General features: G+C 35.9%; 3 protein-coding genes across 5 annotated transcripts; 2 read left to right on the top strand and 1 right to left on the bottom strand.

Annotated features, from left to right (window-relative positions):
• The first annotated feature begins 3031 nt into the window (after positions 1-3031).
• Positions 3032-31311, top strand: RAB31 (RAB31, member RAS oncogene family). Of its 2 annotated transcripts, none has more exons than XM_026699397.2 (7): positions 3032-3372; positions 11230-11309; positions 14378-14459; positions 19164-19235; positions 21951-22057; positions 26074-26183; positions 27011-31311. In XM_026699397.2, exons 1-7 carry the CDS (start codon positions 3334-3336, stop codon positions 27106-27108), a joined length of 588 nt encoding a protein of 195 aa, XP_026555182.1. In that variant the 5' UTR covers positions 3032-3333; the 3' UTR covers positions 27109-31311. The 2 variants fall into 2 exon arrangements, with proteins under 2 accessions (XP_026555182.1, XP_087787181.1); XM_087931055.1 differs by having other exon boundaries at positions 19143-19235; positions 27011-27465.
• Positions 31312-41109: 9798 nt separating this feature from the next.
• VAPA (VAMP associated protein A) lies at positions 41110-74827 on the top strand. Of its 2 annotated transcripts, XM_026699399.2 has the most exons (7): positions 41110-41224; positions 56592-56744; positions 66137-66240; positions 67236-67316; positions 71301-71426; positions 73151-73327; positions 74041-74827. In XM_026699399.2, the coding sequence occupies exons 1-7, from the start codon at positions 41149-41151 to the stop codon at positions 74194-74196; spliced, it is 873 nt and encodes a 290-aa protein (XP_026555184.1). In that variant the 5' UTR covers positions 41110-41148; the 3' UTR covers positions 74197-74827. The 2 variants fall into 2 exon arrangements, with proteins under 2 accessions (XP_026555184.1, XP_026555185.1); XM_026699400.2 differs by lacking the exon at positions 71301-71426.
• A 7384-nt stretch (positions 74828-82211) lies between these two features.
• On the bottom strand, positions 82212-107701 carry APCDD1 (APC down-regulated 1). Its single transcript, XM_026699398.2, has 5 exons — positions 106963-107701; positions 96244-96421; positions 94452-94983; positions 87551-87872; positions 82212-83545 (listed from the first exon to the last, which is right to left on the bottom strand). Exons 1-5 carry the CDS (start codon positions 107018-107020, stop codon positions 83094-83096), a joined length of 1542 nt encoding a protein of 513 aa, XP_026555183.1. The 5' UTR covers positions 107021-107701; the 3' UTR covers positions 82212-83093.
• Between the last annotated feature and the right edge of the window lie 14195 nt (positions 107702-121896).

Raw genomic sequence — 121896 nt, 5'->3', positions numbered from 1 at the left:
AGAGAGATCAAGAACTGAGCATAGATATTTTGTAGTCAATAGTTTGCTCTATCACTCTATTACACTCTGACTTGTTTTAATAAAGTTTTTTGAGTTTAAAAGTAAATGTTTTAATTTTTTGTAGAGAATTACAACACAGATGTTTTCCAAATTAAAATCAGCAGGGCCTATAATTAGGATAACAGGACTTGAGGTTTTTTTTCCGTAAGTTTTAAACATACTAAAAAGTGAGAGATTCCTTAGGAATGTTTCCTTGACCTCAGGTCTTTAAATACAGACTGACTGTTATAAAAGTTCCTGGAATAGAAAGGGTCGGAGACTGTTACTGCTAATTACTAATTCCATGTTTATCCTGTTTGTACACAATGATTATCTTAATTTGTTCTTTATCCTGTGTGATCTAGTGATAGGAAACATCATAATTCCTTTAACATAGTATAGTTAGTAGATTTACCAAAACGTTTTTCTCTTGCTCAAAATAATAGGGTTTTTTCCCCAATTTTCTTTGGTCAATATACTGTATTATCCAAATTATATCAAATAGATTCCTTAATTGTTAAAGGAGTGAGTCTGCAATGCACAAATGCAATTATTTCAGTATTTGTTAAAAAAAAAATCAGATGAGAACTCCAGAATAAATTGTGAATTAATTTCTCAATTGTCAAGAACACATTTTTACAGAAAGTTTTCTTTCTCTTCTCTTGGAATTTAAAATATTTAGATGGCACTTATCCGATAGCTTTAAAAATAAATAAATTCTGCAATCCATGTTATGTTATTGTGACCTACCTTGAAAGCCAACATTTGGAGGAAACCTAGCTTTAGAAATGTGTCTTGTGAAGGGCAGATGTATACAATCATTTGGGTCTTTATCCCTGTTAGGCACAGCAGTGTTTTTGTTGGATCAAGTCAAGTCAAATAGGCTTTCCTTATAAATTTGAGCTCCAATTATGATTCCTGGCATTATTAAGGTTGGAAGAAAACCCAATTGAAGAGGTTTTTTAAAAATGTGGTATTTATCTATTTCCAATAAAAATACATTCATTCTTATTTCAGTCTTTTGAAGGATTAGGTATAATAAAAATTAGGCTACACATCCCTCCATTTTTTCTATTTTTAACTTATGAGCAAGCTACTGAAGGAAAATGTTGATAAAATACTGCACTGAACTTTTTTATCTTATAAAAAAATAAAAGCAGCTAATCAATGGGAAATCTATGCCTTCATTGAAACGCATTGCTTTATTTTAAAGAATGATATTCTTTACTTCTCCAAGGGGTCCAAAAACATTCTCTCAAGCCATTTTTAACATGTCCTAAAATCAAAAACTTTATTCAAGCATGTCATATCAATGCTACACAGAGGTGGTATTCAGCAAGTTCTGACCAGTTCTGGAGAACCGGGAGTGAAAATTTTGAGTAGTTCAGAGAACTAGCAAATACCTGACTGGAGATTTTACAGTATCCTTCCCCTGCCACACCCACCAAGCCACGCCCACAGAACCGGTAGTAAAAAAAATTGAATCCGACCACTGATGCTACAGTACTTGTAACTTGACTCATTTTATATATCAGTAGAAGTCATAGGAAGTTCTGATTTAGTAGCAAAAATATGTACAAATTCAGAAAACCTAAGATGGCCAATATTTTTCATACAAGTTTCCTATGTTTGTTTTGTCAATTTCTTTTATATCTAGAGATTCAGTTTTGCTAATTTAAAAACAATTTGCATTTTTTCATAGATACCCTGCTGTTTCAAGAAGTTCACAAAATTTTCAAAAGTCTGGATTTCAGGTTACGGGCAAGAAGTTCTGCAGCAAATTCTGTTTTTCTAGGGATTGAGAGAACCAGACTTATGGAATTGCTAAGAATTCTCCTGCTAGACAGTATGTCAGTTCACTCTGGATGGTAGTAGCCTATTATAACCATAAACCTCATTTACTGGAAAATTCTTGGAAGAAAGCCTGCTGGAGAGATGTCTACGGAGATTCTCAATAATCCAGGTCATTGTTGCCTCAAATGTTTCTCCAAAAGGCAATTGGACTTTCTTGATTTTTTTCCTTTAAAAATATTCGCTCCTCATCCAAATGAGAAGTGAATCATTAAAAAAAAAAACAAGAAAGTCCAGTTACCTTTTGGAAAAGCACTTTTGGGACTTTGCTGGAGAGGTTTAAATTAAATTAATTTACCCAGTTTAAGATTGTCACTTTGGGCTATTAACTGTCTCTCAAATCAATGCACCAGAAGATTGTTGGGGTGATAGGAAATGTTGAGAGGGGAGTGCTATGAATGACATCTTGAATTCTTGGAGAAGATGGATTTTAAAATTAATAAAAAGAGTCATTGGAAGCTTGGTCAGATGTAGTTATTCTGCCTGTTCTGAGTGAAGATATTGATACTATGAAAATACTGTTGTCCATTTGAAGATACAAGGGGAGACTTTGAGTACTCCATAATTTGGTAATCCTAGAGAATTAATTCTATTGCCCTTGATGTCTCACTGAACTGGCTGGATTAGGCTTGCAAAACATTCAGATTGCATTAGAGCAAAATAAATGGACTTGATTTATACAGGTCACAAAATTCAGCTTTTGATAAGCTTAGAAATCTAAATTTGCTTTCCTTAGCGCATGTTTGCATTATTGACTATAACCTTAATGAATGATAATTCTATTACATGCATTGCTACTTATATGGTTTAATCTCTGATGTAATGTGTTTTTATTTTTATTTACAGGGGTGTACTATAGCTTTGAAATCTGCTTCCAGGTAAATGGCTAGTAGCAATAGCAATCCAAAGACGCCGTGTTAAAAAAAGTACTGTATCTTGTTTTGCTTTAAATTTTATCCAGCAGCTTTTAAATCAGTCCACTTATCATATCTGTTACATTTTCTTCCTCCCCATCTCCTTCAAAGCTTTGCCTGCTGCTGTTCTACTTGGAAATATGAGCTCTCAGCCCGGCGGGACGCGCGCTGAGAGAAAAATGGGCGGGAACGCCGCGTTGCTTCTGTTCGCTTCGCAACCTCGAAACGCTCAAGGGCCAGCCGCGGGTCCAGCGCGCCGATCCAAGAACGGCAACTGCGTCTTCCGAAATACGCTGAAGCGCAGCTATTTCGTAAGCGTTGGATTTGGATGAGGAAAGCGGCAAAAGAAAGCGAGGAGGAGCCGAAGCCGCGGGGTTAAGCTCATGTGACCGCTGGCGGCACAGGGCTGGGGCTTCTGAGAAGTAGCCGTAACTGCTGCCGCTTTTGCCCGTTTTTGGAACTGGGTAACAAGCGAGAGGCCGAAGGATTCGCTCCTCTGAAGGATGCGAAGCTGCCTCGCTCCAAACAGATGATGGCGATACGAGAGCTGAAAGTCTGTCTGCTTGGAGTGAGTAGCGACCGAAAGAAAGAAAAATACGAGGGGAGGGGGGAATCTGGGAAGGAGACTCTGAATTCTGGGTAGCAAGTGAAGATTTTAAGCAAACAGACGTCCCGCACAAACGACCGACAGAGAGCGCGAGCCGAGCGGAGGAAGGACGGGTGCTGGAAAGCAGCTTGGCAAGCCCGCGTTTTACAGAACAGTTTTCTTTGTCTTTCTTTTGGCCCATTCTAGTTCGGATGCTGACTGGCTTTCCGCTCACTTTACTTTTTCGATTTGCTTGCTGGGAATTTTGGCAGCTCAGGCAGTTAGACTAAATAAGGATTAAGCAGGCAAACTTTCCTCCTCCTTGTCCGAGATTTGTTCTGGTTACGTTCTACTTTGCCTGTGTTTCTTTTACCTGATGGCAAACGTTTACAGCTATTCTGGGGTTTTCATTCCCGTAGAGAGATGATGGAGCCCCATTGAATCTTTAAAGATGCAGTGCGCACGCAATGTTGGATGCTGCTTTATAGCAAATTAAATTAAAAAAAATAAGGAAACTGTTGTTCATGTGGCAAGCTGATCATGTGGAGTAATTTTTCTTTTAACTGTTTTAACCAATTATTAAGAGTAAGGTAACTGCACTCCACACTTGCATTATGATCAGTTTCACAGATAGGTGTAATTTTTGTAGAGATGTTTTCTTGTTTGGAAATATCCATTGAGGAGTATTCTTTTCAACCGTTAAAATATAGAAATCTCGTTCTCCTTTCCTCTGCTGTCTTCCACAAGTTGTGTTGTGTTTTATCCTAAATATGGCGTTTTTGTGGTTTGTATTTAGTATAGAACATTTTGAGGTCATGAAAGAGATTGCTACACACTTGCCTTTCCTCACTGATTTTGGCTGTAAGTGAACAGAAATTGCTTCAGTGCAAAAAGCAGTTCACCATGAGATGCAACTCAGCAAAAACTTTAATTCTGTGGCTAACCATATCCTCTTTTTAGAATAATTCTCTGCAGTGTTATGGTGAATCCCTTCCAGCTGATCATTTACAGGCCCACATAGACCAGTGTCAGGGAATTCTTACTTTGTTTTCCACCTCTATTTTGTACAGTCATGGTGATTTAATAGTTTACACTATATTTCGCTCCCATTACTAAGAAAAAACAGTACAGCATTAAAACAGCATTCCATTTTCAGAAGTTACAGAAACCGCCACAAAAATACTTCTCTAGAGTACTCTTATATTTACACAGCCAGATATTTTGTTCAGACTGAAGTTAACTTAGTTTCTGCTTTGTGGATTTTCCTATTTCTTCTTTCTTCCCACCTAAGGCAGGAAAATAAATACCAATTGTTTTATCTTTGATGGGCTTGTTTTTGAAATACAAAGAAATTCATGGCAGACTCCCCAGCAGATCAATATAAAATTACTGTTGAAGACATAGTAGGGACGAACGAAATCGGTTGCCTGCTAGAACACACACTAGCCTATTAATGTGTAGGCATTTTTATTTATGTATAAACTAGATTGAGGCACCAGTTACATGTATGTATCAGGATTACCACTCATTTTTTTGTATAGGCATAGATTCATAGACTTGGAATTGAAATTTTGACTATGGAGATCTATTCCCCTCTCTGGGTAGGAGTCAAAATGAAACATCACAGCAGTTGACTTCCTTGCATCTTTGTCTACATTTAGGGAAGAAGATCCTTGCTATTTGGAGTCACTGTTGCTCTGCATTTAATAGCAATAGCACTTAGACTTATAAACAGCTTCACTGGGCTTAACAGACCCCCCTAAGCCGTTTACAGAGTCAGCATATTGCCCCCAACAATCTGTGTCCTCATTTTACCAACCTCGGAAGGATGGAAGGCTGAGTCAACCTTGAGCTGGTGAGATTCTAACTGCCAGACTCGTGGCAGCTGGCAGTCAGGAGAAGTAGTCTGCAGTACTGCATTCTAACTACTGCACCACCACTGCATATATATAACTGTCTACGCAAAATTCTTTTATATGAATAAGTATTACTATATGCCAGGCTGTGAGAATCGGGTAGAGGAATTCTTTTGGTATGAGACAGGCAGACAAAATATGGGTGCTTTAAAAGGAAGTATTTTAATTGACTTGGTACTTGGGACTTTTATTATTTCCAAGTTTGTATTTTTTTATATTTGTGTGTGTCTTGCTCCTTGGGTTTGTTACCTATATGTAGCTTAATAGGTCCATGACTTTTGATCTTTCTTCATGGAACTAGTTTTCAGTCCTTGATGCTAGTTTTTTATCCTTCATGCTTAATTTATAATCAACTTCTAATATATTTTTCAAAGTAATTTTCCCCCTGATCTATACCCAGTATTTTGATTCCTGTAACATTTGTTTCTGTTAAATTTCATTGTGTTTTTCTGCCAATTTTATCTAATCTGTCAACATTGGTTTCATTTTATTTGTTTATTATTTGCTATCTTATGCACTTTGCGTCAACTACAGATTTAATAAACACATTCCCCACATCTTCATTCAAGTAATTCATTTAAAAGTTAAAGAAATTAGTGTTTAGGATTTGACTTCATAGCACTCCACTCAATGCCTTCTTCCAATCAGATAAGGAACTATTGATGAGTGTTTTTTCAGTTCAGTTTTTAAGTCAAATATGTAGCATTAAATTTTTAACTATTCACCCTGAATTTGTCACATCTTTTTCTGGAATCAAGGTATATTACAAGTAAAGAATTTCCACAATCTGTTAAGGAAGTTTCTTGATCAAAGAAAATGAGACAAGGTTTGCCTGTCAAAAATAGTTTTACAATAGATAAATCAGTGTTGAGTTCTGTAATCACTTTATTGTCCTCAAGATGCTTATAGATAATATGCTTTATAATCTGGAAGCTTTCTAGATATTGATGTTAATCTGACTGTTTATAGTTTTTATTTTACTAGATTTTGAGTATAATGGCATTGTACACAACTGATACAACAACATGTGACAATAGTTGTAGAGAGACAACAACACTTTCCCCTCTGTAATCAACACAAGTGTTTTTTCTAATATATTGAAATATGCATTTGCTTGGCATGGTGATCTGCCTCATTTCTCCAGACTAATGGAAAATCTGTACCCAGCTTCATTAATTTGTGATGAATTTTCATTCCACATCACTTTATTTTTTTATATTGATTATTTAAACCACACGCCTAACAGTGTGTAGAGGAAAACAGTTCCCCATAATTCCCCATACATTCTATTTAAATACTAAGACGTGTATGTATCTGTAAAATATTATCTTCTATAAAAATACTAATGGAATGCTGAACATTCCAACATTTTCACTGTAAAAGTTGTATTTCATAAAAAAAAACAAGGATAGTTTGTTCAGTAGTTTTATTTAGAAACATAGCCTATTTAGATCTTCCTTAAGCAAAATGAAATTTATTAAATCAATATATACTTCAGTTTTACTGAACGTATTACATATTAATCTACATAGAATTGTGACTTTAGTATTTTAACTACTAATAGTAAAGTTAGATGTGCAGGTATTTTTTTAACACTGAGAAACGACAGGATGATAAGCTTATACAACTTTTGCTTGGAGTAGCAACTACTGGGTACACATTTTTAAAAATTTAAATAAAATTTAGGAAAACACACTTTAATCATAGTATATTGATATTACATTTCATGAAGGCAGTCACTTATTATAGAAGTACTAACATCTTTATAAACTAGACCAGCGGTCACCAACCGGTGGGCCGCGGCCCACTGGTGGGCCATGAGAAAATATTGGTGGGCTGCAGAGAAATCTCACCCCCAGAGAACCCCCACAAAGCAATTAATCCAGGCTGCGGAGAAACACAAGGCTGCGCCGCCCACATAGCCTGTGGGAACCCTCCCCGCCCACTCCTTACCCGGCAAACTTGCTTGCTAAATTGCTATTTTTCCTTTTTCTGACCATCAGCTGTTCTGCTGTGCCGGGAGATTTAGATTAGCTAGGAAGCAGGAAATGGTTGGATTTCTTGCTTTCTAGCTAGTCTTTAGATCTTCGGCTCAGCACAGCCAAACCTCCCTTAGGACTGAAGGTTTGCTTGCAAGCAAATTTAGTGCAGACTCACGGCAAGCAAATTTGAGGGACTGAGCTAGCCGATGGCAGATAGATAGATCACTGAATGATTCTGTGAGCAACTCAATCTGCCTGCTTTGCCTGATTTTGGGTAAAAGTTGCTCTTTTTTAAAATAAAAAATAAAATATTTACATGTATGGTGTGTTGTGAGTTAATTTTGTGAGTTTGCTTGCAAGCAAATTGTATGTGACAGACTGAGCTAGCCAATGGCAGATAGATAGATCTCTGAATGAATCTGTGATTCTGTGAGCAACTCAATCTGCCTGCTTTGCCTGATTTTGGGTAAAAGTTGCTCTTTTTTAATAAAAAATTCAATATTTATATAAATATTTATAATATTTACATACAAGCCATGCCCAGCCAGTCACATGATGACCAAGCCACACCCACAAATTAGGCCATGCCCACAGAACAGGTTAGTGGTCCCTGGGATCTAAAATTATGAGTTTGGTGGTCCCTGAGGTCCAAAAGGTTGGTGACCCCTGAACTAGACCATGTTTTTAGGAACAACTGTTAGAACTGAGTTGTTGAGGGCTCCTAATAATAAAGCAATAAAGTACAGTATATATTTTTGCAGCTAATGCAATATAAATGTTTTTACTGGCCAATTATTTTTACTGCAGCTGTGATTATGAGAATTTATATGGCCACTCGTTCACTTTCAGTGACTTCTGGGTGGCTTACAAAAAATAAAAAACCAATACACAAATAGGAAAAACAATAACCCTTCTCCCCCACCTCTTTTGGTCATAAGTTGACCATTTTTACCAGAATCATAAAGCACAACACAATCATTAAACCGATCCCATGGTTCTTAAGTGAATCCAGCATATCCAATGGACACCGCAACTGATCATAAATGCAAGCCAATTGCCTGGTGCCCAAAATGCAATCAGATGATCCACGGGGGTATGTAGCACTCATGACTTCAAAAACAGGTCATGAGTAGCTTTTTTAAAAATCTGACCAAACTTTGAAAGATAAAGTGAGGATTTCCTATACATCCAAGAAATCAGAAGGGTGTCAGTGGGAAGCCATCCATTAATTGCTTATTGCTTGAACAATAATACAAGTACCTTAGTTTAAAAAAAAAGTTGACTGGCTTGATGTACATGGTTCCAAAAAAAAACATGGAAAACTTTTGAACGTCAAACCATTTAATAAGTTTATCAGACATTAGAAGTTCAAATGGAAATAGACTGGTTCGCAGAATATTTATTGGAGAATCTTTGCTCAAATAATGGCAGAGATGACTAGAACATTTTGCGCAGAAAATTTTCAGAGTTTGGCAGTTGTATGATACTTTACTGCTTTATTGCCTATTGCTCAATATTGTTTCAAATATTATAATAAAAATATTTTTCTCTACATAAAGCTTTTGTTTTTCTGAATGTACTGTTCAAACTGCATAAAATAGTTTAAATATACTTTTCTTTGCATCAAATAATATAATCCAAATACTTTTGCGGACTGTAGATTCTGAGATGAATATACTAATTGAAATCATTAGGAAATTAATGCATAGTAGGCAATAAGAAAATATTTCAATTTAAAATATGCTGACAATCTATCATATAAAGCATAGTCAGGGAGCTATGACCCCTTTTTATGACTTGTAGATTTCAACCAGGAGTGGGATGCTACTGATTCTGCCTGGCTCTATAGAACCGGTAGCTCTGAAGAGCAGCAGACACTGAACCGGTTCTGTGTTTGCTGCTGTTTAGCCCACTCACCCACCTGGATTCTTACTTGTCTTTTATTTCCTGCTTTTTCAATCTCAGCTGCTTTGCGCGGCATAGCTGAGGTTGAAAAAGCAGGAAAAAAGAGGCTTTTCAAATGCTGCGAACCCGTGTGCAGCGCTTTTCAGCTGTCCAGGTGGCACAGCTTAAGGTTTTTTACGTGTGCGTGCAGCAAAACATAGTCATCGAACTGGTGGTAACACTGGTTGAATCTCACCCCTGACTTCAACTCCCAAAATTGGAATTCTGGGAATTGAAGTTCCCAAGTCGTAAAGAGGTTCCCCACATCTGCAAAACTAATTTTAAGTCATTTGTCCTCTTCCCTTTATCCCCAAGGATAACTTTCAGTAAGAATTTTCTACATTGTTTAAGAAAGATCATGAATAGCACTCATTTAACTTTTATTTCCAATAACTGTTCTAGAATGATCCTTGAATGCAACAAAAATATAGTTAGTTGCAGTTATTGACAGCTGTGTTCAGACATTTTCTCAAAGGAGCACTTGGAAATGTGGTTAAAAGCATGGAAAAAATTGTAGAATTGTTGATATCCAATCAGCTGATAATGATTAAATGCTATTTTGGAATGGCAATAAGAGGAAATGTAATTCCTCATTTATTTATTTATTGGCTCTTCTTTACCATTTTACATAGATAACCTGTTTCCTTAAAACTTTACATATGTAGCTCCATGAATGCCACATATTTGAGTAGCTGAAGGAACCAAGATAGTATACAATATGCCATAGAGTGAGTATTTCACTTTAGAAATGAGCATAAAGCCATGGTTCAAGATAACATGGCTTTAATTTTAAGGAATTGAATAGATTATTAGCAATGGAATAAAATAAATTTTTGCCTATTCCACACAGACCTTTTTAAATTTTATCCAGCCTATCTTCCAACCATTTTAACCATTTTCCTAGAGTCAGACAAGTACATCTACAGTAGTTCCAATTAATACATGAATAGAGCATGCAGGATGCATTGGAATGGACCCACAAAATCTTAAAATAAATTATGTACAGATCATTTCAACAGCTTATAAGATATCAATAGAATACATTGAATTTGGTAATATTTTGCCAGAATTATTGTTTAGAATCTGTTCAGTTAATTGTCTGTATGCACATGTATGTACCTTTGAATCAATCTTGATTCCTGCGAACAACCTGAACTAGCCCCTGCAGTTTTCTTGGAAATATTGTTTGAAAGTGGTTTGCCATTCCTTACTTTACTTTATTCTCATTGCACCTCGTACAATGAAATCAAACACCATCTTCAGTGCACATCATGACCATGACCATGACAATAAACATGAACACACATCCTTCACACATTGAACCGGAAATCCCTGACATCACACCAGCACTGCACTATACAGCAGAATTCAAAAGAGCTACTGCCCTGGATAGAAGCTGTTTTTCAGCCTATTTGTCCTTGTTTTTATTATTCTGTACCGTCTGCCAGATGGTAATAGTTCAAAAAAAAGGCTTCCCAGGATGAGATGGATCTTTGAGAATGTTTTGAACTTTCTTAAGGCAGCGGGAGCTATAAAGTTCTTTCATGGAGAGGAGAGGGCAACCAATGATCTTCTGGGCAATGACATTAACCCTCTGGAGTGCTTTCCTATCTGCCACTGTGCAATTGGCAAACCATACAGAGGTGCAGTATGTTAAAATGCTCTCTATGAAAATTTTATGAAAATTTCAGCTATTGCTTTGGGAGTTCCTCTATTATTGAAGAAGCTAATGATGCAGCGTTTCCATATTCTAATATCCTTCAGCCATTTACTTACAAAGGACAGTACAGCCTCTTAAGTAAATATACCTAAGCCAGTGGCCCCCAACCTTTTGGACACCAGGAACTGCTTCCATAGGAGAGGGGTTTTGCTTGTTTATGCAGCCTGGTTTCTGGCATGCTGCAGCCCAGTGGACTGGATCCATGGAGGTTTCTTCATTTAAAACAGATGAGCATTCAGGACAATCTTGGACTGATTCTTCCTTTCTTAAATTTTAGGATACTGGAGTTGGCAAATCAAGTATAGTTTGTCGATTTGTTCAAGATCATTTTGACCACAATATTAGCGTTACTGTTGGGTAAGTACCATGCACAGTTAAGCTAAATAAACACTGATGAATTCCTTCTTAATTTAAAGTAGGGAAAGTTCATTATTCAAGATAGCTGTATATGTATTACAGATTCCATCCCTATTTTAACATGGAATATTATTGAGTGAACATTTTACCACCTTCTGCTATTAATGCCAACTGCAAAGTATTTATATTTCTCTGCAATTTTTTGTTGAGCACCTATAACTTCCACAACACTATCCAGATCAAACAATGTAGGCCTATTATGGGTTAGGGATTATATATTTTTAAGGGTAAAGATGAGAGAAATATTCTTCTATTCCCATTCCCACTCTTAAAATTCTGAAAAGTGGACAGAAGGGTTGGTCTTGCCTATTACAATTACACTTATTTGTTAGATGTTTTTATCCTGAGATTTTTTTTTATAAATATAAAAATATTATTTTAAAAAAGTGGTTATACCTAATATTCCTTCCTTGTCCTATTTTCCCACAACAACAACCTTGTAAGGTGAGTTGGGCTGAAAGTCACCCAGATGCCTTTCATGCCTAAGGTAGGATTAGAACTCACAGTTTCTAATCTGGTGTTTTAACCACTACATCAAATTGGCTGTTTGTGCCATAAGATGATTTCTTATGGCTCTCCAGAAGGTTTGGATGTACAGTAGTTATGATTTTTTTTCTATAAATCATTGACTACTCTGATTTAAACCCATGTTTTTGAAAAATGCTTTTCATTTAAAATTTATTTATTTATACTTTACATTTTTAATGCTGACCGGTTCAACAGTGAATCTAGGTAACTCAGTTTCACTGTCCCTGAAACAAACAGTGGGAAGGGAACAAATATACCCTGTATCAAATGGATGTACCAGAGCTTAGAGTAAATATTGAGTTCACAGAAATTTGTTTTTATTATTGCAGAAGCAAAAACAATGAAAGAGAGGCAGTCTCTCAAATAATCAGGCCCTATGCCATGAAGAACTGTACAGATGATAATCAGCACCTTGGATTGCATCCAGAAATTCATTGATAATCAGTGCTGCTCACATTGCACAGGTGTTACATCAGTGTTTTGAGGCAGGCCCATGACAGTTTGTGTCATTGAATTCTGGACCAGTTGTAGCTTCTAAGTGGGCTTCTATGCCCAAGTGACTAGGCATTAATGAATGTGAGAAAGAAATTACCAGTGAAGAGAAATGGGCACTTGGCACATTAGGTCAATATTTGCAAAGGATTTCCTGGCCACAGTCTCATCTATTCTTTGAGTAGGATCTGTAAGTTCAGAAGGACTCCCAAATCACAAACCACTTTTGTATGGAAAGTACAACTTTACTCAAAACTAAAGATAGAAACATCTGGTACTGGAAAAATCATGAAGCTATAGTTAACTTATACTTCTCAGGATTGAATTAAGCCAGTTCCTTCCCATCCAGACATTAGCAGCCTCCAGATTCTGTGACAAGACTCAACAGCGGCACCTGGTCAACCAGGAGTTGAAATATACAGCTGAGTACCAGTATCATCAACCTACTAATGATGTATGCATAGTTAGTTACCTCTTCAGTGTTAAACAGTAAGGATAAGAATGTTGAATCTTAGATATCCACAGCTAGATGCTTTGGGCTTGATCTCTGCTCCAATTACTGATAATTGGAAGCACCCAAGGGAAAGTAATTGTTCCAGAAATATATCATGATCAATGGTACTTGAAAATTAAAGAGAACCAGAATGGTCATTCACCCCCATCCTAGCTCTATCATATCATACTGCTTGTGCCCTGACTAAAATAGATAATCATTATTAGTATTATTTTTTGAAGCTTCAGCCTGACTACTTTCTCAGCAATTTTTCCCCCAAAGGGGAGGTTAGATGAAAATTATCCAGAATTACTTGTTTGGCAATAGTTCCTATGGTGAGGGATGTGGAAGAATTTAGTCCCAGTACTGAAAAGAAGGAATAATAAAGAAATGGGTTGCTCAGCTCTGGAAATGTAGAAGGCGTGAGAAACAGATTCAGAACAGTCTCATCTTGACTTTGTTTAAAAAAGGCATAGTGAAGGTTTTGGACATGCTTTCAGGATTCTGTTAATACATCCTATTCCTACAACAAAATAGCATTCCTGGAATCTCTTCGTGTCTGTTCCTTGACTTTGCATTTCCTGGTACATCACTCTTCTTTGTCATACAACCATACCAGATGGATACTAAGGCCTTGAAACAGATCCTTCTGAAAATCCCCAAGCTTCTGAAATACCATCAGGGTCTCACATTCCAGCTATGTCTGGGGGAATGAAAGAAGTTCAGGCTTCTTAGATTACTAATTTTTATTTTCTTTCAGACATAAAACATTCATAAACTCTTACATTTTTCTAATTCCTTCCAGTCTTAAAATCAACATTCAGCTACTGAATAGTGAATTATTGATTTGGGTTTTAGTAACTCATTTATTATTTTGTATAATTAATTGAGAAAGTGGGAAATAATTATTCAGATAATGATAATAATTTATGCAGGAAATCTTAAGAAACATTACCATGCAGGGAAAAAAGATTTTTTTTTTTTGTAATGAAATATAGCTCAGAATAAAGTTTCTTGTTTTACTTAATCTCTCATTATCTATTTGAATGCTATTGAAAATCAGATTATAATATTTAGGGCTGATTAGATGAAATTTCCTAGGTATGTTTCTGCTTCACTTAAAAGAACAATTTCATTTTGCAATTCATCACATTTTAACTGATTAGGATAGTGTAGTTTAAGTGGCTACTATGTCATTCATTGTCATTAATTCTTCTCGAATTTTACAAATGTGAATTCTTTCTAGAAAAGAAATAACATTTTCCTATTTGATTCCATATACATTGCATATGGTATGCATCATTATATTTAGCTTTTATATTGCCTGAAATATCTGCAAAATGTTTGCTATTTCTCAAAACATTAAGAAGAAATGCTTTGTTTTTTCCCTTGTGAAGATTACATTTCTAAAAATGTTGTTTTCTTAATTGGCAAATGCAGGCACCGTAATTTAATGTAAACTCTGCTTATGTGCAACTCTTCTTGTAAATTTTAGAGCTGCTTTTATGACTAAAACAGTCCCCTGTGGGAATGAACTTCATAAATTTCTGATCTGGGACACAGCAGGTCAGGAGAGGGTGAGTATGAGTCTTTTATCTAAAGACAGTATTTTTGATAAAGCGGGGGAACCAGCATCTGTAACATAGATACTGAAGGTAAGAAGGCATCGTATGTTTATATTGTTTTAAACCTCACAGTAATCTAAATTCTGTTTCAACAGAAACACTTGCATAATTAAACAAACAGAACACTAAATCATCAACAGATTGACATTTTCAGAATCACAATAATATGCAGCCAAGTTCTAGTTCCAGGCTTCTGGAAAGGGAAACATTTTGAACCATTACAATCTTCTAATTTCTGCTTTCTCAAGATCTTCTAGGCTTCATCTAATGGCCCAATCTCTGAACCATGTCTTTGTCTCTCCCTGTTTCTGACATAATATTCTTATGTTCCTACAATTGGCCTCATAGGAAAGGAGGTGAAGTAGTTACATCTGTAATACAAACTTGAATTTCCTTCCGTGCCGGTATCTTTAAAATCCGATGTACTTTCATCTATTTCAAACTGGTTCAGACTCTTCTGCTGTCTGTTGATGGGCTGAAGTGGGATCTGATGATTGGCCTCTTGCAATCAGCCAGCAATCTCATTGTGATGTGAAGGGGCAGCTTGCATTGCATCTCTTGCTACATTATGCTATTAATTCAACTTTTAATTCCTTTCCATTTGCCCTGTTGACAAAACTGCTCAGCTTATCAGTTGGCTTGACCATGCTGTCTGAAAGGTTTACAAGTTAGTTTAAGAGAGAGATTATGTAACTAATTTAACAATGCTAATTTGTTTTTATGTGTTTGTTTAAATTGTTACAATATGATCAAGTTGGTACATTGCTCTGTACTTAATTAGTATCATGATTGAGATATGAACCATGAACTAATATTGCTAATATAGTTTTATTTGACAATGGCAAGTAAAGTTCTTAGTTCACTTAATGACATCTTGTTTGCTAAGACTTCTATTACAGTTTCTTGAGCACAATATGCTTTTTTTTTTTTTTTGTAAATTTTATTTGAGTTTTCACAGAGAGATAAAAAATACAAATAAAACATCTTTTTTGAAAGTAGTGTAATCCCGGGTTACATTTCTTCGTACAGATACAAATTCAGGTTCATGCTCATTTTTATATTCTATTCCATATCTTATTACTATTTTACATTTTCTGCATAGCTTCTCCCCTCTTTTAATTTTCTCAATTTTATTTTAATTATCTCATCTCAATTCAAATCATTGTATTTATATTTTTTGTCTGTCCTGTTTCAATTATCTATTATCTTTTCTCATTAAACAAAATTTCTCCTGTAGTTACTGATTGGAGTATGACGCCTTTATATCTTTCCCCTAAAGTTGTAACATTCAATATAATACATAACTTCCATTCAGATTCTGCTTGGTACATTCTTAAAATACATACTGTATTCTTAAAAAAAGAAAAAATTATAAATGTATATAATTAAAACAACATTCCATTCCAATTCAATTCTATCATTAATATTAATATTCATTAAAGTCTTCATATCTTTAACGTTACTTTTCAATTAAATATCATACTTCTATGGGAACAATTATAAGCTTTCCGTAGTTAATTCCCCACCCCTCTTCACTTATATTTTATAAAACATTAACTAATTAAAATGTTCCCATTCCTTCCTAATTCAATTTTCTCATTTATTTTATTTCACTTATTTTATTCACAAACATTTCACTAAATTACACTATTTTATCCCTCATTTTAATCATACGTTGTTTCCAATTTTCTAAAGTTATTTCTATTACTAATATAATAATACAATCTTATGTACCTTTACAGAATCCCCTTTTCAGTTAGATTTTCATCCATTATCTCTAAATAGGTCCTGTTTCTCTATATCTTGCTCCGGTCCTTTGTAACTTCTTTTCCTTTCCTTCTTCCCTCTCCTCTTCTCTCTCCCCTTTTTACCCCCTTGTCTCTCTACCTCTATCTCTTCTGTATTCCCCTTTTCTGTTGCTTTCCAGTATTATACTTATTTTTCGAATTATTTTTGTTTTCTTTGGTTGTTTTTTTAAGTCTTAAATTCTCCATTCTCTTTCCCCCCTTTCCTTTTTCTTCCCCACATAAAATTGCTTGTTCATTAAAGATGGCTTCTCCTTTGTCCCAGTCTTCTTGTTTTGCAGTCTTTTCTTGTTGTTTCTCATAGTTCCAAATCTCTATTTCTAAGAATTGAAAAACGAAGCCAAAAGAACCCTTCCCTTCTTGTGCAACTTCTCTGTACTTTTTAAGTTCCATTTTCAATTCATCCAGAAGTGGTGCCATTGTATAAATGTTTAAACAACCACCCGATTGATTTTAGTCATTCAAATATAATAACCAAAAATCCAAATACACGCAAGCTGTTTCTTTTTTGCTCTTTTTTTTCACTTTCTCTTCCTGGGGTTACTATTTAGTTGCAAAGTTTCAGTTAAAATGTATCTTTTAGAGGTCTTGTTGAAGTTTTACTGTAGATTCTTTTTAATTCCAGGCAGTCTCCTCCCTCTTCCGGATCCTGCCCTTATTCTTTTTCTCTCCCTTCCTGCTTATGAAAAAGAAAATTTTTAATGTCCAGAAATCTTTATTATCCCTTTGGCATTTTGTTTTATTTTCAGCTTAATTGCCTATTGATGTCAAAGTGGATTTTTCCGATTTCTTATTTAAGTCTCTTAGTATAGGGAAGGAGAGAGAAGGAAAAAAAAAAGGCAAACCTTTCCCTTTTCCCTTTCCTTCGCTGCTTCCGACTCTGTTATTTTTTGTAAGTTTACAATGTTATTTTTTGTAAGTTTAAATTCCAGGGTACCTTAGTGGTTGCTTTTACAATTTAACCCGGTCAGCCAAAACTTTCACTTCTTATCTTCCTCCTGCACATTCTTTTCCGGTTGAGTTCTTCTTTGTGGTGGCCATTTCTGACCACCACTGCAACCGCCTTCGGGAAAGGGAGTAATGGCCAGCCGAGGAGGAGAGATGCGTCTCTCCTCAACCCTGCTGGCGGTCTCCCCCCTCTTCACCACCTCTACGGGGTGGCTTAGCCCTGAAACCAGCCGGCTCGGGGTGCTCCAGCGATGAGCCCAGACCGAAACCGTGCACAATCGCGGATTTCTGTCTGTCGCCGAAGCCCTTCAAACCCAGCACAATATGCTATTATTGATTTCTACCAGTAGCTTATTGTTGCTCCATCTAATTATTATACTTTGCAAAAAATATGAGATTTCCTGATCTTGGGGGGGAAAGAAAATATTTATCTTTTCTTCCATATAGCAAACTATATGAAAGAGAAAGCAAACAAGAAAATTTATAGAGGCCTGAGATTTTTTTTAAAAAAAAGTTATATTAAAGAATGTCAACTTAGTAGAATAATCATTGTTTAAAAGTATTTTCTGAAAGTCATACAAAGAGTGTTTTTTTTGTTTCAGTTGATTAAATTCAAAATGCCTTGCTTGTATTGTGAAAAATAAACACTCTTTTATAAGTTGCTATGTGTGTGTAGGAATGGCAGAATCTGGAGGCGGTGTTAAAAGAGGGATCAGCCTAGAATTTCTACCTAACCACAGCTGAACTAAGTCGAAACTCTCTTGAATTCCATTGACCTTTATCTAACTCCAAGCAGGTGCTAACTATTAGTTGAGAAGATTTATGTGCATAAACATGAGTTCCAATAAATCAATTTAATTGGACCTTCACCTGTAGACCTGATCTTTCATTCCAGTATGTATCTCAGTAGTGTGTGTGTGTAAGAAGGGGGGGGGGGAGAGGAAGAGAGAGAGAGAGAGAAAGGGGGGGGGAATGAGAATATGAATGGCCAGATGTTTCTCTCTGATGTTTTCTTGGATCCTTGATTATTTAGCAAGCTCTATGGCTTGAAAAATAATCTGTGCTTCCTTGAAATGTGGTTTTACTCTGGCAAGTCTAACATGAATTACACTCTCCCTAGAACAGCTACTCTAAAAATGATGGTGGGTCTTAAATTAGGGCCAGGAGATATTGATTGTAACCAGGAACAAGTAATCTTAAAACTACTAGGTTGAGGGATACACATTCAGGTGCATCTATTCTTTATCTCTTTCATTCCTTTTCTGTCTTTTTATTTGAATACACATCATCCATCTTGAAAAGATTTGTTTGAAGGAAGGGAAAGTAAGAAGAGTTCTCTTTTTTTCTCAGGGTTAATCACAGGCCAAGATAGCTGTGTGCATATGTAGAACTAAAAATGTGATGCTACTACTTTAGGAGGTATATTGACTACCAATGTTATCATTTTTAAAAAGCTGAATGGGCATAGTTTAAATAGTTTCAGCTCTGGGTTGGATCTGTCTATCCTGCAAAAACTGGAAGAAAAACTTGTTAAGATCCCATCACTTGAGTGCCACCTATAGGAATCTACAGGCTGAGTCTTCTTCTCAATGGTAGATCCCTTCTTTGGAACACTTTGTTCCTGATGTTCTGTTAACCTCCTTATGCAGCTTCAGAAGAGTCTTGGAAATCACAGTTCAGGAGGATGACTTATCCCATTGCATAGGAGAAAGCATTCTAGGGTGCTATGATTTTATTTTAATGCTTTTTATTACTTGATATAAGCCACAGCTATTAGTTAAGTAAATATAGGAAAGAAGAGAGAGAGAGAGCAGATATATTAATTTAATGCTATCGTATTTTTTTGACTTACATAATACAATATATAACTTTTTGATTCTAGTTTTTGTTCCATGTTTCACAGTTTCATTCGCTGGCACCTATGTACTATCGTGGATCAGCGGCAGCTATTATAGTTTACGACATAACTAGCCAGGTGAGCTTACCGTTATCTCATTATTGACATTTATTAAAAAATCCAACTCAATTGTGTTTTTCTGTCAGCATCCTATTATGCTGGCTTAGAGAACAATCCAGCATAAAAGTTAGTAATTCATATTTTCATAAGATTTTTAGATATTATTAAATCAAGATAATTAAAACATAACATTATTTTCTTTTAATCTTTTAAACCAGGTTGGCAATCTTTTGAGATTGAGGGGTTTTAAAGATGACACTAAGTGTACTTTGGGACACTATTTTTTTTACATTATTTGTGCTGAATTTCAGCAGACAAGGGCTGTAGACAGATGTTTTTTGCCCATCACTCATATAAATACAGTGTGAACTTTGCTGTGTCGCTTCATAAAATAATCAAATTCATTTCAGGCAGGTTTAGGGGCCAGCTTCTCAATTTGGAATTTCACTTTGCGAATTTTGATCTTTGTGAGTTTCTCTGTTACTGAAAATGAACCCATAATTACAAAAAAAAATTGCTTGGTGGAATTATATGAAAGGTGCAACACAATTCTTTCTTTGTTTTTCATGCCTTGAGTAGTAAACAGTAAGGGTTTCTGTCTAGCTGCAGTCTATTTCATATTTGCCCAAAATGTCAATGTGTAATTGATCCTTTTTTTTTTTTTGAGCTTCCCATGTCCAAGCTTCTTACATGTTCCCATTGCAATTTTGTCTTTTACACCTTTGAATCTCATTTTTCTGTATTGAAACATCAGCAATTTGATGTCTGGCAGTGTTTAATTTAACTGTGTCGTATACATACTCAAGTTTTCTTCAGAAGCATGTTGAGTGCCACCTGACCTGAGGGGCCTATTATCCATCACAACATTGACAGTCTCTTTATTCCTGTGGTTTTCTTGGTAAAGTATGAGTGGTTGTCTTCTCCCAGACGGTATGAACTGATGCTTTTGCCATTGTCATTGACATGATCATATGCCTGCATCACCTTCCTATATCAGCACTGCCCACTGCTTACCTTAATAGAAAGTAAGTAGTACTTGCTTACCTTAGTAGAACAACTTGGGTGATGTTTGTGCTTTGGATGCCTCTGCTAGAAGTATGCTTTGGATACATACTCCTGGCCTGCTTTGTTAACTGTCCAAAGAACACATACCAAACACACAACATGACCATGCTAAGGTAGCATAGCATAAGTGCAGTACATACATTTTGCACTGGGTGGATGTAGAAATGAGAAAATAATTCCAACACTTAATTTTGTTAGAAAACTTCTGCGTCTCCCTCAAGGCACTTTTGCTACTCATTTAAGAATAAGACAAGAAGGATTTAGTTAGAATAAATTAACAAAATCTTATCCTTCATATTACTGGAAAAGAAACAAATTCAAAAAACACTGAGGCGGTATGATAACTGACATAGCTAGTTTGGTGCAATATATGAAATGTTTAAATTGTATTATTTTAGGAAAAACAGATGAATTTTGCAGTACTTATCCATTCTCTGTGTATGAATTTATAACATATTTAACTTCATTGCAGTCATTAAACAGCACAGTAATTTAACTGTGTAAGCCATGCTTTTTGCATATTTCAAGCTTCATAAAAGAGTTGCTCTCTGTCTGCAGTGAAAGATAGCAAATATTACAATCCACATTGTCAGTTTTATGACATAAATGCTGGGCTTTGATATTTATTGATATATTTTCAGGCTCTGAAACGGAATGCATTAAAGATTTGCTATTGGATGTGATTGGTTATATTGGTTATATTGGTTATTGGTTATTGGCCATTTTTGCTTTGTATTGCAAACTTAAAAGGACCAGACAATCCACATTTTTGAATGTATACTGTTAGAATAGGTCTTACTGTAGTTATAAAATTTAATGTCACAATGTTTATTATAAATACTAATCTATATTTGTAATAATGTTTTTTGTATTTTTCTGTTATTCATTCCGCACTGTATCTTAAACTTGATTATTATTCTTTAATAAAGTTTGTTATAATCAGGTATAGCAACTAAAATCAATTCTGATTTTGATATACAGCAATACAAATTGAACTGCCTACTTTAAAATATGATAAGTTAGCCTTATTGTATTTGAGGTCTCTTTCTCATTCTGCTGAGTATACGAAGAATGTGTGTATGTGTGTGTGTGTATATATATAAATTGTGTGTGTGTGTGTGTGTGTATGTATTGTGTGTATGTATGTGTATTCCTATTAATCATTAGCATTGCTTTTTATTTATTTCCCATACTTTGCTTCCTTTTGCAAAATACTGAAAAATTGAATATGTATTTTTGATTTCCAGAACATTTTTGTGAAAGTTTTATCTAATTAAAAACTGGATTATATAGCTACAGTATATTGCCCTGATGTTCCTTTTGCAGATGTTAATTATTACTATGAACAAGCCTTTTATTAATAAGCATGTCTTGAAAACACAAGTGCTCTCTTTATTTGTTTCTCACATAGGTTTTCTCTCATATGTTTTCTGAATATATAGAGGGAGGAAGCATGTGATGTAGAAATTTTTCTATGAATATATATTGTTATATATGAGTCCCAGGGTATCTATGTACAACTTTGGTTGGTTGGCTATGGCATTATAGAAACATATCTCATTTTGCTTAGTATTCTAGATTGTTTGTACCATTATGGATTTTATACATTGTCTTCAAATATTATGCTTCAATTTAATAAGTTCATTTTGACTTATGTATTTAATTTAGGATTCATTCCCTATAATGAAGAAGTGGGTAAAAGAATTAAAAGAACGTGGTCCTGAAAACATTGTAATGGCTATCGTTGGAAACAAGTGTGACCTTTCTGATATTAGGTATATATTTTGATATATTTACTTTTTGCAGTTTTCCATTGCTTTTTCTACAGTATGACAAATTCAGAAATACATTTTATATTATTTTTAAAAATTAAAAATTAAACCAATGCAAATAATAACAGAACTGTTATTTATTGAAATTTATTTAATTTAAGAAATAAAGATGTCTACTGTTTCAAAATAATACTAGTAATATACTATTCCATCTTAAATATTTTTACTGTTCTAGCCTTGTCTACTTTTTTGTCCAAATTGTTTTATTTATTCACAACTCAATCCTCAAAACTGGGGTGCCTTTAACATAATATTTGTATTAACTCACTATTGTACCCTGCCTCTCTTTAAACCAATGTTTTTCAAACTTGGTAACTTTAAGACATGTGTTTAACTGCTAGAAGTCTTAAAGCTGCCAAATTTGAAAAACGTAGCTCTATACTATTAGAATTCTGTCTTGCTGGATGTTGTCACTTAGTCCAATGGCTATATGTTGCCCATGTACTATCCTTTCCCACCATTCCTTTCCCACAGCTAGAAAGGGCAACAGTTATGTTTCTTTTATTTGTCTCCAATCCATGTCAATGGCTTTCATAGTTTTCCTTGGCATTGCTGAGTAGAAACAAACTTGAGCTTTCCATCAAGCTCTTTCAACTACTACTCCAATAAAAACACAGAATTGCACTTCTACTACATGTAGCTTGAGTTTTCTCCTGGCAGGGGACCCAACATTAAGAGCCGCGGTGGCACAATGGTTAGGATGCAATATTGCAGGCTACTTCTGCTGACAGCCAGCTGCCTGCAATTTGGCAGATCGAATTTCACCCGGCTCAAGGTTGACTCAGCCTTCCATCTTTCTAAAATGGGTAAAATGAGGACCCAGATTGTTGGGGGGGGAACATGCTGACTCTAAACTGCTTAAAAAGGGCTGTAAAAGCTTTGTGAATCGGTATAGAAGTCTAAGTGCTATTGCTATTGCATATACCTTCATTATTACTGCAGAGAGTCCAATTCTGTCTGTGGGACTTGGAAGTTTGCATATTCTGTCTGTCAGACTCCCATGCAAAATTGTAGTGTCCCGTTTGTTTGCCTTGGTCACAATACACAAAAACTCTAGTCTAGATGTGGTCTCTATAAATGACTATAAATGTTTTTTTCTTTTTTGTATTTGTTAACTTTCTTCTGGGGGAACAACTTACTGTAAGTATCTAATCAATGATTAGTATCTAATCATTGAGACAGATTTGTTATTATGGAATATAAACTTTCTATTGGAACAAACTTTATTTTTGTTTTTAACAACAAATCATCTCCTTCACTAGAACCTTTTAAATCTATTGCTCATAATAGATTATACAAAAATCCAGAGAACTTAACTGATTTTTAAATGAATTTATTTTCTGCAAAAGACAAAGTTAAATAGTTGATTAACATATATACTATAAAACAACCAGTCCTGATACTTATTAATTATTTAATTCATTTGTATATAGGACTCTAGCTGGTCACAACAATTCACATACACACACACACACACACACCTCAAACACTCATGCTAAAATCACTATTAAAAATGCAAATGCAAAAAATAGTAAAAAGGTAAATATAATCAATAATTCAATTCATTATAACCACTGGAAATGGTTCCCACCTTTCAATCAGTTACAGTACATATAGTTTTCCATACATTTTGAAAAGTGAGTAAATTTTAGGATAATTGGTAGACAATCTCTTAAATAAACCCCCCCAAAAATTAAAGGAGAAAATATTTTGTGTTAAAACATAAATTATATTATCGGGATTTATTGTGTGGATCCAGGTTTTAGGAATAAACATTTCCATATTTAATAATACATTTTACCTCATTTATGAATTATAGCTCAAAATGGTAATATGAATTTCCCCTAATTTTATACTCACACCAACAAACCTCTGTTGGACTAAGAGCAAGGGGCTAGCCCAGCGTTACTGGTTGAGCTGTGTAGTAGAAAAGATTGGTTTTTCTTCTCCTAGCCCCCTATCTTAACCATAATTACTGTATGAAGTCCTTTACTTCATAGTTGATCAGGATTTGACTTATATCTTACCTTAGTCAATATATTTAGAGAAACATTTAGAAATAATAACGAAAAGGAATTTAAAAAGTTATAACATGTTCTTAGATATTTGCTTTATAAAATTAAGAGTTGCAAGCCATGCTATTTGGTTACAAACTGTAATCAGGTGTTGGGAACAAAATCACATAGTTATAATTCTGGGTTGTTGTTTTCTTTGACAGAACCACATGATTTCTTGCCATTAGAAGTTCAGGCACAGTGAAGCCCTTTGTGTATTCATAAGTCATTAACATTTTTATTGCTTTAATTTTTTTAAAATTATGTCTATTAATCTAAGCCCAAAACAAGAATACTGAATTCTAAGGCTTTAAATAATCTTACTTTTGATGTTTGGGCAAAGGTTCCATTTCTCAAGTTTTGATTAGCTTGACTATATTTAGATTTGTAAAAAAAAAGAGGAAGAGCAGGAAAGACTTCTAACCAAACGTGAGAATGCAGAACCAGAAGCACCCTTCTGCAACTCTTATAAAGATACAAAATACTTCAGTGTTAATTTAACTTATAATAAACATTAACTTAGATAATTTCAATTTAGTGTTAGTTCCACATAGGGTAGATGGTTTCTTTCATTACCTTGGTTCTCATAATAATGGAACAGGTTAAAGCACTTAAAAGATAAAAGTTCAGAAAATAATTTTAATGAGAGACTGTAAAAGAGAAAGTTTATTGTAGTTTATTTTGATGGAGGAGATACTTAAAGTAGTATCAAAATGAATGTACAAAGCTAAAACTTAAAAAAAATTCCATAATTATGCACCAGGAAATATAATATTATATAGATGGAATGATATTAGACTTGAGACATCAGTAGTGTGGCAAATGATGTTTTGCTCCAGATTAAAATAAGAAAAATTATTATTTTTGCTAAGGTACCTATTTAAATTTATAAAAATCCAAACATTTTTATTGATTGATTGATTGATATACACATACGTACATACATATATACATACATATGACTGAACCAAGTACCAGTTGTATTCTTGTAGAAAATATAAAGGAAGTTGAAAAAATGTGATCTATAGATTATCTACGTGGTAGGTTGAACTTAAAAGAGCTTGATAAAAAGAAAAAGGAAAGTGTGAAACATAATCAAATATTAAAATTTCCAATAGTTTTTTGATTTATGTAAAACATAGAATTCTTAATTTCTCAAAATGAAATATTAAATTTTATTTAAGTGGATATTAAGATGGGTTTCATACATGGATCATTCTAGAACAGCATTTGCAGGCTTTGAAAACTTCCAATAAGGAATCTTACATATTCCTGTTTTGCAAAAATGCATTAGCATACAACAGAAATACATTATCTGATTTCTTTAACATGAATATCTATGGAACACTGCATATGGAAAATATTTGTAAAAAATTAAAACCTGAATTAAGTTATTTCAAACTGATTAAAGAAAAATAATTGAAAATAAAAGACTTTATTCAGTGATCAATTAATTGTATAAGTAGATTTGAATTTTTCTTTAAAATGTTCATTAAATTATTAACTGAACTCTCATTGAATTTTTTAATACATCTTAAAGAATGTTATTCTGATATAAGCCACTTATGGAACAAATGCATAATAAATAAATAAATAAATAGGCCCAACTGCTGGGGTGCCTAGGTGTTACAGTCACAATTTTATTTAAAAAGGTAGACAGATCCTAATGTGGTCAGAAAACACTCATGGATTTTGTGTTGTATTGCACTGTACAACCAAAGAATTTTGTTCATACAGCTTCTTTCCATCATCTGTAGATTTGGGGAGAACAAGAAGAAATTATATTTCTGATATGAGAAACAATAAATAAATATTTACTGTGCTCAAATTATGAAAAATAATATAGTTGAACTAAACGTTCTGTTGCACAACAACTTAATTTAAACTTATAAAACTTTATTTTAGGGAGGTACCTATGAAAGATGCCAAAGAATATGCAGAATCTATAGGTGCAATTTTTGTTGAGACTAGTGCCAAAAACGCAATTAACATTGAAGAACTCTTTCAAGCAATCAGTAAGTAAACTTAGAATTTGTTCTTGCATATTTAAGCTTGTACAACTCAAAAAGTTGTGTTATTTAGGTCACAGCTTTGCTAAAGCTCTAGTTTATTTCTCACAAAAGGACAATGAAAGAGATAATTGTTTCACAGAGAATCATATAGATATACTTCTAGAGAGGTATTATTCAAAATATTTCACCTCATACTAATTCAGAATAAATTATTTTTCTTCTGTTATAAATTCAGGAATTAATATTTTTAAGAATATTATAGCATATATCCTTAATTCCTGAAACTTTGGAGATGGGATGGGTATTCTACCTATCTCTATTTGTTTGAACCTAATTATCTCTGTAGAGCAATCATTTTAAACAATGAAGCTGGATTTGAAAATTACAAAGTCAAAACAAAAGTTCTGCTGACCATTTAAGCAGTAAAACAAGCAATAGAGTACTCAAAAGATGAGGGAGTAGGTCCCCAAACAAGCAAAGTACCTGAGCTTAAATTCAACCCATTTTTGGCAGTGGTTTCGAAGCCGAAAGCACCAGCCTGAAGATGGCGAGTGGGACCTCGTCGAAACATTGCCAGGATACTCTTAATCTTACGTGGGAAAAGACCCAATCATGCCAAGACCTGCGTATGTATGTATGTATGTATGCATGCATGCATGTATCCTGCAATTGATTAGGTTCATAATGATTCACCTTCCATATCATATAGGAAATCCTATATTGTAGCTAGGAAACCCTATTTTCAAGCATTTAGAGAAGCTGTAAGATTTTAACAATTGTATATGGTATTGTTGTTTTTTTTTTGGTTTTTTGCTTTTAAACCGTTCTAGGCCAGCAGATTCCACCTTTCGAAACTCATGAAAATGACAACAGTAGAACAATCAAACTCAGGAAGGAGACAGCTCAGACAACACGAAGATGCTGTTAAACCAGAACTGGTTTGATGCACTTGAAAATAAAACAAGATCATTTATTTATTGAACGACGGACTTCAGAAAGCCAACAACATGGTGCACTCTCTAAAAACAGTAGTATCAGTATTTTTTATTGATGGGATTAGTAGGAGAAAAATATCTTTCTAATGAATTCTGCAGAATTCTCCAGACAATTAGTTTAAGCTGTAAACTGGTTGAAACAATGACTCAAATTATTTGGAATAATCTGTTTAAACTGTTGACTATTCTAAAGAAGCAATAACAATTTTTTTGCAAATCTTTTTTATATTTTCAGTATGTTTTCTCATTGTGTATAATTTTACAGAATTATAATGCACAGTATTATAATCAAATGAAGAAGGTTTTATTTTACTGGATTTGGCTTCTACTATTTTTAGAATTATTTTTAAAGGTATAAATGACATACTTAAACTTCTGCATCCCATGCAGATAAAATCTAGTGACAATAACAATTCTAATAAATGTTAAACTGTTACTTCTGTATTGGAAAAGCAAAATCATTGAAATGTAAACACTTTAAGTTAAACAGCAGCAGTGGTTTTGGGTATACTAAATATTGCAGAATGTTAAAGGCAAACAGACATTTCATCAAAAGCCAAAAAAGACCAGGATACATTTTCTATTGAATTCATTTAAATTTGAAATAATTTACAACAATCTGCAGTCTGAATACAAAAGTTCTATACTTGTATTTTTTCTTATTCTTTAGTTTAATATAGTTATCTGCATCTATATCTTTGATCTGTCTGTTTCTTACTTAGTAACAATACAGATGCAAGGTGGAGTCCAAGGAAGTTGAAAACAATACAACCTTTTTTTATCTGAGTCCTTTTTGTAAGAGATTGAGTATTAAGCTGATATCATACCAAGCTGATACAAACAACAACAACCACCCACTGAAAGATCTCAGTACTGTCAGCCCTCTCAGATACACCAGACAGGAAACATGACTAGTTTCCAGACTGAGAAATTTCATCAATATATTGTCACACAATTTGGGGAGGACACTCTTGAGATTGGTGCGAGAGAAATCAGTGCATTCCGGTGACTTATTCAGACTGAGAAAGCTGCTTGGGTTATCAGCAAAACATCTCAAACCCACAAGGAAATAAGTCCAGTTGCCATGACTCGATTTCCAGATGATTAGATAAACTAATTCCACTTTATTGTAATGCTACATTAATAAAATCTTGTAAGACTGAAAGTACAGTGATACCTTGGTATTGTTAAATGGTATGGGGAGACAGGACAAGTACTAAGAATGACGAGTGCCAAACAAACCACCTGACTTATGATACGACCCTTTGTTTTGGCCAGGAAGGACTTCCTGTCTCTCCCTTTTCCAATACCAGTGACCTTCCCAGCATGGCCAACTTCCTGTCTGCCTTCTGCAGCTGACCTCCTCTTCCTTTTGCAGTGACCTTCCCAGTTTGGCTAACTTCCTGTCCCTTCACCACAAACTGCCCCCCTTTAACGAAAGCAGTGTATCAGGTACCAACAAAGAATGAATACCGGGACAACATTTTTGTGTCAAAATGTGTTGTGTAGCAAATTTAACAAGTTTTGATGCCATAGCGCACCAAAGTATCACTGTACAAACTTCTCACCACCACGGTTAGTTCCCTGAGCCATTCAAGTGGGTTTTTCCTAAGTTTCCTTGTTAAGCACTGGGGGCTCCTGCCTTTCTTGTTGAATTGTTTCCTAAATAGCATATTTTCCCCAAGGTTATTCACACATTCCATTACAGTACTGATATATTTTATTTCATGCTTCCTTTGTTGTAAATTGCATATATGTTGAAGTTGCTACATGTGCAGTATAACTAATAAAGATTCCATCCTAAAAGTGTATAATAGTAAAAAGTGACAAATACAGAATTAGGAAATTCTATAGATTTTTTCATGCCTTAAACTTATACAGTGAAAGACTTTTAAGAGTCAATCCTGACTTGATGGTACATTAGTTCTGTATAGATAGTACATAATTAGTTCTGCATATCTACAGGGTAGAATCATAGAAGGAATATCAATAACTATTTAGTCTGACTACCTGCTTGAAATAGCATCTTTATATTGCTTGTTATTACAGAATTGCATGTTTAGATGTTATTTTGTAGAAGTTGTGGAGGCACAAAATATTTCTAAGTAGAAATAAGAGAGGACACTAATTTTTGCCATCTGTAGGATGCTCATGTTGAATCACATTTTTCAACATAATATGTTTCAGGGTGGCTACAGAAAAAAAGTCCTTGAAAACTCCTTTTGAACGAATAGAACAGAATAGATGTTCTGTGAAGAAGCTTTGATGCTCATTCTTCTATTATACAATACAGACCTTTAGCTAAACCCCTATTATTTTGACAGTAAAAACAGTCAAATTAGAATAATTACCTAATATAGCCTAAAAAAAGTTGTGATTATCTTTTTTTGAGAATAATTAGTGAATAACTTTTGGGGTTGAAATTTTCTGCCAAAATTTATATCCAATTTTGCTAAGAAGATTGGCATAAGAATGAACAGTATAATTTTTAGTGGAAGAGTATTAGAAAAATAGTATATTAAATCTTTTAGGGGTTCTTTGCAAAGGTTCGGCCAAATATTTACTTCTGTACACAGCACAGCGACTTATAAGAAAAGAAAGTAAATATTTGAGAATCAAGTTCATACATAAAAGTTAAAATGGAAAGAAAACAAAGCCTAGCATCATTATTTTACAGTGGCAACTTAAGGAGCTGTGCAATTCAGTGAATAAATAACAAAAATTGAGGCAATATTATGTCTATTTATGTAGTAGTAGACCCAATCAATGCCATGTGATATTTTCCCAAGTATATATTCATTCAATTGCAGAGCTTCTGAAATTGCCATTGTAAAATATTGGTGGAAATCTTTGTTTTCTTTCCATTTTAACTTTTATGTATGAAGTTGGCAGGTTATATTAATTTGATTTCTAGTTTTGTGTTCAGTATTGTAGTTAAGGTGAAGCAAAACAAATCCTGCTGTAAAAATAAATCCAAATCTTCTTAGTTGAGTGGGAAATGAACATGTTTCGTATCGCTCTTAACTGGGAGAAAAATTCTCATCACAAAACAATCCTTAACTTTAGATTACACCTGGATTTGCCTAACATGCTAGCCCAAAATATGTTGTGGAAATGTGATTTATTTATAATTGAAAATATGATATGAACTAAGGAAATGGGTTAATTTAGTAAATTATGTTTCAGCTAATCACGAGGATTGTGTGAGCAAAGCAAAATAAAGAGGCATGGGACCACAAACAAACATTTTTCTACCAACAATTTCTGAGCCCACCCCCCCATTACATTGAAAAGAAAGTTCTTGACAATGAAAACCCTCTGAACATATCAGAATTGGAGTAATATATATAGGGTGAATTCCTACTATTCAGGTTCAATGCTTGAGATTGACTTTATGGTGTTCCACTGAAAAGTTTTCTGTAAAAGAATTTTCTTGAATCAATTCTTACCTCCAAAACAATAATGAAGGTAGAGAAAATAAGACCCTTATGTGTGTCTCCTGTAACCTACCTCTTCAGATTCCAAAAAGATTCATAAAGGGTCTTTTTGGAGTGAGAAGAATTGGTAAAATAAAATAAAAGTTGCACTTCCAGTAGGTTTGATTCCTACTTTCTCTATAAATAAAGTAGCATACCTGCTTGTGTGCTAGGTAGTATAAGATGGCATGAAAATTTATCTTTAAAGAAATGGCAGAATTATGTTACTCAAGCAAGAGAATCAAATTATTTTTTTCTGTTAAGTATTCACAGATTATTTTTATTCTTATCCAAGTCAACACTATTTAATTAGAGTCTTTCATTGTATAGTATAGCCCATTGTAGTAATATTTCAGTGCACAGGGCACTTTGCTTATCTATATATTCTACACAATACACATTTTTCTTTTAAAAAATCAGATTTGTTTAAACCTAAACAAAAATAATGCATTGTACTCTTTGAATTATTTATATCAAATGTTGACTGAATGGGCTGGACCCATTAATGTATGGAATGTTGTAATCTATTAATATTGTTTGCTCTATCTATTAATATTATTTGCTCCATATAATAATTGTACAATAGCCAACAAGATTTGAGCTTGTAACAATGTTTTAATTTACCTCTAGTAAGCAATACTAATAAATGTTTGTAATTTCTGTGATGCGGTCTTTCATAGTTGACAGAAATTAAGTGTAACTGAAGAGCAGTTCTTGCAAGATTCTTCATGAATAAAATAACCAATTCATTATAATACATTAGACACTACTTGAATAAGCTAAGATAATTGACTTCACTACCTGTGAAGTCATCTTAGATCCGTGATGGTGAACCTATGGCACGTTGCTCTGGATCAGGTTCACTGCACATGCACGCACGCCTCCTGCCAGCCGGCTGATTGTCGGGTATCTGCCGAGCATGCGTGGGGGGGTAGGGCCCATGTTTCTCCCACGTGTGCATGCACAGCGGTGCGCAGGTCATGGGCGCATTTCATTATGGGTGGAGGCACGTGTTCACACGCATGCATGCACACACTTTTGGCACGCAACAACGGTAAAGTTAGCCATCACTGTCTTAGGTGATCTTGAAAAATCTGAAAGTGTAGTTGGGTTCTAGGTCATATGCTACCTGGATTGTGTTGTCAGCTTTGAAATAATTTACCTGTTCCCCAAGACAGCATCTCTAAATCTGGCTGCATTAGACAACATTTTTTCAACTTTCCTTATTTTGCTGAAGATTCTGGAGAAGATAGTGAGATTTCAATTAGAGAGTCATAATGAAACAGATAATCTGGATTTCTTTCAATCAATTATTATCAAATGGCATTGGTTACCATCAGATTGATTATTTTTTTTAGGATTGGATGGTACAGACAGGATATCCCTCTTATCCTGTTAGACATCTTTGATGTGATCAAGCACAGAATCTTTGTAGACTACAGAATTTGAAGACCGGGAGGCAGTGGGTTTTAATAGTTCTATCCTTACTCACAATCAGTCGCAGAGAAGGAATAATTGAACCCATGATTGCACTAATAAGTATTACAGGGCTTGACCCTCTGTTCTGTACTATTTAACATCTGCGTATTTCCATCCCAAACCAGGCCAGAGGTGCCATGTAAATCTTGATCTGGAGTCTATTGGTCCTCAATAACACAAAAGAAGCTCAGATTGAATCCCAGCAAATTGAGCTGTTCTTTTTTTTAAAAAAGTCATAATGAAACAGATAATTAATCTTGATCTAATCGTTATGCTAGATAGAGGTAATACTTTCTCTGAAGGAGCTAGTCCACAATTGGATGGTTCTGTTGCACTTTACAACTGCTAAAACAACAGATGGAGATTATGGCCAGGGCAGAATTTAGAGACTCTAACGGTAGTGACTCATCACTTCAGAAATATTAATATAATATGCTCTTAGTCTTTGATGACAATCCAGAAACAGCAGTTGGTACAAAATATGATTGGACTGGATAAGAGCCACTTCTGTAATGTAATTGTTTTGTAATGCCGCTATTAACAATAAATTTTCAAATACAATGCTAGTTTTTGCACTATAAAATTATGGCTTGGTTCCTAGTATTTGAGGAACTATTTTCAAAGTATTTCTGCTCTTTCCATGTACATTTCCCGAAGGGAATGCTTCGAATTCAATTGAAATAATATGGATATTTTGGGCCCAAAAAGTCCTACTTTGTGATGCCATCAAAGCTGTGAAAAACTTTGCCACTGAAAGTTTGCCTGAATTTCTACCCATCTTTCATGGGACAGCCAGGACATTTTTATTCAAGCAGACATGGGGAAGTTTTTTGGATTGAGTGATCTGATTGGGGAATTCTTATTTCTTATAGTGTTAATTTTACATTAAAATTGGGCCATATGTTTTTATATCTTTCGTGGGTTGATTTGGTTGTTTTACAATATTGATATTGTAATTTGCCAAGTTGTTGTATTGGCATAGTAGAGGTTTATTATGGGATTTCATAATTAGTTTTTAATTCACTCAGAGTCTAGGATTCTGGGTAGCATAAAAATGCATGTAATAAATAATTTCCCGAAGACCATAAAAAGTTCATACTTCTACCATTTTGCCCAATACAATAATATATATGAAGTGGAGTATAAAATCCTTAAAAGATAAGTAAGTATTCTGGGTCAATGAAAGGCCTCATCCAGCATTCTTATTCCATAATGTCCAACCAGTTGGCTACAGAAAGTCAATAAACAACATGTAATGGCATCTTCTGTCTGAAAGCTTCTATTTGGAGAAGAAAGTGGATGGAAGTTGATGAGTCTTAAGAAGGCTCTCCACTTAGTTCTCCACATCCTACACACAAATAGCATCCACCCCAAGAAAATGACTCATGGATTTTATAGGGTTACCTCTGTAATAAAGGATAAGGCTAATTTCCTATAACCGATTAAAATGGCAATGCTGTATAGACATACAAAATAGAAATTCTATTTTTGTTTTGCTGAAATATTCAAAATAAAATAGATAAAATGTCATACTAATGGTTAATGACAATATATTTTCCTTGGAAGGCCTGAATAATGGAGCTGAAATGGAGCTGGAAGGGATCTTAGAGATCCCAACTTCTTGATCACTGCAGAAATTGCAGTGCATAATGCAGCTGAAGACTTTCTGCCAGATGATTACCCAATCTGCTAAAGGATCTCCAAGCAATTGAAGGCTTGATTTTATCTTATGTCAGTCAGTAGTAGAGACCCAGGCATTGAAAGTCACTAAAGTAACAGGTGATACCTCTCTTGTGTTTGGGGGCCACAGAAGTAGAATATTGCTTATTAAAAATTGGACACTATAGTAACAATGAAATAACTCATATTTTCTATATGAAATGGGGCAAAGAAATCACTTGAAAATAAATTAGAGCTTACTAGGACTCATTAGGGCTCATGGCAATATATCTAGAGAAACCATTTTTGTGCTGATTCTATTCTGTAAAGGGCTTACATCATCAGGCTTCTGAAATAAATCCTCTTAAGTATTACATAGACCCACCAGTTCACCCAGACGTGTTTATGTAATTGTGGCTAAGCTTCAAGTATTGAGATAGATAGCTGTATTGGGGCCAAATAATCCTTGGCATAATGTTTCTTCTTATATTCTTAAAGGCTATTTTAGTAGGGTTAACAAATAATAAAAAGAAGAGTACAAGAACTGAAAAAAGGAAGGACATAAAAACACATTAATGTATGTAGAGTGTATCAGTTACAAGCTGCAATGTAGAAATTTCTCATTAGTATCACTGTCATGGTGGCCTATAAATAATTCAACAGAAGACTCAGCAATTCCAACTACAGCATTATACAAGCCAGCTGAAAGGAAATAAATATTTCATAACTTCTGATTTTTTTTTAATATAAAACTGGCAGGAAACTGAAAGGATTGTGTCAGAAAGACCAAAGTTTAAAATAAGGTAAATCTTGGGAGAAATACCTAAAACAAGAAAACTATAATTTGGGAACAGAAATAAAAGAGAGGCAAAGAAGCTGTGGGTCTGTTGCAAGGAGAAAGGACCAGATTAATTAAAGCCTGGGGTACTAAAAGAATAAGGATGATTATGAAACTGCTTGTAATAATGACTCCTGAAAGATTATTGAGGTCTCAAAAAAAGGAATGGTTATAAAATTTGCAGATGACACGAAACTAAGGGAATGGTAACACTCCAGAAAAAAAAGGAGAATCAGAAAGATCTAGATACATTTGAGGACTAGGTCAAAAATAACACAATGAGATTTAATAGGGAGAAATATGAAATCCTCCATGTGAAAAAGAAAAAAAGGCAAATGTATAGAATAGAGGAAATCTGGCTTGGTAGTTGTTAGGAATGATAGTCACCTAACAGGTGGGTTGGCAATATATAAACCAGGAATAGTTATTTAATGCTGTTGTATCTTTAAGAGAGTGCTGTAATTGTGATTATCTGAGGTTCCTCCAATGACCATAAGAAACTTGGTTTCTCTCTCCTTGCATTTCCTGTTGCCTTTTGCCTGATCGTCATTCTGCTTGAAGTGCTGTGAGTCTTGCAACTGTTCGCAACTGTTTACTGAACTTTGTTTATGATACTGGACTTCGTTGTTAGATTATCCCTGGACTGATTGTATTGAATACTACCTGCTATAACCCTGTATGATTTGGACTGTTTGTTGGACTTTGTTTACCTGTTTCCTGGAAGTAAAACCTACATTTTACTATTAGTGTATCTGTATGCTGGTCGTGTGTTATTCTCACCACTCGCACTACTTTTCCCTGAGTGCACTCATTCTCCTAATGGGGAATACCTCAACAGTAGTCATGTATGTGAAAAGATCTGGTTGTTTCAAAAGCTCAGTGGGAGCCAAGTATAGTTCACCTAAAAAGACCAATGTTATCACATAGGCTCTTATAAGTCCATCTACAGATAAGCTGACCTTCAAAATTTTAACCAACACAATAAAAATCACCACCCGTCAATAAGCTGACGCATACTTTTCATAGTATTTTGGCTAAAGCCTCATAGGTCTTTATATGGATGATTTAAGTACTGTATGTATAGGAAATATGATATTTTAAAAAACATATTATTGTACAATATATGCTCTAGGTCTAGGATAAGCCTATCCACAGATAAGCCAAACCCAACTTTGGCTTATCTTGCCAAATTAAAGCTATATCCTTTTAACCTGCTAGATATTTCCTATGGGATTCGGGGGGGTGGGGTACCCTGAACCTCTTACCTCTTCTACCATCTAGTTCAGGATTGGATAGCCTCTTAACTTGGGGCAATTTTGAGAAAATTCTGTATTTCCAAATCTTTTCCCCACTGCTCCTCCAGTTGCAGAGTTAGGTCCAGGGGTGGGATTCTACCAGTTTGCACCTATTCGCTAGAACCGGTTGTTAATATTCTAAGCAGTTCGGAGAACCGGTTGTTAGAAGAAATTACTGGCCTAATCCTGTAAGGAAGGCAGGAAGGAAACATTCTGGTGTTGCTTACAGAAACTGCCTCTTCATTAACCTTTATTACATTCTTGGCAGGACTAGACTTCCTGTCTCAGGAACTTCTCTGGAGTTTTTTCCCCCTCCTTTGCTGGTACTTTGCTTGTGTGGAGTGACCATTCAAAGTTACAATGGTACTGAAAAAAGTGACTTATGACCATTTTTCACACTTACGACTGTTGCAGCATCCCCACAATCATGAGAAGCCAGACGAGGAGATGCATGCCTCAATGTGAGTGATACTGAGTTGGCCACACCCAGCCAATAACATGACCACCAAGCCATGTCCACCCAGTCACATGACCACCAAGCCACACCCACCAACTAAGCCATGCCCACAGAATCAGTTGTTAAAAATTTTGAATCCCACCCCTGGTTAGGTCCCGCTTAGAATATTGTATCCAGTTCCGGCATTGCAGTCTAAAAAGGACAATAATAAAAAAATGACAGATACAAGAAAAAGGTGAGGACAGATTTCTATTGCCTCAAAGATCAGAGCAGAACCAGTAGATTGAAACCACAGGGAAGTAGATTCAGATTAGATATTAGCCAGAATTTCTAAAAGATAAGAGCTATCAAACAATTGAATTCATTGCCTCATGAAGTGATGTGTTCCCCTTTAATGGAGGTCTTTGGAGGCTTGATAAGCATCTGTGTAAAATGCTTTAGCAGTTCCTGCATTGAGCTGGAGCAGAAGCTGAGGTGGTATTCAGCAGATTCTGACCAGTTCTGGAGAACCGGTAATGGAAATTTTGAGTAGTTTGGAGAACCAGCAAATCCCATCTCTGACTGGAGATTTTACAGTATCCTTCTCCTGCCACGCCCACAAGCCACACCCACAGAACTGGTAGTAAAAAAATCTGAATCCCATTGCAGAAGGCCTCTGAGGACACATCCAGCACTATGATTCTATGATATGTCACAGAGGAGCTTGCATGCAATTATGCAACTTATTCATAATAAATTCAATATAGAATAAATCCATGCTAATTAATTAAAAATGTATTTATTTGTTGGGTTTTTCTATCACTTTTTTTTCATGAGCTCAGGATAGCATGTATAGCATTACTTCTTGAATGTAATCCTGAACGGGTTTTTGACTTCTTAGTTTCACTGAGAGAAAAATGAATTTAGATAATTGCCATTCACAACTCATCTTTCACATTGTATTTACTTAAATTATGACAAGATATGGTTTTGAAGCCTCCAAATATAATTTTTCCAAATTTTCCAAATAAATAAATAAATGATGCTAAAGCTGTTCTCTAAATCAGAATTCCTTATTTGTGCAAAAGTTTGGAGGAAGTTAAGTTTACACATCACTCTGTGCTAAAATAATGTCTAGCTTACCCAAATCATGTTTCTTCCACCACTGAGGAGCTGTCCTTTTAAGAACTATAATTCAAAGTGGCAAGACTGTTTTTATGCTTACATTCATTAATGCTTGATTACTCTGATGGCAGAAGCAAATAAGGAACAGAAGTGGCATTTTCCACAATAAATGTTGGTTCATTCTGTATTATGTATTCACAAATGCATTTCTTCTATGTGACTGCTTTCAGTGATATCTAATTTAAGTTTCCTTGAACCCAAGATACCATCAAATTTCTAACCAAGGAATATAAAAAACCTGGGATGTTCCTAACCATATGTCTATACATTCAGAAGAGTCCTCTACAAGATGACCTATAAACAGGTAGCATTCATTTGACAGTACAGGTAGCCCTTGACTTATAATCGTTCATTTAGTGACCATTCAAAGTTACCATGGGACTGAAAAATGTGACTTATGAACATTTTTCACACTTATAATCCTTGCAGCATCCCCATAATCATGTGATCAAATTCAGATGCTTGGCAACTGGTTCATATTTATGACTGTTGCTGTGTGCCCAAGGTCATGTGATAACCTTTTGTGACCTCTCAAGCAAAGATTCACTGACATATCAACTGTGGTGATTCATTTAACAACTATAGCAAGAAAGATCATAAAATGGGGCAAAACTCACTTAAATGTCTCACTTAACAACAAAATTTGGGGTTCAGTTGTGGCTGTAAGTTGAGAACTATCTGTATATTGCTTCTGAAATAAACATTAGATTAACCATGACTGAATGCAAGTCCTAAAGACTACCTCAAACAAGGTATGACTGGGATGGGATCTGGGATGACCCTTATGTTGAAAAGGATTCAAGAGACAGTTTAGTTAATAGATACTTGCAGCCTTATCAGTAACAAGATTTCCATCCTTGACAGTTCACAGAAAGTCCATTAGAAATTATGAAAGGCATTAATTGTCTTACAGAAATCACTCCTAAATGAGACAATTCCAGTGCTGAAAGCCTTTCTTTTCAGTAAGTCTTCATAGGAAGATCCTGTCTGATTTGTGGCTGTGAAAAGGATTGCTTTTTGGTCTGAGTCAACTTTCAAGAGCTTGACATTACTGTGAGGTACATTTATTAAAGAGTGCAATTCAGTTTGGTAATTTTTGCAAATACTGCCTATTATTGAAATGAAAATCTCTGCTTGACGTTAGACTGCATATGATTTGATAACATTTTGTAAAATATATTTTCCTTCCCAGAAGTCATTATTTTGTTTAATTCATTTCCTCGTTTTTAATTCATACTTTGGAAAGAGTGATCTGCAGACAGTAAATTATTGGGTATCTTCAGTTTCCTATCTGATCAATGTTAGGGCAGTTTACATGTCAACTGTATGAATCTATACACTTGTCCAGAGACAGATGCCGGCTCATGTCGTGTTTTTAAAATTGGCTGCTAAACTGAAAGGGTTCAATCATTGGTGGTCAGTTATACATGCGGCCCAATATTTTACTGTGCATTTTCTTCATTATAAATATTGGACTTTCCCTTTTGACAGTTGGAACCTTAATTTAAAATTAAATCACACTATCACCTCAGTGTGGCCTATTCCCAGACAAATGTAAGCGCTTGATCATAAGATAAATAGTATGTGATATTCCTTTGGCCATTAAGCATCACTTTTGTGATATGGCGCAGCACTACTTTAAAAAATGCCATCACTCTGCTAAATCACTAATTCCCACAACTGTCAAACGACTTAGTAAGACTGTATTACTATTATTCTTCTTATCCTTCCTATTACCTATCTCCTCCCACTTATGACTATAACCTTGTTGCTTGTATCTTAATGTAATCTTACGATTTACATTGTTTTATTTAGTTTCCTAGTATGATTTGATTATTCAGTATCCTATGACTATTACTAAGTGTTGTATCTTACGATTCCCGATGAATGTGTTTTTTTCCTTTTTATGTACACTGAGAGCATATGCACCAAAGACAAAATTCCTTGTGTGTTACAATGACACTTAGCCAATAAAGAATTCTAGTCTAGTCTAGTCTAGGCAGCACTGAAGTTAGAATATTGTAATGCTATAATTTAATTTGTTTACAATTGCTTTAATATAATATGTAAAGCCAACCAATTCTGGTTTGTTTAATATATTATAATCAAACTGTGGCTTAGCACTCTTTGCAGTGAGCCTTATTCTGGAAAGGATGGAGTAAGGCAGGTCTTTTTTTTCTTTTTGCACCTTTTGCTCTTAATATTCATTTATATTAGTGTTTTATAAAGTAAGCAGTCAAAAGCTTATCAGAACAAAGAGCACCAATTCTGCAGAGCAAACAAGTTGGTCAGTTGTGAACTGATGTTAAGGATGTTAAGTATTAAACAGAGGCAACGCTACAGGGGCTGCAAGCATCGGGACGACTAGCCTTTACAGTGTGTTAGCCCAGGTATATGCAGCCTTCATTATCCGAATTTTTCTCTAAGATAAACGCACATTACACTGTATTCGATTCTTTTAGCGTGGGAAAAATGCCCCCTTTTAAAATCTTGATTAAAGTTAACAAAGATTCTTCTGCGTTATGTTAGTGTGACATAAAGGGAGATTTGGTTTGCGTTTCATTGAGAAGCTAATCACCAACGAGAGCGCTATCAGCACTGCAAAATCTCAGGCTACCACTATTTCTACGTGGTCGCTCAGAGTCGAAAACAACTCGATGGCACAAAATAAGCAGTACAAATTTCTTTGACGACACTTAAAGGTCGTCTGGATTTGTGCAGCCCCAGTTCAGGGTCTTCCCCTTTGAGCCGTGCCGGAGAACTGGAGCCGACTAGCACTCCCAAAAGTCGAGAGCCGAATTCGTCAAAGGTAACGAAGGGCGCGCAACGTAACTCCCCTTTCCCGTTTACTTGAAGACTACAATTCCCAGCATGCATCTGAAGGAAATTCGGGTACGCGCTGTTCGCGTGGAGTTTCAGCAATCCAAGCCGCTTTCTTTCGGCGACGTTGAAGCTTCCGACGCTTAACGTCCTTGAGTCAAATTTTCTCCTTTCGGGTTAGCCGAGTCGTCAGGCGCTGCTCCCTCTGCAGAGGAAACCCTCCCGACTGACTCTTTGCCTTTGGGCTTTACGTTCCCTCGCGCGTGACAGTTCCCGGAGCGGCGCCGATCCCCCAACAAGCGAAGCTGTCAACCAACGAGAGCCGGGAGAGAGAGAAGGGGGTGGTGGAAGGGGGGAGCGCGCGGAGTCGGTGTTTTGTCTGGGCTCGCGCCTGGCGCGGTTCCCCGCACGGCTTTGGCGCGCGGGTGCTCGAACTCCTCGGCCGCTGTCCTCGTGCCCGCGCCAGAGTTGGCGTTGATCGCAGTGCGCTGGGGAGCCAGTGAGTCAGTTGCTCCGGGGGCAGCGAAGGGAGGCGGGGGTGGGGGTGGGGGGAAAAGGGTGAGGACAGCAACGCAAAAGCAGCGGCTGACCCCGCGCGCTTCTGCGCCCGCCTGCTTTTCGGGGCTACGAGGAGGGGGCGGCTGCGAGCCTTGCCGCCGCAAGTCCTCCTCGGAAGGCTCCCCCTCCTCCTCCTCCTCCTCCTGCCCCAGCGGAACGTCCTCCCTCCCTCCCTCCTCCCGCCCGCCCTCTCCTTCCTCCTGGAGTCAGCGAACGTGTGAGCAGCGATGGCGGCCGCCGGAGTGCTGGCGAAGCACGAGCAGATTCTGGTGCTCGATCCGCCCACCGACCTCAAATTCAAAGGTACGGTAATCGAAAGGCCGGTGGAGGGCTGGAGAGCCGAGAGCGAGAAGGCCGGGAGGGAAACCGTGTGCCTTCTCTGCCAGATCCTTCCCGCGCGCGAGAGCCTGCGGATGGGGGAAGAGAGCAGCCCGAAGAGGCCCCAGCTATTCCTTTTCCCCCTCCCGCACACCCCCTTCTGAGGGCCGAGAAGGAGGCTCGATTCGGGGGGAATAGGACGAAGCGCCGCAGTCGCCATTTTGCTCTTCTCTTGTCTTTACGACACCCCCTCCCCGCCTCTCCCGCCCCAATTCCCGGTGGCTTTGCTGTAGTGAGCGGTAAAAGGCTGCGGTTCGCTGGCTTTCCTTCCGAAGTCGCCTCTGGTTGCTGCTCCCCCCTCAGCGGCTGCTCGAGGTCCGCCAGTGGAAGGGGAGGAGAGGGAGAGCCCAAGCGCTTTTGGCAGGAGCTGCCTTAAGGCGTTCCTTGCCTTTTTGCTGCACCGCAGCACCCTCCGTCCCTGAGCCCCGGGACGCTCGGCTGCCAGCGACCCGCGGCGTCCCTCCTGCTCTGAGGCGGGAATGGCCCGTGTCACAGGCATGACACCGAGTCTTTCCCGGTTGTCTTTTCCCCGACCCTCCTCTGTTGGCTAGGAGAGGCCCAAGTTGCAGAAAATGCCCTGCTTGTGGGACTGGTGGTAGCTCTCCACGCCGCGTCTTGCATTTTCAGAGCTTGTGGTGGCCGGCTGTTTTTGTATCGGGGATGGCGAAGGGGGTTGCTTCCTTCCATTCAGTACACAGCGTACAATACAGTACTGTATGCAGCGCATGATCGCGGCGGTTTGTCCGTGCGGGTATATATACGGCCGTAAAAGAGTGGCGATACCTTGCACCAACACCCTTTGATGTGTCATGTATGTACTTCGTTCAGGGCGTTTTCCACTGCAACGCTTATGCTCTTTTGCATTTTGAACTTTATAAGTTGCACTCGTGTTCAGATAGATGGCTCGATTTAAAGGGAGTTCCAGCTGCAGTTCGATAAAACGGCGTGGAAGACTCATAACTTTGTAAACCTTCGGTGCCTGTTGTATGCTTAGTACAGTAAATTCGGGTGTGAAATCCTATATAATAAAAACGTTACTTTATGATTGGCTCCATTAGAAGAAGAGCTATCAAATTATATCAATATCAAATTAGAGCAAGATAAAGGTAACTTAAAACAAGCATTTTTCCTTCTTCGTTTCTTCTTTCTTCTTCATCATTAGTTCCAGATGTTATAGATCATTTTAATTATGCTTTTTAACAGAATAAATTAGGTGTGGGAAATGGACTTGGGTATATAAGTCTTATAGCCCCTTTTGCTTTAAAAATAATAATTCTACAAAAACCTCCATAATATTTTTTTTATTTTGAAATTCAAAAATTGAATGAGTAGGGGCTTTAGGGACCAAAGTTTTAACTATGCAAACCTAAGCAGGAAAAGCATTCTGCTCAAAAGTGAATTGAATGTTGAGGAGGGATATGCAGGACAAGATAGTAGTACATTAGTTTTCTGAATTATTACAGGATTTGCCTTTTAATTGTTTACAGTTTAGGGAAAATAATGTGTTTTAAATGGATAGGACTTTAGAAAAAGTTCTGAAAGCTCTCATATGAACATTTTACTCATGTGAAATTGGCATAGGATCAAAAACATTTTTCCTATACAGTTCATGAAGTTTATATTTTTATGAACATGAGCGAATATATTCATATTTTTGAACTATCTATTTATTAATGTTTTTAGAAGAATCAGCATAAAGCTAGATGATCATTCTTGTTTCTGAGCATAGCTCAAATGGTAGAACATATAAATATTTTAAATATCTGTGGTTCATTCATTGATACTTTCAATGAAAGGAAACTAATGGGATTGTTAAGAGGAGTCTTTGTAGAAGCTTGGCAAGATAGACCATGAAGACATTTCAGTAGTGTCAACATGCAATATCCTGGGTTGTCTTTAAACCAGCAAGATCTACCAGGTGATAATCCTGTAACACCTAGTAGAGAAATATAGCTTTGAATCTTTTGTTCAGCTTTTGTAGATGGAAGAAGAACCATCTAACAACATAGATAAATGACTGCTTCTCCTAATTTATAAACTTTACAGCAATATCAACTTGAGGGTAAATTTTGGTCCCCAAGAGCAGCAAGCCAACTCAATTTCAACAGCACAAGGATTAGACTATTGTTGGCCTGTTATTTTGTAATTCACACAGCACCAATAATGGCAACTTTCACCCACTAAAATTAACTGATAGACATCCTTCATTTCTCCTGCATGACAACCAGTGGTGGGCTGCTGCTGGTTTGAACCGGTTCTAGTGTCTGGTACTTCCGACCATCAACTGGCCCCGCCCTCAGCCTATCCTGTCCTATATTTTCTTTCTGGCTCAGCTGATTCATGTGGCATGGTGATTTCTGTGCATCAGCTGTTCTACTTACAGGGCTAGCCTAGAAGGTAAGCAGCTGAGTGTCAAATTGCTGTATTTTGAACACTGCACGCAAGCGTGTTAGGTGCGCACTCACAGAACTGGTTGTTAAACCAGTTACAGCCCACCACTGATAACATGGTTATTCTGTCATTATCTGTGGTAGGGATACAAAGATCCTTTGGTCAATGTTGTGAAAAAGGAAAATTGATTCTTTAACAAAAGTCCTCAAAAGCATAATTGGTATATCAGTGACTGAACAAGTCAAATGCTTTAATTGTTGAGAAATTACTTTTCACTGATTGGAATGCAGGGACTCACATATTGCAGGTTGTCTAGAGGAATGCCACAATGTATTGTCCTTTCATTTCTGCAAAGTTGGCCATTATATTCCAACTCCACTAAAACTTTTTGAGGCAAAGTAGTTATGGGATAACTATTATTTGGGATTCCAGTGAGGTCTTACACTAACTGCAGCCCAGAGGATACAATCCAAGATTAGTCATGCAAGTCCCTAGATCTGTGTCTAACTCAGTTTTAAGACTGGAATTAGGAACAGGATATAGAAGCTAGGATTTGGATCATTATTTTTAATTACAGACTTAAAAGTACTCTAACCCGACAGATCTAACATCCCTCATTAACAAAGATAACTTCCAATCTATCTAGAAGCCTATGGCTTTTGTAATGAGCCAGTACAAAAGATGGGATATAATCAAGTAAAAAGATCATTGTAGGAGAACTTCCTTGATATAGGATGATAATATGTCATTAGTTTTAGCATCAAGGGTATATAAGTTCTGGAAACTCTTCTGCCACCAAACCAATCATTGTTTAATCACAAATAACAAACACTGCAGACAGAACATTTGCTCTGGCCAGATTCAATTCCTTCAGCAGTTATCGATGGTAAATATATAAAAAAAACCAGTTCCACAAATATCTTTGCCCTTGTAACTCCAATACCACAGAGAATGTTTAGCATGGTAGTAATACTTCCCTTCTTTTCATTCTCTTTAATTCTTAGTTTATTTTAACCACCATGTTTAACATATATTAATGTATACATATACATATATGTTCATCAAAGACTAATTTTACCTATGTGCCATACACATATGTAATACATTTCACTGAGCTCATGTTAAATGCTTTGGAGAAAGCATATTGAATGCTATGCGAAAGCAGCATGTTAACTTTGAGTGGCTCACAAAATATGTGAATATAAAAAAATTAAAAATATAAAACAGGTTTAAATTATAAAAAATTAAAGCAAACTATAATGATTTCTGCCTTTTTTGATGCAATTATGAATGAAAAAATCTTTTATTATAAGTTTAGCATTTGTCTACATTATTTCTTTAATCCTGTGTAATTCTAATCGTCAAATCCCCAAATCAACAATTTTTTCAGTCACCCCCAAAAAATCCAAAAGTGATTTCCAACTAGAAATAAAATTAATATATTCTTTACTTAAAGCTGTCAACTTTGCCATCTGTGTAAATTCCATCAGTTTCACTATCCATTCTTCATACTTTCTGTATACTCCATAGGTATTTGTAAACGTTCCATCTTCGTGCATAGAAAAGTTTCGCTGCTGTTTATCATATATAAAGTAAGTTTCCATAAAATGTTTCCATTTGTTTATCCACTGAACCCCAAATAAAAATTGAAACTAAATTATACCTTCATTTTTAAAATCTTCTTAATACATGCTCAGTCTTGGTATTTTCCATCTTTCTTGCTTGTCCACCAAGCTGAAAAAAAGTACCCTCAGTTTCATTTCATTCATTTCATTTCCAATAAATATTTGAAATTCCCTTGTATATATTCCACAAATTTTCCAGTGTCATATATCAGGAATACATCATTTTAAAAAAATCAGGATTATAATTTAATGTAAATTTAAACCCTTCCTTCCTCATACTCTCTCATTGACCCAACTGTATATTATATCCATTTTTGCCCATTTTATTATACAGAATTTCATTTGTTTATCCTGTTTCAAGTTTCAATAAAAGTTAGTACATTTTAGTAATAATACCATCATTTGTATACAATTCAACATTAAAATCAGTCTTAGTATTTTCAAGTTCATAAGTCTTGCCAATTTCCAAAGGCATTTAAAGTCTTTCAACTCCAGGTTTTCACTTAAATACTCATTGGAAAAAAATTAGCAGATCAGTTAAGTTAACCATTTCTTTTAAGTGTAATTTCCTTTCTAATAAAAGGTTTTTAGGGTACAACTATGAAGGAATTTTAGGAGAGATACTTCTGATTTATGCCAATTCAAAATTTTCAGTGTATGCCTAATAAAATGATAAATCTACAGTATAAATTCTATATTAACTTTTAACTTGATCATATCCTAGTAGTTGTGCCAAAAGGTCTTAAGTCATGTTCTTTCAGTTCCAATAGGTGTCTAATTTTTAAAATAACCCACTCTTTCACCCATATTAAACAGCAAGCTGCAAAATACAATTTCAAAATCTGGTCTTCTAACTCCTCTCTTTCTTTAGCATCCTGCAGCAGTTTGTATTTGCCGTAGTTCTCAGTTTCTTGCCTTGCCAAACAATTTTGGAAATATTTTTTTGCTGTTGCTTAAATATTACATCAGTCATCAGTGTAGGTATTGTCTGGAATAAAAATAACATTCTAGTTAAAAAACATTCATCTTAATCACAGAATTTCTTCCCAACAATGACAGTTAAGTCTTTCCCATTTCAACCTATCTTTTTAAACTTCATTCTATATTTTAATATTATTTTGAAATGACATGTAATTAATATTTTTAAAAACTGATTTTTTTTATCAAATTGCCTTGATTTTGTTTAGTCATATATTTACCAACAGCTTTTTTTTGTTTATTAATCACAAAATCTGCTAGTGCACCAAAATCTTTCAATCAAAAACTCATTATCAGCAAAAACTCTGAAGTCAAAGATCTCATTTTTAAAAAATATTTAGGCCCATTATCTTCTCATCTTGTCTAATATCTCTGTTTAAGAAGCAAAATAAACAACAAAGGGGACAGTGGACAACCTTATTCCCTTCTGGATATCACATGATTTAGTCAAACCACCATTAATTTTATTTAATCTATTTGTATCCTAAAAGGGATGTCGTGGCTCAGTGGCTAAGACACTGAGCTTGTCGATCAGAAAGGTCGACAGTTTGGCGGTTCTAATGCCTAGCACTGCATAACGGAGTGAGTTCCATTACTTGTCCCAGCTTCTGCCAACCTAGCAGTTTGAAAGCATGTAAAAAATGCAAGTAGAAAAATAGGAACCACTTTGGTGGGAAGGTAACAGCATTCCGTGCACCTTCGGCGTTTAGTCATGCCGGCCAAATGACCATGGAGACATCTTCAGACAGTGCAGGCTCTTTGGTTTTGTAATGGAGATGAGCACTGCCCCCTAGAGCCGGAAGTGACTAGTACGTATGTGCGAGGGGAACCTTTACTTTATTTGTAGCCTACCTTTATTATTTTTACAAATAATTCAAGGTGGTGGAAATATCCAACACACTTTCCTCTTCCTCCTCTTCCCACAACAACAGTCCTGTCAGGTGATTATCTAAAACTTTCTCTATGTTAAGAAAATTAATGCAGCTTGATTTCATTACATTGTTTGGCCATTCTGTTACATCCAGTACAGTTGTCATATTGTTTTTTAATTATCTTTTAGGTAGAAATCCACATTGAATAAGCACTTGTTTAGTTTGTCCACAAAAATTGATGAAAACACTAAAACAATCATTGTTCATGAAAAATTGGTTTATAATTCTTAATGGAAGATAAAATCATGCCCTTCCTTTGGTAACAATGTAAATATTGACTTTCCAAAATTCTCCTTGTAGAATGGAAAATATTAAATAATATTAAAAGTTTTTTAAAAAAGTTAATCTTGTTTTCATAATTTTGAAAAACCAGTAGCAACACATGGGTTAATGGGTTTGACCTAATATAAGAATTTTAGATATTTCAAGTAAAGTAAATTACTAATTTTATGTTACATGTATTAACTTCTTTTATTAAAGGGAATTGGGTGCAATACACACTCTGTATTACCTTTTTGTTTAATAAATCCATATAAGATATTCTTACAGATTATTAATATGTACGCTAGTTTATAACTACTAAATATTCATTGTTAGCTTGATATTGAGATTTTCTGTGAACATTGAATATGTGTTCAAGAGTATAGCTCACAATTGCTTATGGTATTACTAAGGAAAAACAACTGCAAATACAGTTGGTTACACAAGCGTAAAAAATAGTTAACCACTAAAAATAGTGATGTAAGATTAACTAGCATAGTTGGAGCCATAGGTAATGGAAAGTTGTTGCAACCAATCCCCTTCTAGCATACCCAGGAACTGTCCATACCCTTATTAGATTTAGAGAGCTATGACTATGGTGTAGCTTTCACAGGAGCTACAAAAGTACTTCTCTTTTTCCATAGGGGCTTCTAGATTTATCTATCTTACAGTTCCTGGTATGCTTTTCCAAGAACGATATTATTGGTATACTTTCCTTTGCCAAAAAGTTAAGATTCGAGAGGACAATAGTAAAATACTAAATTTAGTTGCTAAAATGCAAAAATTGTTCATTACATAGCAAATGTGTGTTTAGAAAATTTTAATTTGATTAGAAAATAGGTGTTAATAATTAGACCCTAAACGCCCATTATAAATACTTGCTTCTGAATCTCTAATAATATAAATGAAAATAGTTCTACATGTAATATGAGAAGTAGGTTTAAAGTATTAGGCAGTGCTGGTGGAGAAGTTAATTAAGTTGTACCATACATAGCAGATGGATGTGTTGCGTCTTAAGGATTCCTGGTTATTCACAGTAACAAACGAGGAAAATATCTATAAAACAAAAACATAGAACCAGTAAAAATGTTTAGGACAATCTACCCCAATGTTTGCAATGTTTTAACAGTTATTAATACGTTCTTCAAATCTCAAGCAATATACAATTCTACTCTTAAATGCCTTAGATTGAATGAATATCAGAATAGACCTTAGCAGTTACATAATAGTAATAGCAATAACATACTATAGACTTATATACCACTTCACAATGCTTTACAGCCCTCTCTAAATAGTTTACAGAGTCAGCATATTGCCCCCAGCAGTCTGGGTCCTCTTTTTACTAACTTCGGAAGGATAGAAGGCTGAGTCACTCTTGGGCCAGTCAGAATTGAACTCCTGGCAGTGAGCAGTGACTTAGTTTGCAATATTGCATACTAACCACTGTATCACCACAGTTATCACATTTCTTATGAGTGTTGCTTTTAGTAATTGGCAGACCAAGAGATTTGTCAATTCATGGGTATAATACACTGAATGAAATGAGTGGATTAAGGTCATTTAGTAGTAGTAGTGAGTGGCTAGCTGGGTTGTGTATATGCAGCTGGAAAGTTTTGATCTGCTTTGGTCCCATCATCCTTCTGCTGGGGTACTTGGCATAGCTTTTGGTTATGATTTAGTATACTTTAACATTATTACCACTTGCTGGAGGAAATAAATGTTTTAACCATTCAACTTGTATGAAAGATGAGGTTCTTATAGCCCAGCCAAATTAACTCAGCTGCAAGACTGAGCACGATAATAATTATGATGCAATTCTTTATAGCAAGGGTCTTCAAACTTGGCAAGTTTAAGACTTGTGGAATTCTTGAGGTAACATGACTGGGGGAGGAATTCTGGGAGTTGAAGTCCACAAGTCATAAATCTGTCAAGTTTGAAGACCCCTGCTTTATAGCATCACTTTCTGGTTCTAGCAAGGTTGAGGTTTATGGCCAGATAACAGCAGCTTAATTGCCTTGTGAAGAAGTGAAAACATGATCATTAGTCTTAGTATTTAAAAATATTGTTAAAAATAAGGAAAAGTTAACATTTTTTAGCTTGGGTACCTAAAATAAGGCATTTAAAATGCTATGGGAAAGCAGGCACAGATCGAAATAAATGAATCTGAGGCACAAAGAAGTTAAGATGGAGCAAATAATTCTTTAGTTATAACAAAAACTAATAAACTTCTGATAGAAAAATTAGAGGCAACTTCCTTGAAATAGGTAACAATTACTTTCCAGATATAGTATTTAGCATATCTTAAAACAATGTTTGGGAAGATAATGGCCTAGAACTCATATGTTGGAAAGGATAGGATTTTTCTCTAATCTGATTCTCCAGTCCTTACTCCCTCAGATTTCAACCTTCAACCAAAGCTTTAGAAGCATTTTCTTGTAACTCCTGTTAACTATATTAACATGTTAACCATGGCAAATAGGTGGCAATATAAATTTAATAAATAAATAAATAACCCACCAGAGTTTTATGGGTCATGGTTCAGCATTGCTCTCTCTTCAGTCCAGAGACGCCTAACATTGCTGTTACCATGGTTTCCACACAAATCACTCCTGTTACGTAGAGTCTGCCTGCCTCTCCCTGAGCAGGCCTTGCTCTCTTCTCCTTGAAGATATTCATGATTCCATGTCCCACTCTCATCTTTAATTCCAGAGAAACTTTGTTATCTCTCTCCTGGAAACTAGTCAAGGTCATGTGACTATTTCCAAGCTTGTTTTGCTTATGTTTCTACATACTCTTGCTTTTTCCTTCTTCTAGATTATTAGTATTAGATTTTTATCCTGCATTATTAATATATAACTCAAAGCTGCAAACATACCTAATACTCATGCCTTTTAGTTTCCCCACAACAACAACCCTGTGAGTTGGATTGGAATGAGAGAACAAGTCACCCAACTGGCTTTCATGCCTAAAACGGGACTAGATCTTACAGTCTTAACTACTACAGAAAGTCTTCAATTGATGATCAGAATTGGAATTGGAATTTTGGTTGTAAAGCAATGCAATCATTAAGCAAATCATCACATGCCTAGACATGCTTTTATAACCAGTTTTGCTGTAGTTGTTAAACCTCTCTGGTCCTTAAGCAAATTGCATGGTTATTAAGCACATCTGGCTTTCTTTATTGATTTTACTTGTTGGAAGTTGGCTGGAAAGATTGCAAATTATGACCATGTGACCATAGGATGATGCAACAATCATAAATATGATCTATTGCCAACTTCCCAAATTGTGATCATGCACCCATGGAGGTGGTGCGACAATGATAACTTTTGAGAATGGATCAATTCACCTTTTTTTCCAGCGCCTTTGTAACTTCAAACAACCATTAAATAAGTAGTTCTTAGTCAAAGACTACATGTACACCAAATTGACGCCATCAGATGCCCTCTGATACTTTTTAAAGTTGGAGATAGAAATAAATTCTGAAATTACTAATACTGACCTTTCATAGAAAGTAATTAATATTGCACACTTTCTTGCCTTGCTGAAGGTAAATAATAATTCACTGTCATAGTTCAGACCACAGAAGATATTGTTGAATTTCTTAATGAATTTAGATTTGAACTGAATTTGACTTTTAAATTGTTGTTCAAATGCTTTATGTCTGCTGCAGAATAATCTGGAAAATTGAAGCCTCTACAGTCATCCCCATAGGAATATACTTGCATCTCAAGATAACAGTTTATGTATCAGCCAAGGGGATGTTGTTTATGTATCAGCCAAGGGGGTGTTGTTTACCAAAGTGTATGGTATAATGTGTTACTCTTTTAAGATTTAATAGAACTTCATTAGAATCTATAAATTAAGCAGCTCTTATTGACAATCAAATATGTTGTAAGTGTTTAAATTAATTTAATAAATGTACTTTATATTGCAACATGAATGCACTTCTTTGGCACATATTTTTATCAGGCATTGGTATATATTTTGAATGTAAAGAAATTTGCATGACACACATGACTCAGTATTCTATTCTCGCAAGGTACTGCCAAAGTAACACAGCACAAAATCACAGCTATTCCAGTTGTGTTAGGAACAATCATACCATCTTTCTTTGAAAAGCTGAGTTAAATTTGATTTTATTATTTTGGGATGTAAGGGCTGTTAGAAACGGGTCAGGAAAGATCTGTATCCTCTCCTGGTTTTTTGCTTGTTTGTTTATTTTTTATTTAGCCTCTTTCTGCAGTGAATGTAAATAGAGAAAAACAAGGCATATAAAGGATGAATAGCATGGTTTTTAGAGTTCTTTCTAGTCTTTTATTAGTAGCGGTGATAGGAGGCATTTTACTTTTTGTGTAGAATGCATTGTGTGCATTTATTTGCATGCATATACTTTTCTGGGATTAACAGTGCACATAAATTGTACTTGTGTACATTTCTATGTATTATTGGAATGAGGACTGTCCTGTTGTTACAATTTTTATGATGAATTCCCCTGAGTCATTTTCTCATTATTTATTCCTTCTTTCTAGTCAGCATAATAACCATAAATAGTTCACAACAACCATTTATTTAGTGATTGTTTGGAGTTATGATGGTATTGAAAAAAGTGACTCCCTTTTATAACTAGTCCTCCCTTTTATAACCATCACAGCCTCCCCATGGTTACATGACTGTGATTCAAGTCCTTGGCAATTGGCATGTATTTATAACAATTTCAGCTTCTTGTAGACACATGATTGCTATTTGTGATCTTCCCAGGGTGTTTCCAATAAGCAAAGTCAATGGGGGAAGCTGGATTTGCTTAACAACCATATCAAAAGAATGTTGTAAAATCAGGCATGATCATGTGGTGACTCACTTAATGACCTCATTGCTTAGTGACAAGTTATAGTTCTAACTGGTCATAGCTTAAGGACTACCTGTATAGATGTTATTTGTCTGTATACACGTGCACTGGGAAGCCGAGGGTAGACTATGAATGCTTCATTCAGGGTCAAGTGATCAAGGAGCAAGACTTAGAATGGGGCTGTCACTCACATTCCAAGTCACTATCTGCCATAAGGATTAATTGGGAAATATTTTTCTGGATTTTCTTCTCTATAAATCTTACCTGTTTGAAATCAAACTTTAATTTGCTGACTACTTCTGCCCTACCAAATATGGTCCCACTGTGTTATCTGTTAAGGGACAGATGAACAGTCTTGAGTGTTCAATATTTTGCTGAGTTATAAGAATAATACAAAAGAGAAATATCCAAAGATGTTTTATTGTGCTGTAAGCTTTCATCTAAGTCACGGGTGTCAAACTCACGCATCACGTGACATATTGTGACGTATCATGACTTTTTTGCCTTTGCAGAGCCAATGTGGGTGTGGCCTGCGTATGATACATCCTGCCCGTGGGCCGTCAGATTTGTCAGGCGTGATCTTAGTGATCAGAAGAGAAGATTAATCCTGTCTCCTGACATGTGTAACACGACTGAAGAAATCTGGAGCTGTTTTGATTTAAATTCCTTCCTCAGTGCTGTCTGAGTTGTGCACTTATATGACAAACTAATCACATATATGAATATACCACGTGATCCTTATGGCAGGTCCTTTGGAAAAGTTTTGCTATCTTGATATTTGCAATATGATAAGCATTGATATATGTGAAATTATACTGTGAAGTATTGTTAACATTTAAAAAAATGGATTACAGTTCATTCCTCCATAGATTGTATCCAGTATTTGGAAATACTAGTGTGCTCAGATTATTTTCAAATCTGAAATATACAAAGATCTGGAATTCAAGATTTGAAGAAATTGAGAAGAAATGTGAATGTTTAATTTGAAATTTTTAAAAAATATTTTAAAATTTATATAATGGTATAATTTGAAGACAAATTTAATGTTTTTATTTATTTGTTAGATTTAGATCCTGTCTTTAAATTAAAAGCTAAAAGTACCATGAATAATGCTTCTTTCTTTCACTTTTTCTAATATTAACATCCCCATAAGGTAGTTTGAGCTGACAATAATTTGAGGTCTCTGATGTGACTCCTGATTGAAGTGAACATTCTTAAGCAATAAGTGTGTTGGATGATTGCATCCCAATTCTCCATTCCTGGTGAAGTGAGTGATGCTGTGGGTATTCTTTCGTGGTGCTTGGAAGCTGTGAGGGTATGGATAGAGAACAGTAGATTTTAGTTGAATCCTGGTAAGACAGTATGGCCTTTGGTGGGCAGCTCTGGATCCAGGAGTCTGTCATCTTTTGGTCTTGAATGAAGTTGCACTACCCCAGACAGAAAAGATGTGTAATCTAAGGGTCCTCCTGGACTTGCTGCTCCTGCTCAAAGAGCAAATTGAGCTATGGCTAAGGGGGCTTTGCTCAGCTGTGTGTCAGTCATGCCCTAATCATCTCCCATTTGGACTATTGCAATGCGTTATACACAGGGCTACTCTTGAAATGCATCTATAAGCTTCAGCTAGTGCGGAATATGACAGTGTGAGCAATTTTGCATGCACAAAGAAGGTGCATATAACACCTTTGCTGTGAGACCTGCATTGGGAGTTAGTTAATTCAAGGTGTTGGTTGTGACCATTAAAGCCCTACATGACATGGGCCAGCTTACCTACAGAATTTCATTGTATATATGTATAATGACAATAAATTGTTGTTGTTGTTATATCAGCCCATCCTACCCAGTCAATATATATTGTGGTCCTGGTCTGTTAAAAAGTTCCACTTAGTACGGCACAGGAACAGAGCCTTCTCTGCTGTCTGTCCCCCCGCCCCCCAATTCTCCTTCCCAGAGGTGAGGCAGGCCCCCATTCTACTGGTCTTTCAGAAATATTTGAAAACATAACTCTGCTGTCTTGCTTGGAGCTTACAGAGAAGAACACAGCTATGGATCTGGTTAGCATTTGAAAGTCCTCCCTCTGCCTTTACTTAACTTTTAGTGATGAAGGGTTAAGAAGGACCAAGCCTGGAATGGCTTGGATTGGAGGAGGTGGGAGGTCCTTGGCTATCGACTGGTGGAATTTGATTAATTCTGGCAATAGGAAATGCCAGGATTGCCATCAGTAAGTGATGCAGTCACATTACATCACACTTTTATGACTGCACTGCTTAGTGACCACAGTTCTAGTCCCAATTGTGGTAATGAGTCAAGGATACTCGTATATTCTTAATTTTAAGGACTATAAATGTACAGATGTGTAAATAATTTTCTTAAGTTTCCTAGTTTCCAACTTTCCGTTGTTCGATGTTTGACTGCAGTTAAATGAAAAGAAACAGAAGGTTTTGATGTCCTTCATTGCATTTGCATTGGTAAGAGATAAAACACACTAGTCTAATCAATCTGATTGATCATGTGCCATCAATTTATTTTTAACACCTACCTAGTACTACAACATAGATTTTTCTCTATAACAACGTGTCCCTAGCCTGTTCTTTCAAGTGTCCCAATGGTACACCCATTGCCATCATAACTATCCACTTTGCTGTTGATCGTCCTCCCCTCCCCCTTTCCCTGGCCATGTTTGGTCTAAAGTCACCCAGCTGGCTTTCATGCCTAAGAAGGACTAAAACTTGGGTTTCCACAATTGCGATTATGTGATTGGGGATACTGTGATGGCTGTAACTATGAGGACCCATAGGTTCCTCTCATTGACTGCCATCATAACTTGGATGACTTTCAAATGAGTGGACTTTAAGCAAGGAGTACCTATATTAAATATATTGATAGGTATAAGATTAGTTATTATTTTATTATTATCTAAGGGGATTCTCGGTCATCCAGCTCATGGTTGTCCCCAAAGGTGCTTTTTCAAGAGGCACTGGACTTTCTTATTTTTCTTTGATGACATTTTGCTTCTCACCCAAGAAGCTTCTTTAGCCTGACTGGATGGTAGGGAATGGAAGGATTTATATTGCAGACAGCTGGTCATTTGCATTCCTGTAGAAAGTTGATGAGCCCACTTGGAGATTTATCTGTATTCTCAAGGTCACCTAAATAGTGTAAATTGGTGTAGAGCCTTGGAACTGCTGAAATTATTTTATCATTTTATTTTGGTTGTTTTCTGATCAGAGTTGCACTGTTTGACTTGGGTGGCTATAATGACTCTGAGGCAGTTCTTTATCTAAAATAAGAAAAATATCTTACCTTCTTGATACGTTAATTTGGAAAGATAACTTTCCAAAAGTAAAGTTAGATGCCAAATTCTTTCCTCACTTTTGGATAATGATTCTTTTTCTATGAAAATCCAACAGAAGATACATAGACTAAAAGGGTTAGAAAACAGAATTGGTGAAGATTCTTAATAATCTTTTCCTTAGCTTCTTGACATTATCTTAGTTAGGCAAATAGAAGGACATTTGCATAACTTCTTTTTATTGCTCTTGATGGGAAGAAATAGTCTTCTAAAATCATACTTCTGCTTATACTCAGAAATAGCCTAGTTTGTAAATGTTAGCCTTTTCACATTAGTCAAGAGCTTTTCTAAGTGAAAATGGTGGAGCTTACAGTCTCCAATTGAATTTACTGAGGCAAAGAAGCAATATGAACAAGTGTTTTTAGGAGTCTTGGTGTGTAACTTCTCAGAACATTGGGTTTAGCAACTGCTAAAATAATTTTTTTTCTAGATGGCTCTCTCTTTCTCTCATTATTTGTTTTTCTTTTCCATATTGAACTAGGAGAAGATTGTTACCACAGTGGCAAAAACTACTTGAGTCTCAATTAACTCTCATTCTTTATTGCACAATTATAGCAGTATTACCAACAATATGATTGTAATTTTTAATGTACTTTAAATTATTATATGGTAAATGTAATAAGAAAATATCTTCATACATATAAAAAATTCTATTTGGGTGGGATTCTTTGTTCTTCAATAGAGCGATTGATAGAACTTACATGAAAGAACTGCTAAGAAAGAAGTTCTGTTTTGGTGAACAGAGGTAGAAATGATAGAACAAGAGCTGAAAAATGAATTGAAACATTTAAAAAAGCATGCTAACTTGTTACATTCTGCAATCTTCTAAGAATAGTCTGTTGATTTTTTCATTTTATTAATTGTTTGAGAATTAATTCCTAAAAATAATCCTTGAAATTTTTTACAGGTCCTTTTACAGATGTAGTCATCACAAATCTTAAACTACGAAATCCATCGGACAGAAAAGTATGCTTTAAAGTAAAAACTACAGCACCTCGTCGATACTGTGTGCGGCCAAATAGTGGAATTATTGACCCAGGAACTTCAGTAACTGTATCCGGTAAAAATATTAAATTCACTTTTGTTTCTTTTTTGGACTTTTTCATTTATAGAAGGTATTGAATATTTTTGAAGTGCATATTTAAAAACTAATAAACAATATATTTATAAATTGAATCATTAAAAATATAAACTGAAACTAACCACATTTTTTGTTGACATTTATACTACATATACTCTGCCTAATAGTTCGATGAAGAAAATAATCCTGAATTTATGTTGGGAGGGTTAGCTGGGATATTGGATATGGAGGTCTTCTCTACATTTCTATGGACCAGTAGCACCAGCTTTTACTCCAGAATAAGTGGATTAGTAAGAGGCCACAACTACAAAAAAGAAATCAAGCCACTTTATTTATTTACCTGGACCTTATCAAAGGTCTAAAAAAGATATCGAGTTTGATATAATGAATTCCAAATAGGAGCAGAGAAGGAAGGTTTAAAGAAAGATACAGATAACCACCTTATGCTTCCTCAGTGAATCCTTATATCCCCAGCTACCAGTTAAGATTTCTTTTTGGAAATAACATTTCATTCACCTTCAGGAAGAAAAAAAATCATATAAGAAACTTTATATGTATTTACATGATATAATGAGTTTCTCATACCAAATAATCTATTGTGAATTGGATGCACTATTTTAGATTCGCCAAGAAAAATAGAAGTCACTGGGTTGAGTGTTGAGAAGGACTGCTTGTCTGGTGCATATAACCTAAACAAGCATCTCTGTTTTCCTTTCTTTGATGCCTCTTTCCCCTTATCTATATTCAATTTTTCTCCTGCTTCTTGTTTCTCCCTTTTAGTGCAGTTGCCTCTTCCTCTTCCTTTCTATCATTTTTTTCCCCTTTCCTCTGAAAATCTGTGCTGAGAAATTTGGCATCTACAGTGTTTGTGGCAAGTTTATATGCAGATGCAATATGCCCACTCATAAACAAGTTGTCATTTGTATACAATTATTTAGAATTGCAATTTTCATACTTTGCTATTGATGGTTGACCCTAAAAGGCAAAAGCTGTCCAACAGTTTGAGCTGGAATTGGCAGCCTTTAGGATGATAAGAAGTTGTGCATTGCCAAAACTTGGATATGAATTTATAATTTCTTTATCTTATGTTCCTTTGGGAACAGTTTAAATTAAGAATTGTCATCCTTTCAGGCAAATAAATACATCATTATAATCTTGCTAGTTCTTTATCAACCTCTTTCCTACAGATCCACAAGGTGGGGCCACTCGCATTTTCTTAATCCTTTTTTAGGTGAATTATTATTCTGGCTAGTGTAGTATGAATTCATGCTTTTCTACTATGGCTGCATTAATATTTTAGTTGTTAAAAATTGTTTTGCTTTTAGAGAAAAATGAAGAGATTTTATAATATAAATATATTAGTTTGTAAAGGTGTCACCTTTTGTTTTTGTAGTTTTTGTTTCCTCCCATCGGCAATATTTTTTTTAGTTAAGGTGGAAAAGATTTTTTTCCAGTATTCTAATATAACTAATAAAAGAAAACAAATATCAATTATATTTTGGTAAATTATGGCAGATGACCTTGAACTTGTCATTGAGAAAAATAGAACATAGATGATAATTATGAGTGAATATATATTAAGTAGTTCTCCTCCATGCTGCATCTAGAGCCCAGGATGGGTTGACTCCTTCCTATGATGTCATTTAGCTGGGTCTCTACTAAGATATAAAAGCCAGCCCCCAGGAGAGACCCCAGCTTTTGACTCAGCTCCTTTCAGTCAGTAGCTGTGTCTCTGAAAACATTATATTAGATAGCACTCACCAGCGATCTTCAGTACTTTTTTCCTCGCTTCGAGCAGCTCCCAGGGATCTGGGCAGCTGCTCTTCCAGGAGAGCAGGGCTCTTTCTCCTGCAACGTTGGGAGCAGCGTTACCAGAGCGCTGTGTGGGCAAGCTGGGCAGTGTCAGTAGACCTCCCCCACGCCTGAAGTTTTGAGCTATCGTAAAAATGATTAGCAAACCGATAAGAGCGCAAGCCAGCTGATCGTGTGGCCGGCAGCTGTGTTTTCCTTTCCTGACTTCACTCGGTGCTGTTTATAGCCTAAGGAGTGGTTCTTCAATCTCGGGGCCTGTTTCCCCAAGTCAGTGGCCATCTTGGATTGAAGCCTTCCATCACAAGGTGAGCGGCCATTTTATACCCTAAAGGACTTAATAAAAATTTCTAAACAGTTTCTTTCCAACGCAAGAGCCTTTATTCTACAAATGGAGCAAGATAAGGCTCAAGCAGAGCTTTTCCCCCGCAGTGGAACAGTCTCTTAAGCCCAACAAGAGAAAAAGACGTAGGCAGTGCACCCAATCAGTCCAGAGGGAGGTGGATGCTAAAATCAGAGCTAAGGCTCTAGCCCCTAAGAAGGCAACTCATGCTGAGTTGAAGGCAGAGAAGCGCAGACATGCGGCCCTAGAGAGGCAGTTCAACAAAACTATTCAACAGAAGGGAGTGCAACTACAGCATGTTTCAGGTGATACCTGTGGGCCCCAGCCAAGCCCTCCCAGGGGAGGAGAAGTTATCTATGAGTCTTTCCATCCTCCATCCTGGTCTTCTGAGGCTCTTGCAATACAATCAGATCCTCAGGAACTCAGCAGATCTGGGCCTTATTTTCAACAGGCTTCTGGGCCCTATGCTCCTCCCCCTCCCTCCAGGCCTCGAACCTTTTCTCAATCTAGGCCTGAAGCCACCTTCACTCCCACAGCAGCGGGCCTTCGGCCTCTACCTTTGAGCATAGACCAGGGGATATCCAAGATGTCTCATTGGCCATTAGGCAGGGATTGGCTGGAGGCTTCAAGCAAATTCTTCGACCTCTGGAAAGGGTTCAGGCCCTTCTCCCTTCTCAATCTATAAGTTCCTTGCCTCATCACCCTGATTTACACAGGCCCCAGGACCTCAGGGTCCATTCTCTACCAGAATGGGAAGAGGTTGATGAGGAAGGAAGGGCTTCACCATCTGAACACAGTTACTCCTCTTGTTCAGAGTGTGAAGAGGGCAAGATTTTTGACCAAAATCTTTCAGAGGAGGAGGATTATCGCCCAGAGCAGACATCCTCTGCATTGGTCTTCAAACCTACTCTCTTCAGGCCATTACTCAGCAAGGCTTTGGTCACTGCCAAGCTGTTGCCAGAGGAAGTGACTCCTGAGCCACAAGGAAATCTCTCTAGCCAAGAAGACTTGTTCTTCTCCAAGCCGGTAGTGCATGCAGAGGTTTTGCCTTCTCCCACTTTGTTCCTGGACATGGTCAAGGAACAGTGCGCTTCCCCTTTGGCAGGTCCTCGCCCATCTTTCTCTGGATAAGCGTTTCTACAATGTCAGCACAGTTCTGGACAATGCCCTGGCAGTGCTTTCTGTTGACGTTCTGGTTCTGGCCTCGTTCTCATCTTCTGGCACTCCCACGGAACCAGAAGATATCCTGAAACTAGATGATAAAAGTTCTGAACAGACCCTCAAGTGCAATCACCAGGGCGCTGCATGGGCTGTTTGGGCTTCAACGGCAGCATCTTTTTTCATGAGGGCATCCATACGGTGGCTGTGCCAACTCCTGAATAGATTGCCTGCTTCTGACCTTCGGTCTCACCAAGACCTTAATAAGATTATCACAGCGGCGGAATTCACTGCGGATGCCACTCTCAATTCTGCCAAATTTGCATCCAGGGCCATGGCATCTTCAGTAGCAGCAAGAAGACTTTTATGGCTCCGAAATTGGCAGGCGGAGTCACTCCGGAAATGGAAGCTGGCTTCAGTTTCTTTTGCAGGCGATAAGCTTTTTGGCGATGCTCTGGAACCTTATCTCATCGAAACCAGAGATAAACGTAAAATTCTCTCTAGGCAATAGTCAGAAGAAAGTCAACTATCACTCAGCTCCTTCTCGCCTTCCTGCCTTTCGAGCAGAGACCTCATCCGGCTTCCCCTGCTCTCAGAGGCCGTACTCCCAATGCTAAGACTAACGTGCGAAAGCATCTGGCAGGCAACAACCTTCTACTGGTAAACGGCCCTTTCGGGGGGGAGGGGGTTGTTCCTTCCATCGCTCTGAGTAATTCCTTGTTCTCCCCACTCATCGGAGGTCGGCTAGCCTTCTTTGCCTCCAAATGGGAAGAGTCAATGATAGACTCCTGGTGCTCAGCACTATTAGGTCAGGGTTACAATTGGACTACCTAACGCCACCCCCAGAAAATTTTTTGATCTGTCCTGTCTCTCAGGACATTTCAAGGCAAGCCCTCATGAATCAGTCTATTCATCACCTCCTTGAAATCAGGGCTATTCAACCTGTTCCCCCCTCTCAACGGAGACGTGGGTTTATTCTCACCTTGTCATAGTTCCCAAAGCCTCGGGGGGTGGGGGTGGCGAGCCATCCTTGATCTAAAATTTCTCAACCAATTTGTAAAATATAGGCGATTTAAAATGCAGACTCTGCATTCTATTTTAGAGAGCATTCGGGAGGGCGATCTCTCTTCCAATAATCTCACGGAGGCTTTCTTCCACATCCCAGTTTCCTCATCATCGCCAGTTTCTTTGTTTCTGTTATCAGAATACCCATTACCAGTATTGAGCACTTCCCTCTCATCGGCTCCAAGAATCTTCACAAAGGTTCTGGCGGCATTGATGGCATTTCTGCGTCCTATTCCAGTGAGGATCTAGTGCTACTTGGATGACATTTTGATTCTGTCCTCCTCCATCCATGAGCCCATCGGGATCTGCAGATTACCCTGTCATGTCTCCAGAGCTACGGATTTTCAATCAACACCAAAAAGAGCCAGCTCCCACAATTAAATTGCAACACTTGGCTGCAGTCATCGATACTACGTTGTGCCAGGTTTTCCTGTCCCCAGCTCATGGAAAGAACCTTGCAGAGATCATCAGCCAGATCCAGCAACATCAAACTATCCCCCGTTGCTGCTGTCCAAACTTCTGGGGAAGATGGTCTCCTGTATTGGCATCGTCCCGTGGGCTCGGTCCACTCCCGACCCCTCCAATGGTTCCTGCTTCCCTACCAACAAGCAGGAACCAGCCACTCATCCATCAAGGTCCCGCTCCCACTACAAATCCGGAGATCTCTCAATTGGTGGCGTTCCCTGTCAATCTGGAAGGCACTCCTGTTCAGGGACCCAGACAGACTAGTGATAACCACCAATGCTGGGTTGGGGTTCCCATATGCAGGGCCAGATAGCTCAGGGCGTTTGGTCCAGGTCAGAGCAGACTCTTCCCATAAATTGGCTAGAGCTCAGAGCCATTTTACTGGCTCTCAAGTATTTCAGGCAATCAGTGACCAGCTCTCATGTTCTAGTCCTTATGGACAACATGGCCGCAAAGGCTCATGTCAACTGGCAAGGGGGGAACGAGGTCCAAAGCACTCATGAGAGAGGCTCTACGGTTGGGGTTATGGGCAGAGAAACACCTGTTGCCGATCTCGGTGGACGACATCTCTGGAGTCGACAACTCCGAGGCCGACTGGCTCAGCCTAGTCAACCAGGCAGAATGGTCCATTCCTCCGTCTCTATTCAGGGACCTTTCCCTCAGATTCAGAACACAGGAGGTGGATCTCTTCTCCACTCTTCAAAATGCCCAAGTCACCAGATTCTTCACCAGGTTTCCTTGCCAGGGAGCGGAGGGGACCAATGCTTGTCAGTGCAGATGGCCCAAGGGTCTCCTCTATGCCTTTCCCCCGCTTCCCATCATTCCGGCAATAATTTGGAAGATGTTGGAGGAATGAGCGGAGCTTCTCCTCTTGACACCCTATTGGCCAAGGAGGCCCTGGTTTGTGGACCTAGTCAACCTATCTGTGGCTTCTCCTTGGAGGATCCCAGCCCATCTAATCTCCCTTCACCAGGGGGCCCTGCTCCACCCAGAGCCCTAGTGGTTCAAGCTGACCATATGGCACTTGAGCAGTAGTGGCTAGAGGAGGCTGTTCTTCCAGAAAGGGTCATCCTCACTATCCTGGCATCTCGCAAACCTTCTACAAGGCACATCTATGATGCCACCTGGAAGGCTTTTTCCCATGTGCCTTAGGGAGGGTCCCTCTCCTGCTTCAGCCCAGTTAGCAGAAGTTCTTAGTTTCCTTCAGCATGGTTTGGAGAAAGGTTTGGCCCCCAACACCTTACGCAGGCAGGTTGTGGCCCTCTCCTCGGTCCTTTCATGGGGTTCGCTTCCTTATCCCATCACCCTTCAGTCAGGAGGTTTTTGAAAGGGGCTTCCAACCTGCATCCACCGGTGGTTCACAGGTAAACTTCCTGGGACTTTCATATGGTCCTTAATGCCCTTATGAAGCCCCCCTTTGAACCCCTTAGAACAGTGTCTCTCCATTTCCTGACTCTGAAGGTAGCGTTCCTCATTTCCATCACTTTGCCAGGAGGGTTTCTGAGATTGCTGCACTTTCCATCAGACAGGACCTTTGTTCCTTTCACAATGATAGGGCTGTTCTCCGTCTGGACCCCTCATTTATTCCGAAAGTTAACACCAGGTTTCACAGGTCCCAGGACATTGTGTTCTCTGACTTCTGTCCCCTCCCTCACCATGACTTAGAGCGGCAATGGCACACGCTAGATGTAAGAAGGGCTCTTAGAATATACATTAAGTGCACTTCCTCCTTCAGGAAGTTGGAAGCCATGTTTGTTTTTCCCTTTTCACTTGGGACACAAGGCCTCTTCTACTATTAGCAGGTGGGTCAGGTCTTGCATTGAGCAGGCCTACAAAGCTGCGGCCCTTCTGGCTCCCTGAGGTCTGATGGCGCACTTTACCAGAAGCGCGGCCACTTCTGCTGCCTGGACAACCCAAGCATCCTTGGAGGAGATTTGTCGTGCGGCCACGTGGACATCCCCGTCTTCTTTCATCAGACACAACCGTCTGGATGCCTTTGCCTCAGCGACTGCAGTCTTCAGCAGACGGGTGCTTCAACAAGTGGTTCCGCAGTCGGTGTGATGAGCCGGACAAGGACCCACCCGTGGACATGCAAGCTTTGGTATGTCCCATCCTGGACTCTCGATGTAGCATGGAGGAGAATGGGCGTTGGTAAAAGTTACTGTGAATGCCCTTTCTATCTATGCTGCAAGAGAGCCCAGCCCCTCCCTTGATTCGTCTGGAGAGGGTAAGACATATTTCTGTATTCATTTGTGCTTTCAGAGACACCTTTCAGTCTGTCAAGTATCTTCGCCAAAGCTGGGGTCTCTCCTGTGGGCTGGCTTTTATATCTTAGTAAAGACTCAGCTATATGACATCATAGGAAGGAGTCAACCCATCCTGGGTTCTCTTGCAACATAGATAGAAAGGGCATTCACAGTAACTTCTACCAACACCCATTTTCCCCTCTACCCTGTCTACCATTTTTTGTAGCTACCAAAGGCTTATAGGGAAAGTCTCTGTCAATCTGGTAAACTCAGTTCTAGGCAGAGAAAATCTAATTCTGTTAATCTCTACTTAGGCAAAGTACATAGCACTTAATCAAAATAAATATATCATGTCCAATATATTAAACCTCTTCTACCTAAATGGTAGTTGTAACAGGATAATGCTGTATGTTCAAATGAATTTTGATGACTGGAGCTGTCCCATATTTAATAGGATGGAGAGATGGAATTTTTTTGTAGCAAATTTTTTTGTGGTAAAATTATATCTTCAGTAAAGAGTGTGTGGTGAATGAATAAGGGAGTAATTGTTCTAGTAAAGGAGTATACTGAGACTTATTCTCATAGTTTTGCATTTGCAGTACATATTTTAAATTTGATTGTGGTGAGAGAAGAGGAGAAGATATAAAATATTATATGGATTGATTTTTCAATAATCTGTTCGTTTTCTTGGCTATTCATGGTATTTTCAGGAGTCTTCTACAACACCAATGTTCAAAGGCATCACTACCTATCCTTCTTAAAAGTCCAACTTTTGTTTCCATTCAGGTTCATAGAGAATACTATAGCTTGTATGATTCTGATTTTTGTAGGCATAGACACATTAAAACATTTTCCAAGACCTTCATGGCTGCTCTACTAAGTGCTAACCTGAGGTTTATTTGTTCCTTGTTTTTGTTGCTTGTTCCTTTACTGTTGATGGTTGATCCTAAAAGCTATCCACCACCTCAGTCTCTTCACTGTCAATTCTAAGAGTGCTTGTTGTACATGTTGTTAATTTGGTTGTCTTACTATTTAATTTAACTTCCATTTTTTTACCATGCTGAGTGTGTGCTCTTTGTCTTTTAGTACTAGGGCTTGCAGATCCTTTGCATTTTTGGCAATCAGGGTAGCACAGGTTATTGACGTTTCTTTCTCCAATTTTAAAACAATGCTACTCTTATTACTTTCCAGGTTCCTTAATATATATACAGCATATACCGTGCCTTAATTAATGTTATACGAGGACCTCATATAGCATTACCTACTGCCTTAACTATTCTCCCCTTCTCAGGATTAGGAATTAAAACTTTAGCATTTAAACTAGTTTTAAATTTTTAAAAAGAAAATGTTAGAAATATTGAGGGCATAAATGGCTAGTACTTTGCTAGGTGAATTCATCTAATAATTATATCATTATAGATTTTTTTTCTGCATTGGAAGGATCAATTGATCCTTATTTAATTGTAAGATAACTGTAAGATAAACATTACGTGAATTGTTCAGTTTTGGCTCAGTGTGATATATGAACTAATCTCAAGTAATAAACTTTGGTTTACAATATGTACTTTCAGATAAGCCAAAATAAATACTTTGGATTGTTTTTTAATTGTTGTATGTGAACCAGGTGTAATATTCCCAGCAGGGAAAAATGTATTCTGTTTAGGCAATTGTATATATATGAGCTCTGTTTTTATCTGTTGAAGCTATCTGGCCTTTTGGGAAGAAGGGTATTTTACAGTTGTTGTATAAAGTAAATAAATTGGCTGACAAGTAGTACAACTCAGGCTCTTCATAAAACGTGTACTTGTATTCAATGCAATATGTGTTGAGTTCTATTTATGTAATAAGATTCTTTTCTTCATCACCTGTACTTGCAGAATGAATAGTACATTGTATTCTCAACAGAAAAAATACAGCATTTTGGGACTCTAATTTGAGAGCTACTGATCATCTTTAATGTATTTCAGAACATTGAATACAATGTATATTTTTCCCCCTTATTTCTTAATGGAACTCCAGTTTATTTATTGTCTTCTCTGAATTTATATTCATTTGAGACTAGAAATTATTAAATTAAAGAGGACAAATATTTGAAAATAACTTATTTTTCAAATTCTAAAGTGTTGCTAATTACAAGAAATTAAGTATCAGCTGAACGTAATAAAACAATTTATTGAAAAAACATCAAAGTATATGCTGTATTTTCTGAATTTACAATAAAATTAAAAGTTCACAAGAAAAAGTTTGCAAATTTTTATATAATACAAACTTTGTCTATTATGCAGTTATGTTACAGCCTTTTGATTATGATCCAAATGAGAAGAGCAAACATAAGTTTATGGTACAGACAATCTTTGCCCCTGCAAACATTACAGATATGGAAGCAGTGGTACGTAAATATTTAAAATTTCAGTTTTTAACAGATATGAATTCCTTCTCAGGTTTTTTTTTATCAGCCAGCCCCCTTGGACTTCCTATTGTCTCATATATCTCAAAGCTTTTCCAACTTCTCTGAATCTGTTTTTAAAAAGCAGCATAAGTATCTGAGAAAGATTTCACATGTTCACTAAATTTAGAGACAAAGTAGTGGAACTGGGATGTCTTCTGCTTGGGGTGGGGGGTGGAGAAAGGCATTCTTTTTCAGAGCAGCTTTCATGTTTTCAGTATTTTGTCTGTTTGAGAAGCTTCAGGAATTTTGAACCTACTGACATGTTAGGATATTTGAGACAGTATCATGAGGAACACTACAAAATGGCTGATTAGTTTTACTCTATGTAAAAATAAGAATTGCAACAATTTAGACTTGTATTTTCTTCCTAATTTTACAAGTTGTAATCTACAATATTACAACTTTGCAGGCTCCCCTCTTGCTGAGAATGTGCCAGTCAAATTTCTTTCCTAATAAAGAATTCACAAGTATATATTGTCCATTGTCTTGAATAACTTTGTGTGGGCAGTAAACTTAAAGTTGTGTGGTAGAATATATAATCAAATATATATTTCTGCACATGGCACTTTTCCTCTTCTCAGCATAGCATAAATACAGACAACTTTATTGCTTTTATTTGGTGTAGGTTCATTTTACATCTGAATTAGGAGATCGTTACATGTCTGACTAGATTTCAAACCATGGCTTCAGAAATTGACTTACCCCTATTGTAAAGGGAAACTATGACTATTCAAAACTAGAAAAAATATAGATGCTTGATGAGGAGTGATTTATATATCACAAGGATTTAAGTCTAGTTTTCCTGCTTAAAGACAAATTGTCTGCTAAGCCATGCTAGTTCTTGAAAATCAGTGTGTAAAGCAGAGTTTATACATTATGAAAATTTATTTGACAACATCTAGTAATATAATTAATGTTTTTCATTGTTGTCATAGTGGAAGGATGCAAAATCTGAGGAATTAATGGACTCCAAATTGAGATGTGTATTTGAAATGCCTAATGAAAATGATAAGCTGGTAAGTAAAACATATATTGAAAAGATCTTTTGCATATTGTTAAATATAGAGATTATAATTAGTGCTTTAATAAAACCTCCAAAGCTTTCCCGTCTTCTTTCTAATATAGAAACACTGTGCTTTTGTAAACTTTTAATCACACTACTTTTATGTTAATACATGTTGTGAATTTAGTCAAAGTAAAAATTGGCTTGGAATCAATAAAGTCATTTAGTCTGTATAATATAAGTGCAAGTTTATAATTTGTAAAAAATGGGTATATCTAAAAATAAATTAAGAAAATGGATATACAGAAGAAATAAGTACTGGAAGTGGATAAAAGAAATTGGTTTTCATTCAGCTTTCTTGAAAGAAAAAAGGTTTTTGAGATTTACACCCAGAGTGGTGAAAGACAGTTTGTGAATTATCAGCAATTCTGGACTACCTTTATAACTATCAGTAATTCTGAATTATTGTGTCCTATAGCACGATCAGAGCTTCATCTAAGTCTTGTAATAGATAAAAAGATTCTGGTGAAATTAATAACATCCAATGTTACATCCTGCTTATTAGCATGTTGATCTGGCATTCAGTGCATTCGATGGGGAAAGTATATGGTGTCCTATTTCAATTGAGTAAATTAGGTCAGGGAGATAACAGTGAGATGTGATCCTCTCTTATTTAAAAAAAACATACACCTGTCATTTGCCCATACTGTTTATCTTCATAGCCCCGGTTTGTGGAAATGAACTGTGTATCAATCCAAAGCAAAACTTGATTTCAGAGAAAGGATTTGCTGATGCTCATGAGGCTAGAAAAGGCTACAGAATCATTGTCAAAACTCCCATCAGTTCACAGGCAGATGATTATATTTTATTGGTTTTACTGTGATTTGTTGTGAGCTTCCCAGAGTCTGGTTGCATCCAAGTTCAAACATTATTATTAGGATCCCTAGCAGTAAGTATTCATAATAAGGGGTGGGAAACTGTGTCGATGCTCCATCATTGGAGTTTTCAAGAAGAGTTTGGACAACCTTTTGTTCAGAATGGTAAAGGGGATCCTGCTTGAACAGGAGGTTGGAGTAGAAAATGTCAAAGGCCCCTTCTAACCCTATTATTCTATGTTCTAGCATACTACTACTCTACTACTAATAATAATATTTGTTATTGTTAACAATTTTTGGAGTAGTAGGATTAAACTCAAGGTATTTGGGGATTCCATGCTACAGTAGTGGTCTCAGACTGTATATTTCTGTTTTAAAATATCCTGGAAATGTTAGGTACTTTGTTTACCCTAAATGGAAGTTTACATTTTAAATTATTTTAAATTAGTTTTATTAGTTTGTTCTATTTATAAGCAGTTTCTTTATTATTAAACTTCATTCTATAAAGAAAGCTACAAACTAGGCACATGTGAGGCAGTTCTCTCAGTTTTGTGTCAAAATATTGCTTTATAGAAAGTGGGTGAGAAGACATAGTTAAGGAGATTTAAACTTGAAATAAGGAGGAGCTTCCTTATTTTGAAAAATATTGAACAGTAGAAGAGTCAGTCTCCTACAGTGCTCCATCACTGGAGGTTTTCAAGCAATTTTGAAAAATATTGAACAGTAGAAGAGTCAGTCTCCTACAGTGCTCCATCACTGGAGGTTTTCAAGCAAAGATTGGATGGCCATTGGTCTGGGAAAATCTAAGATGATATGGGTAGGGAAGGATTAGAAGATCTCTAAGGTTTCTTTACATTTAGCTTATGCTAAAGAATAAGTGACTTGAATAGCTAATTTACTCTATTTACAAGTACAGGTAGTCCTGAACTTATGACTGGCCACTTAGCAATGGGTTCACTTAACAACTGCAAAAGGCTAAGCAAATGCTGCAAAAAAGGTAAATATGGGTTGGTCATGTGACTAACCCGATTTACAACCATCATAACATACAATCATAATGGACAATCTCCATTATGGTCATAGGTTGAGGACTACCTGTAAGAAGAAAATGGGAGTAATATAAACTACAGTTTTTTCCTGATGGGACATACGTACGTACGTACACACACACACACACACACACACACACACACACACACACACACACACACACACACACTAAGGCATCTTGCTGTTCAGGTAGCCCTCAACTTATGGCCATTCATTTAACAAATGTTCAAAGTCATGATGGTGCTGAAAAGGGTGACTTATATTTTGCACTCACAACCCTTGCAGCATCTCTTGGTCTCATGATCAAAATTGGCAACTGGCATGTATTTATGACAGTTGAAGCATTCTGGAGTCATGTGTTTGTCATTTGCAATCTTCCCAGGGAGTTTCTGACAAGCCAAGTCCATGGGGGGAGTAGGATTTGCTTAACGAGTACAGTGATTTGCTTAATGACCATGGCAAAAAATTCATTAAATTGGGCATGACTCAATTAATGACCACATTGCTTAGCAAAAGAACTTCTGATCCCAATTGTGATTATAAGTCGAGGCCTACTTTCATAGAAATGAGGGCCACATTCAGATTCCTCCTAGTATGCAGTTCAGTATTTTCCGATACGTTCACATTTTTATCTCAGGTTTTGTACAGGATACAAGAAGAAAATATTTCCAAGTAAATTTTAATAATATATTTTATGATTTTTGAGGATTGAAAATTTTTCAATCAGTGACCATTCAAAGTTACAAGAAGGTTGAATGAAGGTAGTCCTGAACTTATGTCTGGACTCAAGAAGTCCTTGCAGGTCCTTCCTCCCTTGGCAGCAGCCATTCCCAGTCTGGTTGTCATTGTGCTGGGCTCTTACACACCCTCCTGCCCCCCCCCCCCCGACCCGCACCATGCCCAATTGCATTTTTACTGATTTACAGCAGCCACTTAGCCAGGCTGCTTGCAAGCTGTCTGGGCTTTGTGACTTCCAGCCACTGTACTTGTTGATTTTGCTTCTGGAAGCCAGGAGGAAGTCACAAATTAATGATCCATGATCCTTTTTTAATGATAGTATTGGAGACTGCTACAGTCACCCTCACTAAGTGATGCATTGACATCCTATTGGGCTTTATGACAGCATTATTTAGTGATGGAAATGTTGGGTCCAACTACCATTGTTAACCCAGTACTACCTGTATTTTATTTTTATTATAGTTATGTGAGGATTAATATTCACATAATATATAAGCTAGTCTTTGTGAGAAAAGTGTCAATATTTAGTAGAATGCATATAGTTAATAGCTACGGAATAATGCTTCACTCCTGACGTGTAATTAAATAGTGTATTTTTGATGTGGAACAATGATAATTCTGATATAGTTCATAGATTTTTGTCTAAAGTAAAATATACAAGCAGAAAGGTTTAAGTCCAGTTTTCATAGTTGTGATATTTACCATATCAGATAAATCAGTTATTTATGAATGCTGAATATTCATTCAGTCTGGTAAATAACACATCTGACTATCTGATGCCACATTCAGAGGAAAAGCAGTTCAAGCAAAAAATAGAATTTTTTAAAAATAAAAATCAGCTCAAATTAGGGTGCTTATGTTTATAATAATAGAAATTAATCTTCATGCAAGATCTTTAGAGCCGCAAACAGCCAGAACGGAGTTTGCTGTCTTTGCTATTTAAGGCAGTTTACTTTGAGTTATTTGTACATTTGGAACCAACTGTTTTTTCTTCCAAAATTATTTTAAAAAATGACCTGGATTGAATTTCTAGCTCTGTCTATACTATGTATTATGACTAAACCATATTATTTTTTAGGGCTTAATCCTGCAAAAATGTATTTAGGATTCTAGTTTTAGTCTATAAAACTCAAGTATCTAAAGACTTTTCTTTTTGTTTGTTCCAATGCTTTATAAGCTATTGCTTAACTGCTTGTACATGACATTTATGTTTTTCTAAGTAGCAGAGTGGAGTACCAGACCCTAATCCTTTAGCCGTTATTTTAGTCATTCCTTTAAGCCTTGCAGTGAGAGATCTCCTGAGTGCTGAGGGTATGTCTTACCTGCCCTCTCAGGTTTTATCTTCAAGATCTGTATACATAACTCCAGCCAACAGAAACTTTCTTCAGGATCCTGCAAATAATAGACAGAAGATTGACATGATGGAACCAGGCAGTGAGGTCAAATACAAGATGGATCAGGTTTGTTGAGGGAGCTGAAAGCTTTAAGATTTTTCTGGTTCTAAAGTGGTTCATTGCAGCTAGCGTAAGAAAAATATCAAAAGAGGCTCAAAGTCAAGGATGTTCAATTCAGTCAAAGCGAAAACCAAGCTACATTATTAAGTTTATTTTCTATTGTATACATGTTTTGTTCAAAATTTGCATCATTTATACTCCCGTGAAATTTGAACTGCTGCAAATTTCTAGGACTGAGATGCATAGGAAGGAGAGAAAATGAAAATGGAAGATCGAAGAGGCAAAATTGATAATTAAGAATTAAGGTAGAACCAGTGGGGTTTTTTTCTACAAGCCGTCTTCAGCAACTGGAATCAACCCAAATGGTGTTGGACTAGTTTGGATGATATTTATCTGATAAATAAACAGTGAAAGGAACAAGGTTTTTTTGCTTTTGCTTTCTTGTTTTGTGGTGAAATTAAAAACCCAGAACTCTTTCAGTTAACAGTTTACTCAAAGTAGGAAGTAATTCATACTTGCTTTGTAGATGGCAGGATTTAAAATTATCATGGTTTACTCAAATCTATTAAATCAAAGGTGCCCTCTTAGTTCATGGTGCCCATTATGTCTTGGTAAAACTGTTCCTAGGCTAGCAGTTTGTGCAATGTCTTGACAGATGTCAAATATCACAGGGTTTTCTTCAGAAATTTAAAATACTTTGCACAGTGTCTCTATGAGTTCAGTGTGGCGCCGTTTTTGGGAACTATGACATTAAGCATTTCTTGCTTGCTTGCTGAAACAGGAAGTTGTAGTTAATAGAAGATTTTTCTATTTATTCTGTCACTTAGCATGAAGGAGCAGAATACAACAAAATATTATTAAGTAAGGTAATGATCATTTGAATCTGGTGGTTGGCTTGGTTCATATGAAACCAAGCAATGACATGGTGTTAATGAGAACAGATACTTTTATTCATTTCTAAACTATGTATTTTACTAAGCATAGTTTGATAGATTTGCTCCCCACTGCAGCATCTCTGCTCATAAGGCTTAAAGGACTACCACAATAGTGGTGGAACAGTGGGGAAGAGAAATAACTCCATATTCTTTCAGTAAAAACTGATAACTGCTGGAAGAAAAATGCAAACATTGTTTATACTGCATCAACTATGAAAAAAATCTGCTTAAAATAGTTTCTTGATTGGTGTTGCAGACTGGCCTCTTCATGTGTATATGGCACTTTCTGTGTACATTTAAACCATGCCACTGATGCTTTGATTTAAATAATAAGTAATTTATAAATATCCTTCTTCCATCTATTTTTCCCAGTTTTCAAAGCTACATTTGTCCAAATGTCAATGTTGGCTATGACTAGCTTTAAATTTTAGTTGGTGGAAGTATAGTTAGAAAATAATAGAGTAGCGGAAGTCTTGAAACATTAATAGTCTCCTAATCTCTTCAAGAACTTTGTCTCAACTGAGATGTTTCTATCCATTGTATCCTTGGGCATAAATAAATGTCTTAATTCTTTAGAAACTTATATAATGAAATGCAGGGTGAATATATAATTCTATTGTGCCAGATTATTTTTATCAGTCACTTAAAAATATTTATTTCAAAACTAAGTTCTGCTTCTCAAACTCCTTTCATATTTATCTTCTTGGAAATTACCTGCATTTTTTAAAAAAAGTAATAAATGACATCAACTTGGAAATACCTATTTTGAATCTGTTTTTTTTTATATATTTCCAGAATGAAATAGAAACAAGTAAATCTGCTCCAATACTGAATACAACAAAACCAGATGGTCTGGTGCCAAAATCGCATAGTGTTTCGCTTAATGACACTGAAACAAGGAAGCTAGTGGAAGAATGCAAAAGACTTCAGGCAGATATCGTGAAACTATCAGAGGAAAATAGACATCTGAGAGTAAGTTTGCAGATACACAACAAGCTCATCAGTAAAATTGGACTTTACAGATTTGTTCATGGAATACAGTGTTGCTTACACCAAGCTGTTTATAATAGTTTTTCTACACGGGAAGGATAGAATACTAATCCAGTAAATAATGATGGTAAAATACTTGTTTTAAAAATTAAGGCAGTTAAATTTACTAAAATGATAGATTAATCACATACAGTACATCTAATATTTAAAGACTTTAGGTTGTGCTTCCATTAATCAAGACAGATAAAAATGTGTTTTAAATGTGAATCAAGTTATTTTAGTAATTTAGTAGTCTCTAACTTACAAGTGAATTTAGGCTTAACTTTTTCTTCTTGAACTTTCTGTAAAGCTGGGATGGTGTTAAAAGCCTAGAAGTTTTTCTGTGCCACCATTTGTAATCCTAAAGCTGAAATAAGAAGTAATGTTTCCAGCAAATCATTGTTCTCAATTATTTTAAATATTTAATCATACTATTATAGTAAACATATGAATGGGGAAATTTCTTAATTCCTATTTTCTATTTAAGTTTATTATTTTATGCCCCCCTTTTCACACTTTAAAAAAAGGCATGAATGAATAGTCTATGATAGCATTGAAATACTTCTGTGAAATGCAACCTGGTCAACCCCACATCAGGCCTGATGTGGTCTCATGATTTTTCCTTCTATTGATTCATTTCCTCCATGTATTTTCAGGATGAAGGCTTGAGGCTGAGAAAGGTGGCACACCCAGATAAACCTGGACCATCAGGCTTGGCCCTCCGAGATAATGGCACCAATCCTCTTCCTTCACTTCTTGTTGTAATTGCAGCCATTTTCATTGGATTCTTTTTAGGGAAGTTCATCTTGTAGAAAGGGAGAAAGAGAAGAGAAAGAGAGAGAGAGAGAGAGAGAGAGAAGCATGCAGAATGCTGCTTCCTTTTTTTTTTTCTTGGCCAGAAAAAAAAAATTACCTACCACTTCATTGGTAGTATGGCCAAAGTGACCATTTTTGTGTACAGCATCATACAGGCTTTGCCTCGAATGATCTTGCACGGTTAGACAACACAATAAAAAGACAAACTGTTCGGCTGCTGGACAAAATTGTATATTAATTCATTAATAGCAGGTGTCAGTTGCACATTCAGTCCTTTATGAAAACTCATAAATAAAGAATTGTTCTTCTTTTTGTGGTTTTAATAAGAGTTAAAATTGTTCAAAGTCTTGTAAATGTTATTTTAATAATCCTTTTCAAAATTTATCTGTTATTCTTGCCTCTTGGAAAGAATATTAGAATGCTAATTCGCTTGTTCAGGAAAATGATGAGGCATTCTGTGGGGAAATGTTCCTCTTAGTGTATACATTTTTTTCCTTCAACTTACTTTGCTGATATCATGGCAGAATTTCTTACCCTTGTGAGGTGGTTGTGGAAGAAAAAAATAATCATCCTAACAGCCCTGTCCCATGGTATTTAACAAACAAAATAATAAAACTGTTAACAGACTTTCTGATGGGTAGCTTGTTTCTGTGAATTGTTCTTTTTGAAAGATTTTACAACATATGCTATACACAGCCTGTTCTTGTCACAGATTTATATTGTTCACTAGTTGTGGCTTAGACTGGTGCCAGTCTGATTTATGGAATCAATTGTATTTTGATTTTTCAACCAGACTTATTAGGCCAAGTGTCCATAGAAGAACTATAATGTTTCCCTATAATGTTTCCAAATAACCCAAAGTTAATACTGATTGAGAAAACATTGATTGAGTTTTGTGAAAAAAATTAAACCTTGTTCAGCAAATGTCTTGGCACAGCTGCCTGTTAGCTATGCATATCTTAATTCTATAAAATTCATTTTATTTGGTCTGAATATTTTTTCTGCACTATCTTGTGGTTTGTTTAATTTCCGCTATTTACGTCATTAAATAGATGATTTTGAAAGTACAACACAGCTATTCTACATAATCCATCATAAGAAAGTATTTGAAATTGATATTTTGGAAGGCTTATACTTATAAGAATTTTGGATGTCCTTGGATATAATGAAGCAGTGCTATGTAGATTTTACATAGCTGAGAACTGTTCCAGGAAAAATATAAATCTTTGATTTTGCCTTTGATTTTTAATGCTTTTTTAAATGGACAAGCTACTTATGTCATATACCGTCATAATTCGCTGTGATAAGCTTTTATAAACATCTTGCAATTTACAAAGAAGATGATGAACAAACTACTTGTCTGATGTTTCACTTAAAAGCATGCAAACACAGTTATTCTTTGTGTTTTCTGGTATCTGCCTTCTGACTTTGGTGACTTGAAGAAGCTTACTCATACCCGGTACTCACTTAATTGGTTCTAACAACAGTAGTATTGTTCATACTGTATTGTATAACTGGTATATCAGGAGAAAGCATTCATTCCTTGAAGGAACTTGATCACTGGAAGAGAATACAAGGAAGATTTATGTACATATGTTTTGATATTTCTGTGAAAGAATAAAGCTTCAAAGATATGTTCTCTGTTAAAGTAAATTAAAGCTGGTTTGCACTGGCTAAGTACTTTAGCATTTATTAGCCTGAACTTAGAATTTATTACAGATAGCCAGAACTGTGGCAGAACATAGTATGGGGAATTACTCTTACCTTGGCAGATCTCTTGCCAAAAATAAAATAAAGACAACAATAACATAAGCATTCCACAGCTTATAAGATGATGATTGTAAGTGTAGAATTAGGGTCCTAGCTGGGCCACTTAGTAGGGCAAGGCTTTCAAAAACAAATATTATGGAATGATTCAATAATTACTGTAAGTAGAGTGAGAAAATCTTGTTTGTGGATGCGCTTCTAGTTTTTAATCTTTTCATAACTATATAAAATGTAATGCTGAACTATTTCACTCTCAGGAGTGATTCTGGATGATACCAACTGTATTTAGTGAATTTATGTAATACAGATTAAATTGACTGTTCCTGAAATGGTTAGAACTTTGCCGTTTTGCTTGTGCACAGCAATGTGAGGAACGTATTTGTTCCTGTTAGTAAGTGCTTCCATCAGAAAGTGCAGTGTGTTCACTGTAGTAGATCTAACATATAGTGAATTATTGGCTCCTGCAGCTTGCATGATGCAAGCTTTATATTTAAGGTTGGCAACTTTGCTTATGGCAAGAAATTATAGCAGAAAGCAAAATTATTTAAAAGTCCTGAAATATTTTTTCATCTGCTTGTTGTATAAAGTGAAAAAAAAGCTGCACCCCAAAATCTGTTTAATCGATTTCAAAGAAAATAATTATGCTTACGTAAAGTTAAAATGAATTTTCCAATGAATTTCTCATTACCAAAAGTCTTTTGGGCATTCAGGTGGTGTTAAAGATATTGGAAAAATAACACTACAAGTTATGAACTGAGCAAAAATTCACAAAAATTGCAAAGGATTTATGGTATCCATCAGTTTTGTAATACAAGTTATTTCAGTTGTGTTGAATACAAAGTTTATAAAATAAATTAAAACTTGGTATTCATAAGATGGGAAGCTGGCAACTACAAGCACACAAATTGTTTTGGATTATAATTCCTGAACATCTAAAAGACCTGTACTAAGACTAGGGATAATTATAGGAGAAACAGAATGCAGAAAATACGGAGAGTGCCCCATTAGTTCTTGATAACGATCATAAAACTTAACTACCTGTTATGCAATCAAATGCATAGAATAGGCCATTGGATTTGAATATTATCATGTTCAGTAAATACTGGCTTGTTGGAATATGTTGATATTTGTGCTCAGATAAGTAATTATATTTTGTGAATCAGTGCAAATTGCCTAAGAATAGGCATATTCTTACCTAACAGAAAAGACATGGATAATTTGAAAGGCTGTTTGATTTTGTTCTTGACTCTCAGCAACTGTATTCTTTTATCTAATTTGTGAATTTATGAATTAAAGGAAACCTTTTCCCTGATGATTATCTAATGCTATCTTATTACACATACTTTTCCTGTATTCTGCAATACGTGTAAGCTAATAAACTAGGTGGCAATCTACTGCCCTTGTAATAAAGTAACAATATTTGTAAGATCCAGAGTTGCTGCTAACAGATTATTTTCTAGTAGCATGATCAGTTTTCAGGCAAGAAATTATTGGAATTGTAATCCTTTTCACTTTTGCATCTTTCTCTCTAAAACATGCCAGTGCTAATTATGTGGTGATCACAGAATAATCTCAGACAGCCTATATATATATATCAAAAGCAAAGTAATTATTTTCTAGGATTAATGAGTCAACATACTGTATCTCATAGAAATATTTTGTATTAGAAAACTTTTGTTTTGGCATAGTTTGATTCCAGAAATCTGAAGAAGCTTAACAGCTATATTTTCACTACAGTACTTAAATTTAAGACCAGATCATACTGAACATCTTGTTTGCTGTGTTAATAATATATGTTTGATATAATTTTGAGGCATCACATTTCATACATGCTCATTCAAATAAGCATTCAATGTAATATAAAAAATAAGTCATCCTGGATTTGATTAATCTTAAACATAAAAATTTCTCTGAAAAGTTGAATATATTTTGTCATTTGTCTTATTCTGCACTTATTCAGTTATATGTAATGTTGTGCCATTTCCCAAATGTCAGCATATAAACCTTGGTATTCACAATGAGAATGTTCTAAGATTGAGCTGCTGCCTTGATGATGTATTTGAGTGCTCTTTTTATGGTAGCTGTTTCCCTAAACTAGAACAGATGCCTGAAAGGAGATGTTCTTGTGGGCACCCCCATTTATCAGTCACTCTGAAAGTGATTTACATGGAAGCTACCAAAATAAAAATTATATAGGTAATATCTGAGATTAGCTACAGTTATGTCTTTGTGAAGATTTCTGTTTTGCTTATTTCTCAATTATTGTGACTGAGCTTTGTTAAGCATAATTAAACTTCTTGAGTTGATAAAATCTCAGTTTGCAGAATTAGATTTATTCTGTTAGCTTGGGTCTGGGGCCTACTGGAGTAAGAAAAGATGCCTGTCTCAAGCTTGCCTTTATTCAGAGAAACTGCAAATTTCAATGTTCTTCAACTCTCAAAAATAGAAATAGATCAAATGAGGATTATGGGATGATGAGTGATGTGGTTTGAGCTTTTAGTGCCATTCTTCTCATCTTCTTTGTGTTCTTAGTGCTAATGAGACCTAAAATTAGTGGGGAAAGAAACAAAACAGAAAATGTTTACTTTATTATAATGTACAGAATTGTACATTGTTCAACAACTTTGATGTTCGTAAATCTTTACAAATCTTACATAGCCTTTCTCTAAATACAGAAAAAAGGATTTTGTATCACAGCTCTAGTTTGCCTGTTGCCATTTTCATTTTAACTGTTTTTAAAATCACCTTATAGAGATATCTGCAGGAACACAATCAAAGCTCTACCTGCTTTTTATGTGTACATTAAAAAAAACAGATGTAATAAAAACATGTACATTAGAAAAATAGTGTCAGTCAAACCATTGTAACTACCATCCTCATTCTTGATCTAATTCTCTGACTTAAAGGACACCTGTCTCCTTTAAGAACTTAAAGGACACCTGTCTCCTTTAAGTCAGAGTTGACCAACATTTTTTATACATCGAGGAGTTACATCAGGGCTGTCAAATTTGCGGCTGGATGCATTTAGTGAAGGGGAGAAAAGTCCCAATACATCATGTGACGCTACGATGACGCGAATTTGACACCTCTGAGTTACATGAACAGAATAGACAAAATGGGTGTCTTATGGACTGTCAGGCTTAAAATATAATTCTAACAATTCCTATTTTCTGATGCAACCTAATTTGTGCACAATTTTTTAAATGTAATATCAGTCCTAAAATAAAAGTTTTGTACAATAAATTGAATAGTTTGCTTTCAACACGTTTTTGAAAACCAGTTGTCCAAACTAAATTTAGATAAAGAGCCTGCTTTATTAAATGGCTTTCTCTTGGCAATCTAGATGTTAGTGATAGTTTTATCTAACTAGCCTAGAGGATTTTTTCTGTTTACCATATTATATTCCACATTATTTATTTATTTACTTCACACTTTATCAGTGTTTGGCTGTCTGCCCCTGACTTGTAAATAAATGACTAATATCGCTAGATAAATATAATAATTACTTTGAAATCTATCCACTTTTGGAGGCAAGATGATGCCACTAGATGGCAATATTTTAATTCTTGTTGGAAGCACTGGAACGTTTTTCTGTGTAGCTTTAGTTTCTAGCACAGGCTTGTGCTAATAGTTGTTTTACATAAATCATCTTGCTGTTTTCATTTATAAAATGCTATATTCATTTTTAAGGCATTACAATATAGCCAGTATGCACAGCAGTAGATTAATGAATATAAAATTCAGATTTACTCTGCAACTTTTGAAAAACAAAAAAATCTTGAGTTGGAAATATTAAATGGTAGGTGAAGATTTTATATATCCCCTCAGAAAGAATATAAGAGCAAAATGAAAATTTTGAGCATTAGCTGCAATGTCATGCCAAGTTGTTTGTGAGCATGCCCTGCTATTTTAAAAGTAAAGATAATTGGATATAATTTCAACTAAGTGAATAAGATAAAGCTAATTTCTACCAGAATTACTTTTTGTGCACCATTTTATCTATGTGAATTTGCCAGTTCGTACTAGAATGTATTTAATGTTCACTCTAGAATGTCACTTTTGTAAAACAGCAAAATGTTTCATCTTGCAATCAAATAACATTTTTTCATAGACTTGCACCCTTAAAAGTTTTTGTAACCATGGTTCACAGGTGGTATTCAGCAGGTTCTGACCAGTTCTGGAGAACCGGTAGCGGAAATTTTGAGTAGTTCGGAGAACCAACAAATGCCACCTCTGACTGGAGATTTTACAATATCCTGCCCCTGCCACACCCACCAAGCTACACCCACAGAACCGGTAGTAAAAAATATTTGAATCCCACCACTGCCATGGTTCCTAAGGGAATGTTGGGAGTTTCAATCTCAACACATCTGGATAGGAAGAAATGAGAGACAGCTGAAGTTGACAACATATTGTACTTAAAAGGCTTAGTTATTCTCCTAGTAATTAGTTTCATGTATTTAGGGTATTAACATAATTAATGTACTCAAATTTTCCAAGCACTTTAATTAGAAAATGAACAGGGATAAATTAGAAAAAAGTGTGTTATACAATTCCTGGGCACATACGTAAGACAGTTTACAATCTAATCCCAAAAAGTAAAAACATGCTTGAATCCATTTAATTGCAGCCGGCTAATCCCATAGTCCAACACCCTTTAAGTGCAAAGGATTACTGTATTGGTTTTAATACAGTAGATGTAGTTTTGCACATATGTAAATCCATTTTCCAGTCAACATCAGAAAATACAGCTGATTACATGCTGTTTTCATTATTTAAATGAATGCCTTTAATATAAATGAATTCTCTCTCTGGAAATGAATATGTGGCCAGTGTATTACTGGAATATTTCAACTGATACTAATTTGCTTTTAAGAATATCTCTAGTTTTCATACATGTTGTGAATGCTCATTTATGGGTTGTTTTTTGTATCATTTTAATGTAAGCTTATAGTTTCATCTTCCCACTCCCTTTGGTTTTAGTATATTTTGTTTATTTTCCATACAATTGGAAGCCAGCATTCGTGTAAATTTCAGTAGCATACCCAGATACCAGGAGATGAAAATTTCAGAGGTCAGTCCCTTTATTAGCATTAAACAATAGAATGCATTATATACATTTTTAACGCAAGATTCAGTTTAAAGACGTGATATCCTCATGATCTTCCCTATTAAATATAAAAGTGAAATGGTTTTGCCAATAACTCAGTCTGTAAACTGAAATTTTGGAGCTGGAATTGTGTCAATAAACATGCACATAAATTCTCAAATAGTATGTGGGAAGCACATGGAAGTGAATATAGTATAGAGTACTGACTGGAAGTTCAAGCACATTAAGTCTTCTGACTGTTAAATTAAAAACTAAACTGCTACCTTACCAGTTATAATGGGGTTTAAATATAACTGTTGTAGTGAAGTAGATAGGTGATATTTTAAAATCATCTTTAGAAATGTTTGAGAATTAATATGTACTAATGTACTTTTGATTTTCTACATATATTGCTAGCTGTAATGATTCAAAAATAACTAACAAAAAGCAATCTTAATAGAATTGCTATTCAGCTTTAATGTAATTCCTGGAAAAAAAATAGCTAAGAATTTTCTTAATTTCATATTCAGATCTTTGCAGTACTTTCAATAATGCACTTTATTAAAAAGGGAATAAACCATAAGCTACAATTTTAATTTGTAGAAATTAAACATGGGATATCAAAAAGTTTTAAATTTCAAAGGATAATCTTCCCTTTAACTTTTTCTTGTATTTTTAATTCCAATTAGACTTCTAAAATTAAGGAAGTTATAAAATGGCTAAATCATATTCTATATACTGCACTCTTTAAGATGTATAAGGGCTATCTGTTATATTTTGTGATATAATGGTGGTTTAGTTCACCCATGTCCTCTGTTTCATTACTGTTTCTATGCACAGTGGCAGTTTGCTTGCATACTAGTAGATGGCAACTATGTAGGCATTTGTGAGTCCAGTACACACAAATGCACACTTGTAGAAAAAACGATCTGGAGAAGCCTGTGTTTACTGGGCTTGTCATATTTGAAAAGGAGCTGTGATTCTAAAGAAAAAGAATGATACATATTTGTAGCATATTCTTTCCCATCATACAAATAAAGATGGAATTACTCTTCATCTAAAATGCCTCTACTTTGCTCAACCAACACAATTTTGTGATTTGATTTAAGTTGCTTATAAATCTCTGTTGTTTAACAAATTGATACATCATCTTAGTTTTAAAAGTTTCCTTGTAAAGAATGACTTTATTAGAATTTATTCCTGTTTAACTGAATTTCCCACTTTAATAAAATGAGATTCAAGGTACGTGCAATGAATATGACAACATTTCTCTCATGAAAATATATTTAAAAAACACTTTGGCTGTTAACTGAGAAGTCTTGTAATCCTTCCTTCCACGTTTTACTTTATAATTTTAATTACAAATTATTGGAAATCAGAAAATCATTAAATTATCATGCATTGAGTAACAATATAAAATGTGTCATGTTATTCTGCATCACTGAATTTTAATTTCACAAAAAATCTTTATACATTTTCAATTTTTGAAGATTTTATATTTGTCATTCAGTTTTTTTATTCAAAGCATTTAATATGTAAAATCTATAAAAGTATATTTAGATACATCCATGGTTTGAAATTTCGTATATACATATGTACATTGTAGCTTAAGAAAGATGCAGTTTTCTAGTATTGGCACGATAGAAGTATAATACCTGATATTTAAAGTCAGTGAAGAAGTTATTTTTTTTAATTCAATGGATTGCAACAGCAAAGCTGATGAAAGAAAGGTTGCAGAATATGTTCTTTAGTTGTAACAGAGTTTTTAATATGAAATAAAGAAACTGCAGTCTTAAAGTGCAATTACTATTGTGCAGTCATGTCAAACCGTAGATCAGACTAGATGAAATTCAAAGAAATGAGTGCTGTTCATGATTCAAATACAGGAAAGCATGAGAAAATAACAAAAGTTCTTAGGCATTCAAGTGCATCAAGAAAATAGTTATTCTTTTTTGTCTTAAAAATGCCTTTTGCCATTCTCATTAATCCCAGTTTCTATATTGTCCTGATCTGAAAAATTTCAAAATGTTTGTTCTTCTAGCTGAGAAGATCCAAGTGTGGCACAGTATAAATAGCCACTATTGTGGCTAGCACAAATGCACAGGAATTGCTTGCTGATGCGCCACTATTATACCATCCTAGAATGTTTTCTTCTAATGTTCCTTCTATTCTTGGGGCTGCTGATGTACACTGAATTAAGGGCATTTGGTAGGAGGTTGCTCTTTTTTCTGGCCTGTCTGGGCTGGATCCATCACTAGGTCTCTGGCCATTATATAGCAAGTATCTCCCCCTGGCATCCTGCTCCATTTTGAAGATCTCGTATTCTGTGTGAGGCAGACGGATTCCCAAAGCAATACATCCATTTGTGTGAGTCACATCTTGCTGCACCCCAACTTGCCAGGATCCTTCTGCTCCACATTCATTTCCATTGAAAACATTCAGTAGAGAGGCTGTAGCTATATCCATGGGAGTAACTTTCATATGATTTACTGCAAAGAGAAGAAACTGCTCATTATATTTTGAAGTATAGTAATTAATAGTCCAGTCATGAATTGATGCTATTTTGTGAACATAATCAAAATCCTTACATTTAAATTGTGGCTTTCTTTTAAATTGTGCTTTTATACATTAAAACTGATGTAACTGTAATAGGTCTAAAGTTAATTTGCTTCAAAGGTATTCCAACACTTGCCCATCTGCTCCAGCATTCTATTTTCAATGGTATTCATCAAGATCCTTTCAAAAAGTCAACAACTTTTTCACTTTTTATTTCCTTTTAAGCAATTGGTTTTCAGACACCACTTGGAGGTTCCATTAGAATTCATGATAATGTTTTTATCAGATTTATCCTCTTTCAATGTGGCTAATATTTAAAATAACACATCTTGCAGAAGCATTGTTAGTGAAAATATCTCAGATGTCATAAAAGCAAAATACACAGATATTCACACAACTGCAAACACAGATGTTACTTGTAGTCTTAAGTATTAAAATTAAGCAGAGTATTTGCTTATATGGATATTCTCAATATATGCTCCGTCTTTAGAAATAGCCTTAAAATAATGCTTTGAAGGGACCTAAAATGTCACCTCTCCATCTTTATGTCTGGACATTATTGCTTGTTTCTGCCTCTCTATTACTTTATTATTCTAGTCGGGTTGCTGTAATGAACTCAGACACCTGACTAAGAACAAACGGTTGATCTGATTCCAACCAAGTAGAAAAGTATATTATTGACCTCCCCTGAATAACTTGAAAAACTGTGATGCAGTGGGAACAGAATGCGTTTCATGCAGCTAAAGATAGCACTCCTTTTAGCACCATCTTCATTATACCCCTCAAAGTATTTTCACATTGTAGCTGAGTGCATGTGGGGAAAATAGGCTGTGGAGAAAAATCTAAAAACACTCAAAATAATTAGTTTCTGTTTGTGACAATACTAAATTAGCACTCTAGTTTCTAAGAGGTGAACAAGAGGATGTTTGCAGTATTAATCATGACAAACTACAGTTGCCTACTGATCTGTGAATAATAAATGATGTTCCTGGAATACTATAGTAATTTTGTTGTAGCTGTGCTCTGCTGAATCCAGATGTTCCCAGAGGTTATCCTCTTGTATCCAACATGTGGATATCGTGCAGCTAGAAAAGCAATGAGCCGGCAGTTTTGAATGGGTTTTGTTCATGAACAAGTATTTCAACAATGCACTTCTTAGAATTTTAGCATGTGTTTATAAATACATAATTGTGTTGCTTGTTACTGCCAGGTTTTGTGAATGTCCTCTCTGAGTAGATTGCACACCTGAAACTTTCCTTTTATGTGGGTAGTTACATTTGATTTCAATGGAGGGAACTGAGTGAAATATAGAAATAGATAAGCATTTAGGAGAAATTGTTACAAGAATATGGGGAAAATATATCTTTCACAGGCCATCAGAATGGTATATGAAGTCTTAAGGTCTCAGAGGAGACAGAAATGGATGTTATACTGTATATGATGTTCCCTTCCATCTGCAAGGTCCTCGAGTTCAATTCCCAATAATCCCCAATAAAGGGCTTGTACCTCAGAATGACATCTAGCTACCCACACCTGGCAATTCTAATAAGGATGAGTCCAGTAATATGCTGGTTCTTGGTGTCAATGTAACTCATTTTAAAGAGACCTTGGACTGAAGCCACAAGCAATATTGCCCAAATTTCCTCATTAATTTTCATTAACCAGGTACAAATAATTTCTGGATAATTTACTCATGAGATTAAACCCTGAAATTGCTAGAGCTATTAGTTTTGGTTTGATGCTTGGACTCTAGTAATGAAGTCTTAAGGGTACAGGTAAAATTTATCATTTTGAAAAACAAAGGATTTGTATCTTCTGTGTGGATCTCATGCAGTTATTTTGCTGAAAATTCTATTATACTTTTAATACACTATTTTTTGCAAACACTACTTGGGAGGAGAATCCAGGTTATTTCTTGGAAAATTAGATCAAGAGCAAAACCTTATGGCTTTCTTATTACAACAAATTACCACTAGGAAAAAAGCTTTTATTTTTAAAAGTGATAAATGTAATTTGCAATTTGATTTTAACAATTGTGCATATAAAACTCTTTAGAGATGCAGAAATCCTATAATTTCATCTCACTAGCTGGTAAGAGCAAGGTGAGATAAATTTATTTTTCTTCTCCCTTTACCTACAAATAATCACTATGTACACATTACTATTTTCATATGGTGTAATTCTACTTTTTTCTAAAAGAGAATGTAATTCAACAAATTCACTGGTTCCATGTCAATTCTGGTGTCAACATCATATATAAAAATTCAAACCCCAGCAAAAAATTATTTGGCATTACCAATATAGATGTAATTTCATTTTTAAAGTTGAGTTTTACTTTTTAAAGTTGAGTTTTACATTTATGGTAACAATACAAGTCAGCCCTTGTGATCAGTTAACTGACCATTTAGCCAGGGAGACTATTCTATAATTAACCTGCAAAAGGTACACTTTAAATTTTGTCATGTCACCCGATTTTTTTTTAAAGGCAAAGTACAGGCGGTTAATCAGTTCTGCAGACTTATAATATGCTTGCCTGGCCCAAAGCCAATATCTCAGGTAATATGGTGGGGGAACACTTTTCATTCAAAGGGAAGAAGACTTTCAAGTGCGTGCTTAAGCTTTTCGACAGCACCTGTTGGAAATGCCTGAAGTCAAATTTGTCTTTCTCAGGATTGTGTGGCTGCCCTGCAGAATGACAACACAATCCTAGGAAAGGATATGTGTGTCCTAAAGAGCTGACATGCATTTACCTGCACACAATCTGAACTTTGCTCATCCAAACTAAGCTGTATTAAACTCTACACTCACATTGTGAAAGTTGCTCCCAAATATCTCTATTATGCCAGCCTTCTCTAATTCAGTGCCCTTCAAATATATTGGGGTTAAAGTTCTGCCTGAAAACTCTAGCAGTGTTTCTCAACCTCAGTGAGTTTAGGATATATTCCAGAATTCCATAGCCAACAGAAAAACATAGTTCTAGCAGGTATAAACACAATAAAGCTAAAGGCAGGAGATTGGGAAAACTGCCTCAAACCAGTATTTCCTTCCTATTTATCTCCTTGTTACCTAGAAGATAAACATACCCTTGCTATCTTTTCCCTTTAATAATATGCATATTTTAACTTTCCTTGATTAACTGCCTTAACTTGCACGTCCTCCAAGACTGCTAACTGAATTACAACAATACAAACAGGCAAACAGAAGCAGTGTAACTTCCTGATATTTTTTGACAGAAAACAAGACAAAAACAAAAACCCACTGGTATACTAAACCCTTCATGAGGTTTAAAACCATTCCCCACAACCAAGAGGAGAAAACACATGCCTCAAATTCTGGGGTGGGATTCTACCAGTTTGCACCTATTCGCTAGAACCAATTGTTAACATTCTAAACAGTTCAGAGAACTGGTTGTTAGAAGAAATTACTGGCCTAATCCTGTAAGGAAGGCAGGAAGGAAACATTCTGGTGTTGCTTACAGAAACTGCCTCTCCATTAACCCTTATTACATTCTTGGCAGGACTAGACTTCCTGTCTCAGGAACTTCTCTGGAGTTTTTTTCCCCTCCTCTGCTGGTACTTTGCTCGTGTGGAGTGACCATTCAAAGTTACAATGGCACTGAAAAAAGTGACTTATGACCCTTTTTCACACTTACAACTATTGCAGCATTCCCCAGTCATGAGGCCAGGCAAGGAGATGCGTGCCTCAATGTGAATGATGTTGAGTTGGCCACACCCAGTCAGTAACATGACCACCAAGCCATGTCCACCCAGTCACATGACCACCAAGCCATGCCCACCAACCAAGTCACGCCCACAGAACCAGTTGTTAAAAAATTTGAATCCCACCCCTGCTCAAATTCCATCTCTTTCAGTAGCTTTATTACATCATCAACTCACCCAAAATGAAGAAATCTGACACTGAAGAGAATAGAAACTTACCTTTAAAGACAAATTCTGTTCCTCCCATCACTTTGGTTGAATGTATACCCCTGCTGTAACGGCCTTTTGCATAAATAGTGAAGGTGGGATGTTTGCAGATTGGATCAGAGTAATGATAGTAATGACCTTCCCAGGTATTATTGTTGTCATGGAAAATGAAATGTCTAGTAAGAAAGAGCACTTCAGGTCGTACTTCACAGCGCTGGCTCACCCATTCCCCATGTAATCCAATAGTCAAATCCGCCTTTGGAGGCAAAATTGGAGGATGGTGTTCATCTGATCGATAAATGATCCTACATGCTATACATGAATGGTCATGGTTCTGAAATAAAATAAAAATTGGTCATTTTAAAAAATTGTATGAAATACAATTCATTTCATAATGTTCATAACCTTTACATATCATATGGGTCGTGTTTTTTTAAATGTGACTAGAATCTAAAATGAGAAGGCTAGAGTTGCCTGCTTAAGAGATCAGGGTAATTGAAAACTATATCACGCTGGAAATAAATCTTTAGACTTTTTGATTAAAAGTCTAAATTTTTGATTAAAAAAAAACTTTTTGAGCATTCACAAGCCTTAGTATTTTATGTTAATAATGGTGAAAATAAACATTCTGATCTTTCTTACAACTCTATGCAAGAGATGTATTTTTTTTCCTTATGGCAGTCCATCTCTATAAAATAGGGCTGTCAAACTCCTGGCCCACAGGCTGGATGCGTCACATGCTGGCCACACCCATGCCCAGTTTACCGAAGGGGAAAAAAAGTTCCAATATATCATGTGATGACGTGAGTTTGACACCCCTGCTATAGAACAAAGTTAAATCATCCTAATTCCTTGATAAATGTAAAATTGCATAGGATTAGGTTAGGGAAATGACCCTTATCAAAAGCAAGGGTTTTTTTCTTTGTCAAAATACTGTATTTCAAATCAAGAAAACACTTTGTTTAAATAACCACTAAATTCTCTCCCACTCCTATTACCTTTCTGTGCTTTTTCTAAATCAACCTTCAAGAAAACCACTAAGATTAATAACTTTAATGGATTTTTTAAAAAATTAAAGTTGTTTATTCTCTGATGGCTGTTAAAAATGCTACTCTGCTATTTTGTTTCTTTTACTGAAATGTGAGAATAAAGGTCAAGAATCCATTCTCAAAAAAGAAAAACAAAACATATTTTTGGTAATAAATTGATTTATGTGAAACCGCTTAGATTCTGCATTTGAAACTGAATGTACTGCTACGTGAAAGAAATGCATGAAACAATCTGAAATCTATAAAGTTTTATTAAACAAAATTGATATTCTAGAACAAAAATAAAACTTCACTTGATTTATACTTTACATAATTTTTACTCTTAATTACAAGTCATTAATCCTGCTTTATTCATTTGCATTTTCCCATTTCACAGATTCAAAATACTGCATTTTACATGTACATTGAGTTCGGTGGCAAATGCAGTATTTTTAATGCAGTATTTTAACTTACTTAGGTAATTAATAGTAAACATAATGTCAGGTATGTCTGTTAATACAAATCTCCATATCTAATATAAAATAATAAATGTTTCAATTGAGAAAACAACTGAAAGGCAACATCTGATTTACTTCAGTTACATTGTCCTGAAGAGTTTATTTTGCACCCCGCTCTCTCTCTAAAACATTATTCTGAGAGGTATCAAAATGTGTTGTTGCAATATTCTTGTTTGGCCCTTTGGGACTCAATCTGGGGCTCCCTGTAATATGTTTAGGCTGTAAGGGACCTGGATGTTGGAGAAAAAGCTGAAACGGAATTCAAATGAGGCAAGAGCTACTACTGCTGAATTTTGAAATTGGGAAAATGCCCCTGACCTTCTCCCCTAAGAATCAAGTTCTATGTCTGGTGTTCCACCTAAATTTGACCCTGACACTTACCTAAATAGCATTTTTGGTTAACTTAAGCTGATAAACCATAGCCAGTAACCTAACATTGGGTTACTGCAATTTACTCATTTGAGTGTCCAGAAACTGCAGTTGGTCCAGAAAGCAGCAGTGTTATATGTGCTATATTGGTCCTGTACCAACATAGCTGAACTGGTTACTAATTTCTTGTCCATTTCAAATTGCTGAGCAAACTGCAAAGACGAACATGACAAAGACCCAAGTTACTTTCATAGAGTCCATCCTACACTTTAGGGCTCTTCTGTGCAACACATTAATGTGCTCCCTTCCCATGCTTGAGACTGAATGTTGATATAAGTGCTACTCCCACAGCCTATTTTTATCATGTCTTACAAGCACAGCCACTCAGGGTTGCTGACTTCATAAAGTGTAAATTAGAATAGTAACTGAATTCCCTGAAGTCCTTTTCCTTCCACACTGTGTTACCTCTGTGAAGAAAACCAATGGCTCAATCCTAATTAAATGGCAGAATGGAAGATGTTCAGGCTGCCAGTTTTATTATACTATATTTCATATTTATTTATGAATGAATGAATATCTTGGGATGTCAATGTCCTGTAAGATATGGGAGATCAAGAGATCAGTATATATTTCAGTGGGGATACGTGTAAACCCCCAAACTTTGCTCTCCATTTTCAAAAGTAAAAGAGATGACTTGCCTTTACTTTGGGCTGCTGGTTGTGAGTCACGAATATGGGAAATAGAGTATAAGAAAAGGTCAGAAACAATTCAAATTAAATACATCTGCAGTATCTACAGTGAAACATTTGCCAATCCTGGAAAGAAACATTAGCATCCCACTGGAAAAAGCCCCTTATTAACAAGGCTTTACTAATGTTTACTAACCAATAGAAAATAATACAAGATGAATAGTACAAAAAGTTTGTTTAGAGTAATTCAGGATTGATGGATGCAGAAAGTTGTACATGCCTTGTCCAGACAGAGTGTGGTGTCTACCTCTGTAAAAGAGACAATGATCAAGCTGTTCCTGAAGAACAAAACCTGGACCCAGTGGATCAGTTACATGCTAGTGTTCAATATTCCCTTGCTAGTCAAGGTGTTTGTGAGGGTGGTAACTGATCAGTTACAGATTATCTTAGGTGAACATGATTTTAGATTCATTTCAAACTGATTTCAGACTTAGCTATAAAAAAGAAATCACTTTGGTTACCCTGTGGAATTACCTGTGTCAGGAAAAAGACAAAGATAGCAATTTTAAAATCTTCTAAACTCTCTTCTTTGTTATAAATAGGATTATATTTATGTTTTATAATTTAAAAACAGATAATCAAGCAAGGTTTGCTAGGCTGATTCTCTACAATGGATTCTCTTCAGAGAAGGGTTTCTTTCTTTCTTTCTTTCTTTCTTTCTTTCTTTCTTTCTTTCTTTCTTTCTTTCTTTCTTTCTTTCTTTCTTTCTTTCTTTCTTTCTTTCCTTCCTTCCTTCCTTCCTTCCTTCCTTCCTTCCTTGGCTTTAGTGTTTGATGGCCAAAAAGCTGATGTAAAAAGTTGATTTAATGTCTCTTTTGTCCAATTCCAGAACCAACTAAGACAAGAGATTTTAAATATAGTCTACTACTTAAGTTGATTTTCATCAGTGTTCAAGACAGAAGGATAATAACTATGCAATTTATTTTATATTTAATGTAAGTCTTGTTTTATGCTTACCTCATAAGTAATCAAAGTGCAGTTGTTCACTTGGTAAATATTTCTGTGATGGTTATTTTATTTTTATTTTATTTTTTACAAAAAGAGGTCTGAGAAACTAAAATACAACACATTTCTATGAAAAAGTGTCATCTATGCTTTCAAAATAATTATCTCCAAGAGAATTACATATATATAAGGTATATGTTTATAACTGTACTGATGGGCTAAAAAACAACCTGAAGGCAAGTTTAATATTTTAAAAAGTAGGACATGGGAAAAGTAATATATGTTCTTTGAAGCCACGTGAATTCTTTCTTCAAACTGCAATTATACTTCAAATAGATGTTCTACTTTTGTTTAAGTCTTATCACAGCATTCCCAATTTTCCCATTAGCTACGCTGGCTAAGCATTCTTGTAGTTAAATGTCTGGAAGATGCTTTGTTGGGGAAATCTGCGCAATAAGCACCCCGCTCCCCCCATGCGTATTAACTTAATTGCACAGTCTGACCAAAGACTTTAGAGACATATCTGCACTTTTGCTTGAAATAGAACATTACATCAAAGGGCTCTGAATCTGAACAGACAACCAGTTCCTCTGTTCTCTTATTGCATATTCATGACAATAAAACAATTTGTAACACTGCACACAATAACATTATTTAGTCTAAAATAATGCCATATGCTTCACTTAAATAGGTACTGTTCTAATTTATTTCTACAAAACATTCAGAAAGATTAATACAGTTCAACCAAGAAATATTGTTTGCAAATATTCTATAGGTTCATGCAATCACACTTTATTTTAAACTAGTTATGATCATGACCAAAATAATTATGATCTAATTTTTATGATATGAAAATGTTTAAGTAACTCTGAAAGGTTCTGCTGGAATTAACTGATGACAACTTTGATCTCAAATGTGGTTCCGATTACTATGTACATTCCTTTGAGATGTCATCAGAAAAGATGTACAGCCCTACTGTGAAACAATATATCCTCATTTCTATGTGTGTTTTTTGTGAATAAGATAGCTCATTGAGGTACTGTATCTTAAGCTTTTATTACAGCTAAAATGTGTAAATATGCATTAGTTTCTGCTGCTTTATAACTCCAAGATAGAAAAAATATTACTAGGACAGGTGTCATAATAATAATAATTAGACATAATTATAAGAAGTATTAGAGAAGCTTGTGGTAACACCTTACTCAAAAGAAAAGTTAATCTTACATTGGTGTGTTCTACTGCATTGGAGTCACATGATATACCACCAAATTATTCCTTAATGCAAAAGTAAATCTCTACACCAGTGTTTCCCAATGTTAGCAACTTTAATGTATCTGGACTTCAACTCCCAGAATCCCCCATCCACCTGAGAAGTCCAGACATTTTAGCATTTCTAAAGTTGAGAAACACTACTCTATACAATCTTAATCTCATGACCAAGTACCACTCTCTGTGTTCTTGTCAGCTCCTCCCAAGTTCCCTTCTCCCTCAAATAGATATCAAAACAGGCAACTGGGTTGGCCTCTTTACTCTAGCTGTAGTATGGAAGTGCATTTCTCTTGCATGGTCCTTCTGTTCCAATAAGCCAAACTGCTAGTATGTTAATGATCCTCAGGTTATTTTGAAGGACAAAATAGCTTTCTTTGATTTTTTGATTCTCCTCAGTCTTAGATGTTCCTTTTCAATCAAAATTTATAAGGCAAAATTTTTAATCTTTGATTTATATGATTATCCTGAATCTGTGCTATTTCATTCTGTTACAAACTGTTTCCCCTTTAATTCTAGATCCTATAATTGGGTTTGTTGACTTATGATCTTCTAAATCAGAGGGGGGAACTGGGAGAATTCTGGGAGTTGGTCCACAAGTCATAAAAGGGCCCTATTCTAAATGGATGCCATTTCCCCCCAATAAAATGATTGAGACTCAAAGATGCTTGAAGATTATATAAAGCAGAGGTGGGAATGATGACCTCTTAATGACTTGTAGACTTCAACTCCCAGAATTCCTGAGTTGGTTCACAAGTCACAAAGAGGCCATTGTTCCCCATTCCTAATATAAACGAATGCTGCCCATTGAGGATTGCCCATTTTCTGCTGCTTTATAACATTAATTCCTTTCAAACGGAAAGCACTAGAGTTCCCATTGAATAATTTCCATATTTTTTTTATAATTTTGAGGGAAGAGATACTATCAGCTGTGTTGGCAGATACAGACACATGTTTAATACATTTCGACATACTTTGTCCAGGTTTGCTTCCCCCCCACTTTGCTTCTTCCTCTCAGGGGGAGGAAGGCAGGAGGAAGACACTTACTGACCCCATATAAGCCATTCTGAATATATTTTGGATAAAGAGCAAGGAGAAACTATTACAAAACAGATTAAGTATATAAAGTACAAAAAAGGTGGGGGGGAAATTAGGCATTGAAAAAAAAAATCTTATGAAATGTACTTTGAAATAGCAAATATTGAAAAACAATGAACTACTTATACATTATTGTTTCTTTTATAAAAATTTATAGATAACAAGTTTGCCATTACCTTATTCTACTTTTATCTTTTCTGTAGATATGAAGTACTTGACTTTTAATAAAACAAAATTTGAAATTTCCTTTCAGGTGTGTGGCTGGGTAACTGGCCACACAGTATATTTTTCAATTTTTCAGGAACTTCTGCAACATATTCTCTTGCAACTATCTGACAGCTTTGAAAGAGCAGAAACTTTTGAGAGTATGGGTCAATGCTTCCTTGCCACAGAAGAAAATATTCTGTCCAGAAGCAATGTCTGCGGGATCTTTCCTCAAAAGGACAAAAGCAATATTGTTGCATTCTGTCAGCAAGCTCCATCCCTTTTGTACATGTATGTTACACTGCACTGCACCTAGGTCATGATACTTGCTTTTATCATTTTGAACCTCACTATCTCCTCTCGATGCCATTACTGTAAATATATTGAAAAAAATGATATATTGCAACATTCTTTCCCATTAAAATATTAACAACATGAAACAGATTTGATCCTACAAGTCTGCATCCAATGTCCAAATTAAAAAGACATGAAAAAATTGAAGCAGGGGTGATAAGCCAGCAAAGAGAATATAGCAGTTTGATTGTCAGATAGGAAGATGCAACAGGATATTAAAGTCTAGAAGGCATAACTGACAGACAAGATAAGCAATCCTGATAAAGAATACAAGTGAAAACAGATAACCTGCATGGGATCTGGATTTAAGTTTCGGGCCAAGTAATTTTAAAAACATACTTCATTTACATGTCTTGGAAATACAACTGAAATGGTCACATACCTTGGCATTTTGGAGTGGAGGTTGATAACTGGATGGGCGATAATACATCCTTTGAGCAGGATCTGTGTGGATGTCTCCAAGAAACAGTTCTTCTACTAAGTGATCTAAATTATGGTGCAGGTATTGTTTCTCTACTCGAATCAGTTGAAGTTCATGCATAGCAAAATTCAGTGCCTTTGTACACTCGTAGCCATTCTCTTCTCTCCATAAATCATAGCTCACATTCTGCTCCCAAGGTTTATCTCCTGCTACAAATCCAGGACACGTATGGTTCACCAACTGACTTAGTTTATCGGCTACTGCCTCATTGTGGCAGATGATCTGAATGTTATGCAATTGATAATCCGCTTCGGTCCCTCCTCGGATAATCCAGGATGCTTGACGAAGGCGGACTTTACCACGGATAACCAAGGTATAGATTGGGGTTGTACACCGATTGCTTCCATAGTAAAACTGATAAGCTTTAAATGTATTGTTATGGTAGAATCTGTAGGATCTTGTGATGAATTCTGGACCTGCTCTAACTTCACAACTATAGTGAAACAGGAAAAAAAAACCTTTGTTAAGGTATAAAATTATAAAATTTAGTTATTGTCAAAATAGGTTCTGGAGTTAATCCATCTCTAAGTAACAGCCAATTCACAGTATTTATAACAATGATAATTGGAATACTTGAGCTTTAATGTTTCTATATGTAACAATATTTGCTTTGATTTCTTAACAGAACACTTTAGATAAGAGCCTTTTATTTCTCTTCCTACCTGTTGCATTACATTTTCCTATTTTAGTTATTGTTTTTTTCTCCCTCTTTAGTATATATTAAGAATTCATGGTATGCTGTATGGAGATATTTTAATTGTATTTCTGTAAAGATGCTTCATCCACATTCCTATAAAAAGAGTAAACCCATCCACCAAATTTTACACCGGTAGTATAAATGTTTTCTAGATTAATAATGTAACATATGCTACACTAATATACTAAACAAATATCTGTATCAAATGGTTGTATACAGACTATAAATGCAAAAGATGATTATGAAATGAACCAATTTGCCTATTTGTCAATTATAAATAAGAATTCACCCAAGAAATGAGCTTTTATAGCTTCTACCAGGACTTTTTAGTAACTTGAATGAAGACTGGGGTTTATCAAAGTAAACATTCCATTAATTAACTGTAGTTTTTGCCTGAATAAGGACTGCTGGATTAGACTTGAAGGAACTGTAAACCTGAAGAATACTCCTAAGAACATAATTTCGAGTATACTGTAAAAGACGGCTATAAAATAAATCTTACTCTAAAAGAACATCTATAATGTCAATTAAACATTAACACATGCTTGGGTTGTCAACTATAACTCTGTAATTTCAATTTATAAATGAATTTGTACAAATGTCAGAAGATAAAACATGAAGTCATGAGTTTATTCATAAGATCTTATGAACAATTTTCTGCTATGCTGCAGTTTCCAAGTAAGGAAGATAGAAAATATTTGAAATGGCTTAAACACAGATTGTGGTCACAAAATTCTGCAGCCAATCACAACACCCACAGTTACAATAAGAACTGACTTTGATACTTATGCAGAGAGAGGGGGGGGGAAGGGAGGCAGAAAAGGGTTGGGAGAGAGAGGGGAGGAGACGAGAGGAGAGGAAAGAGAGCGGAGGAGGAGATTATCATTAAGGGGAAGAAAAAATAATTCACCCAAATCCTTTAACTGATTGCAAGTGAAAAGTATTTTAGCCTGTAGTGTTTTCCAATATGATCAGTTTGTTTGCCTATAAACTTACCCAGTTGAGACCCAATGTCCCTCAATCATGGGTGGCATCTGTACAGTAATACGAGCTCCATTGTGCAGATGTTTCAGCATGTGATGACACTGTGATTCCTTGAAAGTTCGCCATGCACTCTTTTCTAATGTTTGAGGATGAGTCCTGCTGTCGTGAAGCGCCGAACCTTCTCCCAGCCCTGAATAATCAAAGATGAAACATAAACATTCTGGTGAATGTAGATTAATGTAAAAAATTAATATATACAAAATTAATTCCAGTTGTTGGTAATGAGAGATAGTTTGACATGTGAATGCAGGCCTCTAGAAACTAACCATCTGCTTGAAATGAAGATTATGATGAATGCAAATTTTGAAAGACTGTAGAGATAATTACAAAAAGTTTACTGACTGACAGATTCTAATCCTTGGATCCAACATATAATGAATTACATGCATGCTATCACTGCATTGAAAAAAAAGCTTTACTTTATGCAGTGCCCAACTTCCAAATTTATTAGCTTAGGATCAGAGGTGGTATTCAGCAGGTTCTGACCAGTTCTGCAGAACCGGTAGCAGAAATTTTGAGTAGTTCAGAGAACCAGCAAATGCCACCTGACTAGCCACGCCCCCATCTATTCTCTTCCTCCCAAGTGCCAGCTGATTGGCTGGGTCTTCTTTTGTTGCCCTGCACAGGAGAATGGAGCTGGAAAGCAGGTTAGTGGGGTGGAGATGGAATGGGATTTTGTAGTAAACTTCCCCTGCCAAGCCCACCAAACCACACCCACAGAATCAGTAGTAAAAATTTTTTGAATCCCACCACTGCTTGGGGTTGCCAAAATCACTTATAGCCTCTTCTAAAAATTCCCTTTTGTCAATAAATGAGTGCGACATATTTGATTTTATGTGTGCAAATATGCAAACCTGCTAGCAGCTATAATTCCCCCTTCCCTTGCAAAAATCGGGGCTGGGATGAAGTTAATATTGACTAACTTAATGGCTATTAAATCAAATTAATTTCCAGTAAAATAAATTACACTTTTTACAGGTAAGCTTACCAGTATATTCCAAGTATTCTTTCTCATGCACCAATTGATATTACACATATTACACACACACACGTGCACGTGTGCATACACGCACATGTATGTACATGCTCTCACACACAAACTTTGTCCTCCTTCTTGAAAGAAACAGCAAAAAGAAGAAAAAAGGAATGGAAAAAGAAGGAAGAGAAACAGGGAGGAAAAGAAAGAGACATCTGTTCGCCGAGTTTAAAAAAGGTTAAATTTCATCGTCAAACAGCCCTCCCAAGCTATAGCTAATCTTCAAAGGTATCAGGAGCATCTGCTGATCCTTTGGCACTTCATAATAATTCCTTTATTTTCAACACCCTTTTCTATTCTCATTCTACACGATTGTTCTTTCAAACAATCAAGTTGTTTTTAATTGCAGATCCCAATTTCTTCCTTTGTATACATTTAAATTTCTTGTTTATGCTTGAACGTATTTAGAAAGTAGCTTTTATATATATTTGGACAAGCTATGGTGAGATTACTTTCTAGGTAGCACTGATCCGTTAATCACTGTGTAGGAAAACCAAGTCTTTATGCTCTATTATAATACTTTATATACAGTACACAATATCCCATGAAAACACTTCATCCTGTAATACATTGTAAAAAATATAAATGCCTTTCAAAATTGAGATATAGAACTGCTATTAAATTTTTTTTCTACTTCATTTCTAAAATTCTGAAACTGAGGGAAATCAGAATTTATATAATTATACAAATATTATATGATATATTCATACCCAATACATGCACAGATCTCAAGATTATACTCACTGTGCTTACAAATTTTATGCAAGGAAAATCTGAATAACTATGTATAAAGAAGGCACTGTGCAATCATTAGCAAATATTTTAACCAAGAGAAATTAAGACTTGGCCTACTTGATTCCATGATGCAATAAGTTTAGCACATATTAGAGCACTGAAAGCCAATTTGGTCTAATATTTAAGGCACCAGGCCAGAAAACAGGAGACCGTGAGTTCTAGTCTACCTTAGGCCTGAGAGCCAGCTTGATAACCAGTTATTTCTCTCAGCCCCACCTACCTTGCAGGACTTTTGTTAGAAAAACAGGAGAAGGAAGTAGTATTATATATGTTCACCACCCAGAGTTATTTATAAACTTAATAAAGATGGGATATAAATTAATAAAAACATGTAACTCGTGAATATTCAGTCTATTATGACAGTATTAATATAAAGCTTTATATTCTGCAACATATTTTTTGCAGCAGAAACTTGCCAAAGTTTTACAAAATTCTGAGTTACCTGAAATGGGACTTTTCTTTGCCCTGCATCCCAAATCATTGCTGAAAGGACTTGTCATGCTTTAGGATATGTGCTACTTTCTTCACAGGGTCGTTAAACTGGCAGCCCGTGGGCCAAATGCATCATGTACAGGCCATGTCCACCCCAGCTCCACAAAGGGAAAAAATGTTGCGATAGGTCACACAAAGTGACATGGTGCTTTGACACCCGTGATATATTGTATTTGTTTATAATTTTTGGTCAGCCAAGATAGAGGTAGAACATCTATCACAGCCCTCTCTCATCTATCAAAGACCTTCAATAAAGCCGATGTAAGTAAGTACATAAGGAAGGAAGGAAGGAAGGAAGGAAGGAAGGAAGGAAGGAAGGAAGGAAGGAAGGAAGGAAGGAAATAAAATAAGTGTCATTAATCATAATATCCTTCTGGATCAGCATTGGATATTAGAATTAGGAATGGGGTGGGGGGCGGAATGGTGCTACTCCCTGTGGGGCTGGTTCCAATTATATTGGTAGGGAGACAGGTCTAATTTTAGGCCTTTGCTTTGCGAGCTGAGGTGGTTCATTGGTAAGGGATTAAGCAACATCAATATACTGATGATGCTTAGTTGCACATATTTATCCCTGGCCAACCAAGTGATTCCATCTAGATTCTTTCCCAGTGTTGATGAGGATCTGGAGGAAAAATAGGCTTCAAAATGAAATGATTGTGAGTTTTAGGGCTCCCCAGAGGACTTTCCATCATTAGTTCTGGATAGGGTAGAACTAATATACATTGGGGATCTTCTTGCACTCATAGCTCCTATCCCATAATTATTGCTATGGCTAGAAAAGTCTTTCAGCAAACCTCTGTTATGCACTAATTGCACCAGCTCCAGGATTGGTAAGCCCTGTCATGATCCCTCAAACTTGATCACCTCCCATTTGGACTATTACAATGCAAACTACATGTAAATATCCTTGAAGACCACCTGGAAGAGACAAATGGTCCAGAATGAAGCAATGTGGTTAGGGGCTTTGAGGGGTTCTTCTTTGAGGCATTGGGCTAGGATGTTGGACAAGCCTGTTGTGTAAGAGTTAAGAGTGGTTGCAGTTAACAATATATTTCCTTATTAAAGTTTATTTTGTTGCCTTGTTTATGTGTTTTTCTGCTGATGCTAGCTGCTGAAAGTCACATTGTGAGTTGGACGGCCATACAAACTGATTAGTAAATTATTAATAACATAGTATCTTTTCCTACTTAAACCAGAAAGATGGGAGATTGCACAATGTTGGAACAAATGTTTTCCATTTGGAGCTAGTTAATAAAAGTTTAATGGAGTTCTAATGACAGTAACTTATTACAGCCAAGTTATTAAAGTATAATCAGATGCTCTCTGAAATTCTGAACCTATTTTCCCTCCGTGGGTCAACAGATACCTTAGTATACCTCCCTTAAAAACATGTATCCTTTTGCAAGGACTTAATGTACAATGAAACAACTGCAAGATACTGGAGGATGGCTAAATACATTATTTTTTGCTGAGCAATGGCCATATTCTTATGTTTTCTTGCTTATGTTTAAATCTGTGATTGTGATATAAACTTACTAAAGGAAAAAAATATAAAGGGGGAGGAGCTAAAACTCAGTGGTAAGAGTACATGATCTATATGTAAATGGTCTTAAATTTAACCCCTAGTAGGATTATAAAAATATCTGGTTTGAAAAGAAGGGCTGTGGGTAAGTCAGCAAAGCCAAGATAGTACCAATAGCGATAGACACATTGGGAACAATCCCAAAATAGTTGGAATACCACCTTCGGGTATTGACAAAATCGTCATCAGTCAACTGCAAAAGTCAGCTTTGCTTGGAACAGCTTTAACTATAACACCATCAAATAATTTCTGCCTATCCCAGGTCTTTGGGAAGGACTTGATGGTTGGATAAAATGGCAAATCCTAGCTAAACATCTGACTGACTGTATGACCAACCATAATAAATAGCTAAACCAACATAGAATGAATAGAATGGAACAGTTTACTATATCCCATGGAAGTCTGTAGCAGAGTTTGCTAGGTAATTCCGTATTTAGTAATTTAGAAAGAATCTTCCAAAGTTTAAATAATGTAGATGAAAATTCTTTGTTTTTAATTGTTCAAATATTTAGGTCACACCTATTTTATCATCAAAAGACAAAACGTTTTCCACAGCCTGCATACATTAATATACAACTAAAATATGTTAGTAACGTTGTTATATTATATATGAAAGTCTTCAGTCAATAAGGATGTTTATATACTTACAAAATCACATAAATAATAAACATAAAAACAAATTTGACAGAATAATGTACTTATTATAATCATGTCTTTTAATATAGTTCAACAGAAGTTACTTTCTAGGTTGAATGGATGTCTGAAATGATAATTTTACTGAAAATTCAAGAGTAGTCCTTATTTTGATGCCTCCACAGTCCAAATACTACTTCTTAACATTGGATACATTTAAATGTTTTGTTTAAGACAAAAAGAGAAAGCATTGATGAAATGGTTAAAGCAGTGGGTTAGAAACTAGAAGACTGTGCATTGTAGCACTGCTTCAGGCATGAAGCCAGCTGAGTGACTTTGGGCCAGTCATTCTCTCGCAGCCCTAGTAACAAGGCAATGAAAATCACTTCTGAAAAACCTTGCCAAGAAAACTGCACAAACTGGTCCATGTAGTTAAAGGAGTCAAGACTAACTTGAAAGCACTTTATAAAAGCAATCACAATAGGTACCATATAGTGTCTGTATTTGCTATTTATTCTGATATTTCATGTTAACTAGCTGGAAACTGAATATAACGGTGATAGTTTTATTTTGTGAAAGGAAATATAAAGTAAGCAACATTATATTTAATGTACAATATAAATATTAATTATTTTGGAAAGCTATCCTATTTTATTGTAAAATAAATTAACTCCATTGCACATTTTAATCAGAATTTCTGCAGCAGAAATATTTTGTCACATGGTGCAAACCTTTAACAGTCAACAAGTAATAAATGTAGGATTTTAAAGGTCATTTTACAAGTTATTAAGATAAGATGCTCTCTTTTTCTTTTTTTCTCCTGGTGCAATTTTCTCCTTTTTCTCCTCTATACCAGGGGTGTCAAACTCGTGGCCCGCGGGCCAGATATGTCACATGCTGGCCCCAAGTCCTGCCCGGTTTAGCGAAGGGGGAAAAAATTCTGATATGTCACATGATGCCGCAGTGACAACACAACTTTGACACCCTTGCTCTATACAGTGAATTTTATCAATTTACATTTTATTATATTACATAATGTCAGTAGATAAGGAAATTAATTCAATTTTTAAATATATAGCAGAGTTTTTGTATATTTGATATAAATATACATAATAAATTACAAATTGCCACATGTAATTCCGCTTGGTTAGATACAACTCTAGTATACAGATTTGTTTCAGTTTTATCTTGCCTAAACAGTCATTAATGATAAATGTCAATTTTAATAGTTGACCTGAAGGAATAATTTAGTCTGCCATAGAAAAAGCAAAGTCCTGAGATTGGGATGTAATATTACTATTATGCAGCTCCAACAGATATAATCTTCCAGACAAGATTTTCAAGTTTTGACCAGTGGTGGAATTGGAAAAGATTCAGAGAGTATGAGTCATAGAAATAATAGACAAAGACTCTCCATGTTTAGAACAAAAATCAAAGACATCAGAAGTCCATTTAGATTATCTCTGCCATCTGCTTCCAACAATAGCCTGCCAGATGCTTATAGGAAACCCACAAACAAGACACGGGAGGCAATGTGTGTTTGCATGCAAGAAACTGAAGTTCAGAAATGTACTGTTTCTTAATATGTAAATGCTTGCTTGATTATCAGAGTTAATAGTCTGACAAATCTATTCTCCAACAAATTCAACAAATTTATCACATTCAACTAATTCAACAAATTCATCCATTCATCTCCAACTAGTTCAACAAATTCATCACATTTTAAGGCAACAAAAATTATATATATATATGTTATTCAGCTTTGTTCGGGTATTTTCCCACGTCATTATAGTTGTGCTTTTAAAGTTGTAGCAACGTTTCGGCAGAATCTCATCTGCCATCATCAGGCTTCTGTATTGTGTTCGTCTGTGAGTCAGACTTTTACAGTTGTTTATAGTTGTTTTACAGTCTGACTCACAGACGAACACAATATAGAAGCCTGATGATGGCAGATGAGATTCTGCCTAAACGTTGCTACAACTTTAAAAGCACAACTATAATGACGTGGGAAAATACCCGAACAAAGCTGAATAACATACATGTAAGTACCTGCGAAAACTTATATATATATATATATACACACACACATACACACACACACACACACACACACATGCTTGCACTGGCACAAAGCCGAAAGCACCAGCCTGAGGATGGCAAGTGGGACCTCACCGAAATGTTGCCAAGATACTCTTAATCTTACACGAGAAAAGACCCGAACACACCTAGACCTACATACCTGTATCTGTGAAAATCTACTATATATATATATATAAACAACCCTTCAAGTTACAATGGCACTGAAAAAATGACTTACAACTGGTATTTACACAATGGTCACATTATTAAAATCCTGATACTTGTCAATCAGCATGTTTTTTATGACAATCCCAGAATCTTGTGATCATCATCTGTGACCTTCCTAGCCATTTCTGACAAGCAAACTCAACGGGGAAGGCTGAATTTGCTTAACAACCATGTAATGTGATTCACTTAACAATGACAGTGATTTATTTATAATAATGGCAAAAAACATCATAAAATTGGGTGTGACTCACTTAACAACTGCGTCGCTTAGCAATGGAAATTCTGATCCCCAATTGTGATCGCAAGTCGAGGACTAAAGTTGCTGAGACAGTAAATTATAAATGTAATGACAGAATATATATAAGCATTAAAATATCCTTTTATTTCTCCCAAGTTGGACCCCAGGCCCTTTGAATCTGTCATACAACACGTATGTGCATGTTCGCATACTCACAACCAGACTGTGAACCAGTGGCTTAAGAGATATTAGTTCAGGGGGAAAAATGAGCTTAAATCTTTAATGACAGTAATAAAAGATTTAAGATACATACCAGAAACTGATAGATTCTTCAGTTAGCTGCATTATATAAAACATAAAGGTGGCAGTTGCTTTACTCTATAGATTCCTTTATTTATAAACAAATGTCACCATGATGAATGTTACATAAATTTAGCAACAAGAAAAATGCACTCATACACAAGAGGCCAGCAATGCCCATCCAATTGTCTGTCCTTACTTGAATGCAAAAGAGTTATGATTTTCTATTACGTTCTTTCCCCCTATGCTTACTATAGCCTTAACAATTGATTTTTTGTCCTCCCTCTTTTTTCTTTTCTCATGTTCCCAATTTGATAGTACTCTGAGGGAGGGACAAGCAAAACTCCCCGTTTCAAATTCTCTTGGTAGAGGCTGTTTTGATCTGACTACTGGCCCTGATTTGTTTCACATTTCAGCCAAAGTTTAAAACAGCTTGGTAATTCTAAGCAGATGAGCCTATGAGTCTAACCCTATAATTATACCTTCTCTCCTTACTTAGCCTCTAACTTCAAACCTTCCCTTCTAACTTCTAGACTCCCAGATCAGAGAATTTTAAAGTACACCTTGGCGTCCAGACATGTCTGTTTCAACCAGATATATTTATATAGCCTGAATAAATACCTTTTTTGAAAGCAGTCCTTTTATCTATAAAATGACAAGTTACCTAGAAGGTACCGATTTTTTAATCATGATGGAGTGGCATTTCTGCATTTGAGAGCGTCCAAACAGATGGAAAGGTAACATCTATGTGTTTAAAACACCTGTATAAAATCCACAGCTGTGTTCAAATGCTGATGTTAAATTTGTATTAATTTAACAGATACTGGATAACTATTCAGATACTCATTCATCCAATGAATAAACATTTCTATCAGATAACATTTAGAGTAAGGTGGAAAAATTGATGTTACTGGGTTAGAATTCCAATCATTCATTCATTTATCCTAGCTGGGAACTAGACCTCATAAGTGGAGAACCCGAGGTTCCTCAGTTATAACTTAAAATAAAACATTACAAACTTTTATGGACATTCTAAACTGGAGATCACCAAAGCTAGAATTTTATGAAATAAGCCCTGCTGCAAGAATATTAGCACTGTTCTTAACAATTTTTTAAAATCTATAGTTGTTTTTAATATACTTCTATATAAATATAAGCTCCTATACAAACTAAAAAGTCCTCTTGTCAATTAATAAATAAGAAGAAGAAGAGGGGTGAAAAGAGTAAAGGTTCCTCTATGGATGTATAGTGATTTGGAATTGGATGCAACAAGTAAATGGGCTTTTTGCACAGTTGAATTTTCCCTTACATTCCTCTCTCTAATTTAAATTTCCTGAAATTTGCTTTAGTGCAAAAGAGAAATAACAGAAAAAATATTTTTTTCTATGAGGAGATATTGGTCTGGTAATAGATAAAGAAAATGAGATACAATCTGGCTGCAGATGTAATCAAATTATTCAGAATGGAGAAATACAATAAAGATACAATACAATACAAAAAAATTCCTGAATATTGAAGGCACTCTCCTCATATTGAAAACATAGAATATAAAATCACAAACAGAATTTAAATGTGAAAATCATGTCAAATAATAATTCAGTAATACAATGCATAATTAAGATAGAAAATCCTAATCACTTGTACACTTTGATGATGTATGAAGCAGCTATAATTATTGGAAGACATTGGAATTGTAGCAGGAGAATACGAATACCAGATTTTACAGCAACAGTAAAAAAAACCTTTTAAAAGACTAAAAATAAGATAGATATATCATAATACTATTACAGACATGTGTAGTATTACATCATCTGCAATTTTAGTTACAGTTCTAGATATCCCATCTCAAAAATGACAGTAGAGCAATGGAAAAGGTGCAAAAATGATGCAGTTATTATCTTCCACTTGTAAAAAGACTAAAATAATGGACTTTACAGTCTAGAAAATAAGAAAACTGGAGAGCATCATGACAGAGGTACATTACATCACTAATAGTATGGAATAACACTGCAATACACATTAATGAACATTAAAGTCAAGGCAGGCCAAGAAATGTATTTTCTTACATAGCATGTACTGTAGCTTTTAGAATCCATTTCTATAGTATGAGGTTATATTCCTGTTTTAAAATGAATTTAAAAGATTTGGCAATAACAAAAAACCATATGTTTAAAAACAGTGCTCAGTACTCTTGGATACTAATTTGGGGATCAAACTAAGAAAGACCACTATGGGTTCATTACTCATTTGTGGAGTGCTGAGCTAGTCATTGCTGGGAACATAACATAAATTCTCCAAATGCTTGAAGTGATGCTGTTGTCACTTTTATGTACGTAATTTGTAGACTTGTAGACAAACACCCTCATTAGAACGTATCTTGGCATTTCATCATTAAATGAAAAAGAACTGTGACTGCAATATAACAATCATTTTATTAGTGAATCATGCATCTGAAGTAAACACTAGTTTGGGTTGGTGGCCTAAGACCCTTTATTCTAGGTCTTCTTGGAAGTAGAAGTCAACTTGGCCTCTCTATTAAGGCCATAGTGACATTAAGGTGCACATTTAAGAAAATAAAACTGGGCAGCTCTTTTATGAAACTTCTAAACAGGCAAAACTATATTAATATGGATAACAAAGCAAAATATCCAATTTCTCTCCACCTAAATATTGTATTAGATCTTTCAATATCTTATATATCAAATATGCAACAGACTTTATAATGAATGCATCTATACAGCAATTCCTGCTTTTGGAGCTGACATTTTTAATAAAAAAAAATCAGCCTCAGAAATATTGCATATTTAAATTGTTCACCAATGTGCCTCTTTCAGGGCATTGAGAAGCCTGGCTGACATGAGAATACCTCCAGTAAAAACTAGGCTAATGTCTCTAACCATTTGCACACCAAAAAGGAAACATTTAAAATATCATTTCCCATTACAACACAAAAAGGCTTGAAATGACAGAAGACAACCCATTGTTAAAGGGAAAAATATTGTTATCCATAAGAATTCTTGATTCTTAATGAGCGTACCTTTTCTTTATGTATACTGAGAGTATTTACACCAAGACAAATTCCTTGTGTGTCCAATCACACTTGGCCAATAAAGTATTCTATTCTAAAATAGAACAGCGTTTGCAAATGCATAGGAGTTTGAAGTTAAGGCAAGAAGTAGCCTTTCTACCTTTACCCTAAAGTCTGGCTAGAAGATATAAGAATTATTCTTGTTACAAGAATAACATAAAGATTATTACAGATGCATTGTTTCTTTCTGGAGTACTCACCATGCAAGAGCAGGACTAGGAACAGGTACCCAACCAAGACGCAGCAGGGATAGGACATTTCCAGCTTTTCAATAACTTCTCTATTCCAAACTTTTTTTTTTTGCGCCCTTAAAAAATCCTCTCTTCTTTTTTGCTTTAATCTCTTTCTTCCGCACCCCTGAAGTTCTTCCAAATCCCCCAAGTCCTCTCACGCACACGAAGCTGGAAACACGCGCTAGTAATAATAATCATTAAAAAAAGAAGAAGACAAAACCCAGCGCAAGAGCGAGCGAAGATTCTTGCTCAAAGGATGAAGTCCGGATCCGCGCAACCCACCTGGCGGGATCCAACCGCCCCCAAACCTTCGCACCTTTTCTTCCCACCTCGGGGCGAACCCCAACTGCAGAAAGCAGCGCGGGGCTCCAAGGTTTTCAGGCAGTTGCCGCCCTGCGCTTCAGTCCTCCAGCTATCCCACCCACCGCCGACCAAAACTTTTCAGGGGAAGGCGGTCCGCCTCGTGCCGGCCGAGGCGAGGGGCTTCGGCCGCTCGCCCAGCTCCCAAGGCTTTCCCGGTTCTTGGCCTTCCGAAGCCGCTTGCCTGCTCAGAGCAAGTCTCGGGCGCCGACCGCCGTCTTTTTTTCCCCTCCGCGTCTCCTCCTGCGGCTTTTTTTGAAGCGCGGCAGCGGCAGCGGCAACGGCGGTGGCGGCGGTGGCAGCAACAACTACTCCCCTTCATATTTCCCTTCCCAGCCGCAACCCCAGAAGGGAGGGATCTGAGGTGGCCCGAGGCGGGGCGGGGCGGGGCGAACAGCTTGCCGCCTGAAACCAGACACCCTTGACTTGAAAGGAGACTACAAAGAGCGGAGAGGCTGCGAAGGGAGGATCCGGCAGTTCCTGCCCAGGCTGCGCTCCCGCTTCAGTCTTCCTTTGATCGTGGGTACCAAACAAGTCGGGGCCTAACAGCGGATGACGTTAGAGCCAGATTTTGAAAAGGAGGGGTCCACCCCCCCATTCCTCCCCTCAGAGGGGTAGCCCTTTTGCTGCAAAAGAACAACAGCGAGGAAATGTGGCATCTTTAAGCTAATAGATTTCACTATATATATACTCCAGAGAAAAAGACGACCCTGTGCCTTGCTTCATGCACACCTACGGAGAATCGCTTGGGGGAAACTCCAGAGCTTCTCTGCCCTTGCTGCCCTGGGGGTTGTGTCACGGGTCGAGAAGATACAAAAGTGTGCAAGCAGCGGTGGGCTCCGTTGTTCCCTAATTTGGGTTCTCTGTCTGCAGGGGGCATGGACCTACCGAGTTTCTGGCCAGGGAAGCAATCTTCTATTATCCAAGCCTCTGACTGAGAAGGAATGAAAGTGATTTTTTTTTTCTTGTTGAGGCAGAAGTGAATGAGTAGTCTTCTTTGAGGATTGTGTAGCCCAGTCTTGCCCCAGAGTGCGAGATGTTCATTGTTGAATAAGCACTTATTTGCACCACACTGAGAGTTGGTTAGTACAAATGTAATAAATGCATAATTTTTAAGGAGATGCCGTAAATCCCTCTTTATCTGTTATAGTGGGAAAACCCACATTTTGTCCCAGGATTATTGATGAAGGCTACTTGGAGTTGAGCCAATTCATACCCATCTCCATATGGTGTTCTTGGTGAAAGTACAGAAATGATTTGCTACTGTCATCTTCTGAACCGTGGGGTTGCTATCTTCTATAAAAAGTCCTTACATCTAAAAAACATCCAAGTTACCCAAGAGCTTGCTCTTCCTGATACCATTGACTGTGAACTGTCCTTAAATATCACATTTTGATTCTTACTATGTTACAGAGCCCCTGATTATGACATCGAACATGTAAACAAGCTAAATTCACTACTAACATGGGCAACATCCTGCCCACACGCTTTTATCTTTCTTGGTGACTTCAATTTACCTCACATTAACTGGACCCTAAACAAGTGTAAAACTGAACCCATACATGCAACTTTCTACAATGCTGTAACAAATACTTCAGCTTCAACCATAACAACACAAGAGCAAACAATAGATACAAACTCAAGGTTAATTGCACCAAACTTGATTGCAGGAAATACGACTTCAGCAACAGAGTGGTCAATGTCTGGAATACTCTACCTGACTCTGTGGTTTCTTCCCCAAACCCCAAAAACAGTTCTCATCTCGAATGATCTAAGTGCTAGATCCCACTGTAGCTACATAGCCAAGAAGGCATCATGAGTTGTTAACCTAATCCTACGTAGCTTTTTCTCTGGTAATATCACACTACTAACGAGAGCATACAAAACATTTGCTAGACCAATACTTGAATATAGCTCATCAGTCTGGAACCCACATTACGTGTCTGATATTACCACAGTTGAGAAAGTCCAGAAATATTTCACAAGAAGAGTTCTTCACTCGTCTACTCGTTGCAGAATACCCTATGCCACCAGAATTGAAATTCTAGACCTTTAAAACCTAGAACTATGCCACCTTCGGTCCGATCTAAGCATAGTATATAAAATTGTACCTTGCAATGTCCTACCTTGCAATGTCCTACCAGCTTCAACCATAACAATACAAGAGCACATAATAGATACAAACTCAAGGTAAACCGCACCAAACTTGATTGCAGGAAATACGACTTCAGCAACAAAGTGGTCAATGTCTGGAATACTCTACCTGACTCTGTGGTTTCTTCCCCAAACCCAAAATCTTTAACTTTAGACTGTCTACTATTGACCTCACCCCTTTCCTAAGAAGTCTGTAGGGGGCGTGCATAAGCACACCAACATGCCTACTATCCCTATCCTATTGTTTCTTTTATTTTTCTTATATGTACCCATGTATTCATAACTATGCTTTTACTTATACCTATTATCTTGTAAGCAATTGACAAACCAAATAAAATAAATAAAAAATAAAAAAACTTCCCAGTCCATCAGATATTAACATGTTCCAAACTTCCTTAGCAGTTTAAAACAAACCAGAAATGTTGTCATCTAGATAATGGATTATAGTAGTACATGCAACATAGCAGGTAATTAAAGATAAATATCTTCCCACCAAGTTTCTTTATCTACAGATAGGCCACATTAATTGGATGCCCTGTAGTTTTACTTATATATTATTCATTCATTCATTCATTCATTCATCAAATTTGGTATAGTTGCCAATTCTAGGCAGTGCACAACATTATTTTAGTGTAATAGGTTAATCCAAAATATACTGTTTCTCAAACTGATATTGAATCCTTATCACCTTATAGACCTCCAAATAGGTTTTAAGAAAATATTCCATTTTCTGCCATAAAGCTAATACAAAAAAGCTAAACTTATGGAAAGTATCTTCCCAATTTTATCACTTATTATTAAGGAGACAACCACATAGACAAGCAACACTTGTCTATGTGGTTAGGGATAGAGACTATAGAAAGAGACTTAAAGCTTACTCATTTTAAAAAATAATAGAATTTTGTAATCCACGGATAAGTGTTGGATTAAGAGGAGGGAAAGCCAGTTTCTAGACCATCCTCAATCATGGATGCTCACTAGATAATTTTGGACTAGTCATACCTGCTCAGCCCAACTTTACACACTGGATAGTTTTAAACTGAAAGATGGTTTTTATTTGTTGGTTTTGTTGTAAAAATAAAAAAAATGGAAAAAATAGGAAAAAAGATTGCTATTAACTTTTAGATTTAATGTCTTTAGTATTCCATTGGTATTTTAGAAAACATCATTGTCTCATGTTTTATAACAAAAAGAACCTACAATGATACTTTGGTACTCAACTGCTTCAAAGCTCATTGAATTTGGTACTCAATGCATTTTGACATGAAAATGTTGTCCCAATATTCATTGTTTGCTCTTTGACATGCTACAAAAGGAAGTGGGGGACAGCTGGAGAAAGTGGACAAGAAGTCAGCCATGCTGAGAAGATTGCTGCAAAAGGAAGTGGAGAACAGCCACAGAGGGCACACAAGAAGTCGGCCATGCTGAGAGAGTTGCTGACATAGGAAAAAAGACAGATAGGAAGAATTTCCAGCTGAAAGAAAGGGTCATGTGGTAAGTCACATGGTTTGTTGCGTACTCATCCTTTTTAGTACATGTCGCGCCTCATGGAACCAAGGACAAGTGCCCAGGTACCAGGTATTATCATAGTAGTCTACTTCATATTCTCACCCAATATATCTTGACCCAAAGCAAATGGCTGTCATGATTTTATCCAATGGTTTTAACCTCATGTACAGTATATTTCTCATATTAATTTGGGATACATTACTATTATTCAGAAAATGAAATTAGCTCAATAATGTATCAAAAATATGTACTGTAGCATGGTACAAGTGCTTGTTTCAGTGTTTATATACATTCAAAGAAATTTGAATTCAATTTTTGCATACCTCTATATCAACACAAATGTACAAAATGAGATGGCACACATTTGTTTATCAAATTTATTTATCAAATTGTTTAAAACTGCCCATCGTTTTAACAGAGGGATTTTGGGCAATGTACAAAAATATTAAAAACACGAAAACCATATATAAAATTTAAAACGTTATTACTATTGATTTTTCGATCTTCTATATCACAGTTCAGATAATATTAAATACAAGGTAGTCACATCAACTTTAAACTATCATTAAAATATTCAAAGATGCAAAGTGTTTCTGATTCATATTTCTCTGTCTTCTATACAAAGACTTAGAAATATATGGTTTAGAGGGCAAAAGATGAGAAGGAAGAACAGGAAACACCTGTTTACTCTTATGGGTTGGTACATAAAAGACAAGATTCTGTGCCACAGCAAATAAGAACTGTCCTTCAAAAATCTTTCCAATATTGATTATTATTGTGCCTCTTCATTTCCAGAAACAGGACAAAAGTCTGCCTTTCATCCTGACAGGATGGGCTTGGATGCCTGATAACATTTTAATTACCCTATTTTAGTCGAATATAAGTTCTCTATCAATTCTCCAATATATTGTCTTTTGTTCAGCTTGTCATAAGTGGATTCTCTGGTGATGGCAATTTAATGCATTCTAGGTGAATTGATTTCTACTTTTAGCTTCAGATGGTATGACTACCTATTAAATTATAATAATTTGTAATATACAATAATATAATAAATTATTTCTTTTTCTACTTTTGCAAAATGTCAAGATGTTACATCTGTTAATAGAAATGGAAATACTGATCTTCCCTTGTGTGCTAATGTGACTTCCTCTATTCCTCGGCCATAAATGTAAAGTTTTTAAACACAAATGGGCAATACAGTTCCCCAAGGTGATTTAGACATAGCTCCCACAGTTATTTGCTACTAACTGTGCTGTTGGGGTAAATTTAATAAATATTATTCTTAGCTTTAAAACAGAGTGATTTCACTGAGCATAGTTGTCTCACATCTGAGTTAACATATAGATGATGTAACTGTAATGCAGCAAGTCTCTTACTAGCCTATAGCCAATTTAAAACTAACTAACAGTTTCATTGTGCAAGAATAGGTAGTATCCTGAATTGTATTAAATGCTGCCACTTTTAATTTTTTTATGATTTGTAATGGTTCTAAGAAAGTGATGCCGGGAACACAGCTAGCCTTATTGCAATTGCTGACTTCGTTTTTCATTTGAAGATATAGTATTTAATATTTATTTACAAAAGCCCATATATAAAGTACAACTTAAACAAAAAGCAGCAAGAAGATAAAGCACATTAAATAATTGTCAAAATATATAGCAATATACATTCAGGGTTAAAATTTAGCTTCCAGATTGACAGTTCTAAATTTAAATTCATATTCCCCTTGAGGCAATCGCCACTGGAAAAATGAACAACTTTTCTATTATTTCTATGGGATATTTAAAACAATAAACAATAAGCTTTTTCAGAATATCTAAAGAAGGGAGAAGATAAGATTTAATATACTATATTTATCCAAAAGGAGTATCTGCATTACTGTTTTATCTGAAGGGACAATTGGATGGTTCCCATCAAAAAGGTAGATATGAGAATATATGAGAACCCAATAATGAGATTCCTCTCTGCCATAAATGTATACAAGTGATACATTTTTTATTTATATTATTTTTATTTATAAGCATAACAATAGAATATTGTGGTCATTATAATTATTTTTATCTATTCATCAATGTATGTATGTATTACATATTATCCAGAGACAACACTGCAAAAGGGTAGAATCATAGAAAAAATGCAAATATTAATTAAATGTATGATTATTGATTAAAATTAATATTATCAAACAAAACAATCAGTTATAAAATTAATTGACCCACAGTAATTATATACTGTTTTCTCTCTCAGAAACTTTTTTGTAATGAAATATGAAAGCACACCTGTGCATTTCTTTCCCTTTTAGGATAAAGTAGTAACAAACTGTACTAGGAATGAAGAAAAATGGAAAACAGGGAACAAAACTGAACAAAGATTAGGAAGAAGAAACTCAACAGGAATAAAAGCGTTTACTTTATATATAGAATTTTTTAAAAATTACTCTACTAATATTCCTTGCCAATGATTAATCTTGAAAAGCCAGAGTCATACTTTTCAGTGCTGATGTCTAAATCTTCACATTATTCCCTTATTTTCAACAATGCCTTCTATTTTTTGCAGCAAATGTAAGATAACATCTTTCCCCAACCGAAAGAAAAAATATTTTCGGGGAAGGAATATTTTCTTCTTATCAAATAAACTGAGGTTTCAAGTCTGCTTGTGAAGCTGCCTAAAGGGGGAAAAAAAGAACTTTTGTAGTCAGGTTGTAAAAAGTACTGGGATACAGAGGTGGTATTCAGCAGGTTCTGACCAGTTCTGGAGAACCAGTAGCGGAAAGTTTGTGTAGTTTGGAGAACCAGCAAATACCACCTCTGACTGGCCCCGCCCCCATCTATTCTTTGCCTCCTGAGTCCCAGCTGATCAGCTGGGTCTTCTTTTATTGCCCTTCCCCTGCCACACTTACCAAGCCACACCTACCAAGCCAAGACCACAAAACCGGTAGTAAATTTTTTTGAATCTCACCACTGCTGGGATAGATTTCCGAAGTGGACTGAGATGGGTCTATGACAATTCCTCGCACCCAGCTCACCATGACCAACCTGCCACAGCCAATTCACCATGGCCAACTTGCCATGGCCAACTTGCTGCAGGACAACTTGCCGTGGCCATCTTGCCACACGACAACTTGCTGTGGGACAAGACTAATATCAAAGATACGGTGGAATAGAATAATTAAAGAAAAGATGCAAAAGAAGAATGAAAGGTGAATGGCGAAAATTAAAATAATTTTTATTTATTTGAAATGATTAAATAGAATTGTTAAATTGTCCTGCATGAATTGTCTTACAGTGAGTTGGCTGTGGCGAGTTCGCCCGCTGCAAGTTGGCTGTGGTGAATTGAGTTGGCCATGATGAGTTGGCTGCAATGAGTTTGCTGCAGCAAATTGGCTGTGGCAAGTTGACCCATTCCCAACTGAGACAGTGAGTTTGCAACTGTGTAATTATATTGAGAAACTAAAAAAAACTCAGGACTTACACTATGACCACATTTATTATATGATAATATTGCATTCAAAACATACAGAAAAGAACTAAATTTGTTGTTGAGAAGCACTTGCATCAACATGTTGAGAGAATGTGGGCAGTGGTGGAAAAATAAGATCACCCTGAGGTATCATAAAACCAACACTGTCTGCTTGCATATGGTGCACATATTGTATGGTTGGAACACAATATACTCAAAAGTGTTAAATTCCTTAGCTAATGGGACATAAGTGGGATTTTTTTTTTTTGGCTAGCAGCATTATTATCTATATGCTAGAAGCATTGAGACTATATAGTAAATAACTTATCCAAGGTCTTTTCTATGCTGCCTGCAACTTTAAGCTCCTTGACACCTGTATACAGGTGGAAATGGACCTAGCTTGAGAAATGTCCACTTCTCAACCACTTCTTGGCTTTGGCCAAAATGGTGGCATTGGATTCTGAATGGACATACTACTTATCACATTTGTTTGCTGGATTCCCACTCTTGGTGGATTCTACCTGTGCCAGGAAAGCAAGTATCAGTTGCTTTTCTCAAAATGGATACTTTAAAATATGTAGTTTACATTGATAGACCTTTTGTATGAGACCTGTCCCCTCCACTATTTCACCTTGTAATTGACACATTCCTATCCAATAGACTTTTTTGTTTAAGAGTTTTAAGGCACTATTACATGGAATAGAAAGGAGGGAAAACTGGCAGAAATCTTGTCAATTTCATCTGGTTAAAAAACAGGGTATGAAAAATCTTTTTACACATTAAAAAAGCTCCATGCTAAAGCAAATTTTTAAAAGAGCTTAGTAACCTACCAGTTGACAACAAGATGGAGGGAAGCAAGTATTGGAGGAGAAAGTATTCCTGCCACAATGCACAGAAACCAGGTAGAGTAGAGGTGTTGCCTATAATAAAATGAAATGCAAAGGGTGAACCAGACAGCCTTAGCTTTGCTGGTAAAGTTGAAAGTACAACTTCTGATGTATAATAGAAGTGGACAGTGTCTTCTCAGTAAGCTGGACACAAGTAGAGATAACACTGTGCTTTTCTACCTCCAAGAACTGGTTAATGGTTCATATTGACCAATTCTGAGGCAATCTGTGCAGTTATTCATTATGATTTTGAATTTCTACACCATGTTCTTTTACTCACTTAAAATATAATTTGATTAAAGTGATTAAAGAGCACTTTGGTCTGGGAATTTAATGAAGGATAGACCTGGGAATAGTCAACCCATTTAACATAAGTCTCAGTGAGAAATCTGTAAATCAAACTAGATGACACATAATTTTGCAAAACAAGGTTAAGCAGATAAACCCATAGCTTAAACCTATTTTATTTCACAAATATATTATTAGCTTGGTCCACAAATAAGTTAAATATTTAAGCTGATTCAGTAGGCTTGTGGTTGAGCATTTAATTGAGTTTAATTAAAATTCAAATATTGGGTTTTATTGGTACTAGTTAGATGGAACTGTTTTGGATTAAAAATGACTAGTTCATATGAACTGTTTCATGGGTCACTTTCTTGTAGAATAATGTGAAGAAGAAAATTGGAATGAACATAAGCTTGTTGAATTGTCATAAACAGTTCTTGAGTAACGACTACTCCATTTAGCTATTGAGTTACAATGGCACTGAAAAAGTGACTTTATAGTCATGCTTGCAATCCCTTGCTCCCTTCTACACCCATGAGCAACCATTTATTTGCCTGCTGCAAAGAGAAGGGAGGGAGGGAAGGAAGGTTTATTTAACCGGGAAACCAATAGGATATTAAAAGTAACTCCTGCTCCCATTGCTTTTTTGCACAACAGTAGTCATTCTGTAGTAGGTAGAGGAAATATCTCTTAAATGATGACCCAACAAGGCATGGGTTGTCTAGTTTAAAATAAGAGCATTACAATATAAACCTGCCTTTCCTTTTAAAATCTTCATTTTTGTTACTCCTTTTAGGATATTCAAATGTGCAGATATTCTGTGGATCTGAAATGTTCACACACTGGATATGCAGAGCTCTACCAAATATTCTTTACCAGATGGTAAGTTGCTTAATTTTAAATAAATGACTTCAAATTCAGCCCAACTAATAATCTGAACGCAAAAGCATCTGCTGATAATAAATTCTACATTTTAAATATTTAAATGTTTGCATTTTTATTCTCCTTCGAATAAAGGAGTAGCAGTTAAAATTGATTTCATTGATACATTATTTCTCTCTTCTAGTTGGGGATGTCAGACCTCTACGCTACTCTACTCAGCCTCTACAATAGCCAGGTAATCTACTGTATTGGCAAACCATCTGCCATAAGTATCATCAGTATTACTATAAATTATCAGACCAGTTGCAGCAGTACCTGATCAGGCTTATTTGCTGGGGAAAAATGATGTGCTAGCACAGGGGTGTCCAACCTTGGCAACTTTAAGACTTGTGGACTTCAACTCCCAGCAAAGCTGGCTGAGGAATTCTGGGAGTTGAAGTCCACAAGTCTTAAAGTTGCCAAGGTTGACACCCCTGTGCTAGTGCTAGAACTCCTGACAGGGAGCTATTGTAAATATTTTGACCTTTGAACATATCATACAGTTCTATTGCACTCAACAATGATTAATTTTGCCAAAAGCCAGCAATTTGCTGTAATGTGACTTTCAGTTTTCTAATGACAGGAGGATCCTATGAAAGTTTTAAATGAAGTAAGACCTGGAACGTTATAGCTATTCATAGATTTTAGGGTAGAAATTGAAATAATGACTCCTTCATCATGACGTTGCACCTTTTCTGCATGAAAATGATTAAAAACCAAAATAAATACCTGAAAATAAAAATTAGGTAGATTTGCAGGCTGAAGCTTGCTTAACATGTTTGCCTCCAGTTGTTTTTTAAAACATGAATGTATACTTCATCTTCCTGAAGATGAAAGGTAATAGTGAATTAACATTTATTTTTCTGAAGGCATAGTGCCCAAGTCATCCTTGGCTGTATTTCAATACTTTGAGTTTGTATATATTAATTATTGCTAGAGGTGATCATTTTAAAAACACATTTTTCAAGCTGTCTTTGTTGTTTTTTGTATCTTGCTCTTCATGGGCTAATAATACAAATACGAATAAAAGGAACAGATTCCCGAGTTAGCTAATAAACTTGATCTACAATAAATTTAGATAGTCAAAGGTAAATGCCTAAATATAGGCAGTGTTAAAGGGATATCACTACAGAGAGAGGAATTGAGAGATAATATTGATAGTTCTTAGAACCATTAAGGAATAACAAAGTAAAAGACAACTCAATCCTTGGAAAGAAGGGAGCATGGGAAAGAACCTAAAATAAACACATCTGATTCTGTACACTATAAGAGGGGCAAAGGGAAACTCTGACAAGCTTTCCAGATTCTGTTATTATCCCCTTCAACAGTGCCATAGAGATCAGGTAATTTTTGTGGTGTCTGGTTCCTAACTCGATGCAACTTGAAAGACATGATTACAGTGTTAAGTAAAATGAAGGTGTAATCTGCAAAGGTACAGATTACCTCTAGTCATGTGCAAAGAGGCACTAGCTGAATTAAGGTACTCCTAGAACTTCAGGGATGAAGAAACAAACCATAGCTATTGTTCCTCATATTTGGAAATACAAATTACCATTGTTAAGATACATCTATTTCTATCTGAGTTAGACATTCCTATCCCCCAGGAAAACAAGTGAATAACAAGTTAGTTATTGTATTAACAAAGCAGGGCACATTTTTATTAGTTTATTCATGTCAGAAGCATCACAATTAAAATAAGGCATAGTATATGACATAAAGTTTAAGATAAAATATATGAGATTAAAATACATACAAGTTGAACAGATCTTGCCCAGAAACTAGCAATTTAAATTGCATTCTGTCACACTGTCAGGTCCTCAAGTGTATAATGATCAGGACACAAAGTGCAGGTATACATATGTGTTGTTGTCTGCAGGTCACCACAATCACAAAGGACAAAGCCACCAGGTAGCCCCATTTGATCAGAGTGTCCCTGGATCTTATTGTACCTGTGCATTCAGTGATTTTCATACTTCCAAGCTTTTGCCAGACCCAGGAGCAAGCTCCTCTGTTGACTCTATCCACTGTTGATTCTTTATAGCTTTCCATTCTGCTTTCAAATTCTTCGAAGTCTTCCATCACCTAAGGAAACTTTCAAATTCTTCGAAGTCTTCTATCACCTAAGGAAATTTTTCCTGGATTTTAATCTCTGGTTGTAGGCCACAGAGATTTATTAGTGAAAGCTATGAATTAATAAAAGCCAAACCAGATAGCATAACATTTCCTGGCAGTAGAAGGGCACATAGTTTCAGCCTAAAGGATATCCATATCTTTCACCTGGTGTAATTTTTCACTATTGATTAAATTAGATTCTCTGGTTATGTAAAAAGCCAGAGAAAGTGGATTAATCATGAGAACAAAAGTTCCAAAGCTATATTTACTAAACTATCTATTTTCAAACAAGGTACAGATGTTCAGTATTCACAAATTCCAAAATAGCTGGGAGAAACACATCAAGGAAAGTGGATAGTGAATATTCCTTACATCCTCAAAGGAACATAGGGAATTACTAGTTCATAATGCTGCCATATGATTATTGTTATAGGCCAGTGATGGCTAACCTTTTTGGCACTGAGTGCCCAAAGTGCACACGGGTATCCCCAAAATGCAATACGTGCACATTCCATGTGCATGTGCCCTGCCCATGCCCCCTCCCCCATGCATGTGCCTGTGTCCCCTGTGCATGTGCCCCGTGCATGTGCCCCGCCCTATGCATGCATGTCCCTCCACACATGCCCCCTGCCCCCTGTGCATGTGTCCCATCCCCGCATGCACCCCACCTCCCACACATGTGTGACAGAGACCCAAAGATCAGCTGGCTGGCGGGAGGTGCACTCATACATGCACAGCAGAGCTGAGCTGGGGCGACGGCTTGCGGGCCCACAGACAGGGCTCTGTGTGCCACCTCTGACCCGCATGCCACAGGTTCATCATCACAATTATAGGCTAATGTGTGACAGATGTTAAATTGTTCTAATTGGAAAAAAACTCCCGAGTAATAATGATAAGAAACAAATACTATTTCTCTGTTCCATTTTCTAGTTTGATCCCTATGTCTAAGAGCTGCAGCTTTTCATGCATTAACTATAAGTGGTTTCACAGGATTAAGCAGCAGGACTTTTATGCACCTAAAAATGTTAGACGTTTGCATATGTGAAAATCTATGGCCTCTTTCACTCAGAAATTCACTCACCATTAATTTAAAATATTATGAATTTATTATGGCATATGAAAGAAGCAAATGTTGAACTTTGAAGAAGCAGATAGTAAAAGTATTAACACTTGAACTTTATGTTGGAGAAGTTTCTTGAAAATATTTTGGACAGCAAAAAACAACAAAATGAAATGAATCATACAACAAATCAGTCTAGAATTTTCATTTGAGACACAAATGACCAGACTCAAATGTTCATAATTTGGACATATTATGCAAAGGTGTAACTCTCTTATATAATGTTGGGAAAAGTAGAAGAAAAGAGGACATAAGCACAAGGTGAATAGTCTAAATTATACTGGCTATGGGTGCACTGTTGGAATACCAGAAGAATCAGGGTTGGAGATAGTCATCTTAGGGAAAATCTATATGTGTGGTTACCAAGAGTTAACATCAACTTAATGGCATATAATTATTATCTTTTATGGATATCAGTTCACTTCCACAGTTGCATGTAGCAACATTTTGAGAAAAGGTTTATATAAATTAATGAAGCAGAAAAATTGGAAGAAAAAATTCAAAGAAAGCAATGAAGCTGTTTAGGAGATTAGAAATTATTTTTTAAAAAGATTGAAGGAACCAGGTATGTTCAGACTTGAGAAAAGACAACCAAGGTGAAATATGGAAACATTTTTCAAATATGTAAAAGAATGTCACGCATGAGGTTAAGGAAGTCAGATTCTGATGTAACTTATATCTTCCCCATGTTCCACCCACTTACATTATCTCATAAATTTAAAGTTTTTAAATCAAAAGGGCTTTAGTAGTGCAGCAGAACAAGAAGATAATAAAGGAAGCAAGGTTTACAACAGTCATCTAGATTCCTACAAGATTTCTGCAATAAGGATTTGGACTTGATGGCTCAAAAGGCCCTTTCTAAAAAAAGTGATTCTGGTAGCTGTGCAACAATAGTAGCGCTAGATTGAAGAATTTAGACTATGTTCATTACTTTCTTGACAGCAACTATATACAAAACAATTTTATATATCAGAATCATCCTTAGTTATGAGAAAATTAATACATATGAGTGTTGTTTATTTCACACCAAATGGCAACTTTGAGAAAATCAGTAATCTTACCATAAAATAAATCTTTGTGCCCTTTTCTGCAAACAAGTTTCCAACTGTTAGGTAACAGTTGAACAAGTGCATTCCCAGCCATAGTCTAAATATACTTAGGAGGAAAGTAGTTTTTTTACAGTCTAGAGTAAAGTCATATGATTCTATGGAAACATTCGTAATTTCTACAATAGGATCTTGGATTTGAGGGCTCAATTCATCAGTTCAATTCACCAGTTAGTACATTTAAGACTGCTTTTTGAAACCAGTGGGCCTTTACACATGTTTTAGAGACTCAGAGCCTGTACCTGACTGCATAGAATATGTGTTTACACACAAACAAATGCATGGATCTTTCTATGTCCAAAGATAATTTGGTTTTAATTTGGTCTTATTCAATTAAATCTAGACAAAGTGGATCAAGCTTTAATTCCATTGAAATCAATTTCCATTGATTCCAATAAGTAAACTGTATGATTGACTTATCCAGATATGTTTGACTCCTTTATTTATACCAGCCTCTGCTTTTAATCCTCAAATCTCTCTTCATAAAACCTGCCCCCACCTACATTTCTTTGAATGAAAAGAGTGAAGACAATGTCCATAGATCTTTCCAGATGATACATTTAACCTGGAGTTTAAGGCATCATCTGGCTATTAGAGATAACAGGTTTTTACTTCCCCCCAAAAGTATTGTTCAGGCACATGTATATTGGACATTATTCTTTAGATAGATAAGCTGTAATAATTTTGCATAATTTTACAAACATTCAGAAGAAATATGTAGTTTTAATGCTGGAACTATACCATTTTATATGGTTGTATGCCACCAAAGAGAACAAAAAATTACATATTTGATTCACACAGAACATTTCTAACCTTTCTTAGCTTCTACTTTCCATACTAAATTTGTATAGCCTGGGAAAAGTTTGTTTTAAAAAGTTTATTATTTAACATGAAATAGTAAGGTTGCAATCTTTTGCATTCTTACTTAAGAACATGTGCAATTGATTTCAACATAACTGGGGAAAGCAAGAATAGATAAATATTATAA

Source organism: Pseudonaja textilis, chromosome 3, assembly GCF_049901715.1.
Source record: "Pseudonaja textilis isolate UNSWEBS1 chromosome 3, rPseTex1.2, whole genome shotgun sequence".
Lineage (NCBI taxonomy): Eukaryota > Metazoa > Chordata > Lepidosauria > Squamata > Elapidae > Pseudonaja > Pseudonaja textilis.
Note: the sequence above shows the minus strand (reverse complement) of the source record. Positions and strands in the feature narration are given on the sequence as shown.

Bases quoted from the DNA above. Each gene is read 5' to 3' on its own strand.
- APCDD1 (XM_026699398.2), bottom strand. From the start codon at position 107,020: ATGTCCTATCCCTGCTGCGTCTTGGTTGGGTACCTGTTCCTAGTCCTG. The intron at 87,873-94,451 runs GTATGTGACCAT...ATTTTATTTCAG, and splicing joins CTCCACTCCAAAATGCCAAG to AACCATGACCATTCATGTAT. The intron at 83,546-87,550 runs GTAAGTTTCTAT...TTCTCTTTGCAG, and splicing joins AACAGAATTTGTCTTTAAAG to TAAATCATATGAAAGTTACT.
- VAPA (XM_026699399.2), top strand. From the start codon at position 41,149: ATGGCGGCCGCCGGAGTGCTGGCGAAGCACGAGCAGATTCTGGTGCTC. The intron at 41,225-56,591 runs GTACGGTAATCG...AATTTTTTACAG, and splicing joins CACCGACCTCAAATTCAAAG to GTCCTTTTACAGATGTAGTC. The intron at 71,427-73,150 runs GTTTGTTGAGGG...ATATATTTCCAG, and splicing joins TCAAATACAAGATGGATCAG to AATGAAATAGAAACAAGTAA.
- RAB31 (XM_087931055.1), top strand. From the start codon at position 3,334: ATGATGGCGATACGAGAGCTGAAAGTCTGTCTGCTTGGA. The intron at 19,236-21,950 runs GTGAGCTTACCG...TATTTAATTTAG, and splicing joins TTTACGACATAACTAGCCAG to GATTCATTCCCTATAATGAA. The intron at 26,184-27,010 runs GTAAGTAAACTT...AAACCGTTCTAG, and splicing joins AGAACTCTTTCAAGCAATCA to GCCAGCAGATTCCACCTTTC.